Source organism: Hordeum vulgare, chromosome 7H (assembly GCF_904849725.1).
Source record: "Hordeum vulgare subsp. vulgare chromosome 7H, MorexV3_pseudomolecules_assembly, whole genome shotgun sequence".
Lineage (NCBI taxonomy): Eukaryota > Viridiplantae > Streptophyta > Magnoliopsida > Poales > Poaceae > Hordeum > Hordeum vulgare.
In genome coordinates, this window is record NC_058524.1 from 287,544,633 (window position 1) to 287,688,811 (window position 144,179).

The following is a 144,179-nucleotide window of genomic DNA, read 5'->3' on the forward strand; positions in this document are numbered from 1 at the left end:
ATTCTTGTTGGAGTACCTCAAGTATCCTTTCTCTTGCATTTATATGTGCAATTGTTCTTCCTTTATCCTTTGAGGTGGTATTATAGCATTCTTGTTAGTGTAGGAGTCTCGAAGAGATTTTCTTTCAAGAACGAGATAATTAAACCCACCAATTCTTTGATCATGAGATATTTTAACCCACGATTTATTCATTGAGCTATCTTGGTTTGGATTTCACCTAAAGCCTTTCCTATGGATTGTTGCTATCATGGTGCTTGTCATTAATCCAAGTTCTTGATGTATCCTCTTGGTGTAAGATTTGTTCATATCTTGTTTCTCCCAATCAATCCTTGTTTCTTTTAGTGGTTGGTTGTCACCTCATATTTTTTGAGATGATTTTCATAAGCCCACTACTATCTTGTTCTTTTCGTTGTTGGTTTTCCAACTACTCCGTCTATTCTTCTATCCGGAGGCGCTTCAATTCTTTTGTGATGATAGTTTTCATTCCTTTCTTCATTCTCTTCTTCCGCTTGAGCTAGTTCCTATTCTCTTGCTCCGGAGGCCTTGTGATGTTGCTTTTTTTGGGTCTATTATGTTGTTCTATCAAGTTCATGGTGTCCCTTGCTCTATTTTACTTGTTTGTTGTGAATATTGTCTAATTCTCTGTTCTTTTCGAATTTTTTTGTCCCATTTTCCTACCGAAGTGCTGCCGAAATTTTCCGTGAATTCTGGCTTCTTTCTCATGTCACTGCTCAACGCTTTGCAATCTTCAAGGTTCATTGTTTTCACTCATTTGTCAAAGAAGCGACAAAGTTTTACCTTTTTCTTTTCTCATCCTCTCCCCCTTTCATTCTTGGATCTCGGGGCGAGATCTTCTTGTAGTGTAGGAGAGTTGTGACAGCCCGATGCCGATGCTCCAGAAGATTCCCCCCTTTATTCCGTTCCCGTCATGTGTTTAGTTTTATTCGTTGCATCATCATGTAGTTTGCATCGTCGCATCATGCATGACATGATGTCATCTGTGTTTTGTCGGTGTTGCTTGTTGCTTCGTGTTGTTAGGTGTTAGTGCTTTGTGAGTGTGACGTCGTTTGTTGGCGTGATGAGAGTGCGTGCGTGAGAGCCACCGCCAAACCCTGTTGCACCGCCGACCTAAACCTTCTCCCCTTCTCTCCTCTCTCATTTCGTTTTTTGTGGTTTTGCTAAAGTCTTTGTTTAAAACCCCTATTTAAAAGGGTGCGTCTTCTTCTTTTCAATAAAAGTCCTTTTATTAAATGCAGGGGCAACCCTTAGGTTTTTATTTTATTTCTCCGTTTGTTTTATTTTAAAACCCTCTCATTTTATTTTCTCTTTTAAAAGGCTGTTATTTATTCTTTAAATAAAAGGGTTTTATTATAATTCTTAAAAATTTCATTTTATTTGTTTTAAAATGCCAATCTATTTTATGGTTGGGGTTTAATTTTCAAAGGAGCAAAAGAATTTTATTTATTTTTGTTAAACATTTTCTTTTGTAAGCTTTCTATTTTTTTTTAAAAGGTAAAAAAAAACTCAAGAGAGAGGGGGAGCCCAGCCGGCCAGGCCGAGGCCCAGCCAGCCCCCCCTACCCTGACCTAGCCCAGCCCGAGACCCCCATCTCCCCGTGTGTCTCCCTCCTCCCGATTCCCTCTCCTCCCCCTCGTCATCAGCCGCCTCCAGCGCCGCTCCCCGCGTCTCCCCGCACCTCCAGGCCTCCCTGTCAAGGTCGCCGTGCCGACCTCGTCCCTCCCTGCCGCCGGCACCCATGGCCCTCGCCCTCGAGCTCGCCGGCCTCAGCTGCACGTCTTCCCCGCGACCGCCTCGCCCTCGCCTTCCGCCGGTCGCCGGCCTCCCGTGCCGCGCCCAGCAGCCGGTGCACCGTGCACCGGCCTCGCCCCGCCATGCCCGCCGCCGCGTGCCTGCACCCCAGCCCCGCGTGCTCGCCCCGTTTCCCTCGCCTTGCCTCGCCCTAGCCGCGCGCCGCCGCCTCCAGCAGCTGTTCCGCCGCGTTGCCTACATCTTTGCCCGCCTGCTTGCGCGCCACCGCCGGTCTCGCCCCCACCAGTCACAGCCTCGAGCCGCCTGCTCGTCGTGCCGACCTAGCCTGGCCTCGCCGTGCTCTGCTCTCGCCGGCACTCGCGCTGGTCTCCCATGCCTGCCGCCACTGCCGAGTAGCTGCGTTTGCTGCTGCTGCTGCTTCTACCGAGTTGTTGTGTCGTGCTAGCTGCCGCTGCCGTTGCCTGCTGACGTTGCCGTTCCTATTGCTGTAGCGTTTTGCTGCTGCTGCGTGAGCTGGTTGTGCCCGATGTGCTAGCTGTTGCTGCCTGCTTGCTGCCGTCGCTGCCGTAGTTGCTGATGCTGCTGCCTGATGTGCCGAGCCGTTGCATGTGTGTGTTTCTGGATTTGCCGTTTGTTGCCAGGTTGCTAGCGGCTGCTGCCTGATGCTAGTGCTAGTGCTGTTGCTGGCGATTCTTAGTTGTTGTTGCTTGCTTGCGTGTTGCCGTTTGGTGCTGCTATAGATGTTGTAGGATGTTTGCTTGCTTGCTAATAGGTGCTTGCTGATGTTAGTCGCTGCTGTTAGTTGCTAACTACAGATTGCCGCTTGCCCTCGCTAGATAGATGCTAGGAGCCGGCTGCTGCCAGATGTTGCTGCTTGCTATTGCGTGCCTCTCCCTATCGCCTTTCTGGAACGTCGCCGAAGACCGCGTGCACCATCCCCGCGCTGTGGAACCGTCAAGACCGCGTGTACCACGACGTCCTCAACGACCCCGAAAGCGAGTTCGACTTCCTCGACGTCGTCGAGGACCCGTGATCGACTACCAACGCGAAGACCGTGCCACGGCACCGAGCGAACGACTACCGTCGACGAGACCGGTACCACGACTTCCACGACGACCACGACTTCCACGACGACCGTTGGTCTCCTTCTCCGAACCGAACCGCTCCGATATGCACGCGTCGAAGGTATAACGTTGAGACGTTGTCGTGTAACGTGTACAAGTGATGTACGAATATATGTATGTATGCACCGTATGTTTCCCGTTGCCCATTGTCTTCGTTCGTCGTGCCTCGACACATGGGAATCCGAGATACGGGATCACCCCATCTTTATTTAACGTTCCCACACACGCTTCCTATACGTTGGCACTATATCTCGACGAGTATCGGGATATGTACGTTGCCGTGCCATCGTTTCCGTTTCGCCGCCATGGTTCCCTCTCGCTCGCCGTGGCAACACCTGTTTCTTTTCCTTCTTCCCCTTGTTATGAACTCGCATGCATGACGCATTCATGGCATATGATCTGGTGTTGCATGTCTCTCGTGCCGTAGCTTCGTTCTATGCTCCGCGTGATAACCGACTAGGACATGTAGGATCATCGCTACACCCTTGCCATGTTCAAAACATTTAATATTGTCGTGTAAATAATCGGGAGTGAATTAAATAATTAATCGTGGAGTTTCGTCGATATGCAACCCGTTGCATATCGAGCTTCGCTTAATGTGTAGAGTTTGCGTGAGATGAATTGCCATGCCATCCCTTGCATCTTTGAACTGATCATGCATCGTATTAGGGTATGCATCATGTCTTGCTCTTGTTGTGGTGAATACTTGTGTTGATGTTTGTTTCCGGTTTGCCCGTCTCGTTATAGTTCCGCAAGCGTGTCGGATGTGAAGACCCGTTCGACTACGTCGGTTCGTCTGCTTCACAGAGGCATTCTTCTTCCAAGCGGGATCTCAGGCAAGATGATCATTTCCCCAGATACCATTACCATCATTGCCATCCTTGTTAAAGTGTGGGTTCCTTGTTATATCACCATATTTAAATGTTTGTCTAATTTAATGGACCTATATACTTGGTAAAAGGTGGAAGGCTCGGCCTTTCTAGTCTGGTGTTTTGTTCCACCTTTGCCCCCCTTAGTTTTCGGCTACCGGTGTTATGTTCCATAAACGAGCGCTCCTAACACGATCGAGGTTGTTATGGGGACCCCCTTGATAATTCGTTTTAGATAAAGACTGGTCTGGCAAGGCCCAACTTTGGTACTACATTTGCCTAATCACTAATAAACTGCATAGGGAGTAATTAACCCGAGAAATTTAATCAACCCCCGGGCCAGTGCTCCTCATGAGTGTTGGTCCAAATTGGCAGACTACGGGGCCACCGCGGGGCAACCCGAGGTTTGGTTCTCCTAGTGTAACCCATTCGTCGTGTCCTGAGAACGAGGTACGCGACTCCTATCGGATCGTCGACACGTCGGGCGGCCTTGGTGGATTAGTTTTACCTTTGACGAAATATCTTGTGCATCGGGATTCCGGGGATGCTTTGGGTAATCTCAGAGTTGAGGTTTTCCACTAGGGAATCCGACGAGATCGCGAGCTTCGTGATTGAGGATTTCTATGAGGCTTGTGGTAATTTGTGATGGACTAGTTGCAGTACCCCTGCAGGGTTAAATCTTCGGAAAGCCGTGCCCGCGGTTATGTGGCAACGTCGAAGCTTTGTTTAACACTGGTTCTACATAACTTGAAGTTAACTTAATTAAAACTTGCCAACCGTGTGCGTAACCGTGGCTGTCTCTTTCGTGAGTTCCTTCTCCGATCGAGGACACGGTGGGGTTATGTCTGACGTAGGTAGGTGTTCAGGATCATTCATTTGATCATCAGTATTTCACGTCCGTTATGCGTAGATCTTCCCCCTCTTGTTTCTTGTACTCGTTAGTTAGCCACCAAATATATGCTTAGCCGCTGCTGCAACCTCACCACTTAACCATGCCTCACCCATTAAGCTTTGCTAGTCTTAATACCTTTGGAAATGGGATTGCTGAGTCCCCTGTGGCTCACAGATTACTACAACACCAGTTGCAGGTTCAGGTAAAGGTTACTTGACGCGAGCGCGTTGATTGTTCATTTGGAGTTGCTTCTTCTTCTTCTTCTTCATCGATCTAGGATGGGTTCCAGGCCAGCAGCCTGGGATAGCAAGGATGGACGTCGTTCTTTCTTTTCTCGTCTGTTTTCGTCCGTAGTCGGACCCTGCTCTTACTCTTGATGATTATGTAATTAACTGAAGTGACTCTGATGTAGCTTGTGGCGAGTGTAAGCCAACTCTTTATATACCTCTTCTTTTCAGTACATGTACTTGTAACGATATCCATTCTTGCGACACGACGAGATGCGCTTCTATCCCTGACGAGGCCCTCGTGCCAAATTGATGATAGGGTCGCATCTTGGGCGTGACACTAAGGCCAAAACATACTGATAAAACTAATAGCAGAAAACATAGGGCTAAGTGGGTGCCCATGCCATCAAGCCTACATCGACATGCATTCTCACTCAGAAGCGTCCTAGTTCGCAGGGGCGTCTCCAAAGACGTACTCATCTCCAAACTCCGGTCCTTCCATGTCTGGTCAATAACATAAATAGTGGCAAGCCAATGAGTACTTTGAATGTACTCGCAAACAGCCCATGACATGAACAATGAAAGTGAAGGATAACAATAACATGCATCTTCGGTGGAATTCATGTGGGTGGAATGATCATGAACATGCATCAAATTAAAGAATTACTTTTGAAGAATAGGTTACAAATATCAATATATTTGTCGAGAGCTGAAGCATCTGGGCTCACCCTATATGCCAAGTCACAAAACTTGGTCATATCATTACTTTCATAACAACACCTTTTTCCCACAACTCACACACACTTGGTTTATGCGTAAACGACTGGACGTAGTTTAAGCAGCACCACCCAACTGTCCTTGACCGTGGACACGGCTATTTGAACAGTTTTACACTCTGCAGAGGTAGTACGTTGGACCAACGAGATCCGGGAAACTTTCGTGTCATCCACGACTCGCGGTATATAACATACCCGAGGTAAGTAACCGATCAATGCCTTTCCCCTGACGATACTAAACAAGGAGGTCCACTCGATTGGTACCTAGCCCACATGTTGTATGTCTTATGAGCACTGACTCTGGATAGTAGGAACTATGTGGGGACTAATGGTGTGCCTGGAAATCATAAAAATGGCATAGTCGTCCTACCTGGCACGACCCCATCACGAGAGTGACCACACATGACTCCCGCCACTAGTAATGTTGCTCTTTGCTAGCACCGACCAGAGTAATCAACATAGCCCTGTCCCATAAGGGGTAACGTGGTCGTACTAGTAAGGTTGGGATGGTCGACACATCATAAATATATTCCCATTTTCGAAACCATACTCACTCAAAATACCTGGTGCACCACTTCACCAAAAGTGGCCACCTAACTCATCATCACCCTCGGGCATTAGTGGCACCCGACGGGATTTTCATAAACTCTTCATTTATACCAATAACATGCTCATCCTATTTACTCTAGCATTACTTTTCAACATGATAATAGTGTGATCCTCAACAGGGGTAGGATCAAGCTCAATGCATGTGCTTCGGAGGAGCTATCGGTAACATCACATCGAATGATTTACCGACACTTATGATCATATGCAACGGAATATACTTCATATCTTAACATGCAATATAACATATGCTCAGTCATGGTCAAAGGACTGCTTTCCTTGGTCAGCTAGGTATCCGGGGTTTTCGAGGTCTTCCGCTCCGATTCCCTCGTCACACGGATTTTCTGTCGTCGATAAAAGAATAAATAAGAAATAGCTCACTCAGAAACAGATCACAAAGTTATTTTAAAAATGTTCTTTATTACTGATAAATCTAAGTTATCTTTTTGAAAAATATTTGTCTCAAATATTCATGAAGGAACATTTTTAAAATTAACCAAACAGAAGCAAAAGTATTCCAATTTAGTCCTTTTTAATATTGCAAACAGAATAGTTCTTTGCAAAATTCATCCAATCATCTCATTAAAGACTACACATTTTTAGAAGAATAACAGTGGAAAAATTATATATTTACTCTGCTTAAATATTTTTATAAAAATCTTTGAAATCATATTTTAAAAATAAAGAAAAATGGTCTAAGCCTGGCCTGGCTCGGCCTGGAACTAGGATGGCCCATGGCCAGCTGACAGCCTGCCCACGTGCGCGCGCCGTCAGGTTTGAACCTGACGTGCGGAGCCCTGCGGTCAGCGGCTGCGGGAAGCGTGGGGGACGAGGCTGGGCCACTGACAGGTGGTCACACCTGTCGGGGTCGTCTCCTACCTCTGGCCAGAGAGGAGGAGGAGCACGCCGGCGAGGCTGCCGACGTTCTCAAGCCCCAACATGGACATGAATGGGTTTGCCATGACGTTGCCTACCTGCTGGTGGTCGGAACAATGTCGGAGAGGCAGGGGTTCGTCGGCGATGAGAAGGCCGTGGCGGAGGATTTTCAGGAGGTGGTTGAGGAGGTAGCTAGGGGCACAGAAATGCTCAGCCGAGTTGGGGGAAAGCTTCCAGGGGTTGAGGGGATTAGTTTGGTGGGTCGAGGGGCGCACGAGCCGTCGTGTAGCCGGAGATCGACCGGAGCTCCGAGTCGGAGGGGCCTCGGTCGATCTCAAGCACCGAGGCTCTTCTAGCTTGATGGGGTGGCTGGGAGGTGCTAGTGGTCGTGGTGAAGCTATTTGAGGGGTGCATGAGCGAGGGGAAGGGCTATAAATAGGCCCGCGATGCTGAGCCGATTCGGGAGCGCCGGTGACTTCCCGTGGCACGCATGGGGTGCAGAGAGGGGCTGGGGTCGAAACTACGGTGTCAGGACATGGTTTTGGTTTTCCAGAACCATCTGCTACAGAGGGAGAGAGGGAGGTGTCTGGCATCTGTGGCCGCGCAACCTTCGTCGGTTCTGGTGCGCGCGGGCACGCGTCGCACGAGCTCTAGCGCGGAGGAGGAGAGGCCCTGAGGGTTGCTTGACGCAGAGGGGTTGTCTGGGAAGAGGTTGGACACCTCGGGGAGGCTGGAACTGGCCGAGAGCTTAGCCCCCACCTCGGTGGCTTCCTGTAGCGCACCCAGAGCGCAATTTTGGCATGCCACGGCTTGCTGGTTCGCTTCGAGGCACTTTGGACATGTCTAGCATGTCCTGGCACTGGCTGGGAGTGTGGCTAGACGTTTGGGTCTCGGGGGAGCTTCGGCTAGTCAAGGGAGACAAGAAATACTCGTGTTGTCAGCCTTGAAGTGAAGCCTAATTTTTGGTTTTCGTCCTTTCCACTTTGAACCAATGACAGGCCAGTTGACTGTGGTTAGATATAGATACTGGCCACCTAATCTATGAGTTTGGAGCAAAGGGGTTGGGTTCAGCTGTGGCTAAGATGGCTTTTTCCCATCTATCAGAAGGTGCTCGATAGTGGTTTGATGGGGTTGCACCCCCACCATTGGTGCTGCAACTTAACAGGTTTGGGTTTGGTGCTAAAACATGGGGTTTTACCAAGTTTGAGCTCCATTGGACAAGTTTAGCTTAGTAAACTTGAAAACACCTCTATATGACCAGATGTGTCCCTTCCAAAGAGAATGTGGGCAAACTAAGTCCCACAAATCCCATTTTTGGTGTGGAACCCTCATTTGAGGTGTTAGGCACTCCTGCAAAGTTTCAGCATCATTGGACAAACTTTGCTATGTATAGTTGTTCTAACTTCAATCTGGACAGAAGGGGTTTTAGGGTTATTTGGGGTCCTTGATCACCTTGGATCAAGGTGAAACTTTATGTGGACACCAAATATGGCTTAGGGATACCACTGGAATTTCCAGGGATTTTATTGAGAATATTTCCTTTGGAAATATTGCGAAAGGTCAAAACAGACAGAAATGGTTTCCATGGTTTCATTCCATTAACTATAATATAAAATAGGGTTAAAAATCTTATGTATGGAAAACATATGTCCTTCTGATCATCTCCAAATTTAATCAGATTTTTCTAAGGCAGAAAAGTAATTTTCCATGTATGAATACCAATTCTGGCCTCAGAAATGGACATGCAATTAAATTAGGAAAACAATTATAAAAATAATTGTTTTTGTGGTCTTGGAATATAAAGACAAGTTAAAATCAGATCACCAACTTTGAGTAGAAATGAACCTTTCCATCAAGGACAAGTAGTGCAACTCAAAGTAGGGTTTTACCTTGATCAGAATCAAGTAAAGGTTTTTAGAAATAATTCAATATTGTGAAATGGGGTTTTATTATCACATGATCACACACACAAGCATACAATGACAATCATGGCACTCGCATCATTAATTTTTGAAAAAGTTTTAACAAGCTCAGATATTTTTTTGCATTACAGAGAATGTGGTAGAAAAACAGGATGTGAGACACCTATCCCCCTTACAAGAAATTCGTCCCCGAGATTCCTAAGCTAGGTGCTAAAAAGGTCCGGAAACTCAAATCGGAGATAGTATTCACGCTCCCATGTTGTTCAACTTCGGCGTGGTTGCTCCATTGAACCTTTAAATACTTGACGGTGCGGCTTCTGGTGCAACGTTCAGCTTCATCCAGAATGCGGATCGGCTTCTCGCGGTAGGTGAGATCAAGCTAAAGGTCAATGGCCTGATGGTCAATGTCCTTGTAAAGACCGTGACGATTTGGCGCTTGAAGACACTTCCGAAGTTGTGACACGTGGAAAACGTTGTGCACACCTGCATGTTCCGGAGGCAACTTCTCCATGCCTTGTCGTGATCTTAAAAGGTCCATTGAACCTTGGAGCGAGTTTCCCTTTAACATGGAAACGCTTGGTTCCCTTGAGAGGTCTGACTCGGAGGTACACCTGGTCTTCAAGGTTAAACTCCAGTTCCCTGCGGCGAGAGTCCGCATAGCTCTTTTGTTGCGACTTGGCTGCCTTTAGATTCTCTCGGACAAGTTGCACCTTCTCTTCTTCCTTGTGCAAAACTTCTGGCCCGAAAATCAGCCCTTCTCCGGTTTCGGACCAGTTGAGAGGGGTGCGGCACTTTCGTCCATACAACACTTCAAATGGGGTCATTTGGAGACTGGAATGGTAGCTGTTGTTGTATGAAAACTCAGCGAATGGTAGACAGTCCTCCCATTTGGCACCATGTGCCAAGACGCAAGCGCGGAGCATATCTTCGAGTATCTAATTCACTCTTTCCGTTTGTCCGCCCGTTTGCTGGTGGAAAGCGGTGCTGAAAGAGAGCTTGGTTCTGAGGGCTTCTTGAAACTTTTTCCAAAATCTTGAGGTGAACTGCGTGCCTCGGTCAGATACAATCTCCTTGGGAACTCCATGAAGGCTCACGATACGATGCATATACAGATTAGCCAATTGGTTTCCATCGTACGTAGTGTTGACTGGAATGAAATGGGCCACCTTAGTCAGGTGGTCGACAATGACCCATATGGAATTGTGCCCTTTGCTGGACCTGGGCAATCCAGTGATGAAATCCATGGCGACTTTGTCCCACTTCCATTCTGGCTCTTGAAGTGGTTGTAGCAATCCAGCGGGTCATTGATGCTCAGCCTTGACTCGCTGGCGTATGTCGCACTTGGCAACATAAGATGCTATTTCCCTCTTCATGCCATGCCACCAGAATCTCTCTCAGAGATCTTGATACATCTTGGTACCACCGGGGTGAATAGAGTAGGGTGTATCATGTGCTTCTTCTAGGATCAAGTCCTTGAGTTCAGCCTTATTGGGTACGCATAAACGTTTCCCAACCCACACTACTCCATGTCCATCCACCGAGAATCCTGGGGCCTTGCCTTCTTGAATCTTCTTCTTGATGCCTTCAATGCTCTTATGGCCCTTCTGGGCCTCCTTGATGTCATCTTCCAGCGTTGATGTTCAAGGTGCTGGCCTTCCGGCTCAAGGCATGAGCCACTACATTGGCCTTACCGGGGTGATATTGAATGCTGAGGTCGTAGTCTTGGATTACCTCCAACCATCTCCGTTGCCTCATATTCAATTCCCTTTGGGTGAAGATATATTTCAGACTTTTGTGGTCAGTGTATATCTCACATCGCTTCCCTAGAAGGTAATGTCGCCATGTCTTCAAGGCATGCACTACCGCTGTCAATTCGAGGTCATGGGTGGCATAGTTCTACTCATGCAGGCGCAGTTGCCGTGACAGATACGCCACAACTCTGCCATCTTGCATTAGAACCCCATCGAGACCGGTCCTGGAGGCATCACAATATATCACAAATTCCTTGCTGATATCTGGAGTGGCCAATACCGGTGCGGTAGTTAATCTCTTCTTCAATTCTTGGAAGCTTGCTTCACACTCCGGCTTCCATTCGAACTTCTTGACTTTCTTCAAGAGTTGGGTCATAGGTCGAGCGATGCCGGAGAATCCTTCTACGAACTTGCGGTAATATCCTGCGAGTCCGAGGAAGCTCCTGACTTCCTTCACATCAATTGGCGATTCACAGTTGGTTACCGTAGTAATCTTGGAGGGATCAACTGCCAATCCACTTGCTGTTATGGTATGACCCAAGAATCCAACTTCGTTCAACCAGAATTGGCACTTGCTGAATTTGGGATAAAGTTGGTGCTCTCGAAGCTTCTCCAACACTAACTTCAAGTGTTTCTCATGCTCTTCTTCAGACTTGGAAAAGATTAATATGTCATTGATGAATACGACGACAAACTTGTCCAGGTATTCCATGAAGACCTTGTTCATGAGGTACATGAAGTAAGCTGGGGCATTAGTCAACCCAAAAGACATGGCAGTGCATTCGTACAAACCGTATCGGGTCACGAACGCAGTCTTGGGTATGTCTTCGGGTCAGATCTTCAGTTGGTAGTACCCAGATCGGAGGTCGATCTTGGAGAATACCTTAGCTCCATTTTGTTGATCAAACAAGTCTTCATTCTTGGGGAGTGGATACTTGTTCTTAATCGTGACCTCATTGAGAGAACGCTAATCGACGCAGAGTCTGATAGTTCCATCCTTCTTGGAAACAAGGAGAACAGGTGATGCCCTAGGGGACGCACTTGGACGAATGAACCCTTTCCTGAGTTGCTCATCCAACTGCTTCTTCAACTCCGCCAGCTCTTCGGATCCCATCCTGTAAGGCTTCTTATAGATAGGCCTTGACCCGGGCATGATCTCAATGATGAACTCGATGTCTCGGTCAGGAGGCATTCCTGGCAGCTTGTTAGGAAACACGTTAGGGTACTCACAGACTATTGGCACTTGATCGAGTTCTACCTCTGACAGGCTGTTAACCCGTGGTACTCGAGCGGGTAATGGCTTAGAGACATACTTGACTTTGACTCCTTGGTCACTTGTCATGGTAACAAAAGAATGTGAAGCACCACAATCAAACAATATTGTTGCTGGGGTAGAGTTGACGAGGAATGTACCTAGAATGTAGTCTGGGTCTTCATGCACCTCTTGTGCGGAAATATGATTAACCCGCCCCTTGCTGTGATACTACTGATTGCGGGGAGCCTGATTCCTGACGGGTGCTCCTTTGCTTGGATTTGGCTCATTGGGGCGCGGTTCAACGGGCTTCTTGTTGGGGCACTGCCTGGAATAGTGCCCTGTTTGTCCACATCCGAAACAGGTAACTTGCGCTGGAAGATTGGTCTTTACTCCACTGTTGTTCGGTGGATTGATTGCTGGCTTGGTGTTGACTTGCTACTAAGGATGGTAGTCCTGGGGAAATGTTGGATACTTGTACTGCTGCTGCTGATAGTTGGATCTTGCCGGAGCTGATTGCCATGGGTGTGGCTTCGGGTTACTCGGTCCTCCACTACCCATTAGCTTGCGCTTACGGGTGTCGTCCATAGCACGACGCTTGTCTTCCAACATAAGGGCCTTTATAACCAGATCGCTAAAGGTCCGGCATTCACAAATAGCCAGTTGATACTGGAGTGACTGTTGTAGTCCTTCCATAAAGCGTTCCACTTTGGCAGCCTTAGTGTTGACGTCTTCAGACGCGTACCTTGATAGGAGGTTGAACTTCTGCAAATACTCCTTAACGGATCCACTGCCTTGCCTTAAGGCTCGGAATTCCCACTTCTTAATGGTCATCATTCCTGGAGGAATGCGAGCAGCGCGGAATCCATCTTTGAACATAGCCCAAGTGATGACTTGCCCTGCTCGCATGATCTGAAATCCATCCCACCAAGCTCTGGTTGTGCCACCGAGACAGTGAAAATCATAGATGACCTTCTCATGATCATCAGTGCACTTGACCAGCGTGAGGAGGTCGTCGATAGTACGGATCCAGTCATCGGCATCCAATGGTTTAGTCGTCTCTGTGAATATGGGTGGCATAGTTCGCATGAACTCAGAGAGAGTAGAGCGACCATTGCCATTCACATTCTGCAGCGGGTTGTTCACCAAGGTTTGAGCGAGCTGATGAATAGTGACATTGTGGGCTTGACGTTCCTCTCGAAGAGCTTGAAGGAACTGAGCCATAGTCAAGCTTTCGGGAGGAGGCGGTGGCGGTGGAAGATCATCTTGCTGCTCGTGGTGATCTCCAGCTTGAGCTTCCCCTCCGGTTCCCTGCTACTGACCTGAAGAGGCAGAGCCGGGGTTGCCGAAGGTGCTGTTGCGAGTAGCATTCACCATCTTGTCAGGGGACTAGACAGGTCAATTTGCCGAACTGGTGGAATCATAAGGGATGATACTCTAGTAAAGAGGGGGTCTGGTGTTGTGCTAATGTGAAAATTTTAAGCCAATGGTTTTGAAAGAGCTAATGCATTAGATTAAAACACGCGATGTAGTCATTCACAAGCTGCCTAAGGCAGAATGCGACTTGCATCATGCTTAGACAACACTAGTGGTTCATTGAACCGATACATGAACTCATACGCTCGGGGAGTAATCCCTAATTCCCTACGCCGGTAATGCTGTCAACAAGGAATTAGACACAGAAAGATACAAGGCTGTAAACTTGCCCAAAAACATCAGTTTTCAGGGACTTTGTGAAAATTCCAGATTCTCACTTTCTGTCTATGCTCTGAAGCATTTTGACAGCAGCCAAAACAATACCTACAAGACGCCAAATTAAATGAAATTTTACAGGGAGCTAGAGAAACATATCAGGTCCAACTGTCAAGTTGAAAGCTAAGGTTAGATCACAACACATTGACCTGCACAACCTCATCAACATGAGAAGAAAATATAAACAGATTCTCAGACTTAGTGAAAATCTCAGATTTTCACTAATCTGGAATTTCAGCCACATGCCTACTTTGAGTGGGCATAACTTGCACACATGGATTCCAAAACATGAATTGAAACTAACATGAGGTAGAGGGGGTCACCCTCTACTAGCACAACCAAGAAGCAATCCTTTGGAACCAAGCTCTAAACATAGAAGAAAATGAAATATGTCATCTCCAGAAAATGTTCCAATGGCAAAACTGAGTTCACCAATGGGTTCCTTGGTATATTATACCCCAAAAACATCTATAATATGTGGGCACTTACTTGGAACAAGTGATCACAAATTAAGAAGGAAGAAACTACAAGAAATCATGCATAGAGAATAGTGCATCATATCATGTAGTTATCACTAGAGCAACTCCTACATGGTTGAGCTCATGTGCACAATGAAAATAGTGGCATGGGGGTTTCAACCTCATGTTTGTGTCATGCACATTAACATCACAACCACTTCTCTCACTAGATCACCCACCCACACACACATCATGCCCTCTCTCATATTAACATGAGGAGGTGCACAAGTTGCAAGTGGGGCTGTTTTCTCCACACACACATACATCACCACACAACCACACCACATGCACTTGCCTACTACAAGTGTGTGCACACACACACACAACCAAACACAATCTGCCACTACTATACTTAGCAGGAACAGTAAAAAAATGCCCACTTTTATGACTATGGATTAGGCACAAAGTGGTGGAAAAACAAAGTAATAGAAAATAAAAAGGATAACAAAAAGAAAGCAACACAGGCTCCTGGGAATCGAACCCAGAACCTCCTGTACACGGCAACAACACTAAGCCACTACGCCACTGCCACTTTGTCGACAGAGTAGGGGGAGTAAACATGATAACCTGTTCCTGTTGCTACTGTGCAGAATATCACAAAACAGAAGATGTGCCGAGGGGGGATCGAACCCACGCCCTCTCACGAGGCACCACACACTGCTACCATTGGGCTACGGATCGACACTTAACTACGCAGGGGCAGCAAATCAAAAGAAGCACCCCTACTGCTAACTCTTTTGCCGACGACTTTCCGGAACAAGGGAGGGACCTCGTCGGCGATCTGCTTGCAATTGGACTAAGCGCTTGCTATGGAAGGATGCAGAAGCACCCACAGTTCCATTCCTAAACCCTAACTACGGCTGAGGGGCCCTACAGCGACGGATCCACGGTGAGCGGCGCTCCGGCGACAGAGACGACGAGCTCACCCATCTAGCAGCTACGGCGACCGATCCACGACAGGGAGAAGGAGGGGGAATCACTACCTCAGGTACAGGTCGAAGAAGGAACACCCATAGAGGAAGTAGTGGAAGCAGAGCAACCGTGCGGCGGAGATCGGCGTAGAAGAGGCGCCTCCGGGAAGAAGACGAAGCAGAGCAGCAGCGGTCAATCCAACTGCGGGAACGGGCTCCTGGAGATGCCCTCGAGCTGCTGGTCCTTTGAAGAGGAAGAAGAGGAAGCAGAACAACGGCGACGACGACCTTCATCCTTCGGCCATGGCAGAGCCGAGCTTCTTCTTACCTTGCTGCGACGAGAGACAGAGAGAGGGGGAACGAGATTTGGACAGAGCGGTGGCGGGGAGGAACCCTAGCATTTGCACGGACGCCAAGGCTCTTTATAGGGCGAGAGGGGGGAGCAAGGGACGCGCGACAGCACCATGTGCGCGGCTCTCTCCGGGGAACAGAGCGGAACGAGAGAGAGAGAGAATGACAGGAGGGTCCCACTGCCTCGCTGGAAAGGAGGTTGACGACGAGGGACACGCACCGGGCTGCGAGGGGAGAGGAGATGGGCCTCTAAGTGGGAGTAAGCCCACTTAGGTGCGCCAGATAGAGAAAGAGAGCACCCTAGACTACTTCCGACTTAACTAAAACAGGGAAAAGGAAAATAGGTACACGGCAAAATAAAAGGGATAAAATCAAATGGAAAATTGCCCTGGACCTAAAAATAAACCAGCTATTTAAATAAAATACTTCCATCATTTATGGGGCTATTTTCATAAATCCAAAAAAGCATTTATTTATTCCGTTTTGTGATTTATATGCACCCTCAAGTCCAAGAATAAAACTCCAAATCATCACATCATCATCTCCACAATTTACTCTAAACCCAAGACATTTTTAAATCAGATTTGGGGAAGATGGAATTTTGAACTTGAGATAAAAGAAAGAGAGGGCTTTAAATTTGCAAAGGGGTTTCCAACCCAAAGGGGTTTGAAGGAAAGAACCACCACAACTACTACACACTCCATCACCTCATGAGCATCACCACATAAAACTACAATGTATCCAAACACAACTTCACAAGTGATCACATGCAATCATAAGGTATGGAAAGAATTGTATGGCATGGATGCATGCATGCAAAAGAAGAATACAAGGTGACACATGAAATCATACATGCATAGATAGCTCTCATGACAATGCCAAGGTGGTCCCACATGGAAGGTTAGAAAAAGGGAAAGCTTTACACTTGGGGCACTACAATCAGTTTGGTGGGTCGAGGGGCACAGGGGCCGTCGTGTAGCCGGAGATCGACCGGAGCTCCGAGGCGGAGGGGCCTCGGTCGATCTCGAGCACCGGGGCTCTGCTAGCTTGCTAGGGTGGCTAAAGAGGTGCTAGTGGTCGTGGTGAAGCTATCTGACGGGTGCAGGAGCGAGGGTAAAGGCTATAAATAGGCCCGCGATGGTGAGCCGATTCGGGAGCGCCGGTGACTCACCGTGGCGCGCATGGGGGTGCAGAGAGGGGCTGGGGTCGAAACCATGGTCTCACTACATGGTTTTGGACTACCAGAACCATCTGCTATAGAGGGACAGAGGGAGGAGTCGGGCATCCGTGGCCGTGCAACCTTCGCCGGTTCTGGTGCGCGCGGGCACGCGTCGCACGAGCTCTAGCGCGGGGGAGGAAGGGCCCTGAGGGTTTCTCGATGCAGAGGGCTACTCGGGGAAGAGGTTGGACGCCTCGGGGGACGCTGGAACTGGCCGAGAGCGTCGCCCCGACCTCGGTGGCTTCCTGTAGCACGCCTAGAGCGCAGTTTTGGCATGTCACGGCATGTTGGTGCACTCTGAGGCACTTTGGATGTGTCTAGCATGTCCTGGCACTGGCTGGGAGTGTGGGTAGCTTATTGGGTCTCGTGGGAGCTTCGGCTGGTCAAGGGAGACAAGAAATACTGGTGGTGTTAGCCTTGAACTGAAGCCTAAATTGGGGTTTTTGGCCTTTCCACTTTGAACCAGTGAGGGGACAGTTGACTTGGATTAGATATAGACATTGGCCACCTAATCTATGAATTTGGAGCAAAGGGGTTGGGTTTAGTTGTGGCTAAGATGGTTTTTTCCATCTGTCAGAAGGGGCTCGACAGTGGTTTGAGGGGGTTGCACCCCACCACTGGTGCTGCAACTGAAGAGGTTTGGTTTGGTGCTAAAACATGGGGGTTTACCAAGTTTGAGCTCTATTGGACAATTTTAGCTTTGTAAACTAGAAAACACCTCTATATGACCAGATATGTCCCTTCCAAAGAGAGTGTGGGGAAACTAAGTCCCACAAATCCCATTTTTGGTGTGGAACCGTCATTTGAGGTGTTAGGCACTCCTGCAAAGTTTCAGCATCATTGGACAAACTTTGCTATGTAGAGTTGTTCTAACTTCAATCTGGACAGAAGGGGTTTTAGGGTTATTTGGGGTCCTTAATCACCTTGGATCAAGGTGAAACTTTATGTGGACACCAAATATGGCTTAGGGAAACCACTGAAATTTCGTGGGATTTTATTTAGAATATCTCCTTTGGAAATATTTCAAAAGGTCAAAACAGATTGAAATGGTTTCCAGGGTTTTATTCAATTAATTATAATATAAAATAGTGTTAATAATCTTATGAATGGAAAATACATGTCCTTCTGATCATCTCCAAATTTAATCAGATTTTTTCAGGCAGAAAAGTATTTTTCCATGTAGGAATACCAATTCTTGCCTCAGAAATGGACATCCAATTAAATTAGGAAAACAATTATAAAAATAATTATTTTTGTGGTCTTGGAATATAAAGACAAGTTAAAATCACATCACCAACTTTGAGTAGAAACCAACCTTGCCATCAAGGACAAGTAGTGCAACTCAAAGTAGGGATTTACCTTGATCAGAATCAAGTAAAGGTTTTTAGAAATAATTCAATATTGTGAAATGGGGTTTTATTATCACATGATCACACACACAAGCATACAATGACAATCATTGCACTCACATTATTAATTTTTTTTAAGTTTTAACAAGCTCAGATTTTTTGCATTACAGAGAATGTGGTAGAAAAACAGGGTGTGACAAAAGCTATGGTCCCCGGGTCTATTCAAAACATCTTGATATAACCTTCAATATGTTGCTGCCATTTACTTTATTTATTTTATTTTGCAATTTACAATTATCTACACACCTCAATTGCTTGCAAATAACAAGACAAGAGGATTGAGAACCGTGTTGGCCATGTTGGGTGCAAGTTGATTGTTCTTTTGTGTGCAACATCTTCACGAAATACTTACCTACTCCATGCTGGTATCATAACTATGGGAAATACTTACCTACTCCATGCTGGTATCATAACTAAGAGGATTGAGACGGATGTGTTTGAAATTACTATCGGTGTGATAAGCCTTGGTTTCATAACTAAGGGAAATACTTACCTACTCCATGCTGGTATAAGATGTTCCTCTTCACGAAAAACTCAACGTTGATCACGAGTATTAGTGAATAATTGGGTTGCCCGGATCCTATGTTTACCCTATTACATTCCACATGTTTGGCTATAAGGGTAAAGGGAGAACCATTGTGATTGTACTTCTTGCTTCCGCGGTTAAGTACTTGTGTGGAGAAAGTCGAAAACTTACTATCATAATAAGCGCGAACCGATCTGTGATCCGATGACAAGTGTCAAACTAAAAATCGATGGAGGTTACACCATATTATATGAGGGGCTTGTATACAAACCAAGTGATAATAGCTTCAACCTTGATATACCCGAACGAAAAAAAACACGGGGCTAGTAACTAGTCTCCAGAGTCAAGCTGCTATGACTAAGTGTAAGCATAAAAAAGGAATAGTATGATTGCCTCGTTTCCTTCCGCACTACCGTCTCCGGGAACCAAGACATTATCTAAGGGTAACAATGCGGAGGTCGCAAACACCACTTGTGGCATCTAAAAGTGGGCTGAACTCGACGACTAGTAACTTTCAGATTGAAATAGCCACACGGGATTGAAAATGGAACAACAAAAAGCATGGCATGCCATGCAAAGCAACAACATTATAAAGGTCAATTTTTAATTGTTAATAAACATACATTATAGTACTCTCAGTCAAGAATTACATTCTTCGGGCACATGGCTTCTACTGCCCGAGCACCATCTGTAACGATGGGAAAGTAATGCTCATGGTGCCTATGTTCCTTTTGAGGAAGCGGGGTCCTCATGGCCATTTTGGTCGGCTTTAGCTTCGACCAATGCACCATGGTCTCCGCGAAGGCCATCCGAGCTCCCTCCATGCACACGGAATGCTTTAGGATGTGAATCCGGGGCGTGGCATCGATTAGCTTCTGTACAAAGCTGAAGTGGCAACCCGGTAGCGGCTCTATAGGACATAGCCTGATGCAGAGGTCCTTCATGGTCGGCTCCACCATCCGTTGCAACTACATCAGATGTTTCACTTGATCGGAGACAAGGAGAGGTTGCTCGGGGACTTGAAATTGTTCCTAGAACAGCCTCATCTCGGCATCCCCCTCCTAGGTTGCATAGTGCCTTGCCGCATCCGCCACACTGTTTGGAAGATCCAAAACCTGTTGGAAATATGCCCTAGAGGCAATGATAATATAGTTATTATTATATTACCTGTTTCAAGATAATCATTTATTATCCATGCTATAATTGTATTGAATGAAAGCATAGACACATGTGAGGATATATAGACAAAACAATGTCCCTAGTAAGCCTCTAGTTGGCTAGCCAGTTGATCAAGGATGGTTAAGGTTTTCTGACCATATGCAAATGTTTTCACTTGATAATTGGATTACATCATTAAGAGAATGATGTGATAGACAAGGCCCAAATTATAAACGTAGCATGTGATCATATCACTTTGTTGCTATTGTTTTCTACGTGTCAAGTATTCATTCCTATGACCATGAGATCATGTAACTCACTAACACCGGAGTAATACCTTGGGTGTATCGAATGTCACAACGTTATTGGGTGACTATAAAGGTGTTCTACAGGTATATCTGAAGGTGTCCGTTGAGTTAGCATGCAACAAGACTGGGAGTTGTCACTCAGTGTGACGGAGAGGTATCTCGGGGCCCACTCGGTAATACAACATCACATATAATCCATGCAAGCAATGTGACTCAAGTGTAAGTTAAGGGATCTGGTATTGCGGAACAAGTAAAGAGACTTGCCGGTAACGAGATTGAAATAGGTATAGAGATACTGACGATCAAATCCCGCGCAATTAACATACCGAAGGATAAAGGGAATGTTATACGGGATTATATGAATCCTTGGCACAGAGGTTCAACCTATAAGACCTTCATAGGATATGTAGGATCCAATATGTACATCCAGGTCCCGCTATTGGATATTGACCGAGAAGTGTCTCGGGTCATGTCTTCGTAGTTCTCGAACCTACAGGGTCTGGACACATAAGGTTCGGTGACGTTTTAGTATAGTTGAGTTATAGTTGTTGGTGACCAAAGGTTGTTCGGAGTCCCGGATGAGATCATGGATGTCACGAGGGTTTCCGGAATGGTCCAGAAACGAAGATTGATATTTAGGATGGTTTCATTTTGTCACCGTATAGAATCCGGGCATTACACGGAGTGTACAGAGAGTGACGAATGGGTTCCGGGTTTTCACCGGGAGGGGCCCACCCACCCGGGAGTGAGCCCAATGGCCCTATTGTGGCGCACCAGCCCTTAGTGGGATGGTGAGGCCAGCCCAAGTGGGCTATGGTGCCACAAGGAGAAAAACCAAAAGAAAAGAAAAAAAGGGAGAGGGGGTGGGAAGGAAGGAGTGGACTCCTCCTCCAAACCGAATTGGAGTGGGAGTCCATCTCCTCCTTCAGTCAGCGCCCTTGGGACTCTCTTGAGCCCCAAGGCTAGCCCCTCCCCTCCTCCTATATATGCTGGTGGTTTTAGGGCTTTTGAGACACAACTTTGCCACGTGCAACTAAAACCTATACCTCATAGTTCTTCCTCTAGATCGGATTTCTACGGAGCTTTGGCGGAGCCATGCAGGAATAGATCATCACCATCACCGGCGCGCCGGCACGCTGCCAGAGAACTCATCTACCGCACCATCTCTCTTGCTGGATCAAGAACACGGAGATCGTCATCGAGCTGTACGCGTGCTGAACGCAGAGGTGCCGTCTGTTCGATGCTAGATCGGGACGGATCGTGGGATCACGATGATTTGAATCACGAAGCTGTACCACTACATGAACCGCGTTTCTTAACGATTCCCGCTTAGCGATCTACGAGGGTATGTGGATCCGATCTCCCTCTCGTAGATGAACATCACCATGATAGGTCTTCGTGTGCGTAGTAATTTTTTCCCCATGCAACGTTCCCCAACAGTGGCATCATGAGTTAGGTTCATGCGTAGATGTTATCTTGAGTAGAACACAAAAGTTTTTGTGGGCTTTGATGTTCGATTTGGTGCCCTCCTTAGTCTTTTCTCGATTCGGCGGTATTGTTGGAATGAAGCGGCCCAGACCGACATTACTCGTACGCTTGCGAGATACTGGTATCGTCGACCAACATGCAACTCGTTGCATAAAGATGATTGGCGGGTGTCGGTTTCTTCAACTTTAGTTGAATTGGATTTGACCGAGGTGGTCCTTGGAGAGATGTTAAATAGCAATTTGCACATCTCCGTTGTGGTTTTTGCGTAAGTAAAGATGCGATCATACTTGATACCCATAGCAGCCACGTAAAACATGCAACAACAAATTAGAAGACGTCTAACTTGTTTTTGCAGGGTATGCTTGTGATGTGATATGTCCAAAGACATGATGTTATATATTGGATGTATGAGATGATCATGATGTAATAGTTAATATTGACTTGCACGTCGATGCTACGGCAACCGGCAGGAGCCATAGGGTTGTCTTTAAACTAACGTTTGTATTTGCAGATACATTTACTATATTGCTAGGTTGTAGCTTTAGTACTAATAGCATAGATAGCACGACAACCTCGATGGCGGCACGATGATGGAGATCATGATGATGGAGATCATGGTGTGGCACCGGTGACAAGAAGAGCATGTCGGTGCTTTGGTGAGGGAGATCAAGAAGCACAAGATCATGGCCATATCATGTCACTTATGAATTGCATGTGATGTTAATCCTTTTATGCACCTTATCTTGCTTAGAAAGACGGTAACATTATAAGGTCATCCCTCACTAAAATTTCAAGATAAAATTGTGTTCTCCCCGACTGTGCACCGTTGTGACAGTTCGTCGTTTCGAGACACCACATGATGATCTCGTGTGATGGACTCAACGTTCACATACAATGGGTGCAAAACAGTTGCACACGCGGAACACTCCGATTAAGCTTCACGAGCCTAGCATGCGTAGCATGAGCCGAAAGGTCGAGCATGAATCATATAGTTAATATGATTAGCATAGAGATGTTTACCACTGAAACTACGCTCAACTCACGTGATGATCGGACTTGAGTTAGTGAATTTGGATGTCTATTAGTAATCTGATTAGTTAAACTCTAATTGTCTTGAACATAGTCTAAGTCCACTTTGCAATATTTTATGTTGTAGATCAATGGCTCACGCAGTAGCAACCCTGAATTTCAATACGTTCCTAGAGAAAGCAAAGTTGAAAGATGATGGAAGCAACTTCGTAGACTGGGCATGTAATCTTAGGCTCATCCTACAAGCTGGGAAAAAGAATTATGTCCTTGATGCTACGCTAGGAGATGAACCACCCTCTACGTGTGACCAAGATGTTTTGAACGCTTGGCAATCGCGTAAGGAGGATGCTACTGCAACAAAAGACCTTCCAATGGAGCCAGAAATAGGCACGTTGTCTTGACGTGCTCCTCCTCAGTAACAGCACTAGGAATCCTTCAGCTGCGGCTACGCCTTAAGGGACTTCCTAGGCAAGTATGCAGAGGATTTCCCCCGTGGCCTTGGAGACTTGCATTGGTGTTCCCTCGAAGCGGAAAGGGTGATGTAGCATAGCGGTGGTAAGTATTTCCCTCAGTTTGAGAACCAAGGTATCAATCCAGTGGAGGAGTATCTCAAGATCCTGCATAAACACAAAACTTGCTCCCAATGCTACAAGAATCACTAACTTCAACACAACTATTTCTAGATCCACAACACCTTACTAGCATAACTTCAATATTACCATAACCATATCTCAAAACTAATTGAGATGAATCAAACTTCTCTAACTATTCAATGCACATGAAGGTGGAAGTTTTCGTATCCCTTTGGATAAATACCCCTTTTGAGACTACTTTCAAAGCATAGATCAACTACGAAGCCACGCACCGCTGTGCTCTAAAAGATATAAGTGAAGCACATAGAGCAAAAGTATCTAGCTCAAAAGATATAAGTGAAGCACATGTGAGCTGAATTGTCTACCAAAAGATATAAGTGAAGCTTGACAAAATCACGGTGTGTGCATGTCTCTCTCTCTAGGTGTCCAACAAGGATGATTGTCACACAACAAAAATAAAAGAATCCTATGATACAAGACGCTCCAAGAAAAAACACGTAACATGTGGTGAATAAAAATATAGCCCCAAGTAACGTTACCGATGGATTGAAGACGAGAGAGGGGATGCCTTCCTGGGGCATCCCCAAGCTTAGGCTTTTACGACATCCTTGAATCTCTTGGGGTGCCTTGGGCATCCCCAAGCTTGAGCTCTTGCCACTCTTTATCTCTTTGTCCATAAAAACTTCACCCAAAACTGGAAAACTTCACAACACCAAACTTAAACAGAAACTCGTGATAACATTAGTACAAGAAAGCAAACCACCACTTCCTTAGGTACTGTAGCAACTTGAATTCTACTTGTGCTGATGTTGGGTTACTGTACTTTCAATCTTCCATGGCTAATACCCCCCGATACTATCCATAGTTTCATCAAAATAAGCAACCAACACAACAAAAACAGAATCTGTTAACAGCAGACCAATCTGTAGCAATCTGTATATTTCGTATACCTCTTGTACTTCAAAAATTCTGAAAAATTACGACAGTCTGAAGAATTTGCGTAGAAATGAGCAGCAAATCGAATCAACTCAAAAGCTCTTACAGAAAAAATGAAAATTCTTTTCGTGAGCAGAAAGTTTCTGTCTTTTCTAGCATGACCAAACGATCATCCCCAAGACTAATCATAACGGTTTTGCTTGGCACAAACGCAAAAAGAAACACAAAAACACAATCATAACAGAATTATGAAAGTGTGGAAAACAAAAAACAGAAAAAAATGATAGATTCGTTGGGTTGCCTCCCAACAAGCGCTTTTGTTTAACGCCCTTAGCTAGGCGAAAGTGATGGAATCACGTATAGTCATCTTTGGTGCTCAAACCATAGGTAGTGTGATCATTTATCATCTTAAGGTTTTCGTATTTATTGGATGACTCACCACTAGCTTTAGGAACAAAAACAGGCTTGACGGTCTTTTTGAGAGTAAGATTTGGAGTATTTTGCACAGCGGCAAAAGCGGAACCCAAGTTGGTTATGACATCTTCTAATTTTCCAATTCTAGAAGAATCATTAACTATAAGTTCCTTCTCCTTTAAACTTTTCAAAAAGTTTCCCACTTTGGATCCGTACTGAGAAATTTGATTGGGGCTCTTTCTATCCAAACCCTCAATAAGTTCAACTGTGGCAATTTTTTTTTCAACCCTTAGTTTGAGAACCAAGGTATCAATCCAGTGGAGTAGTATCTCAAGATCCTGCACAAACACAAAAACTTGATCCCAACGCTATGAAGGGCTTGTCAATCCCTTATAGATTGTTTGCCAAGTGAGAACTGAAAGCAACAAAGTAACAAAGCAAAGTAAAAGAGGAGGTGTAAACGATGGATGTGAATAGACCCGGGGGCCGTAGAAAGCAAGTAGACGGTGGGTGAACAAATTACTGTCGAGCAATTGATAGAACCGCGCAAAGTCGTAACGATATCTATGCAATGATTAGTTCTATAGGCATCACGTCCAAAACAAGTAGACCGATACTGTCTGCATCTACTACTATTACTCCACACGTCGAGCGCTATCCAGCATGCATCTAGTGTATTAAGTCCATAAGAACAGAGTAACGCCTTAAGCAAGATGACATAATGTATAGGGATAATATCAAACCAATGACAAAAACCCCCATCTTTTTACCCTTCATGGCAACTACTTGATGTGTGCCTTGCTGCCTCTACTGTCATTGGGAAAGTTCACCACATGGCAGAACCCAAAACCAAGCACTTCTCCCATTGCAAGAATCATAGATCTAGTTGGCCAAACAAAACCCAAGACTCGGAGAGACTTAGAAGGATATCAAATCATGCATATAAGAAATCAGCAAAGACTCAAACATATATCATAGATAATCTGATCACAAATCCACAATTCATCGAATCTCGACAAGCACACCGCCAAAGAAGATTACATCGGATAGATCTCCATGAAGATCATGGAGAACTTTGTATTGAAGATCCAAGAGAGGGAAGAAGCCATCTAGCTACTAACTACGGACCCGTAGGTCTGAAGTGAACTACTCACGAGTCATTGGAGGGGCGATGATGATGATGAAGAGGCCCTCCAACTCCAAAGTCCCCTCCGGCAGGGCGTCGGGAAGGGTCTCCAGATGAGATCTCACGGAAACGGAAGCTTGCGGCGGCTGAAAAGTTTTTTCGAGGCTCCCCTGATTTTTTTTCAGAATATTTGGGAATTTATAGGCCAAAGATCTAGGTCAGGGGGCGGCCAGGGAGGCCACAAGCCTGCCCACTGCCGCCTCCCCCTAGTGGAGGAGTGGGGGCTTGTGGGCTCCCTGGAGCCCACTTGGCTTGGCCCAAAGGCCCCCTGATCTTCTTCCATTCGGGAAAAAGTCATTTCAGGGTTTTTCTTCCGTTTGGACTCCGTTCCAAAATCAGATCTGAAAAGAGTCAAAAACAGGAACTATCACTTGGCACTGAATTCATAAGTTAGTCCCGAAAAAGATAAAAAAAGGTACATAAAACAACCAAAGAAGACAAGATAACAGCGTGAAACCATCAAAATTATAGATACGTTTGAGACGTATCAGAGGACTACTCAGTAGTTCAATGTGCAATCTTGTATGGCTTAGAACTGGGACTTCAACGACGCTTTGAGTGTCATGGAGCATATGAGATGTTCCAGGAGTTGAAGTTTATCTTTCAGAAGATTGCCCGGATAGAGAGGTATGAGACCTCCCTTAAATTCTATGCTTGCGAGATGGAGGAGAATTCGTTTGTCAGTGAACATGTGCTCAAAATGTCTGGGGACTCAAACCGTCTGGCTGAGCTGGGGATTGAACTCCCACAAGAAGCTATCACTGACAGAATTCTTCAATCACTGCCACCTAGCTATAAGAGCTTTCTGTTGAACTATAACATGCAAGGGATGAACAAGTCACCCAGCGAGTTATTCGTGATGCTGAAAGGCGCAGAGTCAGAACTCCGGAAAGAACATCATGTTTTGATGGTCACTAAGACCACTGGGTTCAAGAGAAACGGCAAAGGCAAGAAGGGTAACTCCAAGAAGAGCGGAAAAACTGTTGCCAACCCGATGAAGAAATCCAAGGCTAGACCTAAGACGGAAACAGAGTGCTATTATTGCAAGGGGATGGGTCACTAGAAGCACAACTGCCCCAAGTATTTGGCTGATAAGAAGGCGGCCTAAGAAAAATTAGGTATATGTGATATACATGTTATTGATGTGTACTTAACCAACTCTCGTAGTAGTGCCTGGGTATTTGATACCGGTTCTGTTGCTCATATTTGCAACTCTAAACAGGAACTGCGGAATAAACGAAGGCTGGCGAAGGATGAAGTGACGATGTGCGTGGGAAATGGTTCCAAGGTTGATGCAATCGTCATCGGCACAGTCTCACTTCTATTACCATCAGGATTAGTTATGAAATTAAATAATTGTTATTTAGTGCCTCGGTTAAGCATGAACATTATATCTGGATCTTGTTTATTGAGAGTAGGTTACTCATTTAAGTCAGAGAATAATGGTTGTTCTATTTTTATGAGTAATATCTTTTATGGTCATGCACCCAATGTGAGGGGTTTGTTCATATTGAATCTTCATTGTGATGACACACATATTCATAACATTGAGACCAAAATATGTAGAGTTAACAATGATAGCGCCATGTTTTCGTGGCACTGCCGCTTAGGTCATATTGGAGTAAAGCGCATGAAGAAACTCCATACCGATGGGCTTTTGGAGTCACTTTATTTTGAATCACTTGACACGTGCGAACCATGCCTCATGGGCAAGATGACTAAGACTCTGTTCTCCGGAACAATGGACCATGCAAGTGACTTGTTGGAAATCATACATACTGATGTGTGCAGTCCGATGAGTATGGAGGCGAGCGGTGGATTTCGTAATTTTCTCACCTTGACTGATGATTTGAGTAGGTATGGATATATCTACTTGATGAAGCACAAGTCTGCAACATTTGAAAAGTTCAAACAATTTCAGAGTGAAGTTGAAAATCATCGTAACAAGAAAATCCAGTTCCTATGATCTGATCCAGGGGTGAATATCTGAGTTTCGAGTTTGGTACTCACTTAAGACAATGTGGAATCGTTTCACAGTTGACACCGCCTGGAACACCACAGCGTAATGGTGTGTCCGAACATTGTAATCGTATTTTATTAGATATGGTGCGATCTATGATGTCTTTTACCGATTTGCCGTTATCGCTTCGGGGTTATGCATTAGAGACAGCTGCATTCACTTTAAATAGGGTACCATAAAAATCCGTTGAGACGACACCATATGAGCTATGGTATGGCAAGAGGCCAAAGTTGTCGTTTCTTAAAGTTTGGGGATGCGATGCTTATGTCAAAAAGCTTCAGCCTGAAAGGCTGGAACCCAAAGCGGAAAAGTGCGTCTTCATAGGTTACCTAAAGGAGACAGTTGGGTACACCTTCTATCTCAGATCCGAGGGCAAAGTGTTTGTTGCTAAGAATGGAGCTTTTCTTGAGAAGGAGTTTCTCTCGAAAGATTGAGTGGGAGGAAGATAGAACTTGATGAGGTTATAGAACCTCTACTCCCTCTAGATGGTGGCGCAAGGTAGGGGGAAACCTCTGTCAAGGCGACGCGGGTTGAGGAGGAAGCTAATGATGATGATCATGAAGCTTCATATCAAGTTACTATCGGACCTCGTAGGTCGACAAGATCACGTACTACTCCTGAGTGGTATGGTAATCCTATCTTATCTATCATGTTGTTAGACAACAATGAACCTGTGAATTATGAAGAAGCAATGGTGGGCCCGGATTCCAACAAATGGCTCGAGGCCATGAAGTCCGAGCTAAGATCTATGTATGAAAACAAAGTGTGGACTTTGGAAGTATTACCTAAAGGTTGCAAGGCTATTCAGAACAAATGGATCTTTAAGAAGAAGACGGACGCGGATGGTAATGTGACCGTTTATAAAGCTCGACTTGTGGCAAAGGGTTTTTCACAAGTTCAAGGAGTTGGCTACGATGAGACGTTCTCACCGGTAGCGATGCTAAAGTCCGTCCGAATCATGTAAGTAATAGCTGCATTTTTCGATTATGAAATCTGGCAGATGGATGTCAAAATGGCGTTCCTTAATTATTTTCTCAAGGAAGAGTTGTATATGATGCAACCCGAAGGTTTTGTCGATCCAAAGAATGCTAACAAAGTAGGCAAGCTACAGCGATTCATTTATGGAATGGTGCAAGCATCTCGGAGTTGGAATAAGCGCTTTGATGGGTTTATACAAGTTGTTGTAGAATCTCGTATTTACAAGAAAGTGAGTGGGAGCTCTGTAGCGTTTCTAATATTATATGTGGATGACATATTGCTGATTGGAAACAATGTGGAGTTTTTAGAGAGCGTAAAAGATTACTTGAACAAGTGTTTTTCAATGAAGGACCTAGGAGAAGATGCTTACATATTAGGCATTGAAATCTATAGAGATATATCGAGGCGCCTAATAGGACTTTCACAAAGCACATACATTGATAAAGTTTTGAAGACGTTCAAAATGGAGCAGTCCAAGAAGGGGTTCTTGCCAGTATTAGAAGGTATAAAGTTGAGTAAGACTGAGTGTCGAGTAACCACGGAAGATAGAGAAAAGACGAGTACCGTCCCCTATGCTTCAGCCATAGGGTCTATCATGTATGCAATGTTGTGCACAAGCCTGGACGTCATCCTGGCCATAAGTATGGCAGGCAGGTTTCAAAGTAATCCAGGAGTGGATCACTGGATGGCAGTCAAGAATATTCTAAACTACCTGAAAAGGACTAAGGAAATATTTCTCATTTATGGAGGTGACAAAGAGCTCGTCGTAAAGGGTTACGTCGATGCTAGCTTTGACACAGATCCGGATGACTCTAAGTTTGAAACCGGATACGTATTTATTCTTAATGTGGGTGTGGTAAGCTGGTGCAGTTCCAAGCAAAGCGTTGTAGCACATTCTACATGTGGAGCGGAGTACATGGCTGCCTCAGAGGCAGCTAAGGAGGGTGTGTGGATGAAGCAGTTCATGATGGATCTTGGAGTGGTGTCGAGCGCACTAAATCCAATAACTCTATTCTGTCACAACACTGGTGCCACTGCTTTAGCAAAGGAATCAAGGTTTCACAAGAACACCAGACACATCAAACGTCGAAGGAGAGGACGTAAATATTTGCAAAGTGCACACGAATGTGAATGTAGCCGATCCGCTGACTAAACCTCTTCCACGAGCGAAGCATGATCAAGACCATTACTGTATGGGTGTTAGATTCATTCCAATGTAAATCTCATAGCGATGTTAGACTAGATTATTGACTCTAGTGCAAGTGGGAGACTGTTGAAAATATCCCTATAGGCAATGATAAAATAGTTATTATTATATTTCCTGTTTCAATATAATCGTTTATTATCCATGCTATAATTGTATTGAATGAAAGCATAGATACATGTGTGGATATATAGACAAAACAATGTCCCTAGTAAGCCTCTAGTTGTCTAGCCAGTTGATCAAGCATGGTTAAGGTTTTCTGACCATATGCAAGTGTTGTCACTTGATAACTGGATCACATCATTAGGAGAATGATTTGATGGACAAGACCCAAATTATAAACGTAGCATGTGATCATGTCATTTTGTTGCTATTCTTTTCTGCATGTCAAGTATTCAAATTGATCATGAGATCATGTAACTCACTGACACCGGAGGAATACCTTGTGTGTATCAAACGTCACAACGTTACTGGGTGACTGTAAAGGTGCTCTACAGGTATCTCAGAAGGTGTCCGTTGAGTTAGCATGGATCAAGACTGGGATTTCTCACTCCGTGTGATGGAGAGGTATCTCGGGGCCCACTCGGTAATACAACATCACATATAAGCCTTGCAAGCTATGTGATTCAAGTGTAAGTCACGGGATCTTGTATTACTGAACGAGTAAAGAGACTTGCCCGTAACGAGATTGAAATAGGTATAGAGATACCAACGATCAAATCTCGGGCAAGTAACATACCGAAGGACAAAGCGAATGTTATACGAGATTTTATGAATCCTTGGCACAGAGGTTCAACTGATAAGATCTTCGTAGAATATGTAGGATCCAATATGGACATTCAGGTCCCGCTATTGGGTATTGACCAAGGAGTGTCTCGGGTGATGTCTGCATAGTTCTCAAACCCGCAGTGTCTGCACACTTAAGATTCAGTGATGTTTTAGTATAGTTGAGTTATAGTTGTTGGTGACCGAAGGTTGTTCGGAGTCCTGGATGAGCTCACGGACGTCACGAGGGTTTCCGAAATGGTCCGAAAACGAAGATTGATATATAGGATGGTTTCATTTGGTCACCAGAAAGATTTCGGGCATTACCGGGATTGTACCGGGAGTGATGAATGGGTTCCGGGTTCTCACCGGGAGGGGCCCACCCACCCGGGAGTGATCCCAATGGACATAGGGTGGCGCACCAGCCCTTAGTGGGATGGTGAGGCCAGCCCAAGTGGGCTATGGCGCCACAAGGAGAAAACCAAAAGAAAAGAAAAAAAGGGAGAGGAAGGTGGGAAGGAAGGAGTGGACTCCTTCTCCTCCAAACCGAATTGGAGTGAGAGTCCATCGCCTGCTTCGATCGGCGCCCTTGGGGCTCTCTTGAGCCCCAAGTCTAGCCCCTCCCCTGCTCCTATATATACTGGTGGTTTTAGGGCTTTTGATACACAATTTTTCCATGTGCAACTCAAACCTATACCTCGTAGTTCTTCCTCTAGATCGGATTTCTGCGGAGCTCGGGCGGAGCCCTACAGGAATAGATCATCACCATCACCAGCGCGCTGTCATGCTGCCGGAGAACTCATCTACTTCCCCGTCTCTCTTGCTGGAACAAGAGGGCGGCGATCGTCATCGATCTGTACGTGTGCTGAATGCAGAGATGCCGTCCGTTCCGTGCTAGATTGGGACGGATCGCGGGACGGATCGTGCGATGATGGTGATTTGATTCACGAAGTTGTACCACTACATCAACCACGTTTCTTAACTCTTCCCGCTTAGCGATCTACAAGGGTATGCGAATCCGATCTCCCTCTCGTAGATGAACATCACCATGATAGGTCTTCGTGTGCGTATGAAATTTTTTGTTTCCCATGCAACGTTCCCCAACAAAAACGCGCCTGGAGAATGACACAACCTTCGGAGCAATGCGAACCTATTACCACCAACGATGCATTGCAGTAAGTATTGCTTACCATTCGTGATATATTTGATTTGGTGGATCTCCTTCTTGTGGCCTCGCACTTCCATTCGCACATCCGGGATCACCGAAGTCAGCAAGGTCAGCTTGGAGGATTGGTCCCTATTCTTTTGCTCAAGAACCTCACATTTAGTGATAGTGTCTTTGAGGTCTTGTTGCACCTCAGCAACCCTAGGCTCGTGCTTGTCGCTAGTAGTCTTTGCCGATGATAGTTCGGTGGCTGCTCGTTCGGTCGCCGAATTCTGTTTGACATCCTCTTGCCTTGCTTTATTCAGCTCTGCCTTGAAATTCTCGACCTCCATGGAAACAACTACGGTTGTCATAAAATAGACCGCACTTAAGGATAAAGAAAAAATACCTCACTAAGATGAGGAAATAATGATGTTAAAAAGTAGTCCAGTTCTGACTTACCGTGTGCATTACCGAACCGCTTGTTGAGACGGTTGAGCTCATCCCTGGAGCTCTTGAGCTTCCAATTCATCTCCGGCAGCTCCACGGCGTTGGGAGTTGCAGCCGAAGGCAAGGCCTGCATAAACAGTTTACATGTGTTGGACTCCCAAGTTATGAGATTTCGAATCCTCTGTCAGGATTTTTTTGATCCGACCAAAGTCCTGGGGGGTATGACACGCTTAAATATTACCGGGGTTTTTTTTCTACACTATTTGACCGCAATATGAGTTTTCCAAACTCACACAAGGCTTAGGGGATACTATATATAGGAGTTGCATATAAACCCATAAACTGAAATTACCTTATAAAAAGGAATGGTATATTATTTACCTTGAAGCCTGTTAATAGGTTGTTTAAAGCTACCTTCAATCCGCTGTCTATGGACAGAATGCTTTGTAAAACCACACCCAGAAGAGTGTGGTGTTCTTCGGTGATAACTCTCCTCCATCATGAGTCGCCACCTAGTTTGTGCCCGCTCAATTGTGGGCGGCTCCTATGGCGGCACTCCAGTTTCTCCTCTCAGAGAAGCTGGAATAGATGAATCTATAGGCCTTTGAGGTCTTTGGAACTGTCTTCGAAGACAGCTCGAGCTGACCAATCTCCCCCTATTTGCTTGCCAGAATGGATTCGCCGTCCTGGTCTTTGGTGACTAAGGTTTTAACCTCAGCCATGATATCAACACCCCCGCCCCTTGTGTCCATCTCTGGAGGGGGATCATTCGGGATACCACTTCCCTGCTCTCCTCGGTAACGGGGGGAAGTGTGTTTTGTGATGTGGTCCCGTTCTCTGCTAGTTCGGCTGGAAGGGAATCCCCCTCCGAGGCTACAATATGAAAATAATGCATATAGTCAATGACGAAACTTCAATACGAAAAAAGATAGAGTCTTCGAATTCATACCGTTGGGTCGGTCTTGACCCTCGGGTTCCTTCGAGGAACCCCCTCAAAAGCCTCAGACTCCTTAGGGGAGTCCGAGGCATCGTCGAACAGGGCCATCTTGGCCCTGTATTGCCTTGTGGGGGCAGTGGGAGGTAGATGTCCCATGACCTCTTCAGACATCGCCCTTTTCCTTTTATGGGAGGAGTCACTCTTCTCCCCGGCCTCTTCCTAATCTCTCTCAATAGCAGAAGGTGTGTGGGTGTCATTGGACCTATTATCCGGAGGTCCTTTTGAGCGAAGGCTCCTCGCGCCTCCTTCTTTTCTTCCTTCTTCTTTCACTTCTTCTTTCCCTTCTTCTCTAGCACAACGTATGGACTCTAGAAAGGATTAAGAGCCTTTCCAGGAGGGTGTGTGATGTCAAGGACTGTGTTTTCCTCCTCGGCCGACCAAGTCTTTTGCGGCTTGAACATCACCTTCCACACCTTGTTGTGGGTGGTGCGGTAAAAGTGGTGCACGGAGACCAGGGCTTCAGGATTGTAGAACCACACGGGAGTGGCCCTATGTTTACACGGGAGGAGGCGGCAGCGTAAAATGACCAGAACCACATTGGTCAACTCAAATTTCTTCTTCACCAGCTGGTAGACGCATCTGTGCAGTGACTCCACCTCCATGGCTTACCCCCAATCCAGCCCCTTCCTCGTCCACGACACTAGCCTGGTGGGAGGTGTGGGTATAAATCGAGAGGTACCTATCCAGTCTATGTTGTCTGGTTCAGTGATATAGAACTACTCCTGCTACTAGATCTTGACGGTATCTATAAAAGAACTGTCCGGCCACTGTACCACAGGGAGCGTGCAGGTCATCACCCCCACCCCCCATAGTCTACGTGTTCACCACTAACCGCTTTCAGTTTGATATTAAAAACTTTTAAGCACAAGACGAAATGTGGCTTGACCCGCAGAATGCCTCAGACGGAATAATGAAGGATGAGATATGCATGAAATAATTCGGGGGGGGGGGGGAGATCATGAAAATCTAACCCGTAGAAAAAATCAAACCCCTTACAAAGGGGTGGAGCGGAAATCTGAGTCCACAGATGAAGTGGGGGAAGAACACCCTCCTCTTGCCTGGTTGTGGCGTGGGGATGATGTGTCCCTTCTCCGGAGCGCGATGAACTATGTCAACCGACACAAAGCCAGCGTGCTTCAACTCCTGGATGTCGTCGTCGGTGACGCGGGAGGCATCCCACTTATCCCTAGAACCAGAGCCGGACATAGCCGAACTAGGGAGTGGTTTGAGGAGATTGGAGGGCAGATGGAGCCTGGGTCCTTAGAGATCGGGTGATGGGGAAGGTGATGGGAATGCGAGATCTAAGAAGTGTGTAGAGATTGTGGTGGCAGTTTATCTTTTATAAGCTACTAAAATACCAAGAGCCCTTTACTACATCACGGACCTGGCCACTACCTGATATAATTGTGCAGTTATGCGTGTGTGGGATAGCCCAAATGATAAATCATATCCCTTGAAAAGAGGGGCACGATCTCCATATTTATGGGATGTGCCACTAGAGAAACTGCCTCGAACCACGAATCGAGTATTCATAAATGGATAGTGGTTGTGACCGGTGGCGACCTTTCACTAAAATTTGTCAGACAAAGCCACTGTTCACACTTGAGCAATTGGCCTTCATGGCTGAGTGACAGATACAACTCAGAAATAAGGAAGTCGTCAATATCCGAACTAAACATGGTCGAACATAAATTGGGAAAAGCACTCGCCATGCAAGCCGAAGACTTTGAACACGAGAAGCTATTAGGAATAAAGACTATGGCATTGGAGGCCCGTTTGGGGCTTCTAAGGGAATCCGGGACTAAGGGATCCATGGGCTGCCGGCCTATCTCTATAGCTTAGACTAATGGGAAGCTCTATAAGTATCATTGGAGGGCCGAACTACAAGATGACGCCACAGTCGGGATGGAAACTTCCGAAGCCTTATTGTGTGCTCCAATTTAGGATGATAAAATTGCCATGTTTGTGCGAGGATGTAATTGACCATATGTAACCCTAGGTACCCATGGATTTTATATAAACTAGAGAGTTTTAGTTCATAGAGATCATCGATAACATCATTACTCCTATTATTTCGACCACAACATACGATCACGAGGTAGATTAACTCAGTACTCGATACTCCATCATCAATAAAAACAAGGGCAGGACATAGGATTTTACCTCCTTCAAGAGGGCCCGAACCTGGGTAAACATCATCTCCCTTATTCTTGTTACCCATTGATCCAAGATCCAGAGCTCAAGGCTCCCTACTCGAGATATGCTAGTTTTGACACCAACACTTGGTGAGCTAAATCTTGAAGTATGGCCTGCCAGCCTACTCTCCTACCGCGGCCTCATCGTCCCCGGAGTAGGCAGCAACGTCCTTGCCAGACTCCTCAGACTTGGGTTTCTTGCCGGCACTGGAATTGTCGATACCTTTTACAGCCACGACTACCTTGCCTTTGCATTTCCATTTGCACTTTTGCTGCTTCCTTGTGGAAGCGGGCATGCTCTCGTCATCATATGAGTCAACTTCAGCGCCCGTGTCCTCTACGGGAAGCCTTTTATCTTCTTCATCCCATGCACACCTGTGAGCCAGATCATAGAGCTCAGCAAAATCCCACACCTTGTTGATGTTCATCTCCTCGCGCATCCAGCGATTGCGTATGTTCGTATGGCACGCAAAGTTTGTCACAACAGGGTGGTTGTCAGTGATGTTGTTATGCACATGAATGAACCTCTATATGTTGTGGTGGAGCATCTCATCATCTCTTTGAGGGATCACATGCAAATCACAAGGCTGCCCCAGGAGTTTGTGGCCCCCGTGGTATGCGCCAACGAAATGGTTGCACAGATCCGCCCAGGAGGAAATAGACCCCTTCGGCAAGTTCATCATCCAACTCCTCACGTTGGGCTTGAGTGCCAGTGGGAAGTAGTTGGCGAGCACTTTCTCATCATGCCCCTCGGCAGCCTGCATCGCTGTTGTATAGATGCCAAGGAACTCCGACGGGCTGACCTTGCCATCAAATTTGTCCGGCAGCTCCGGTTTGAAGGCTTTGCTAGAAGGCAGTCGGACTTGCGACAACTCGCGAGTGAACGCCGGGGAACCAACACCGTAAGGTAGGGTGTAGGGGACTCCCGATGCTAGCTCGTCGACGGTTGGATCTGTGTACCTACCCAATTAGTGACGCGTCTTTCATCACCTCTTGATGGTGGTGTGTGAGTCCTCTTTGCGCTTGTCCTTCAAGACCTGGCATTGGTCTCTCTTCTGCCACGGGTCCGTCGAAGCATAGGACACCTCATCTTGTGCATCGGTCCTATAGGATGGTTGTCATTGTTGTGGGACGGTTGCACCGTAAGCCCACCGCCTACGTCACGTCCGGTGGAGGGCCACATCGGAGGCATATGATGCAGGCAGGAAGGCTCCGCTACATATGGACTGTCGCGATTTGTGAAGCTAAGTAGACTCTATATAGTCGCCCTCGAGTCTTCTATTTTCTCACGCGCGGGTGGGAAGTTTAGCAAAAGTTGGCCCGTGGCAGGGCTTCCTCCGTGGTATTGGGCATGGAACGACGCAACGAGTGGCGCTTATACTCCCGACAGTGCCAGGAGGAACTCTCCACCGTCCTATTGTACGATGCATTCCCTGCTCCGGTGTTTGATGCTGATATTGGCCCATGCGCGCCGTGGAAATGGCACGCAGGGGTCTTCTTTGCACGCCGGCCAAGGTCGCCTCCCTTGGGAGCTGATTGTGGTTGTCTTGTAAAGTACGTAGTTGAGGTGTCGTTGCCTGCACCATGGCGTTTGTCATTGCCATCTGTATAGCATTGCCTTTAGACATCGCCAGTGCGTCCTGGGACGCTACGATGGCTGGGTCCGGGATCATGGCTCGCAGAGTTCCACATCGTATTGTGGCTGCGCTCTCCGGTGAAGTGTGCGCGATGACTGTCCCCGCCTTCATCACCTATAGAGGCCAGCGTGGGAAGCTTAGACGAAGACGGGATATCCACTGATACTCCCATGGCCTTAATGGGCACGATGTGCATTTCCGAATATGTTGTGGAAGACACGCAGTGTCCGCGAAGATTCGGGCCCTAAAGTCCCCCTACGTGGTGCACCAAAGATGCGAGGGGAACAACGATCTATGCGACCGGCAAGGCCCCTTTCCCCGGTCCGATGGGGGCCTTGAGTGCACAAAGAGCATCATCGATGGCTGCATGCACAATGGTTTAAATAGGTTCGGGCCGTTCGGAAGTGAAAAACCCTACGTCGTGTGTAGTGGGGACCCTAACTCTTCTGTCATGATGACTGAATGTACGTGCACAGTGATCTCAGAGAACAATGCTCGCTGAACACACAGAAACTAAGTAACAAGAGTCTTAGATCCATTACGTACCGTTTTAATCGCATATGGCATGTAGGGCCAAGTCTTGATAAACACGCAACAGAAGTATTTAGTGATAGCGTGAACCCATGCCATCTTCCTTAACCCTACAGGCATACTGACTGGTAAGCATCCTATCTCACACGTACATCACCCCGTACTCTTCATCATATGATATGCTTTCATGTGTAGCCATTAAAATAACCAATGGCAAGCCAATGAATATTTTGAATGTACTCACAAGCAACCAATGTTTGGAACGAGGCAATGACAATGCATGATATAGAACTAAGCATGTAAATTGCAGAAAGCTAATTTTGAGTGAAGTGACATGTTCAAATCAACTTGTAAAAGCATGCATCAACTGGTTGCCGATATCCATATGAACAAGTTATAGATATCAATATAAGAAAGGGTTGAACATCCATGTTCAGTCATCATGCTAAGTCAACTTACTTAGCTCAAGTATCATGTTTCTCACACACACGTACAACAAGTTCTTGTGAAAACATCTGGACATAGTTTAAGCAGGACCTCCAATTGTCCATGATCGTGGACATGGCTATTCGAATAGTTTTAAACTCTATATAGCTTGTGTGCTTTAGCTACAAGATTCAGGGAACTTCAGTGTCATCCACGACTAGCAGTACATTATATACCCGAGGTAAGCACCCGAACAATGCGTTTCTCCTGGAGACACTAAACAAAGAGTCCACTTGTTAGCCCATGTCCTCATGATGTACATTATACGAGATTCGCTCAAGATCGTGCCATCTGTGAGGGGGCACAAAACTGTGCCCGGTGTCTATAAAACAGCCCATTATTGCCCTACTTGGAACGACCCCATATCGATAGAGTAACCCGGCTCTCCCGCCACTACTAATGTGGGCTCTCTCATGTGCCCCGTGTCGAGGTAGTCAACAATACCCCTTCCCATAAAGGAGTAGTGTGGTCGCACATGTATGGTTGGGATGATTATCACACCTTAAATCAAATCCATTTTTGAAAACACATACACAACTTGCCTCGGCACACCACTTCTTTCTCAAGTGGTTCTCTAGCTCAACATCATCTCCCTCGAGCATTAGTGGCACCCAACGGGGTTTTTGAGAAGTCTTTGAAATCATTTCCTTTGTGACACCATGCATTTTCCCATTCCAGTTGTGTAGCAATTACTTAACATCCTAACTACTTCCCACCCACACAACCCTCATAGGAAGGTAGGGTCATGCTAAGTGCAAGTATCAACAAGGAAAGTAACGGAGATGACCCACCATGGTGGTCACTGATTAATCATGATTCAATGCAATAGAATAAAGTGATATATGCCATGCATAAAATAATTTCTTAGACATGGTCAAAGGGCTAATTGCCTCACTAAACAAAGTATTCAAGGTCTTCACAAGCTTATAGTCTAACTCTCAATACTTCATAAACTAGCTTCGGAAACAACCACAATAAGCAACACAACAAGCACAGAAATAATAGTGTCCTTAGAAATAGGAATTTTATTTTTCTAGGACATCTCTGGTCATAAGAAAAAATCCTAAAGTGGATCTAGTTGAGTTGGATCAATGGGGCTTTTTGAATGGTGGAAATGGAGGCATTATTAATCCTATAAGGAGTCTACACAAAATAGTTTTTAGAAAAAGGAGTGGATGCACCTATTAATTAGGGAAGGTTTGTAGAAGAATTTAGAAAGTGGTATAACTGTGTTTGGAGTTGGGATGATTTTTCTATGAATTTATTAAGATGACTTAAATGGAGAAATGATCTATTTATTTGACTCTACAGAATCAATGCTTGGTAAAAATATTAACCATGGCTCGAAAAATAGATTATGATATTTGGAGTGTGTGGAAATTTGAACTATATCATTTGGGTCAAAAATGGGTGATCTAGGGATTTTGCAAAGTGGCATTTATTTGTTCAAATTTGAATTTGAACTTGAACTATACTAAAAAGTGTTATGAAAAAAATCTGGAAGTTACACCATTAAGTAGATTGGGATTTTAGAAATATATAGGAACCGGAATCACTACATTAGGAACAATATTCAATTATGTGCAATATTTGGAAGTTTGAAAAGAAAAAGAAAAAAGCATACTATTCCTTCATGCCAATAGGACCAGCCGGGTTGGCCAGACGCGTGGTGCAGCGTGGCAAGGCCACGCCGAAGTCAAAATCCTGGCTATGCCTTAAGCCGACTCGGCGTGCATGGCTGACGTCTTCAAACCCGAGGGCCGGGCCCCAACCATCAGCAACACAGAGGGAGTGGAGGGGATGATAGGTGGGGGGTACATGTCATCTCCCACCTCCGGCTAGATCAGGGAGGTACTCACCGGCGACACTATCTGGCATGGCGAGGCGAAAGGAGGGCACCGGCGTGCTCGGGGTCGAGCCGCCGTTCGGGTGGTGTCGGAGTTGGTCATATGAGCGTGTGGAACTGCTGGCGACGAGTAACCGTGGTGGAGAGGCTTTAGAAGGGGCTTTAATATGTTTGCACCGGCCTGCAAAAAGGGTGCGCGAGATGGTAAAACTGATTAGGGGGCTGAGGCGGTTCCATATCAGGCAAGAGAAGCGGTGGAGAGGATTCTCGCCGCGTGAATGACGGCGACCAGAGGCTGTGGTGCTCGTCTCAGTCTCGAGCACAGGGGCACTAGGAGCTTTCTCAGGTGGCTCTAGAGGTTGATTGGGAGTATCAGGGGGCAACATAGGGTAGAGAGTGAGGAGGGGGCGGTTTAAATAGCCGTGCGCAGATGTGGCGTGGGCGGGGCTCACTGGCGTCCGCGAAATTTCCCACGAGGTTGTGGGGTGAGGCTAGCGGTGTTGTATGGTGTTGGTAAGGGCAGTCCAGGGTGATGAGGAGCGAGAGGGGGAGTGGAGCGAGCTCGAGGCAGGTGCCGTGTACAACCAAAGAGTGGAGGGCTCGAGCGGCACCGACACGCGCATGTGGGGTTCGGGGGAGAGAGAGGGGTGAAGGGGGCGACAGCCGGTGTCTTTGGCATGCCAAGAAGGGACCGGTGACGTGCTTACTCTGCTCGAGGTGGTCGTAACCTCAGGCAAGATGCGGCTACAGTGCCCTAGTACACTATAGCATGCTCCAGAGCGCCCAAAGTGCAAGCCATGGCATGTCATTTGCATTTTGGGCGCGACCACCTTTGCCCAACAGCTTCGGAGAGGCTTAAACAAAGTGGGAAATGCATAGGATACTCTGTTGGTTGACTTGGTTGAGAAGGAGAGCTGAGGGGGAGAAAAGATGTTGTCCAGAGGGTAAGAATGGAGTCTTCACCCCTCCCCCCTCCCGCCAATCATTGAGCTGATGCCATGGAATTGTTACTCGGGTTTCAAGGTAACATTAGGAAGCTGTGGTAAAAATTTGATGTGAAAGAGAATAGTGCTAAGGGTCACAACTGAAGCTTTAACAAATTACCAGAAGGTGTTTGATGCTGGTTTTGGAAAGTAAAAAGATTCCACTTCCCATGAGATTTAACAGGATCAAATGGTTGATGGAATTGAGGTTCATCACCAATTTTGGGCTTATTGGATGAAAGTTGCAATGCAAACATTATAAACCCTAGAAATGGGCACAACTACTTTTGTTTTTATATATCTAAGATACCTTGCTCTACCTAATGCACCATTTGGTGTGGTTGCCTTATTTGGGGTTTATATCATGCCCAAAAAGTTTGGAACCAAATGGGTAAACTTGACAATGCAATATTACCCAACTCTAGAAATCAGGAGAAGTGGGTCCGGGGAATTTGGACAAGTGGATCTGTTCTCCTTGGTGCACCACTTGGTGTGCATGCATTATTAAGGCATTATATCATGTCCGCAAAATTTGAGAATATTTGGAGACACCTCGCAATGTAAATTTTCTCATGTTTGGATCTGGACAGTGTGGGGTTTGGAATAGTTTGGTGAATCAAAAGAAATAGTTTTTAGATGAAACTTGGCAAGATGATCACATATGGCATATGTGAGTTGCTAGAATTTTCCAGGAATTATTTGAGAATATTTCTTATAGAAATATTTCAAATACTTGAAATAGACACAAATGGTTTTGAAGGGTTTTGTCCAATATTTTGAACATGACCATGTGTTGAAACTCTTATATATGGAAAATGTATGTCCACTCACTTTCCCTAAAATTTTTCAAATATTTTTTAAGCATCAAAATAACTTTTCCATATAAAAGACAATTTATGGGCTCACAAAAAGTATTTAAATAAAATAGGAAAATAACTTTTAAAATAATATTTTTGTCGTTTTGGACATCTTTTTTATAATAGGATCCAAATAAAATATTTTGGGCAAAACATATTCCCTAATTTGAGGACTTGTTGTACAAACCTCAATTCAGTTTTTTCCTGAAAGCTTAAATTAAATAAATGCTTTTGGTCAAAATAATATTTTGTAAAATATTTTTATGTCCTATAAACATGGCATGGTCATTGGGCAAAGATTTGGAACATGGAGATAAGTCTAGAGAGTAGTAGAAATTTTATGAATTTAGAGCACAAGTAAACAATCAAGCAAATAGGAATCAAGTCAAGCATCACATGCACACAAAAAGTTTATATTGGCCCTAATTTTTGTTCTATGTTAACTTAGGAATATAAGGGAAAACACAGGTTGTGACATACCTACCGCCTTACATGAATCTCGTCCCCAAGATTCCTAGGGTAGGCGTCGAAAAGGTACATAATTTTGGGTTGAGGTGTTTGCTCGTTCCCGTGTTTCTTCTTCCTCGAGTTGGTTTCTCCATTGGGCCTTTAAGTGCTTGATGATACGCCTTCGAGTGCTCAGCTTGGCTTCATCTAAGGGTGAACATGGTTCTTGCAATATGCTAAGCTTGATTGAAGGTCAGGGTTTTCGTGATCGAAGTTCCGGCAGGGGTCTGGCTTGTGAGTGCATCCCAAAGTCGGAATACGTGGAAAAGTAGTGTGTATGTGTGATGGTCCTAGGGGTTGCTCACATTGGTGAGTATAACAGTCAAGATTTCGGTGTAGATTCTCGTCGACGGGGAAATCTTTGACTTCCTTAAAGCAGGGTATCTTCAATCGGAGGTGGTCTTCATCCTTGAAAATGTTGAAGTGTGTCAATGTAGTCTTCTCGTTGAGATCTTTTATTTGAGTAAGTTTCCCAGGTATGTTCTTCACTCGTCTTCGACCATTTGTCTTCGTCGTCAGGAATGCACGTTTTTGGTGTCTTTGAATGTTGCTCTTCTAGCCTCTTCATAGCTACTTGTGAAAAAAGTTTCTTTTGAGTCTTGTCCCTAAGACTAAGTTTAGAGACTTTGTGTTAAAACAGGTTCTACCACCTAGGAATATTTTGACAGGGTCCTAGATGAGATGGCTTCCCAAAAGTATAGACCAGCCATCCAATCCACAAGGTCTGAGGTTTGGCAACTGGGTGTAACGACTAAGATCCGGTCCTTTCCGATTTGGGGAACGAGGCCCCGAATTGGAAAGAAGCGCATCTAAGCGTTTCGCAAACATGGTAACATAGCACATACATAATGTCAACAGAATGACAATAAGGGATTCAATTGCCATCTCATAAATATATCAGAGTTACATCACGCATCCAAACAAGGTAGTTCCGCTACAGACTACAAAACAATGGAAATGACTATGCTACCCTGCATGCTTGCCCATGATCACGACCACGCCTCAATCTTCTAGATAGTTCACGTACAGACGGTCGTTCTCCTCATCGTACTGCCACGCCAGCTGCATACCGTCGGGATCACCTGTCTCGGGGGTACCTGAACCTATTGGTGTTGCGAAGGAATCTGTGAGCCACGGGGACTCAACAATCTATGACCTCGGTGCCAGAACTAGTCAAGTTATTAGGTTGGAAAGGTGGAGTATTTAGGTTGCAGCATCCTAAGCATTGTATAGTGCCTAACTTACGTAGAACATGATTAGAAGGTGGTCTATTCTAGGAGTCGATAATAGATGATCACTAAGTGATCCTGAACACCTACCTACGTGAATCATAATCCCACCGTGTTCTCGATCGAAGAGAGATCTTCGAAGGGGACAGTCACGGTTATGCACACAGTTGGCAATTTATTAGCTTATGTTTAAGTTATCTATTACCGGATGTTGACAAACATTCCAAGTTGCCACATAACCGCGGACACGGCTTTCCGAAAGATTAAACCCTGCAGGGGTGCTCCAACTAGTCCATCATAAATGTACACGAGACGCAAAGTAATCCTCTATCATGAATCTCGTGATCTCGTCGGATTGCATAGAGGAAAACCTCAACTCTGGGGAGAACCAAAGCTTCATCGGGATTCCTATACGCAACATATATCGCTAAGGTCAGACAAGACTAGCAGGACCTCCTGTCGTGTCGACGACCCTGATAGGAGCCGTGAATTTCAGTCTCAGGACACGACGGATGAGTCACACTACATGCATACCACACCTCAGGTTGCCCTGTGGTGGCTCCATAGTCTGCCCAGTTTGGACCAACACTCATGAGGAGCACTTGCCCGGGTTGTTGATTAATTCCTCGGGGTAGCTATTCCCTATGCAGATTATTATTAAGTGATTTGCAGATTAAAACCAAAGGTGGGTCCTGTCGGACAAGTCTTAACACTACGCGATTTATCGAGGGGGTCCCCATAACAACCCCGAACGTGTTAGGAGCGATCATTATGGAATCAAACACCGGTAGCCGGGAACTATGGCGGCAATAACTGAATAAAGCACCCGACAAAAGGCTAGGCCTTCCGTTATTTACCAAGTATATAGGTTCATTAATTAAATAACAGATTTAACATAATGATATCAAACTCATGTTATCACATGAGACAAGGCACCTGCATCTAGCAACGCTAACATTAGTAGCTGAGCAAAGCCTACTTAGCCATACAAGATTTGCTAGGAAGGGATAAGTGTTTGGGTTTCATGGCAATTCAGGAGGCAATTATTTCAGTGGTAGGAAGCGAGTATAAGATGGAAGAAACGTAATCTAGCATAACAAGTCTAGAGATGGAATCAATGTCATATCATCTTGCCTATGATATCCTTAGCTTGGAACGGTTCTTGTTCGTCCTGCACGTACTCTCCCGAATCCACGTACTCGTTCTCCGATCCCAGTGCTATCCAACATAAGAATAACAATCAATGAACAATAGCACCTCAAGATGCAACAAGCACATGATGCATGAGATGAATATGAGCATGCATCACTATTTCTATCACTAGCACAACATGAGAAGTAAATACATGTTCCTGGACAGAACTATATCCTAATCTATCTTGACATGCATGAGAATGACATGATCAGATGTGTCTTGTGAAAATGATGCGAAACCATATAAAGAACATAACAAAAGGAGCTACGGATCAACGGGAAACAACGAAACAAGAAATGAAGTCCGTGTCAAATTCATCACAATACACTTCAATGGCTCTAGTCTGGTATTTCCAGGTAGCCAAGACATAAAACAAACCAACATGGATGGTGTGGTGCAAAGAATATCACCACACCATCAACTATGCACTTACAAACATCAAAACACCAAAACTACACAATATGTCATAAACAGCATCATAGCATTTTGTGAGCTACATGCAAAGCACCTACAGCCACCTAAACATGCCAAATAAGATATGCGGCTGTAGCTATCCAAGATTACTACAAGCACAAGCAAGAATATCAGACAAAGGAGTTAAAAACAGAAAGTTACACAGCTGTAAACTTGCCCAAAAATATCAGATTTCAGGGACTTAGTGAAAATTCCAGATTCTCACTATCTGTTTATGCTCTGTAGCATTTTGACAGCAGCCAAAACAATATCTAGACGACTCCAAAAGGAATGAAAATTTAAAGGGAGCTAGACAAACATATAAGCTTAAACTTTTCAGTTGAAATCTAAGGCTGAATCACAACACATTGACCTGCACAACCTCATCTACAGGAGAAGAAAATATAAACAAATTCTCAGACTTAGTGAAAATCTCAGATTTTCACTAATCTCGAATTTCAGCCACATGCCTATTTTGGATGGGCACAACTTGCACACATGGCTTCCTAAGCATGAAACAAAAGCAACAAGTGGTAGAGGGGGTCACCCTCTAGTGCCACAACAAGGAACCAACCTATTATGCACACCACAACATCATGAGACCAAGCTCCAAACATATAACAAATCTGAAATATGTCATTTCCAAAAAGTGTTCCAATGGCAAAACTAATCTCACCAATGGATTCCTGCGATGATTCTACCCAAAAACATATATAAAACATATGCACTTACTTGGAACAAGTGGGCACAAACTAGGAGTTGAAATCTACATAGAATCCTATATAGTGAATAGTGCATCATCACATGTGCTCTGCACTATGACAAAACCTACCTATGCATATGCACTCTCAAACATGGCCAATGGTGGCATGAGGGTTTAGACCCCATGCATGTGTGCCATAGCACATCTCCATTCCCACACAAATAACACTAGCACAAGCAAATCACATCTACACATGTTGTATAGAACTAATTCCCACATGGCACTCACATAAGCACTACAAGGGAACACCATCTAGTGCCATGACACCCACAAGGTACACACCCACACATGGATCTACACATGCATACATACAACATAACCTACACATGCTTCTCTACAATAAAACAACTACACAAGAAACTCAAAACATGCACTACTAGAGCAAACAATCACACACCAATGACTAACTATCTACACACACATACACACCCACATCTCCAAGTGCACATGAACCCTAGTCCATGTGTGTGAGATGCACACACACACATGCACCACAAACCACTTGCATGTGTGCTAACACACACACACACACACACACCACAACATCATCATCTACACATCACCCTCTACTACCACCTACACATACACACACTCCTGCTCTCACATACATGCACTTAGGCAGGAGAAAACAAAACAAAAAGGAAAAGAATACACCACATATTGCACACGATTACTAGGGCAGCAAAGGAAATAGACATCAGGAAAAATAACAAAACAAACAAAAAAATACAAAGGGAAGGGGGTTCCTCGGTTCGAACCCCAGATCCCCTGATACTGCTGCTAAACCCACGACGCAGTTCCACTGCACCATTGCCCTTGGGCTCGACGGGATGGGGAGGCATGTGGGCTAAGCTTCCTCTGCAGGCTACTTCTATAAAATTGGTAGAAAACAAAAAGGGGCCCTCTGGGTATCGAACCCACAACCTTCAGCGCCAAAACCCGCCTGCTCACTACCCTGCTACACATCGGTTCTTAACACATAAGAGGACGTAACCCTCTTGGGGTAACCCCCCTCTGTTCCTGCACCAAATCGGTGACGGTCGGAACAGGGGACGGCAAATAACGGTGCTGCACGCCAAATCAAGCTACGACTGCTCGCGGGGAGGAAGAGGAGACCACCAGGGTCTCATTCCCGTGCCTAACCTGGCGGGAGGAAGGCTACTACGGTGCCTCCACGATGCACGGATATGCGGTGGTGACGGCGACAGGGCGGCGGCGCTAGGAGTCTGGAAAGCTACGCGCAAGGGGGAAAAGGCGGAGGAGGGACGAGCTACTCACCGTGGAGCCTCGGGGCCGCTCTGCTTGATCGAAGTGGAAGAAGGGGAAGCAGGGGAAGCAGGCCGCGATGATCCGCAGCTGCTCCGGCAACGACGACGAGGAGGGGACGCCAAGAAGGAGGTCCGGCCCCGCTAGCGCCAGGAATGGAATGGGGGAAGGTCCCCATCCTCGCGGGTGCCTTAGGCTCGACGGAGACACGGCGGCGACGAGGGGAGGGACGGCGATCGACGACGCGCTTCTCTGAACCTCTGCATTCTCTGAATCTCACCGGGGCTTACCTTGCAGAGGAGAGGGGAAGAGATTGGTAATGGAGGTGGCGGCGCTAGGAGGGGAGGACGCGGAACCCTAGACAGGCAGGGCATGCACGTCAAGGTTAAATAGAGGCCTCGACGTCCGTGAAGCTCACGGCGTTACACGCCCTCTCACACACACGCGGAGCTCTCTCTCTGATGGAAGAAGGAATAGGGGAACGACGTCTGAAGTAGAAGGAGGTCGCGGGAGCGAGGAGTGAGTGGGCCAGCCTTATGGGAGGGAGCCCACAGGGTGGCGAAAGATAGGAGAAACAAAACCGCTGGGGTTTTTTCTATTTCAGAAAAGGCCACAGAAGAAAAGAAGGCACAGATAAAACTAATGGGGATAAAAACAAAACAAAAATACCCCTGGTCATGATAAATCATGACCTATTTAAGAAAAATTGTAAAGGAGTATTTGGGGCATTTAAATATTTTCAAAACAACATTAACATTGGTTGTTTTGGGAATATTTGCACGTGTTGAAACAACTTTTAAAACAACACCTCCACATCTCCAAAATCACCATAAATTATGTTAACACATGGGCATTTTTAAACAGAAAAGGTTCAAGTGAAACTTGAACTTGGAATAAAAGGGAGAGGGAAGGGTTTTTGAAACCTAAGCAATCCCAAGTTAGTTCCTACTATCACAAGGCATTCTCCACACAAGCTTCACATCTCACATCACCACATAAGATCACAAGCATCACATGAAATCATATGACCACAAAGCAACAACACATGACACATGGAATGATATGATATGCATGCATGCAAGGGAAGAAATAATAAGGTGACAACACATGAAATCATAAGCATGAACTCTCTCATAGCATTGACAAGGTGGACCCACATAAGAAGGTTCCAAAAGGGGAAGGTTACACACTTGGGGCATTACACTGGGTGAAGCACCTTTGACAGGTGTGTCACCATGATCCAGTCAGGACTCGCGTCCTTGATTGGACTAAAAGGGGGCCCTTTAATTTCTCTCGATGTCCAAAGGCTTCGTCATGTTTGAATGTCGATCCTTCTTGATATAGTATGGCTAATGTAGCCAGTAGATGAGTGGTGGTTGACTTCTATTGCTTCTTCTTGATCGTCGTGGTTTCCCAACTTTAGTGGTTCTTCATCTTACTTGGGCAAGATTGTCTTCTGCTCCTTGGAGGGTGCTTCGAGGTGGCCAATTATTCAAGGTAAAACCTTACACTTGAGAAGAATGGCAACTAGTGCTTCTAGGCTTATCCAAATAGGACTAGGGTGTTCCTTACTCTTCTTAGATAAATAATTATGTCATCCACTAGGACAACAACATATTTAGCCAAGTATCACATAAACACTTGTTCATGGGATACGTGGGAGGAGAGGGCATTTGTTCCAGATGGTCACTTGCCTAGTGTTTTGTTGTCCATCGTAATCTAGTTCTTCGTGTCCGCCTTCCATATGGGCATGATTGGTTGTGGTCGAGGTGGAGTATTGGACATAATCTAATGATTTAGAGCCACGACTTATGGTCATAATCCTACCATATTATGGCTCGATAAACCCTTGGGGTTTCAAGCGGATTAGGATGTGAGTGAATGTCTATCATCTTATCCTTGAGTACATTTTTTAGATGCCAATAGTCCTACCTATTTCTCCAAACAGATTCATCCAGTATCATCAAAAGTACCATCTCATATAAGTAAAAACCCTCGGGAAAGCATACGAGATACTAAGTTTGATTTTGACACTACAAATCTATGTGCTCTACTAACCTATCCAAGGTCCTAGGTACTGCATTTCTATGCCAAGGAAACACGTATTATATAATTCCAAGATTTGTTTTCCTTCCTACGAATCCAATCAAGTGGTCCTTAAATGGCATCAATCACTAAATGGCCCACTACTCCTATAAATCTCGACGGGGTTCTACATAATCTCCTAGAGTTCCTTTAATCCACAAACCTTTGCAAGGACTATTATCATAGTATATACACCAGCTTCCAATATCAAGATTAAGTAACTCCAAGGTCCAACTCATAGAAATTCTTAAATCATGCCTAGCATTATCCAATTTCTGTACCTTATCATCCACTGAGAAACATGGTATCCTGGTCAAGATGATTGGATTAAATCCAAATTACTCGGAACCATGTAGACTTACATAGCACCAACACCCTTTTGGTATTACCTATTTAAATCAAAATCGGATGTCTAGCGGAATTCCTACCTGTTACTCCAACTCATTAATGCAACATCATCAATGCACGATGAGTAATTGTCGAAGTCAATTATGGTACCACCAATAATTTGGACTTGTGATCACAATTGGCCTACTAAATCCAATTTACTCAAAGGAGAAGTAGGTTATGCTACTCTATCAACTTCAATCCATCAAGTTCAACTACCAACATAATGGTCTTATGATCCACCAAAGGGGCTTAGCTACATCCTCAAGACACCTATTATAGTCACATTAAATCGTTGTCTACAATTCGTATATCCTTAGAACGATCCTTTGTATGGCATCAAGGTCCTGGTGCTAGCTTGAGAATCAAAGACTTTTGTTCGCTGTGATCAGTAGTTCCATAATGAACCCCATGGTAAGCAGGGGTTATTGAAGCTCAACAGGGGCTCTAGAAAATCAGTGTATTAAACACGGATCAGAGATTTTAGTTGTGGAAGCTTGTGAGGTCTAGGTTGTTCTAGGTAGGGGTTTCCAATCTCGAGGGAAAAGTAATACTCCATGGGTTTGAATATGGTTGAGTACATTGTAGTCAAAGTCATCAGTGACAGTTGTATGTCAAGGTGGACCCTTGGTGCATCTTTTCTTGCTAGTCTTTAGTTGACGAGATGAGGAGAGGGAAAGTAGTATAGAGGGGAGTGTCTAAGGGGGTAGTGTAGTCCAAGTCTACTCAAACAAATGCCAAAAAGTCTAACACATTCATTAAGATAACATAGGCGGCACAGTCACATACATGTTTCCTTTGGCGAAAGTGCCACTTATAACAAAACACAAATAGATAAAATCATGCAACACACGGCATTGTTTCGTTTGAACCGCCACATGGGCTCGACTTTGCATAGGGGATACACAACTCATCCTACCCTAGGGTTTCTCGGACACAAATATTCGTCCCTTAATTCATTTCTTGGGGAAAGGAAGCTCAGTCTTCAGCTTCTAGGTCCTCCTCGGGTTCCACTATGTATGCAACAGTCGTCTTCTTGTTGGGGTACCTCCTAACATGATTCCCAAATTTTCCACATCCAAAACATGTGACGGGAATCTAGAGGTTGTTTTTTGGCCTTGGGTCATGATGTCGGTGTTTTGATGATGGTCCTCCATGTGGTGGATATGGAAAATTGTTCCTATATCTTCTGCGCGGGGCTCTGTTGCACGCTTCCTGAAGTTCCTCAATCTGTTGCTTTTGGTTGGCGATGTAGACATATAGGGAAGGAATATGCTGTTCTTACTTGACCACCTTGTTCTTCTCGAGATAGTGGAGGTGTAGGAGTGGCGGGAAATACTGGTGGGACTTGAGGAATTCTTTGGTAAGGTATCACAGGAAGTTATCTGCCATGTTGGTAAAGTGGATTTGAAGCTTGAGGGTTGGGTCTTTGTCTTTTGGGAAATCCATCACTTGAGCAGGGGCTCCTAATCAACTCTTGTTGGGTAGGTGGCAGATAGCTTGCCCTTGTTTCATTTTCGGGAGAAGGTCTTGAAAACGGAGAAGGGATTCGTAGGCTGCCTTCTGAATATCCATGTCTCTTGTTGGCATAGGTGGTCCAACAAAGAACCAACTCTAGGATGGTGTCTTGTATCGTACGACCACCTTGGCTTAGAATTATGTCCCAAACTCGCCATTGTTCAGCTCATGCAGGGTGTACATCGACTCTGAAGGATAGTGGCATTGCTGGAGGCAATCCCTTAGGAGTGGTGGAAAACTGGTCATGAGGGTTCTCATGGGGGCGACGGACATCTACAAGATGGTCAAAGAAGGGTTAATATGACAAGAGCTGATAGGGTGAGCATAAAAGGTCTATAATTGGCTAGATCAGAAGAGGAGAGAAGTCCAATAGGTTCTGCAAGTCATTTGGGGTAGGGCTAGTTCCTATCCTAACCAACATCCATGCTAATTAAGGTGTTCCTACAGTTAGGATGGCTCTGATACGAACTCTGTAGGGACCCCGACTCATAAGTCGTGATCACCGAATGTACGTGCAAAGTAATCCTAGAGATCAATGCTCACTAAACACACAGAAACTGAATAACAAGAGTCTTACATACATTATGTATTATTTTACTCATATATGGCCTTTGTGGCCAAATCTTCATAAACTCGTAGCAAAAATCTTCAACGATAACATAAACCCATGACATCTGCCTTAACCCTACACGCGTTCTGACTGGGAAGCATCCTAGCTCGCATGTACGTCGCCAAGTACTCGTGATTGTATATTGTTCTTTCATTACTGGCCAATAAAATAACATGTGGCAAGCCAATGAGTACTTTGAATGTACTCGCAAGCAACCCATGCTTGGAATATGGCAATGACAATGCATGACATAAGACTAAGCAGGTATGTTGCAGAAAGCTAATTTTGAGTGCAATGACATGTTCAAATCAACTTGTAAAAGCAGGCATCAATTGGTTCATATATCCACATGAACAAGTTGTAGATATCAATATAAGCAGGGGTTGAACATCTCATGTTCAGTCATCATGCTAAGTCAACTGACTTACCTCAAGTATCATCTTTCTCACAAACACGCACACAAGTTCTTGTGAAAACACCTAGATGTAGTTTAAGTAGGACCTACAACTATCCATGACCATGTACACGACTATTCAAATAGAGGTTGTGCTCTTTACCTACAAGACTCGGGGAACTTACGTGTCATCCACGACTTGTGGTATATTACATACCCGAGGTAAGCACCCGAACAATGCCTTTCTCCTGGGGACACTAAACAAAGAGTCCACTCATTGGCCCACATCTTAATGATGTACATCGTATGAGAGTCACTCGAGATATATAGTACCATCCCTCAAGGACACAACGGTGCGCCTAGTGTCTGCAAAAAAGCCTATGGTCGCCGTACCTGGCACGACCCTGTATCGAAAGAGTGACTCAGCTCTCCCGCCACTAGTAACGCGGGCTCTCTACAAGCGTCGACCAAGGTAATCAACAAGGTCCCTTCCCATAAAGGAGTAGAGCGGTCGCACATGTATGGTTGTGATGATTAGCAGGCCTTAAATCTAATCCGTTCTCAAGAACCCACACATAACTTGCGTCGGTAAACCACTTCTTTCTCAAGTGGTTACCTAGATCAACATCATCTCCCATGGGCATTAGTGGCACTCGAAGGGGTTTTAGAAATATCTTTGAAATCATTTCCTTTCCGACACCATGCATTTTCGCATCCCACTTGCGTAGCAACTACTTTGCATCCTAACTACTTCCCACCCACACAACCCTCATAGGAAGGTAGGGTCACGTTGAGTGCAAGTATCAAAAAGGAAAGTGACAGAGGTGACCCACCACAGTGGTCACCAATTTATCATGATTCAATGCAATGGAGTAAAGTGTTATATGCCTTGAATAAAATGGTTTCTTCGACATGTGCAAAGGGTGATTGCCTAGCTGAACAAAGTCTTCAAGGTCTTCACAAGCTTCTGGTCCAAATCCGAGCACTTCGTCTACTTCGTCAACTAACATCGAAAGCAACCGCAATAAGCAACACAACAAGTAGAGAAATAAAAGTGCTCTTATAAATAAGAATTTTATTTTTTATAGGACATCTCTGGTCATAAGAAAAATTACTAATTTGGCTCTACTGGAGTTGGATCATTGAGGCCTTTTGAATGGTAGAAATGCAGGCATTATTGATCCTATTAGTAGTCTACAAAAATATTTTTATAAAAAAGGAGTGGGTGCACCAATTAATTAGGGCATGTTTTTAGAAGGATTTATAAAGTAGTTTCACTAGGTTTGGAGTTGGGATGATTTCTCAATGAATTTATTAAGATGACTTAAATGGAGAAAGGAGCTATTTATTTGATAAAGCAGAATCAACGCATGGTAAAAACGTTAACTATGACTAGATAAATAGAGTACGATATTTGGAGTTTGTGGAAATTCGAACCATCTCATTTGGGTCAGAGATGAGTGATATAGGTATTTTGCAAAATGGTATATATTAGTTCAAATTTGAATTTGAACATGAACAATACTGAATAATGTTATGGAAATTCTTGAAGTGGAACCATTAAGTAGATTGGGATTTAGAAAATTATAGGAATTGGAATCATTTCATTGGAATCAATATTCAATTCTATGGAATATTTGGAAGTTATAAAAGAAAAAGGAAATGAAAAATCATATTGTTCCTTTGGGCCAAACAAACCATCCGGGTAGGTATAGATGCGCGGTGCAGCGACGCGAGGCCACACCAAAGGCGTAAAGCGTGAGTACGCCTTCATCCTACTCGGCGGGTGTGACTGCCACGTTCGAACCCAATGGCTGGTCCCCATTTATCAGCAGAATAGAGGGAGTGGAGGGGATGACATGTGCGGGCCACCTATCATCTCCCACCTCCGACTAGATCGGGGAGGAGCTTACCGACGACACTACGGGGCACGGCGAGGCGAAAGGAGGGCACCGGCGTGCTCGGGGTCGAGCCGCCGTTTTGTTGGTGCCGGAGTTGGTCAATGGAGCACGTGGAATCACCGTTGATGAGCAACCATGGTGGAGGGGCATCAGAAGGAGCTTGAATAGGTCGTGTCGGCCTGCAAAAAATTGCACGCTAGAGGGGGAAACTTATCAGGGGGCTGAGGGGCTTACATATCGGGCAAGAGAAGCGATGGAGAGGGTTCTCACTGCGTGAACACAGACGACCAGACACGTCGGTGCTCGGCTTGATCCCAAGCACAGGGGCCCTAGGAGCTTGCTCGGGTGGCTCTGGAGGTCAATTGGGGCTACTAGGGGGCAATAGAGGGAAGAGAGTGAGGAGGGGGAGGCTTAAATAGACGGGCGCCAGTGTGCTGTGGGCGAGGCTCACGGGCATCCACGGCAACGCCAGTGGAGGCTATGGTAGGAGGCTAGTCCTATTGTACGATGTTGGTAGGGCAGTCTAGGGTGTTGGGGAGCGGGAGGGGAGAAGAGAGAGCTCGTGGTGGGCCTCGAATAGGACCAGAGAGTGACGGGCTCGGGCGGGGCCGGGCACGCATGTGTGGGGGTCGTAAGAAAGAGGGGGGCGAACTGGGTGACAGCTCAGTGTCTTAAGTACGCCAAGAAGGGCCCGCTAGCATGCTTATTCCTCTTGAGATGGTCGGGGCCTAGTGCAGGACGTGGCTACTGTGTCGTGGTGCACTATAGCATGCTCCAAATAGCCCGAATGGCATGCCATCGCATGCCATGGCATGCCATTGGTGTTTCGGACACGACCACCTTTTCCTAGAAACTTGAGAGAGGTTTAAACAAAGTGGGAAATGCATAGGATTCTCTGGTGGTTGGCTTTGTTGAGAGTGAAAGCTCAGGGGCTGAGAAAAGATGGTATCCATAGGGTAAAAATGGAGTTTTCACCCCGAGATAATTAAGATGATGCCATGTAATTGTTACCGGAGTTGCAAGGTAACATTAGGAAGTTGTGGTAAAATTTTGAGGTGAAAAAGAATAGGTGAAAGGGTCAAAACTGAAGTTTTATCAAATCACGAGAAGGTGATTGATGCTAGTTTTGGCAAGTAAACATATTCTACTTGCCATAAGATTTAGCACGATCAAATGGTAGAATAATTGAGGTTGATCAGCAATTTTGGGCTTATTTGATGAAAGTTGCCAATGCAAACTTTATAAACCCTAGAAATGGTCAAAACTGTTTTTGTTTAGATCTATCTAAGATATCTTGCTCTACCTAATGCACCACTTGGTGTGGTGGCCTTATTTGGGGTATATATCAGGCCCAAAAGTTTTGGGACCAAATGGGTGAACTTGACAATGCAATATTACCCAACTCTACAAATCAGCAGAAGTGGGTGTGGGGGGATTTGGACAAGTGGATATGTTCTCCTTGATGAACCACTTGGTGTGGATGCATTATTAGGGGATTAGACCATGTCCACAAAATTTTAGAACACTTGGAGACCATGTGTTTGAAACTCTTATATATGGAAAGTATATGTCCACAAAATTCCCCCTAAATTTTATCGAACAGTTTTCAAGCATAACAATAATTTTTCCTTATGGAAGACCATTTCTATCCTTAGAAAAGTTATTTAAATAAAAAAGGAAAACAACTTTTAAAATAATATTTTTGTTGTTTTGGGAAGTCTTTTTGATAATAGGATCCAAATAAAATATTTGGGGCAAAACATATTCCCTAGTTTGAGGACATGTACAAACCTTAATTTAGGGTTTTCTTTTGAAAGGTTAAATTAAATAAATACTTTTGGTCAAGATAATATATATTTTTAAATAGTTTTATGTCCTATCACATGGCATGATCATTGGGCAACAATTTGGAACAAGGGGATGTGTCTAGAGAGTAGGAGGAATTTTATGAATTTAGAGCACATGCAAACAATCAAGGAAAAAAGCAATTAAGTCAGACATCACATTCACACAAAAAGTTTTTGTTGACCGTAATTTTGAGCTATGTTAACTTAGTAATATAATGCAAAACAAAGGGTGTGACAATTGTTCTCATGGATTATGTAGGTGTTCATCGTACATGAGCGTTCGCCTGACAAGGATGCTCGAGGGTCGCAGCTACGCGTGTAGAATGAATGGAGAGTCGAACTTTCTAAAGTTATCGTGGTAATCCTTTCACAGAATATGGGGTTGCCACAATGGCTAAAATGGTCTTTACGTGGGTAAACAGTCGACATGATAGCTGCCAAAACAACTGACGGGAGTTATAGTGGGAAATACCTAACTTTGACGGATTGGGACACGCACACTAAATCGTCATGAGGTGGCGTGCTCGCGATGTCCCCCAGCAAGGGTCGCCTCTCCTTATGTGATTTTCGTGCTACCTTTTGTTCTTCTCCCACGCGATAGGACGAGTGTCATTAAAGCTTTCATAACTCCCACATAACTTCCACGCGCCTCGGTCACCTCCATCTAACCGCTTGACCGCTCGACACCTAGCTGATGTAGACAATCAGCCCATCGACATGGTGGCATGGCTTGGCGGGTGAAGGCCTTGGCGGGGATACTTGCTGCTGGGTCTTCACTACCGGTAAGGAGGCTTGCCTGTCGTCTTTGGCCTTTGCTTTTTGTTGCTTGGAGTTTGGTGTTGGCCGGCATGGTCATGTCGGTATGGAGGCCGCATCTCGTGTGTACAAGTCTGGGCACTAACGGCCCCGCATCTTAGTACACCGACGTTATGCTAGTAAGACCCTAGACAATGCTCAAAGAAATTACGCTACCACTGAGAAGGAATATTTAGTAATTGTGTTTGCATGTGATAAGTGTAGACCTCACATTGTTGATTCCAAAATTACTATTCACACTTATCATGCTTTTATTAAATACCTCATGGAAAAGAAACATGCTAAACCTAGACTTATTTGGTGGGTGCTTTTACATCAAGAGTTTGACTTTCATATTGTCGATAGGAAGGGAGCTAAAAAAACTTGTAGTAGATAAATTGTCTAGGATGGAAAATGTTCTTGATGACCCACTTCTGATTGATGATAGTTTTCCTGATGAGAAACTTGCGACTATAAACACTTCACACAGTACTCCTTTGTATGGACATTATGCTAACTATATTGTCGCTAAATATATATCACCTAATCTCACATATCAACAAAAGAAAAATTGTTTTATGATTTGCGACATTACTTCTGGGATGACCCATGTGTTTATAAATAAGGAGTGGATGGTGTTATTAGATATTGTGTGCGCGAGCATGAACAAGGATACATCCTATGGAAATGCCATGACGAAGCTTACGAAGTACATTGTACTGGTGACAGAACTGCACACAAGGTATTACAATCTGGTCTTTATTGGCCCACTCTTTTTGTAGATGCTCATAAGTATGTCCTTTCCTGTGATGAATGTCAAAGAATTGGTAATATTGGTGGACAGTAGGAAATGCCTATGAATTATCCACTTGATATTGAACCAATTTATGTTTGGGGCTTTGATTATATGGGACATTTTCCTTCTTCTAATGTGCATACCCATATTTTAGTTGTTGTTGATTATATTACTAAGTAGGTAGAAACTATTCCAACTAGTAATGCTGCTCATAACACTTTTATTAAAATGCTTAAAGATATAATATCTCCAAGGTTTGGAGTCCCTAGATATTTAATGATTGATGGTGGTTCACATTTTATTCATGGTGCTTTTAGTAACCTACTAGCAAACTATGATGTTCATCATAGGATTGCATCAACTTATTATCCTAAGTCTAGTGGCCAAGTTGAATTGAGCAATTGAGAAATAAAATTAATTTTGCAAAAGAGAAATAATACATCTACAAATAAGTGGGCTAAGAAACTCGATGATGCTTTATGGGCTTATAGAACTGCTTATAAAAACCCCATGGGAATGTCACCCCATAAAATGGTCTATGGGAAAGCTTGTCACTTACCTCCTGAGTTAGAACATAAAGCTTATTGGCCAATTAAAGAACTCAACTATGATTTAAAACGTGCTGGTGAAAAGAGGCTATTTGATATTAGTTCTTTAGACGAATGAAGGACACAAGCTTATGAAAATGCTAAGCTGCTTAAGGAAAAAGTTAAAAGATAGCATGACAAGATAATCCAAAAATGGGAATTCTATGTTGGAGATGCAGTTCTTTTGTACAACTCTTGTTTCAGATTTTTTTGCAGATAAGATTCTCTCAAAATAGGAAGGCCCTTATGTTGTTGAGGAGGTCTATCGCTCCCATGTTATAAAAATGAACAACTTTGAAGGCAAAAAAACGAAAGTGGTAAATGGGAATTGAATTAAACATTATATCTCACGTGTTCCCCTTAATACTGAAACTAACATTATTCAAGTCATGACTCTCGAAGAACACATAAGACAGACCTTCTGGAGCACCCAGAACGCTGAAAAGGGTAGGTATGTGATATTGTAAGTAAACCGGCTCCAGAATTCTAAAAAATATTTTCTGTTGGTTTTGGTATTTTAGAAAAATTATAAAAATAAAAGGAGTTTGAGGGACCCATGAGGGGACCAAGAGCCAGTAGGGCGCGACCACCTCCCAAGGAGCGCCCTGTTGCCTCGTGGGGCCCTCGTGTGCCCCCCAGACTCCGTTTTCTTCCTAGACATGTATCCTAACCAAGAAAAATCATTATATATACTCTTGTATGTTTTAACCACGACATCATGCATTTCTCGATTGTTCTTGTTTCGAGCCATTTTTCAAACAGATCTAGATCATCATGGCTTCACCAACCCTTCGCGAGAAACATCGCATAGTTCGACCTTCACCGAGCATGTGTCCATACAGTCCATGCAGCAAGGTCTACTACAAGTTGTCCTCGGGAGAGGAGGATACACCGGCGCTCCCCGTATACGTCATGAGGAAGAGCTAGGAGGAGGCTGAAGGATCCAAGGGGACTATGCCAATCATCACTTTGGTGTTTCTAACAAGGGAGAATCACTATTACTTCTTCGTGATAACGTTTCTTTACGTGAAATTGAAGCCTTGAATGCCATGGAATCTGCCTCTACAAAAATTGCAGCGCTTAGTAATGAATTAATCTTGTTGGAAGAGCAGAATCGTGCTCTCCGGAGGATGATCAATGGTGTGTACTACCTCTTGGAGAACAAGCCTACTACCTCAACACGACCATCACCCAAGGACACATAAGTATATGGGTAAGGGTACCACCCTTAGCTTGTTCGAAGCTTGGGGGAGGTGCCCCGGTATGATATCCCATAACTTTTATCACTACTATTTATCTTAGTTCGATCCTTAGTGATATCGTGATTTAGAGAAATAAATTTCAAATTTTCTTTGCTTAGAATTTTTGCTTTGAGATCTATATATCCTTGTAACCGTGTGTGAAAGTTATATAACAAAGAATAGTTGAGTTTGTGTGCTTTATTCTCATGCATATATCATCATAGCATTGAAATAAAGAAATAAATGCTCATATTCTAGTCCCATGGGGAGTAATGACTTCACATAGAGAAGGTATAAGTGATAAAAGTTGTTGGGAATAAAGAAACATAGAATTAGTCGTTGATACAATCTATGCAAGATTATGATAAACGAGATGAGATTTACATACAAATACACTATCTGGACATCTATTATGATTTTGAGCCCCCGTAAAATATTATATAATGATGAAGTGTTGATGATGGACATGGAAGACAATGTAATGATCATGATAGTTTACCTTCACTAGAAGTTATATGGTCTTGGATCCCTTAATATGGTGCTTGCTTTAGATCTCTTGCTAGCCAAAAATTTCTACACCAAGTAGAGATACTACTTGTGCATCCATAACCCTGAAATCTAGCTTCTTGCCATGAGAGTCCACCATACATACCTGGATTGAGTAAGGTCCTTCAAGTAAGTTGTCATCGGTGCATCAAGCAACAAAAATTGTTCTTAAATCTGTATGATCTTTTATTGCGAGGGAAAATAATCTTTGTAGGATCTTGTGATGGCAAAGAAATAAAAGCGACGAAGTACATAACAAAGTTTGATATCACAAGAGGAAATATAAAGTGACCTTCCTTTGCATTAAGAGTTTGCACATCCAAAACCTTAAAAGCGCATGATAACTTGTGCCTCCGTCTACGAAGGACATATCTTTTATTTTCATGAGTGCACTTTGGTGTAAGAGTCAATATAGTTTGTCCTTCTTGCAATCTATTAACTCTCTATTTGGCAAGGATCATGTGGTGAGGATAGATCCAGATAAATATAACCAGTTGAATGTAGGTGGTCATGAAATATTATTGTTGACATTATCCTCGAGGTAAAAAAGTTAGGAAGAAGGACACTATCAAGCCCCCATCTTCGTATGTGTCCCACGAAAACACTAGCTCCAAAAATGTGCAATGAATGTTAGCATTCATAGAAGACTAAACAATATTTGAGTATGTGAACTTGCTACAATGAAAAGCTCCTGCATAGACTCTTCTTTGGACTATGATGAATTATGATTGTCTCAATAACTAAGAACATAGTTTGTTGATTGTAAATAGTGATTATACCATATACCTCAAATATTGTGGATGGGTTGTTACTTTCTTATGTGAAGCTATATTATGAAAACCTTGCTGCTATGTCAATATTCATGATGCCCTCAGGTCTATATTATATTTTTATCCACACCTCTCTGTCAAATCATGTGGTCATTTTTATCGAGTTCGGCTTTTGCTTGTGGATAAGCGAGGTCTAAGCATGGGGGAGTTGATACGTCCATTATACATCATGACATCTTATTTATATATATGTTATTAGTATCCATTATTCCTTTATTATGATACAATTCTTATGTTTTTTCTCTCTCATTATGCAAGGTACACCAGGAAGAGGGAAACTGCCGAAAACTGGAATTCTGGACCTAAAAACCAATGAAAAGGGTGAAAATTATTGGACTCCAAATGACCTGAAAATTGACGGACAATTTTTATTGAATAATTATTGGGCCAAAAATATACCAGAGGGGGGCCACGAGCCAGTAGGGCGCGACCACCCCCCTTGTCGCGCGCTATTGCTTCCTTGTGGCCTAGCAGGTCTCCTGAACACCCCCTTCTCCTATATATTGTGTTTTGACCTAGAAAATAATATTAAGGATACTTTCGGGATGAAGAATCGCCGCCTCATGGTGGAAACCTAGGAAGATGCACTTTTCTCTCAGGCACAGAGATTCTATCGGGGGAATTCCTCTCTGGGAGGGGGAACTCGGAGCCATCGTCATCACCAATGGTTCCTCCTTCGTGGGAAGACCAATCTTCACCATCATCATCTCATCTACTACCATAGTTCATCTCTTGTATTCAATCTTTGTCACAAAACCTCGGAATGGTACCCGTGGGTTACTAGTAGTGTTGATTACATCTCCTAGTTCATGCTTGTTGGATTACTTGCTGGAATATATTTTGTTCAGATCCTTGGTCATCATTATTAAAACTCTTATTATGAACATGTTTATGAGGTGTGAGTAGTTAATATAGTTCCTTAGGACATGGGAGAAATCTCGTTATAAGTAATCATGTGATGCTAGTATTCGTTTGGTATTTTGCTAATGTGTATGTTGTTGCTTCTCTTAGTGGTGTCGTGTGAACATCGACTACACGAGTCTTCAACATGTTATGGGCCTAAGGGAATGCATTGTATAGGAGCATGTAGATGATGGGTTGCTAGAGTGAGAGAAGGTTAAAACACACTTTATGTGTTGCTTGAGAAGGGGTTGATTTGGATCCACATGTTTCATGCTATGGTTAGATTTATCTTAATTCTTCTTTCCTAGTTGCAGATGCTTGCGAGAGGGGCTAATCATAACTGGGTTTCTTGTTCAAGTAAGAATAACACCTTAGCACTGGTCCACCCACATATCAAATTATCAAAGTAACAAACTTGAATCAACTTAACATGATGAACATGACTAGACAGTAATTCCCATGTGTCCTCGGGAGCGTCTGCTTCATAAAAGAATACTTTCTGGTTTGTCCTTTTCTATAAAAAGGATTGGGCTATATCGTTGCATACTTATTACTAATGTTACTTTTCATTTCTTACAACTTATCTTCCTTGAAAACTATCCATCATTGTTATTTATAACACTTGCAGAGAATACCTTGCTAGAAACTGCTTATCATTTCCTTCTACTCCTTGTTTGGTTCGACACTCTTAAATAACCCCAGGACTGCGACTGATCCTCTAAACTTTTGCCTCATAAGGAATGGAGTGGCGCGAGGCATGGGTGGTGCTCTTACTCGTGATAGTATTAGCAGGAGCGCTATCCCATCCCATCGCACACTGTCCATTCTCATCGGGAGGTTGATGAAGGGTTTGGCCCCGTGCGTCCGGAGAACGATCCACACGGGTCTTGTCTACATGTAGCTCGGGGTTGTCGTCCCATGGGTTCTAGTCGCGTTTGTCTTGCGAGGGGCGTGGCAGAGGTCACATCGCTACTACTTCTATTACTGCAGCCGCTGTTTCTGCAGGATTGTCCCCGGTCGTCGCCGACGTGTCTTGCGTCGCCATGATGATGGGGTTCGGGTCACCGCTCGTGGAACTTTGATCGGTGTTGTGGCTGCGCTCACTAGTGTGTGTCACATGTAGATGCCTGCGAGGGCAGCTTGGACGTAGACGGTATGGCTGCCGACGTGCCCTTAGCCTTTTTTGGGAGCCATGTGCGTTGATGAAGATGGTGATGAAGACATGAAGAAATTGGTGAAGGTTCGCGCATGCGACCCCCTCCTTGGCGCGCCAAAGATGTTGGTGTACGACAATCTATGGGACCTGCGGGGTCCCTTTTGCGGTTCAACTGTGAGGATCCATCGGGACCAAGAGAATCACCAATTCCTGCACACTCGGTGGTTTTGTACAAGTTTGGGATGCTCGAAAGCGTAAAACCCTATGTCATGTGTGTTGTGGATTATATGAGTCCAAAGTACAGAAGTGCAAAAGGCCGGAAAGAATGCTCGAGGAGTGTGGCTACGCGTGCAAATGGACAAAGTGTTGACCCTTGTAAAGGTAGCCATGGACCTCCTTTTATAGATCAAGGGCTACCATAGTGGCTAAATGGTCATTACATAGCGTAAATTGCAGATTCTATAGCTCGCAAAACTACTCACAAGAGCTACAGTGGGAAATCGCTAGCCCTGATGGATTAGGACAGGCGCATTAAATACATAGTGTGGCGTCACACATAATTTCGAAAGGTTCATCCCACTTTGGAGGTTGAATGATAGGAGTTATTATTAGGGTGTCACACAACTTCTCATAGGCATGTACACAAGTTCTGTCAAAAGAGTAGGGCACATCCTTGTGCAGAAGGTCTGATATTTTGGAGAAATATTTTACGAACCTTCAATAGAAACTAGTGTGTCCCATAAAAATTTGGGCACCTTCTACATCTTGAGGGTAAGGTAAATTCTCTATTACCTCAATTTTATCTCGATCTATCTTGATGCTCTTTCCTAAAACTCTGTGTTCTAGCACTATCCTTTGTATGGCCATGAAGTGGGCCTTTTCCCAGTTTAGCACAAAGCTTGTTTCTTCACATCTCTGAAAAACTTCATGAGATTATGATGCGGAGCATCCTATGGGCATCACCATGACAAGAGTCTGTTTGGCTAGTGACATGTGCCACATCTACTCCACATACATACAGATGAATCATCTCCTTTCCACTGGCTCACTTGACCCCTTCGAGGATGGTATACTACTTGACACTCCTCTCGTGTGCATGCATAGGTATCGTCGGAGCTTCACTAATGACGAGGAGGGGTGCAAGATGCAAGGGACAACTACACCATCCGCGAGGGGACCTTGGAAGAGGAGATGAAAGAAGATGGATCTGCGGAAGTATATAGCGACAAAAAGAACGGAAGCCTCCGGACTTCCGACACTCTATAGCGCCCGATGACCGACGCCCTCCGAACGTTCGACACCTCCTAGCAACCAGACGATCGAACTCCTTCAAAAATACAACACAACTTCATGGGAGCCAAATCGTCGAACGTCCCACACGCTCCGGACGTCCGACCCTCCCGAGCCACCGGACAAGCGACGTCCTCTGGAAATTCAGAACCACCAACGTGCAGTCGTGGCATTTGGTCTTGTTTATCTCTTTCACTTACCCTTCGTGTCTAAGACTATATATACTCTTCCCCCACCTCATTTCTAAGGTTAGCTTATGTGTGGACAACTTGAGATTGTTGAGCATAGCTCCATCTACTATGCTCCTCCCATGGAGATTCCTCCATGTGAGAAGACCACATAGTGGATGCCAAGGCCCCTTACGACGGAAGATCCCTAGTGGATCCAATATTGTATTTGGGATGAACTCTGTCATGTACCTTACTTTCTTTTGTTATTCACGTTCCATTGTGGATCTTGCGTTTGGTGTGTCTAGTGGATGTGTGTTTGAACTTGTTCTTGAGTTTTTCTCTTTTAATTTCTCCTCGTTCATCCTCGTGTTCTTCATGTTCTTCCTGGAACCCCCCCTCCAATACGTGAAAGATAGACACCCACAGGTTTGCGCCGTATGAGATTATAGAGGCAATTATTGAAGGGTATACCTTGAACATAAAAAATGTCTATAAAAACCTTGACAATCTTGTCAACAAAGTCAGGGAAATTTTAAAATGCATTTCTGAAATGTGGGTGGTCCATTACATCCTACGATATGCATATGCACCGTATGAGCATGTGAAGGTAGTCTTTTCTTGGTCTTCACACCGGATAGGTATTTGCGAGAATCCAGAATATCCATCGAGATAGTAAAAGCAAGAGTTTTTGGAAAATCTCTCTGGTATTTTATTTATGAACGGTAGCGAGTAGTGATCCTTCTTGGTCTATTTACTTAATTTCCATAAATCAACGCACATTCTATATCCAATAATAACCTTAGTAGGGACTAGGTCATTATTTTCATTAGTTACTAAGGAAACTCCTTTCTTAGGAATGCAATGAACCAGACTTACCCATCTACTATCTGATAGAGGGTAAACTACACCTACATCTAGAATACATATTATTTCTTTTCTTACCATGTTTTTGGAAGCTCGATGTAGCCTCCTTTGACTTTGAATCATCGGTTTAGCCCCTTATTCTATATGGATCGCATGAGAATAGATGGACGAATGTATCCCCCTACATATTTCATTGAGTTTCTGAAACCCTTACAATGCTTAGTCAGCACCACCAATAGCTTCTCCTTTTCCTTCCTAAAAGGTTATCATTAACAATATTGGAAAATCTTTATGTATTGTCGATAAATTCATACCTCATCCCCTCAGGCATGGGTTTCAAGGTAGGAGGAGGCCGTTCCTCATCGCCTTTTATTTCGAGTACCTCAGAGACTTTATTTATGCGCGGGGAAACTATAGGGGTGGTGTCCATTATCATTTCAATTTCCCCCTCTCTTTGTCTTCAAATAAGGATTCGGGTCTCACCAGTACCCGTTCAACTTCATATTCACATGTTTCGAGATGGTTTGCAGCTAATTGATTTAAGTTTTTCTCTTCATTATCTTGAGCTTTCTGCTCATATGGCTTGCTTAATATTGAAGAAAATGGGAACTGAATCATTTCATCTCCCCATTTAATGGAGATATACTTCTTCTTGATGTAAGATCGTGCAACATTCAGAAAAGAGGTCCCAAAACAATAGGGTAATCTTTATCTTCGGAGATCATTAGTACATAAATATCAATGGAATAAACGAGTGAGGCTATTATAATATTGACATCTTTAAGGATGCCACATGGTTTCATGTTGGTTTTATATACAAGCGTAATGACAATATCAGTGAGCTCAAGAGTACAGGGAGAAATCTCTTCATATATCTTTGCATAAAGACTATAAGGAATAATGTTGATAGGAGAACTAGGGTCACATAACCCAAAATAGGACTTGCACGCGAAGGAACATGATAAAAAAATTTACCCATGTATTTCCCTTCGGTAGACACTTTAAGATAAGTAGTGCCATCTTTATCTAGGTAGACTTGTTTGTTCACCACCGGTATTGGTGTGGTAAGCTCTTTTAGTATGTCAACTTAGGGTGGAGCTCTCCATTGTTCTATCTTGATGCTCTTCTTCCCCTTAGCTGAGCGTGTTCCCTCTAGTTTTGTGACATTTGGTTTACGGTAACCTTCTTATCGCCTCTCACGTGGAGTAAGCTTCTTCTTTATAGCTTCCACCATATGACACCTTTAGACTCCCTGCTGTGTTTCAGGTACCTTTTCTTTGGCAATTTCAAAAACTTAAAAAGGTATTTCAAAACATGCAACATTGGGTCACTTCATATATTTAACTCACAACACAATTCTTTTACTTTTGTAGTCCCAAGGAAATCGTTGATACTATCATAAACATGATGAACCTTACTATTTTCCTTTGAACACACCTACCAATTTGCAGCCTTATACCTCTTCATATAAAGTAAACTCCAAGCCTCTGATATCTCATTTCCCATAAAAGAACATTTAGAAACAAGATCTAAAGCTTGTTTACTTCGTGATTTCATCCCACATAAAATAAATTAACTAGTAAACAATCACGATAGTGGTGTTCAGTGCATGCGAAGAATATATCACTATACCTTATATATGTTTCTACTAATTTCTCACCTTCTCGTTGGCCAAAGTTATTAATCTTCTTTCCTATTGTTTAAAGTTTCCCTTTAAAAAGTAATAAGAATAGAATGCGGCCAACAATTCTGATTGGTTCCTCAAGATGTTCAAGGTTTAGCATACTAGACATTTGTTAGCCCCCCATCTAATGAATAAGGAAATATTTTTGCTTATGTTTCTTCATTAGTCAAGTGCTACAACTGAAAATTTTAACTTGTTCAGTTAAAATCCTTGATATGCGTATACGGGCAGTCAGTTCATAACCTCAGCATATATTTTTCTTCACCATATCAATCAACCGAGGGTTTATCTCATCTGATTTGCGAGGTAGGACATGACCGACTAATATAACATTTTCTCCGCAAGACGGTCTTGCCAACAATGATAGTCCTACCTGACTAATTTCCTCTTGAAAGACCATGGCTTCTTGTTATGTGCAAAAATCGTTGGAACACAAAAATATTTCAAAACTTAAGGCAAGGCCCAAAAGTGCTCAGCTCCTTGGCAAAGGCGAGAGAAAAAGCTTGATAATCGATCCCACAGGGGGCATAATAATCAGGCTTTTGCCTCTTGTAGAAAATTATATATCTTTAGTCTTGCAAATGATTTCAGACCCAAAAGAGAGTAAGGAGGATATAAAGGATGATTGAGTAATGTAATGACTTGTACCTAAATAACATAAAAGTAAATAAAAGAACAAGGATTGTAGTGACGGTTGAAATAGGATAATAAGAAGGCATTCCCAAGGAGTGCGGAATCCCCATTGGTATATTTCTAGCGCACATATATGCATAGGCATAATATTAAACACATACTTGAGACACTCTTGACTATTATGTTAGGCATAGCCGGGTATAGTACTTGTTCTAGTTGTGATAGACTTCGTGCCACGCACGCCACCATCATAGTTTCCCCTTGAGGGTTACAACTTATGATAATTAAGGGTTACCCCATGGACACAATGATTCCGTGATAGCAGACCTTCCCCTGCAAAGGCACCAGAAGAATGCTGCTAGCACTCTCCGACAATCGAAACTAGAAGAATGTTGTTGACGGCCCACCAGCGTGTGGGATTGTAGCAGTTTTCTAGGGTAGAGTATTCGACTCAAATTTGTTGGTATGCCTATAGGAGGGGAGAGGATACTCTCCCGTATTATTAGCTGAATATGTCAAATTCAACCACACTTGTAAGATTAGTATCTACAAGCAAAGTAGTAACAACAAAGTAGTATGATAACAACGGTGTCAGAAACGATCTGTTGGCGGCAGACTATTCCTAACGATTGTATCAATGGCACAAAGTTGCCTCGTTGACGGAAATTGTCTGTTCCCGTCAACGACCAGCAAATCAAGATTGTAGCAGGTAGCAGCAGTGTAACGAGTAATAGTAGTGGCAAGGAACAGCAGTAGAGATAGTACTAGCACGTAGCAATAGTAGCAAGCGACAGTAGTAGCAACAGTAGAAGGAGAGCAAGACAAGTAACACCAGCAGAGCAAGACAAGTAACAGCAGCAGTAGGACAAACTCGTAGGCAATGGGTCGGTGATTTGTTTGGATGATATTCATCATGCAACAGTTATAACACGGAGAGATATGTGGCTAGCTCCCGTTCGTCAATGTGATGTAGGCATGCATTTCGTGTGTCGTCATACGTGCTTAGGGAAAAGAACTTGCATGACATCTATTGTCCATCCCTCCCGTGGCAGCGGGGTCCAAAAGGAAACTACGGGATACTAAGGTTCTCCTTTTAATAAAGAATTGGACCAACGCATTAGCACTTGGTGAACACATGAACTCCTCAAACTATGGTCATCACTGGGAGTGGTTCCCGTTATTGTCACTCCGGGGTTGCCGGATCATAACACATAGTAGGTAACTACAACTTGCAAGATCGGATCTAAAACACACATATATTGGTGACAACATAATAATTTAAGATCTGAGATCATGGCACTCGGGCCCTAGTGACAAGCATTAAGCATGGCAAAGTAGTAGCAACAGCAATCTCAGAACATAGTGGATACTAGGGATCAATCCCCGTCAAAACTAACTTGATTACATGATAGATCTCATCTTACTCATCACCGCCCAGCGAGACTACAAATAGATTACTCACGAACGACGAAGAGCTTCATGGAATTGGAGAGGGAAGAAGGTTGATGATGACGATGGCGACGATTTCCCCTCTCCGGAGCCCAAAACGGACTCCAGATCTGCCCTCCAGACGAAGAACAGGTTGTGGCGGCGCCTCTGTGTCGCAAACGCGATGAAATCTTCTCTCTTTATTTTTTCTAGAACGAAAGTGAACTTATAGAGCTGAGATTGGGGGCGGCAGAGCCACGTGGGCCCTACAAGCTTGCCCACCGCCACCAGGGGTGTGGCGGCTACAGGGCTTCTGGCCCACTGGCCCACCCCCTGAGGTAGATCTTTGCGCACGTATTTTTCATATTTTCCAAAAATAATCTCCGTAAATTTTCAGGACGTTTGGAGAACTTTGATTTCTGCACAAAAACAACACCAAGGCAATTCTGCTGAAAACAACGTCAGTCCAGGTTAGTTCCATTCAAATCATGCAAATTAGAGTCCAAAACAAGGGCAAAAGAGTTTGGAAAAGTAGATACGATGGAGACGTATCAACTCCCCCAAGCTTAAAACCTTGCTTGTCCTCAAGCAACTCAGTTGACAAACTGAGAGAGAAAGAAAAACTTTGACAAACTCTGTATGATCTTGTTGTTGCAACTATGTCTAACTCATAACCAGAATTTCAGCAAGATCACAAGTTAACCACATAAGCAAGTGACACAAAGGTCTGACAGTAAACTAATATCAATGGCATAATTAGCTAACGAGCAAATAATAATGAGTTTCGAATACCAACACTTCAATCAAAACAAGCATGAAGCAATATGAATAGGTGGTATCTCGCTAGCTCTTTCTGAGACTGCAAAACATAAGTGCTGAGCATTTTCAAAGATCAAGGGCTGACTAAACATTGTAATTCATAGCAACGAAGATCCAGTCATAGTTATACTCAATATCAATCAAAAGCCAAGCATAAAAATGACAGAGGTGCTGTCTAATTGGTGCTTATATAAGAGGAGGATGACTCGACAGGAAAATAAATAGACACGCCCTTCGCAGAGGGAAGCATTGATTTGCAGAGGTGCCAGAGCTCAAGCTTCGAAAACAGAGATGATAATTTTGGGTGGCGCGCTTTCATTGTCAACGCAATGACCAAGAGTTCTCAATATCTTCCATGCTACTCATGCTATAGGAGGTTCCCAAACAGAAAAGTAATGTTTTAACTCTGCCACCACCACTCAATCACACTCCACGGCTAGCCGAATCCTCGGGTACCGTCCATACTAACATCAATCCGGGGAGAGTCTTGTTTTACAGTTATATTTTTGATTTAAGCGTGAAACTGGGCATTCCAATTACCGGCCCCATTCTCGTGAATGACATTGAATAAACACATGTCGAGGATAACACTCCTAGCATGGAAGATACCAATTGCCCCCTGTCACCACATGAGCGGTTCGGGCATGCAAAACAGATTATTTCTTGAAGTTTTAGAGAGTGGCACATGCAAATTTACTTGGAACGGCATGTAAATACCGCAAATAGGTAGGTATGGTGGACTCTCATGGAAAAAAAATTGGGTTTATGGAAGTGGATGCACAAGAAGTATTCCGCTTAGTACAAGTGAAGGCTAGCAAAAGATTGGGAAGCGACCAACTAGAGAGCGACAACAGTCATCAAGATGCAATGAGTTTGACTTACATTGAATGCAAGCATGAACAAGATATAAATCACCATGACCACGAACATCATAGAGGCTATGTTGATTTTGTTTCAACTACATGCATGAACATGCGCCAAGTCAACCCACTTGAATCATTCAAAGGAGAATACCATCCTATCATACTACATCATAGTCATATCAAAATCTATGTTGGCATTCAAGACAAACCATTATAAACTCTCAACTAAATAACCATGGCATCAGAAACTATGATCTCTAAGTTGTCATTGCAAACATGGTTCTCTCACAACAAAGCTGAATCTGGATCCACAAGCTCGTCATATTTACAAAAACAAAATAGATAGAGTTCGTACCAGCTTTTCAGTCTCAGTCACTTCATCATATATCATCATTATTGCCTTTCACTTGCACGATCGAACGATGCGAACTATAATAAGAGTGCTCATGCATTGGACTAAGCTAAATCTGCAGGCCAACACAAAGGAGAAGACAAAGTAATATGGCTCTTTGAAAGCTAAACAGGTATGCATGCAAGAACCACTAAACATTGTAGCCAATATCTTCTACCTTGACCCAGAGAAAAAAACTATTTACACGGGAAAACTCCCAACAAGCAAAAGAAGAAAGAAAAATCTTTTTGGGTTTTCTCGAAAGGACACAAAACAAGAAAACGAAAATAAACTAGCATGGATAATACAGTGGCAAAGTGTGAACACCGGCTAACAAAGCGAAAGCATAAGCATGAATGTAAAGTCGGTAAGAACACATACTCCCTCAAGCTTTGGCTTTTGGCCTAGCTTGGTCTACTCCCATGGTGGGAAATCACCAGCTCCAGGATGCTCCGGAGCAGACTGTGGATGCCACTTCTATGTGAGCTCCTCTGGCTCCCACTGATAAACTGGCGTCTGGTACTCGACTGGCGGCTCGGGCACGGGCGCCTGTGGTTGGGCCAAGGCCCAATATGCGTAGATGTCTGAAGGCATAATAGTGTAACTGCCTGCATGAAGATCTAACAAAGAAGGAGCAGGCAAAGTAATAGTCTCTCGAGTACCCTGACTAAATACCAGGTTATAAATCATCCGTCTACTAGCATCTCTATCCAGAAAATCATGGCGAACCATGCTGTTATAATCCAGATATTTCTCACGGAGAAGCATCTCTCCTTCCTCTCCTAGTCTAATGGGTATCTCAAAGTGTTTGGCAAGATGGGTAGCATAGATACCTCCATAGACAACACCCTTGGAATGGTTGGTGTTCAACCGCTGGGCTACTATAGCACCTAGGCTATAAGTCTTATCGTTATAAAGGCCTTCGCGCAAAACCGCAAGGTCTGGAGAACTAAGTGATCCAGCCTCCCCACGGCCAATCAAACATTTTCCCACAAATAGTGAGAAGTACCGAAGCACAGGAAAATGTATGCTAGCAATTCTAGCGCGAGACACTCCTCTCTCCTCTCCAACAGCAATAGAACAAATGAAATCCTCCAAGTCCCGTGGACGAGGGTCACGGATATCCCCAACATAAGGTAATTTGCATACATTGCAAAAATCCTGTAGCGTCATGCACTGGGGGACATCGTATATAATGAACTCAACCATGGGAGGATTCTTCCTCGGATAAAAGTTGAAGCTTTGAACGCAAATATTGGTGAGGAGGAGGTATTTTGAGCACTTATCTGCAACGAACGCAGTAAGACCTGCGTTCTCCACCAAGTAATAAAAGTCTTCATAAAACCCAGCGGCGTACAAAAATTCATCACTTGGCCACTCGCACGCTCGAACTTCTGTGACTCGAGGGACTACGTACTTGGGGTGGTTCTTCTCATCCTCCTTGGGGTTACGGCTTGAAGAGCCTCTCAAGAACCTCCTCATCTTTTCCTTTTTCTAGCTCTGAAAAATTCTGAAATTTTTAGAGACTTCGAAAGAAAAGTGAATAAAGATTAACCCAACTTGTAGCAACTACTCCTACTAGTGCCTAGAGACCGTAGCACGCGCTAAAACTACTTGGGTCCAGCTAAAGTCAACATTTCTAGCTCAAGAACAGGGTCACCAAGGTAGCACGAATACGCGAAGGATAAATCACTAGAGCAAAAACTAATTGGACCAATGGAGGAGTCACTTACCAAGGAGTAATTTCCCCAAAACGGTTCGGAGAATGGTGCTTTGAGCAAGGAGATCAAAAAGCACAGCCAAATGAGCAAGAACACGGGTTTGAGCTGTGAAACAATTTTTTCTGGATGTGGAAGAAGAGGATGGGAGCTGGAATGAGTGGAGGGGGTCCCGGTGGGCCCCACAAGCTTGCTAGCCGCCACCAGGGGGTGGCGGTGGCAGGGCTTGTGTTCCACTGGTCTGGCCCCCAGGCCAGCTCTCAGGCCCAATATTTTTCAAATATTCCAGAAAAAATCATACTGAATTTTCAGGACCATCGGAGAACTTTTATTTTCGGGGTATTTTTCTCGAGGACGCTAAAACAGAAAACAGGAAAAACTAAACTAAATCTATCATTTTTCTTCTAAGCAACAGAAAGTGAAAGCTCAAAACAGAGGTAAGTGACTCTTTGATTCATCCATTTCATAGTCATCGAAAGAAGTCCGTCAATGGGGTTGATCAAGTCCTCATGACAAAACCTTCTCGAATCGCAAGAGAGAACGGAGAATTTTTGGATAGCCACTAAGTCAACTCAATGGGGATATGTATCTCCCCAACAAGAAAATCATACTTCATCTTGACACGAGGAATAGGGCATTCAAAGTTGCCAATAAGAATCGATGAAGTCTTTTCGATAGCATTGATGCAATGTACTTGATATCGTTTCTTCAGAAAGTGCACTGTGGGCTCATTACTGTTGACATGGAAAGTGACATTGCCTTTGTTGCAATCTATAACAGCCCCTGCAGTGTTTAAAAAGGGTCTTCCGAGGATGACAGCCATGGCATCGTCCTCGGGAATATCCAAGATAAGAAAGTTTGTTAAGATAGTCGTGTTAGCAACCACAACAGGCACATCCTCGCAAATGCCGATAGGGAAAGCAGTTGATTTGTCGGCCATATGCAGAGAAATTTCAGTGGGTTTCAACTTATCCAATTCAAGTCTACGATAAAGAGAGAGTGGCATAACACTAACACCGGCTCCAAGGTCACATAAGGCAGTTCTTACGTAGTTTCCTTTAATGGAACAAGGTACAGTGGGCACTGCGGGATCACCAAGTTTCTGAGGAGTTCCACCTTTGAAAGTGTAATTGGCAAGCATGGTGGAGATCTCAAGATCTGGTATCTTCCGATTATTAGTCACGATATCTTTCATGTACTTGGCATACGGAGACATCTTGAGCATATCAGTTAACCACATCTGCAGAAAGATGGGTCTTATCATCTCAACGAAGCGCTCAAAATCCTCATCATCCTTTTTCTTGGATGGCTTAGGAGGAAAGGGCATAGATCTCTGAACCCATGGCTCCCTTTCTTTACCATGCTTCCTAGCAGTGAAGTCATTCTTATCATATCTCTTAGGTTGTGGGTTATCAGGATTAACCGTAGGTTCAATCTCCACATCCTCATCATTGCTAGGTTGAGCATTATTATGAACATCACTGTCCATATTGTCACTAGGTTCATGTTCATCACCAGATTGTGTTTCTGCATCAGACACAGAAATATCGTTGGGTTCTTCAGGTGTGATAGTATTTGGTGAACTGGCATGCAAGTTTCTATCATCCTTCTTCTTCTCCTTAGGATGACTGGGTGTATTAGCATTGATTCCTTGAGAATCTTGATCAATTCTCTTAGGATGACCTTTAGGATACAAAGGTTCCTGAGTCATTTTGCCTCCTCTAGTAATGACTCTGACATATTTGTCATTTAATTCATTGAGCAGGTCATTCTGAGCTTTAAGTACTTGTTCTACGTGAGTAGTAATCATAGAGGCATGTGTACTCAGAAGCTTCAGATCATTGACATTTGTGTCTACACAAGAACTTAAATGGCTAAGCATACGAGTACTTTGTTCCAAATGTCTGCTAACATAATCATTGAAACTCTATTGTTTGGCAACAAAGTTGTCAAATTCATCAAAGCATAGGCTAGCAGGTTTGTCAAAACGAATATCACTCTCATCTAACCTACGCAGAGAATTCACTTCTACTACTTGTATCGGGTTATCGAGACCATGGATCTCTTTGATAGGTGGTAAATTTTTGACATCTTCAGATCTAATGCCTTTCTCTTGCATAGATTTCTTGGCTTCTTGCATATCTTCGGGACTGAGGAATAGAATACCTCTTTTCTTCGGAGTTGGCTTAGGAGGTGGTTCGGGAATAGTCCAAGCATTATCGTTGATCAAGATGTTATTCAGTAGAGTCTCAGCTTGTTCTATAGTTCGTTCCCTAAAAACACAACCGGCACAACTATCTAGGTGGTCTCTAGAAGCATCGGTAAGTACGTTATAGAAGATATCAAGTATCTCGATCTTCTTAAGAGGGTGATGAGGCAAAGCATTCTGTAGCTGGACGAGCCTCCCCCAAGCTTGTGGGAGACTCTCTTCTTGGAGTTGAGCAAAGTTGTATATTTCCTGCAAGGCAGCTTGCTTCTTATGGGCAGGGAAATATTTCTCATAGAAGTAATAGACCATATCCTAGGGACTACTCACACATCCACGAGAAAGAGAGGTGAACCGGGCTTTAGCGTCATCCTTTAGAGAGAAAGGAAACAACTTAAGGATGTAGTAGTGTAGATCTTCTCCTCATTAGTGAAAAGGATGGCTATATCGTGTAGTTTGGCAAGATGGGCTACGAGCGTCTCGGACTCATAACCGTGAAAAGGATCAGATTCTCTCAGGGTCGACAGAGAATTCTAATCCTTATCGGTGATAAAGATAGGTGAAGTGGCAAACTTCGGGTCGTATTTCATCCTAGCTTTCAAAGATTTTTCCTTCCACCTGAGAAGTAATTTCTCAGCGTCATAGGCATCCTTACACGCAAGAAAATCCTCAGCTATCTCTCCCTCCATAACGTAACCCTCAGGTATATCAGGCAATTCATATCTAGGAGAGCTAGATCTAGCAGGAGCAAAAACAGGTTCTATCTCAATACTATCGGCAGTTTCAGAAGCATCACGAGCATTGGCAGTAACTCTAGCAATATGAGCATCAAGGAATACCCCTAGTGGAACATCAGGAAAAGTAGTATCTCTAGCAGTATCAAGCATAGCATCATCAGGCATAACATCTCTAGCATTATCAGGCAAAGCAGTATCAAGCATAGCATCTCTAATAGTATCAAGCATAGCATCACTGGCAGTATCAGGCATAGTATCAAGCATAGAATCTCTAGCAGTAGCATCATAAGCATCATCAAGCACATGTGACATATCAAGATTTATAGCAGGAGGTGATGTCGCAAACTTACTCATAACTGAACGTGAATCAAGTGCAGAGCTAGATGGCAATTCCTTACCTCCCCTCGTAGTTGAGGGCAAGATTTGGTTTTCGGATCCTTTAGATTATTCATAGTGATCAGCAGATATAAATCCCAAGTGACTCAGAGAATATAGCAATACCTCCGCGGCAACGGCGCCAGAAAAAATGCTGATTCCATTGCAGCAGACCTTCCCCTGCAATGGCACCAGAAGAATGCTGCTAGCACTCTCCGGCAATCGAAACTAGAAGAATGTTGTTGATGGCCCACCAGCGCGTGGGATCGCAGCAGTTTTCGAGGGTAGAGTATTCGACCCAAATTTGTTGTTACGCCTATAGGAGGTGAGAGGATACTCTCCAGTATTAGCAGTTGAATATATCAGATTCAACCACACCTGAAAGAAGTAGTAACAAAAAAGTAGTATCATAACAACGGTGTGAGAAACGATATGTTGACGGCAGACTATTCCTAAAGATTGTATCAATGGCGCCAAGTTGCCTCGTTGACGAAAATTGTTTGTTCCCGTCAACGACCAACAAATCAAGATTGTAGCAGGTAGCAGCAGTGTAACGAGTAATAGTAGTGGCAAGGAACAATAGTAGTGACAACAGTAGCAAGTAGCAACAGTAGCAAGCGACAGTAGTAGCAATAGTAGCAGCAGAGCAAGACAAGTAACAGCAGTAGAGAAAGACAAGTAACAGCAGCAGTAGGACAAACTCGTAGGCATTGGGTTAGTGATTTGTTTGGATGATATTCATCATGCAACAGTTATAACACGGAGAGATATGTGTCTAGCTCCCGTTCGTAAATGTGATGTAGGCATGCATTCCGTGTGTCGTCATACGTGCTTAGGGAAAAGAACTTGCATGACATCTATTGTCCATCCCTCCCGTGGCACCGGGGTCCAAAAGGAAACTACGGGATATTAAGGTTCTCCTTTTAATAAAGAACCGGACCAACGCATTAGCACTTGGTGAAAACATGAACTCCTCAAACTATGGTCATCACCGAGAGTGGTTCCGGTTATTGTCACTCCGGGGTTGCCGCATCATAACACATAGTAGGTAACTACAACTTGCAAGATCGGATCTAAAACACATTTATATTGGTGACAACATAATAATTTCAGATCTGAAATCAGGGCACTCGGGCCCTAGTGACAAGCATTAACCATGGCAAAGTAGTAGCAACATCAATCTCAGAACATGGTGGATACTAGGGATCAATCCCCGTCAAAACTAACTCGATTACATGATAGATCTCATCCTACTCATCACCGCCCAGCGAGCCTACGAATAGATTACTCACGAACGACGAAGAGCTTCATGGAATTGGAGAGGGAAGAATGTTGATGATGACGATCGCGACGATTTCCCCTCTCCGGAGCCCAAAATGGACTCCAGATCTGCCCTCCAGATGAAGAACAGGTTGTCTTGGCGCCTCCGTATCGCAAACGCGACGAAATCTTCTCTCTTTAATTTTTCTGGAACGAAAGTGAACTTATAGAGATGAGATTGGGGGAGGCAGAGCCACGTGGGCCCCACAAGCTTGCCCACCGCCACCAGGGGGTGGCGGCTACAGGGCTTGTGGCCCACTGGCCCACCCCCTCAGGTGGATCTTTGCATACGTATTTTTTATATTTTCCAAAAATAATCTCTGTTAATTTTCAGGACGTTTGGAGAACTTTGATTTCTGCACAAAAACAACACCAAGGCAATTCTGATGAAAACAGCGTCAGTCCAGGTTAGTTCCATTCAAATCATGCAAATTAGAGTCCAAAACAAGGGGAAAAGAGTTTGGAAAAGTAGATACGATGGAGACGTATCACACGACCTGTCTAACGGTTCTCAATAATTTCTTGGTCAATTGCAAAGGCTAGGAGTAGTATGCTTTTACTATCAGTTCAAATTACCTCCACAACCTAGACCTCCACAATGACACTGATAAACTTCATGGACATACGGCAAAAATGCTGAGTGGGGCCCCTTCGCAGCATTCATATAGTTATTAAACTAAGTATTGAATAGAGGATCTCATATCCATAATAATGTTGCAGATCCTACACATACCAAGATTCATCAATATCCCCGAGAACTAGGGGTCTACTCACACATGTGAACAACAAACATCACGGCGATGATAATGGCTTACATGGATGAATGATTCAAATGATACACGAAAGGATCCACTATGTTTCTCGATGTTGCAGATGATAAGGATGAGGATGAGGATGATGATGAACTGGATGATGGTGATGATATTGTCCTCCTCCACGCGGTGGGAATAATATCCTTGTGGAGCCCCTTTCTAGATGACCTCCGGAGGCTAGGGTTCTGCATTTTGGATGTGTTTATGGTGTCCTTGGGAATGTGATCTAGATTCAACTCGATGGATTGCAAATATTTGATCTTGCGGCAGTAGCGGCGTGCCAAACGACAGCTCATACGGGCGCTGATGGTCGCAAGGTACACCGTCTTTCATTTTGGAAGCATGACGACACACGTTCCTTTGGCCTTCTTGCTTGATTTTTAATCGAAAGTTATTATCACATTAGATATGTGATTCCTCTGATATTTCTGTGGATTTTCTCCATTAAATAATAATTGATCAAAAATACGTTACCTGAGGGATGATCAACAAAATGAAGTGCGTGAACGTGGTAAAATTCAACAAAGCCAACTATGTAGGCACAAAATACGCAGTAAAACTATGACATAATTTGTACACATCAATGGTGCCTAGATTAGATTAGATACATTTGTGTTGATTACTGATGCAGGGCCTAGCATGGACCAGAGGGATGAATACCATAGTAGGATCAAGCATGGAGATGAAGGTGCACGCGAAGGGAACATGCACAGTGTTTCTAATGGAGTATTCAGCACTTTGAAGGCCCCACGATGACATACAAGGACATGGACAAAATATACAAGATGTCCTTCCATAAATTTTATCCATAAATTATCATAGGTGTTGCACCACTTTCTTTTTGAGCCATGCCCATCTAATTTCAAGCTACTACTTCATAGGCTACTTTTAGAGTGTGTATTGTAGGGGAAACGAATCGAGAGGTGTTTTAGTCCCACCTTGGCAAGGGTCGACGAAATATTCTCTCCTTTTCCCTGTAATACAGCCCTCATGGCATCATTTAGACTTGGGTGTTATTTAGATTAAAAGTTTCCATAGCTACAACTTGCGTCCTTCGATTGTCTTCAATGGACACACCAAGACATCAAAGAACCCGACTTGATTAGTGAAGCTTTCCTCTTATATTCACAATATTCATAATGAAATTTTAATTTCTTTCCATTGATTCATTTTCATGTAGAAAATAGACACTCATGGTCAACTTGTGAAAGTTCAAATAATCCCCGGGTGGTTTTGGTAACTAATAAAAACATATACATCATTGAACTAATGCATATTCCAAGATCATTCAGGAAATTCAACGTAGGTGTGGCACCGACATGTGGATGTGGACACCTAAAAGTTATATGGACAAGGATTGGCTAAAAGCTCCAAAACTCAACTTTTTGGTGAAGTGATCCAAGATCACATCGAGTCCATAGGAAAGCCAATACTATTTACAACGGATGACGTCTTGATGATGACTCAATTGCTCAAGTGCTTAGAGATTTGGCTCCAAAATTATTAACAACACTCTCATACTCAGACATGTCCAATCTCCTTAAGTCTATCTTGGTCCCACCAAACAATTCCATCCCGACCCAATGAGATATCCAAGATAGTAGCCATACCCTAAACCCGAGTAACTGAGGGACACCAGGATGACATTTGGTCCCACTTAAGTGCATGTGTCAACTTCCTATTAACCATTGTTTTCACTTTGTAATATCCAAGTGAAACCAATTGGTGACACCGAAGCAAGGAACTTCTTAGATCATCTCGCAATCGGTCCCACCGAGTGAAACCATCCAGTCACAACAAAATGTCAAATGTTCGAATCATTTGCACAATTTGGTGTCTCCAAGATTTATTATCGGTTCCAACGAGTTGGCATAAAGTGAGTAACGACTAGATTTTAGGTGATGGCTATACATACTAGTGCACCACCGCATACTCTCATTGAGAGCAACCAGGATGAATCATACACCTTTCATAACCATTTTCTGAGAGAGAACGACCTACACTTGTGTTGATATCAAGGGATTCCACTCCAACCATGTGATCCTTGATTTCTAGCTTCCCCAAGTTGCTTTTCACCCAATCCCTCTCTTCTACCAACCCAAAATACCGTGAGAGAGTGATTGAGTCTTGAGGAGACTATCTTTTCAAGGACACAAGCAAGGAATTCATCATCAATACAACATCTATTACCTTTTGTAGAGTGATGTCCCCTAGATTGGCTAGTTGTTGATTGGGAGCCTCCAAATCATGTGGAGTTGAACAAAGATGTTTGTAAGGGCACGGAGATCGCCTACTTCATGAAGGACTAACTCGAGTGAGGCTAATCCTTCATGGATATAAACCATGATGGCATAGACAAGTTATTTCTTCATGAACCCTTTGTGGGTGGAGCCCTCCATAGACTCGCTCAACCGTTACCCTTCGTGGGTTAAAGCCTCCATCAAAGTGGACGTATGATAGCACCACCTATCGAAACCATGCCAATAATCACAATGTCTTCTTTCCATTTGATATCCCCGATCTCTCCTTTACTTTTATATGCAATGTGTCTACTTTCTGTTGCTCACTACTTAGACTTGCGTGTGTAGGGTGTTGCTTGACTTTTGCAAATTGCTAAAACTTGCGAACAACTAAAATTGGGAAAATGTTAACTCTTTAGTTGTTCAAGTAGTCTAATCACCCCCCCCTTTAGACCTACTTTCGATCCTATAGGTTGATCATGCTTTGGTGTAGTTAATAACATCTCGGAGTTGTTTTAGCGGTTGCTAAGGCACGAGGTCTCCGCATGTTCGTAGTATGATCCTCAAAGTCGGCTTCAACCGAAAACTATAGCTACGTCTCATCAAAACATCAGGACAACTGAGCCTCTATCGGAATAATGTGCAACCGTAAGCATAAGTAGAGCCGCAGGCACCCCCTAACATGCCAATGAGTTTCATTAAAATGAAATTGAGCATCAGCGAGAAAATAGAAAATCGTCCTAATTTCAAGAGGTTGAGTGATGAGGAGCATCCCATAGATTCCTCACCAACAACTCAAGCTCCAAGTGGTCCTACTACTAGATCCCACGCACATGCCATTGAAGCTGAGGTGACGTCTATCCATAGTGATTCACCGTTTGATACCCTCAATACATGGATGCTACCTCAAGTGGAAACTTTATGCATGCTTAGGTACCATGAACACGACCTCGAAGATGCTGGTTGTGAACTCCAAGAAACCATGAAGATGGACGCAAAGATGGATCAAGGGAAGGCCCAAAGGAAGGCCCCAAGTCACTTCAATAGACAAAGATCCGGCCTAGGGCCCAAAAATCTAGCGCCATCAAACCAGAAGAATATGCTAGGTGAGGCTCTCGCGGTCGGAAATCAGGCCCCAAGACGGACATCTGGCCCGTGTCTAGACATCCGACATCGGCCCAAATATCCGACCCGGACATCCGGCCCCAGGCCTAGACATCCCACCCATCATTAAGCTCAGGACATTCATCCCCTATGTGGACAAACCTAGGCCAAAGTCCCATGTATCCCCCCTCTCTCGCCTCTACTCGTCCGAGACTATAAATAGAACTCATCTTCCTCCTTTCTAGGGTTAGCACATGTTTGTCTCTTAGATAGTTGAACATTTCTCCTTCCACTGCCTCCTCCCATGGAGATGACCTCCATGTGAGAAGATCCAGTGGATGCCAATGCCTCTTCATAGGGAAGGTCCTCTACATATTTTAAGGCCCCATCTATCTAGAGTGGGAAGACTACCTTGTTATTTGTATCTCATGTTGCTCGGTTCGATATATCCTTGTGTGTTTTCTCTAGATCCCGCGGATGTGTGATCAGAGATTGTTCTTGAGAGTTCATTGATTTCTCTTTGGTTTTCTCCCTTTTCCACTCTTTGTGTAAAACGATCGACCATGCATGGTCTGCCATTTATCATTTTGTTGATTTCTACCACTTTTCCTTCTGCAACCACCGCTAATTGCCTACAACCTTTTGCACTTGAGATTTTGAGTCATGAATTTTCCGCTTCCTAAGGTGTTTTACTAACTTAGAAGTGGTTCATCATCAACGTCACCACTCATCATAGCCTCGATTCATCGCCGACTAACTCATCGTTGACACCTCACTGTAAGAAAGGACGGTAACTGTTGGGGATATAACCCCAAGGTGTAACCTGCCATATTGCATCGGGTCAAACCGTAAGACAAGGCAGGAACATTAGCCCAAAGGCTTACCAATAAGCCACCTGGCGGCCCAACACCAGGAAAAGGCGACTCAAGGCCCAGAAGGCAGGAGATGCCACATACTTTCCTAACTTGGGAAGCAAGGTGAAGTAGAATTGTAGTAAGTCACGAGTGCTTATTCCACCCGGACTCTATTGTAAACTTAAGGCTTCTAAGTATATATAAAGGAGAACCCTTGAGACAGAAAGATCAAGTAAGAAACCCTCGAGAGCTAGGTTAGCGATTCTGCGTCCTTGTAATCGAGATTCTCATCAATATAGACACGAAAGCAGGATGTAGGCTTTTACCTCCGTTGGAGGGACTGAAACTGGGTAAATCTGTCTCTAGTTCCCAATCAACTGCTTCGAGTCACCACACCGTGACGATGGCCTAACCATTAAGTCCATTCAAGAGGACATCTGTCGTGACAAAACTGGGATAGTTGGCGCCCATCGTGGGGCAATCGCAAGGTGGAGTTGAGTTCTTGGAAGGATCCCTTCCAGGGTTCGGGAGTTACGTGGTGGGTCAGGTGACCAAGAGTCGTCACATCAAGATCTACCATAACGATTCAAACAGGGGTCCCGATGCCGACTCAATCGAGTATGGATACCGAGTCCCTTTCGACAAGATCCACATCTTCATCAATAGGGTCACTCAAACAGCGTCCGAGCCGAACATCAGCGCAGACATCGTCGAGCCGGCTCGTCGTGCTCACCCTAGCTAGAGTAGGGTTGGTCGAAGCCACACCATGGCGAAGAACAATGGGTTAGCCCATCATCTCCTAGATGAGGAGGTTGAAGGCCAAGGTAATAAAAAATGAAATAATTCGAATCCGAAGATGAGTCTACGGTCAGTACCAATCCTTGGCGGCGTATCGGCCTTCCTAAGGATCATCAGATGAGCAAGGTGCCCAATTACGAGGCCTTGTGATAATCCACAATTGTATGGAATCGCGAGAGTCTTCACGGGTAGTATTTTACCCTAATTTATTGGTTCGACACAAGGGAAGCCAAAGAGTATTTATTGGCTGTGACAGTTGACTTGTCAATTCAACCACACCTGGGATATCTCTCTGCAGCAAGGATTTAGTAGCACGGCAAATAGTAGTAGTCATAGTAGCAGTTTTGTTAGCAAAAGTAACAATGGAAATTTAGTAGCAAGTGTGATAGTAGCAGCAGAAGTAGTAACTTAGCAAGATTATTATATGAAAAGCGTAGGCATGTGGATCGGTGATGGATAACGATTTAGATGACATTGACGATGTAACAGTTACACACTAGGGCGACACAAAACTAGTTCCAGTTCATCAATATAATGTAGCATGTATTCCGTATATAGTCATATGTGCTTGGGATAAGAACTTGCATGGAATCCTTTGTCCTACCCTCTTGTGGCAGCGGGGTCCTATTGGAAACTAAGGGATATTAAGGGCTCCTTTTAATAGAGAACCAGAACAAAGCATTAACACGTGGTGAATACATGAACTCCTCAAATTACGGCAATCACTTGAAAGAATCCCAATTTCTATCACCTTGGGGGATGCGGATCATGACACGTAATAGGTGACTACGACTTGTAAGATAGGATCCAAAACACTCTTATATTCATGAAAACATAATAGGTTCAAATCTGAAATCATGGTACTCGGGCCCTAGTGACAAGCATTAAGCATAGCAAAGTCATAGCATCATCAATCTCCGAACATAGTGGACACTAGGGATCAAGCCCTATCAAACTTAACTCGATTACATGATGAATCTCATCTAATCTCACCACCATTTCGCAAGCCTATAGAGGAATTACTCACTCCCGATGGTGAGCATCATGGTGGTGTTGATGGAGAAGGGTTTGTGATGACGACGGCGATGAATCCCCCTCTCCGAAGCCCAAAACGGACTCCAGATCAGCCCTTTGGAGGAAGAACAGGAGGTGGCGGTTGCCCCGTCTCGTGAAATGCGATGAAATATTCTCTCCTATTTTTTCTTATGCGAATAGGAATTTATAGGACTGGAAATCGGGTCACAGGAGCCACGGGGGCCCCACAAGCCATCAAGGCGTGCCCAGGCCCTTGGTCGCGCCGTGTTGGCTTGTCACTACTGGAATCAGAGAATTTGCCATCCGCGTCTTCTTTGTCGTCTGTTGGCTGATGACAAAGACCCTCTTTGCAATCAACTACCAAAAACGAGACATCAAAGAGCAGGCTGATGGCAAAGATACTATTTTCCTGCTCTTTGTCGTGTGCGAGCTGATGACAAAGAGCATTCACGCAGACGGCAAAGAGCACGGGGCGGCCCACCCCGCACCCCCTCTCTCCCCCTAACGGCAACTCTCTTTGCCGTCTCCTTTATTCCTCTTTGTCATCGGGGGCACACGACAAAGAGGATGCACCCTAACGGCCATCGCCCCCACCCCCAGACCCCTCTCTCCCCTAAAGGTCGTCGCGCCGCACCCCCACACCCCTCTCTCTCACCCCCGAAACCCCCACCGCCGCCGCGCCCTCCTCCTCCCTGCACCACCATGCCCTCCGCCTCCCTGCGCCAGCACTGCGCCCTCCTCCTCCCTGCGCCACCGCACCCTCCTCCTTCAGGCGCCACTACCGTTCCCTCCTCCTCCCAGCGCCCCTCCTCCGCCACCGCCCCATCCTCCACCATCGCGCCCTCCTCCTCCCCGAGACCACCTCCTCCACCATCGCTGCCGGAGCTCGCCGCTTCTACACCACCGCCCCTCCTCCACCATCGCCCTCTCCTCCACCGCCGCATCCTCCTCCTCCACACGACCCCCTCCTTCACCACCGCGCCGCCCCTCCTCCACCACTACCAGCCCCTTCCTCCCAGTCCACCGGCTGCTCCCTGCGCCCCTCCCCCTGTACGGTCATCCTCCCTGCGCCGTCCATATCGCCCGGCCGCCCCCCTCCGGTGAGTCCTTATTTTTCCCTTTTTCGTTTAATTTGTTAATTAGGTTAGTTAGGTTAGTTTTTAATTACCTACTGTTAGTTAGGTTAGTTAGGTTAGTTGTTAGCGGTTACCTACTGTTAATTAGGTTAGTTAGGTTAGTTGTTAGTTGTTAGTGGTAATTAGGTTAGTTGTTAATGGTAATTACCTAGTGTTAATTAGGTTAGTTTGGTTAGTTGTTAATTACCTACTGTTAGTTAGGTTAGTTGTTAAGTTAGTAGTTGCCCCTATAGAGCCCTCCTACCGCGCGTATGCTTGCACTAGCCACAATGTTACGACGCCATCGAGCTCACGGCCTGCAACAACGATGCTGCTGCAACCACGCCCATGAGGTCGGTGCAGAAACATTACTGATGGGACCACCCCCTTGAGGCACCGGTGATATTCCACGACAGCACCGAGGAGACTACAACAGCTCGGCGAGGCTCCACTTGAGGCACCGGTGGCACCGATGGGGAAGAAGAATTGAGTGGATGATCGTTGTTGCATGAGATGAGGCAAAGAAGGTTGAACAATTCCCACGCCGTTCACCATCGTATCTATACCCGCAAGAATGTCGATGGATCTCAAAGGTTCAACGGTGGGTGGCTTGCAGTAGACCATGGTGCGGACGCCAAAACAGATCGCAACAGCAGTTTGTCGTCATCATTAGAAGCATCATGAGTGGGGTGGTTTGCATCAGCTCGTGCGCGTATGGTGAGCTGATCTGCATCTCTGGAGCATGGGCGCTGGCCGGCCTGGGCTACAACAAGGCTATCTTTCTCGCACAAATGTTGTGACGAGCTCTGCTCTCTTATGGTGAGAAAGAAACAGAAGAATGGGTGTATCATGGGGGAAGAATCGGGGAAGGATGAGTGGTTGGAGAGAGAGGAATAGAGGATAAAGGTTTTTTGAGGGATGAGCTACGTTTGGTTAGCTACGAGCTGACCAGGACGTGAGACAAGGACGCGTGGCGTGCGAGCAACGCGGCTGATTTCTTCCAGTAATCAACCGACTGATTTTAAGAGTTTTCCTAGTAGATAAGGGAAGAAGAATAAGAAGAAGAAGAGTAGTAGGAGAAAAATAAGAAGAATAAGAAGAAAAATAGGAGACATGAGAAGAATAAAGAAGAGGAAAAAGGAAAAGAAGGATGAAGAAGAAGAAGAAGAGGAAAAAGGAAAAGAAGGAATAAAAAGAGGAAGAAGAAGAAGAAGAAGAAGAAGAGAAGAAGAAGAAGAAGAAGAAGAAGAAGAAGTAGAACAAGAAGAAGAAAAGGAAGGAAGAAGAAGAAGAAGAAGAAGAAAATGAAGAAGATGAAAAAAATAAGATGATGAAGAAGAAAACAAAACACTGACACCACGACACCCGACACGACGCCCCGACACGACATCTCGACGACACCCCGGCACGAAATATTTTTTTATGGAATCCTAGATGACATCTATATATGTCATATATTTGTGTTATGTCATATATATTTTTATTTTATTAATGAACACAAAATATTTGTGCTGATCGGGTGGATTTACATCTGACAGTTGTGTTATCGCTGTGAGGTCTGTTGTGCGAAGACCTCCCCGTGCGTTCTACGAGCTCCGCCCCTGCATTCATGGGTGAGTACAAATGTCATCTCCTCCTTGCCCCTTCATTTGTTGTGGGTTGGTCTTTGGATGAAACTTGCTAGATATAGGTAATTAAATTAATTTATCAGTATGCATGACCAGTATGCGTCTCCCGTTCAAAAGGGTTACAATTATAAATATGCATGCATTTGCATATATTTATAACCATGATTCTTCCGAATTGTCCAACGTTATCCATGGACAGCCGGAGTATGTGTAGATTGGGTTCGTTTTCCCATATGCTTTGTTTCGGATCCGATGCATAATTTCCTTAGTGCCTCCCTGTTGTTCTCCGGATACACATCCTCTCTGTTTATTGCAGACACGTGTATCAGGAAAATAGTGGGGAGGTGTTGCCGAAATTTTACGTTGGATCCGGAGCAGAGCATGGGAAAACGAACCCAACCTACACATACTCGGGAGGGATTAGGACCTATCTTTACCTATTAGCGTGTAGGTTGCATGGACGTAATAAAACTGGCAAACTTGATTAACCGATGAATATATATGCTAAATTATATATAAATATATTTCTTGTGTGTTTAGTAGCTAGGCAAGATGAGTGATCGTGCATGGATGTAGACTGGTCACCCTAGTCAGAAAGAGATGATGAAAGAATGGTTTCTAAAAACCAAGGAGTTTGTGAAAGCCGCATTTGCAAAAGGCCAGGAAACAAACTGTTGCCCTTGTCCTGGATGCGACAACTATAAAAATAGGACACAGGCTGTAATGATTAAACACCTGCAGAGGAGGGTTTTAAGCCTAATTATACGGTTCAGACATTTCATGGTGAGTCTATACAACGCACCAGAGCTGAGGTGGTTCATCGTCCCACCGACGAGCATGGTACCGATATCGAAGACATGGTGCAAGACTTTGATGATGCTCGGTATTCGGAAGATGAGATGGAGGAATCTGCAAAGGCCTTCTATGAAATGTTGGAGTCTTCAAAACATCCTCTCCACGAGCACACTGAGCTTTGTCAGCTGGATGCCATTGCACAAGTAATAGCACTGAAGGCTCAGTTCAACTTGGGAAGAGAATGCTACGACACAATGATGACACTATTTGGACGCTTTCTACCCAAAGGACATGTCATGCCTGCAAACCTGTACCAGTCGGACAAATAATTTGTGTACTTAAGATGCCCTATGAGAAGATAGATGCATGTGAGAAAGGATGTGTCTTATTTAGGAAGGAGTATGCACACTTGGACTATTGTCCCAATTGTGAGTCTTGCAGGTATCTTGTGGTAGACAAAAGTATGGGTGAAAAGAGACAGACCAAATAGCAGTTAGTGTTCTTCGGTATGTGCCAATCATACCAAGGCTTTGAAGTCTTTTCATGGTCGAAGAGATAGCCACACAGATGACATGGCACAAAATGGGCAAAAGAACCGAACTAGATGCGGATGGGAATAAGATGGCGGTACACACGTCGGATGGGGAAGCGTGGAAACATTTCGATGGATTGCATCAGGATAAAGCGGAAATCCAAGGAATCCTCGAGTCTGCATCACCACGGATGGTTTTAATCCCTTCGGCATGATGGCAACCCAATACAGTTGTTGGCCTGTATTTTTCATTCCACTCAATCTCACCCCCGGGCAGATTATGCAAAGAAAGAACATATTTCTAACATTGATAATTCCAATGTGTACATGCAGCCTCTTAAAGATGAATTGCAAGAAGCTTGGGATAATGGGGTCAAGACATACGACGCCGCTAGAAAAGAAAACTTCAAAATGCATGTGTGGTACATGTACTCAATGCATGACTTGCCGGCGTATGTGTTGGAAATATGCCCTAGAGGCAATAATAAATTAGTTATTATTATATTTCTTAGTTCATGATAATGGTTTATTATCCATGCTCTAATTGTATTGATTGGAAACACAATACTTGTGTGGATACATAGACAAAACACTGTCCCTATTAAGCCTCTAGTTGACTAGCTCGTTGATCAAAGATGGTCAAGGTTTCCTGGCCATGGGCAAGTGTTGTCACTTGATAACGGGATCACATCATTAGGAGAATCATGTGATGGACTAGACCCAAACTAATAGACGTAGCATGTTGATCGTGTCATTTTGTTGCTACTGTTTTCTGCGTGTCAAGTATTTGTTCCTTTGACCATGAGATCATATAACTCACTGACACCGGAGGAATGCTTTGTCTGTATCAAACGTCACAACGTAACTGGGTGACTATAAAGATGCTCTACAGGTATCTCCGAAGGTGTTAGTTGAGTTAGTATGGATCAAGACTGGGATTTGTCACTCCGTGTGACGGAGAGGTATCTCGGGGCCCACTCGGTAATGCAACATCACACACAAGCCTTGCAAGCAATGTGACTTACTGTAAGTTACGAGATCTTGTATTACGGAACGAGTAAACAGACTTGCCGGTAAACGAGATTGAAATAGGTATGCGGATACCGACGATCGAATCTCGGGCAAGTAACATACCGAAGGACAAAGGGAATGACATACGGGATTATATGAATCCTTGGCACTAAGGTTCAAACGATAAGATCTTCGTAGAATATGTATGATCCAATATGGGCATCCAGGTCCCGCTATTGGATATTGACCGAGGAGTCTCTCGGGTCATGTCTACATAGTTCTCGAACCCGCAGGGTCTGCACACTTAAGGTTCGACGTTGTTTTATGCGTATTTGAGTTATATGGTTGGTTATCGAATGTTGTGCGGAGTCCCGGATGAGATCACGGACGTCACGTGGGTTTCCAGAATGGTCCGGAAACGAAGATTGATATATAGGTGTTTGGGGTGCCGCACCAGCCCTTAGTGGGCTGGTGGGACAGCCCAAGAGAGGCCTATGCGCATTGGGAAGAAAATCAAAGAGGAAAGGAAAAAAAAGGAGGAGGTGGGAAAGGGAAGAAGGACTCCACCTTCCAAACCAAGTAGGACTCGGTTTGGGAGGGGAATCCTTCCCCCCTTGGCTCGGCCGACCCCTTGGGGGTTCTTGGACCCCAAGGCAAGGCTCCCCCCTCCTTCTCCTATATATAGTGGGGTTTTAGGCCTGATTTGAGACAACTTTGCCACGGCAGCCCGACCACATATCTCCATGGTTTTACCTCTAGATCGCGTTTCTGCGGAGCTCGGGCGGAGCCCTGCTGAGACGAGACCATCACCAACCTCCGGAGCGCCGTCAGGATGCCGGAGAACTCTTCTACCTCTCCGTCTCTCTTGCTGGATCAAGAAGGCCGAGATCATCGTCGAGCTGTACGTGTGCTGAACGCAGAGGTGCCGTCCGTTCGGCACTGGATCGTGGGACTGATCGCGGGATAGTTCGCGGGGCGGATCGAGGGACGTGAGGACGTTCCACTACATCAACCGCATTCACTAACGCTTCTGCTGTACGGTCTACAAGGGTACATAGATCACACATCCCCTCTCATAGATGGACATCACCATGATAGGTCTTCGTGCTCGTAGGAAATTTTTTGTTTCCCATGCGACGTTCCCCAACTGTGGCATCATGAGCTAGGTTCATGCGTAGATGTCTTCTCGAGTAGAACACAAAAGTTTTTGTGGGCAGAGATGTGTGTTTTGCTGCCCTCCTTAGTCTTTTCTTGATTCCGCGGTATTGTTGGATCAAAGCGGCTCGGACCGACATTACTCGTACGCTTACAAGAGACTGGTTTCATCGCTACGAGTAACTCCGTTGCTCAAAGATGACTGGCAGGTGTCAGTTTCTCCAACTTTAGTTGAATCGGATTTGACCGAGGAGGTCCTTGGATGAGGTTAAATAGCAACTCATATATCTCCGTTGTGGTGTTTGAGTAAGTAAGATGCGATCCTACTAGATACCCATGGTCACCACGTAAAACATGCAAACAACAAAATTAGAGGACGTCTAACTTGTTTTTGCAGGGTATGCTTGTGATGTGATATGGCCAACAATGTGATGTGATATATTGGATGTATGAGATGATCATGTTGTAATAGATAATATCGACTTGCACGTCGATGGTACGACAACCGGCAGGAGCCATAGGGTTGTCTTTATACCAACGTTTGTGCTTGCAGATGCGTTTACTATTTTGCTAGGATGTAGCTTTAGTAGTAATAGCATGAGTAGCACGACAACCCCCATGGCGACATGTTGATGGAGATCATGGTGTGGCGCCGGTGACAAGAAGATCGTGCCGGTGCTTTGGTGATGGAGATCAAGGAGCACGTGATGATGGCCATATCATGTCACTTATGAATTGCATGTGATGTTAATCCTTTTTCCACCTTATCTTGCTTAGAACGACGGTAGCATTATGAGGTGATCTCTCACTAAAATTTCAAGACGAAATTGTGTTCTCCCCGACTGTGCACCGTTGCGACAGTTCGTCGTTTCGTGACACCACGTGATGATCGGGTGTGATAGACTCAATGTTCACATACAACGGGTGCAAAATAGTTGCGCACGCGGAACACTCGGGTTAAGCTTGACGAGCCTAGCATGTGCCGACATGGCCTCGGAACACATGAGACCGAAAGGTCGAGCATGAATCGTATAGTTGATATGATTAGCATAGAGATGCTTACCACTGAAACTATTCTCGACTCACGTGATGATCGGACTTGAGATAGTGGATTTGGATCATGTACCACTCAAATGACTAGAGAGATGTACTTTTTGAGTGGGAGTTCTTAAGTAATATGATTAATTGAACTAATTGTCATGAACATAGTCTAATGGTCTTTGCGAATTACGATGTAGCTTGCGCTATAGCTCTACTGTTCTTATATGTTCCTAGAGAAAATTTAGTTGAAAATTGATAGTAGCAAACTTTGCAGACTGAGTCTGTAAAACCGAGGATTGTCCTCGTTGCTGCGTAGAAGGCTTATGTCCTTAATGCACCACTCGGTGTGCTGCACCTCGAGCGTCGTCTGTGGATGCTGTGAACATCCGACATACACGTTTCTGATGACTACACGATAGTTCAGTCCAAAATACTTAATGGCTTAGAAGCAAGGCGCCGAAAACGTTTTGAAACGTCACGGAACATAAGTGATGTTCTAAAAGAGATGAAATTGTGATTTCATGCTTGTGCCCTTGTTAAGAGGTACGAGACCTCCAACAAGATTCTTTGTCCACAAAGTAAAGGAGAAAAGCTCAATCGTTGAGCGTGTGCTCAGATTGTCTGAGTACGACAATCGCTTGAATCAAGTGGGAGTTAATCTTCCAGATAAGATAGTGATGGTTCTCCAAAGTCACTGCCACCAAGCTGTGAGAGCTTCGTGATGAACTATAACATATCAAGGATAGATACAATGATCCTTGAGCGATTCACGATGTTTGACACTGCAAAAGTAGAAATCAAGAAGGAGCATCAATAGTTGATGGTTAGTAAAACCACTAAGTTTCAAGAAAGGCAAGGGCTTGAAGGGATACTTCGTGAAACGGCAAAACAGTTGCTGCACTAATGAAGAGACCCAAGATTAAACCCAAACCCGAGACTAAGTGCTTCTGTAATGAGGGGAACAGTCACTGAGGCGGAGTAACTCTAGATACTTGGTAGATAAGAAGGCTGGCAAAAGTCGAAAGAAGTATATTTGATATAAATGATGTTGATGTGTACTTTACTAGTACTCCTAGTAGCACGAGGGTATTGGATACCGCTTCGGTTGCTAAGTGATTAGTAACACGAAATGAAAGCTACGGCATAAACGGAGACTAGCTAAAGGCGAGGTGACGATACGTGTTGGAAGTGTTTCCAAGGTTGATATGATCAAACGTCGCACGCTCCCTCTACCATCGGGATTGGTGTTAAACCTAAATAATTGTTATTTGGTGCTTGCGTTAAGCATGAACATGATTGGATCGTGTTTATTGCAATACGATTATTCATTTAAAGAGAATAATGGTTACTCTATTTCCTTGAATAATCACCTTCAATGGTTTATTGAATCTCGATCGTAGTGTTACACATGTTCATAATATTGGTGCCAAAAGATACGAGGTAATGATGATAGTACCACTTACTTGTGGCACTGCCGCTTGAGTCATGTTGGTATAAATTGCATGAAGTGGCTCCATGCTGATGGATCTTTATACTCACTTGTTTTTGAATCACTAGTGACATGCAAATCATACCACATGAGCAAGGCCTTGTTTTTCATTGAGACGAAACAAGATAGTAACTTGTTGGAAGTGATACATTTTGATGTATGCAGTCCAATGGGTGCTGAGGCACGCAGTGGATATCCTTATGTTCTTACTTCACTGACGATTTGAGTAGATACAGGAGTATTTACTTAATGAATCACAAGTCTGAAATATTGAAAAGTTCAATTCCGTTTCAGAGTGAAGTTCATCGTAACAAGAGGATAAACTGTCTACGATATGATCATAGAAATGAATATCTGAGTTATGAGTTTTGGTATGCAGTTAAGACAATGTGGAAATCGTTTCACAGTTCATGCCACCTGGAACATCATAGTGTGATGATGTGTCTGAACGTCATAGTCACGCACTATTTGGTATGGTACATGCTATGATGTCTCTTGTCGAATTACCACTATTGTTTATGGGTTATGCATTAGAGACAACCGCATTCACTTTAAAATAGGGCACCGCGTATTTCCGTTGAGATGACACAGTATAGACTGAGGTTTAGAGAAATCTAAATTGTCATTTCTTGAAAGTTTGGGGCTTCGACACTTATGTGAAAAAGTTTCAGTCTGATAAGCTCGAACCCAAAGCGGATAAATGCATCTTCATAGGATATCCAAAACAGTTGGGTACATCTCCTATCTCAGATCCGAAAGCAAAGTGTATGTTTCTAGAAATGGATCCTTTCTCGAGGAAAGGTTTCTCTCGAAAGAATTGAGTGGGAGGGTAGTAGAACTTTATGAGGTTATTGAACCATCACTTCAACCAGTGTGTAGAAGGGCGCAGGAAATTGTTCCTGTGGCGCCTACACCAATTGATGTGGAAGCTGATGATAGTGATCATCAAGCATCGGATCAAGTTACTACAAGCCTCATAGGTTGACAAGGTCGCGTACTAGTACAGAATGGTACGGCAACCCTGTCTTGGAGGTCATGTTGTTGAGCAACAGTGAACCTACGAGTTATGGAGAAAACAATGGTGGGCCCGGATTCCGACAAATGGCTGGAGGCCATGAAATCCGAGAGAGGATCTATGTATGAAAACAAAGTGTATACTTTGGAAGAACTACTTGATGGTCATAGGACTATTGAGTAACGATGGATCTTTAAAAGGAAGACAGACGATGATGGTGATAAGTCACTATTAAGAAAAGCTCGACTTGTCGCAAAGATGTTTCCGACAAGATCAAACAGTTGACTATGATGAGACTTTCTCACTCATAGCGATGCTAAAAGTCTATTAGAATTATGTTAGTAGTTGCTGCATGATTTATGAAATATTGCACATAGGATGTCAAAACATTGTTTCCTCGATGGTTTCCTTGAGCAAACATTGTATGTGATACAACCAGGAGGTTTTGTCGATCCTAAAGATACTAGCAAGTATGCAAGCTCCAGCGATCCTTCAATGGACTTTTGCAAGCATGTCGGAGTTCGAATATACACTTTGATGAGATGATCAAAGATTTTGGGTTTGTACAAGGTTTATGAGAAACTTGTATTTCCAAAGAAGTGAGTGGGAGCACTATAGAATTTCTGATGAGTATATGTGGTTGACATATTGTGGATCAGAAGTAATGTAGAATTTCTGTAAACCATACAAGGTTGTTTGAAAGGGGTTTTCAAAGGAGTACCTGGATTGTGCTACTTGAACGTTGAGCATCAAAGATCTATGGATATAGATCGAAAGCGCTTAATGGAAGTTTCAACAAGATGCATGCCTTGACATGTTTTTGAAGGAGTTCAAAATAGATCAGCAAAGAAGGAGTTCTTGGTTGTGTTGTAAGGTGTGGATTTGAGTAAGACTCAAAACCCGACCACGGCAGAATAAAGAGAATAGACGAAGGTCGTCTTCTATGCCTTGGCCGTAGAATCTGAAGTATGCCATGCTGGGTACCGCACCTGATGTGTGCCTTGACTCAAAGTCTGTTGAGAGGTACAGAGAGTGATCCATGATTGAATCACTAGCAGTGGTCAAAATTTATCCGTAGTAACTGAAGGACTAAGGAATTTTTCTCGATTATGGAGGTGGTTGAAGAGTTCGTCGTAAAGGGTTACGTCGATGCAAGCTTTGACACTAATCCGAATAACTATGAGTAGTGAAACGGATTCATATAGTAGAGTAGATATTTGGAGCATTTCCAAATAGCACGTAGTAGCAGCTTCTATAAGATGACATAAAGATTTGTAAATAACGCATGGATCTGAAAGTTTCAGAACCATTGACTAAAACCTCTCTCACGAGCAAGACGTGATCAGACCCCATAACTATATGGGTGTTGGATTCGTTGGAATCACATGGTGATGTGAACTAGATTATTGACTCTAGTGCAAGTGGGAGACTGTTGGAAATATGCCCTAGAGGCAATAATAAATTAGTTATTATTATATTTCTTAGTTCATGATAAAAGTTTATTATCCATGCTATAATTGTATTGATTGGAAACACAATACTTGTGTGGATACATAGACAAAACACTGTCCCTAGTAAGCCTCTAGTTGACTAGCTCGTTGATCAAAGATGGTCAAGGTTTCCTAGCCATGGGCAAGTGTTGTCACTTGATAACGGGATCACATCATTAGGAGAATCATGTGATGGACTAGACCCAAACTAATAGACGTAGCACATTGATCGTGTCATTTTGTTGCTACTGTTTTCTGCGTGTCAAGTATTTGTTCCTTTGACCATGAGATCATATAACTCACTGACACCGGAGGAATGCTTTGTGTGTATCAAACGTCGCAACGTAACTGGGTGACTATAAAGATGCTCTATAGGTATCTCCGAAGGTGTTAGTTGAGTTAGTATGGATCAAGACTGGGATTTGTCACTCCGTGTGACGGAGAGGTATCTCGGGGCCCACTCGGTAATGCAGCATCACTCACAAGCCTTGCAAGCAATGTGACTTACTTTAAGTTACGGGATCTTGTATTACGGAACGAGTAAAGAGACTTGCCGGTAAACGAGATTGAAATAGGTATGCGGATACTGACGATCGAATCTCGAGCAAGTAACATACCGAAGGACAAAGGGAATGACATACGGGATTATATGAATCCTTGGCACTGAGGTTCAAACGATAAGATCTTCGTAGAATATGTAGGATCCAATATGGGCATCCAGGTCCCGCTATTGGATATTGACCGAGGAGTCTCTCGGGTCATGTCTACATAGTTCTCGAACCCGCAGGGTCTGCACACTTAAGGTTCGACGTTGTTTTATGCGTATTTGAGTTATATGGTAGATTATCGAATGTTTTTCGGAGTCCCGGATGACATCACGGACATCACGAGGGTTTCCAGAATGGTCCGGAAACGAAGATTGATATATAGGATGACCTCATTTGATTACCGGAAGGTTTTCGGAGTTACCGGGAATGTACCGGGAATGACGAATGGGTTCCGGGAGTTCACCGGGGGGGGCACCCACCCTGGGGAAGCACATAGGTGTTTGGGGTGCCACACCAGCCCTTAGTGGGCTCGTGGGACAGCCCAAGAGAGGCCTATGCGCATTGGGAACAAAATCAAAGAGGAAAGGAAAAAAAGGAGGAGGTGGGAAAGGGAAGAAGGACTCCACCTTCCAAACCAAGTAGGACTCGGTTTGGGAGGGGAATCCTTCCCCCCTTGGCTCGACCGACTCCTTGGGGGTTCTTGGACCCCAAGGAAAGGCTCCCCCTCCTTCTCCTATATATAGTGGGATTTTAGGGCTGATTTGAGACAACTTTTCCACGGCAGCCCGACCACATATCTCCACGGTTTTACCTCTAGATCGCGTTTCTGCGGAGCTCGGGCGGAGCCCTGCTGAGACGAGATCATCACCAACCTCCGGAGCGCCGTCACACTGCCGGAGAACTCTTCTACCTCTCTGTCTCTCTTGCTCGATCAAGAAGGCCGAGATCATCATTGAGCTGTACGTGTGCTGAACGCGGAGGTGCCGTCCGTTCGGCACTAGATCGTGGGACTCATCGCGGGATAGTTCGCGGGGGGGTTCGAGGGACGTGAGGACGTTCCACTACATCAACCGCATTCACTAACGCTTCTGCTGTACGGTCTACAAGGGTACGTAGATCACAAATCCCCTCTCGTAGATGGACGTCACCATGATAGGTCTTCGTGCGCGTAGGACAATTTTTGTTTCCCATGCGACGTTCCCCAACTGTATGCACTATTCTCTGGATGGTGTGTGCATGGAAGGTTCCCATGCCTCACATGCAAGGCAGCTATTCAGTTTCATTGGTTGTAGGAGGGTCGGAAGTATTCTTGCTTTGACTTGCATAGACATTTCCTGGATCCTGACCATTAGTTCAGAAAAGACAAGAAGAACTTTACCAAAGGTAAAGTTGTCAAAAACTTGGCACCACCTGCATTGACAGGACAACAGATCCTGGATCAGTTGAACACCCTCGAGCCTGATCAAGGTCGTCCAGGGTATTTCAAGGGGTATAATTCAAAACAGGCCTGGACTCACAAGCCATGCTTGTGGGATCTGCCTTACTTCAAAGACCTCCTTCTTCCACACAATATCAACATGATGCACACTGAATAGAATATCAGAGAGGCTATTTTTGGTACATTGTTTGACATAGATGGGAAGACAAAGGATAATACTAAGGCTAGAGCCGATCAAGAGACACTATGTCATAGACCGTTACAAAACATGCGAGAAGGCAAAGGAAAGTAGAAGTGGTCGAAGCCAAAGGCCTGGTTCAATCTTGGAAGTCCATCTATGATAGAAATTATCTTGTAGGTCAAAATGCACTTGATGTTCCCTGATGGGTATGCAGCAAATCTAAAGAGGGGAGCGAGTCTTGAAAAATTAAAAATCTTTGGTCTCAAGAGTCATGATTGGCACATATGGCTTGAGCGGGTAATGCCGGTGATGTTATGTGGCTTTATTCCTAAGGATGAATGGCTAGTACTGGCGGAGATGAGCTATTTCTTTCGTGTTCTTTGTGCAAAAGAATTGTCGCCTAGCGTGGTAGATGACATGGAGGAGTTTGCACCGGAGTTGTTGTGCAATTTAGAGAATATCTTTCCGCCGGGCTTCTTTAATCCAATGCAGCATTTGACTTTACATCTACCGACCGAGGCAAGATTGGGTGGGCCCATGCAAAATCGTTGGTGCTATGCAACTCAGAGGATGCAGAAGACGCTTCGAGCTAAAAGTAAAAATAAGCATAGAATTGAAGCATCGATGGTTGAGGCATTCATTATTGAGGAGGTGGCAAACTTTGTGACAACACACTACGAAGCCAAAAATCATCATTTGCATAATCCGAAGCCTCGGTACAATCATGCAGACCCTAAAAAAGGTGGATCCAACCTCAGCCTATTCAAAGGGAAGCTCGCACCAGCCGGTGTTTCGAAAACAATAACATAGGATGTCGAAGAACGGCGGAACATTTCGTTGTATATATATTCAACAACCTAACAGAAGTGCAGTCATACATCAAGTAAGTTCTCGGCACATTTTTCCTTAACTTCTAATTCCTTTGAACTGCTCTTATTCCCGGATATTTCGTATAGCCGATACGTCACCAACTTCTCGGATGGAGCGGTGATCCAAAATGATAATTATCCCGGTTTCCCGGTTTCATCTCTTGGTTCAAACAAATGGTAATTATCAATAATGGACCATTTCATTTATTGGTCTAACTTGCGGCTAATACAACAATCGTTTCATATTAAACTTGTAGGGTAATTCAGAGTCTATGGACGCCGAATTGAGACAAGCCGCAAATGGTTTTGACTATAAGGTCTGTTCATTTGAGAAATACAAGATCAACGGGTATCTCTTTCGTACCTTTGGCAGAGAGCTATCTATGCCCGACCAGAAATCTAATTGTTGTGTCTCTGCTATCGGTGAAGGTGGTATCGAGTATTATGGAAGAGTTGAAGCAATTTATGAACTTCAATTCTATGGTGAAAACCCACCAAACATTGTAGTCTTCAAATGTTATTGGTTCCAGCCGAAGGAGACTAGAGGGACTCATGAACATATAGGACTAGTCGAAATCATTCCAAACAGCCATTTAGATGTTCCCGATGTCTATATTACGGCTCAACACGCGACCCAAGTTTTCTATATACCATGGGCATGCCAAACTGATAAGAATCTGGAAGGTTGGTATGTTTTTTATGAATTACCGCCACGTGTTAGACCACCTCCCCCAAATGAACTGGATTATGAACCTCACATTAACCCAGACACATATGATGGAGAATTCTTCCAAGAAACATTGCAAGAACCGCCGTGCTTCACCCCAGAACATGGAAGTAGACAGCGACAATGAATCCGACTTCACCCCTGAGCCGGAACCAGCAAAGCTGGAACAAGAAGATGTTACTAGTGCAGATGACCTATCAATGCTTGACCGATTACAGAAAGGCCGTCCACAACTTCATGTCGTTGAACCCGATGAGAACGTCATTCATGATGACATGCGTGATAGTGATGATGATGATCCATTTATTGATGATGATTATTAGTTTTTAAGATTGCCAACTTAAATTATATATGTACATATTATTATTCATGTCAGTTATTCAATTTTTTACATTGTAATAATTTCTTTTAATCTCTATCATGGCAGGTCAGCAGGTGTTAAAAGATGGTGGGCGCTGGTCCAGATCGCTCGACGGGTTCTTCTTCGTCGGACCGCACGAGGGGTGGTAATTCCATTCCACCCCTATCTCTCCGTAGAGCCTTGGTAGACCGTCTGACGACACCACCCGCGGGTGCTTCTTCGTCGGTGGTATTGCCCACTGGGAGAGGTGTTGGTCGGGTAGGGAAGAAGGGGAAGGGTACAGGGAGAGGTGGTGGCCGCGAAACTTGTAGGCCGACTGTTGCGCCGTCCTCGCCACCACCACCTGCTCATTCACCTGAGCACAGGACTACTATGGTGGACCTGTTTGAGGAGGTCGCTACGGGGACTCCGGTTCAGGAGCCTCGGGTGGACGGGCATTCGGCCCATGAGACTCCGGTCCAGGATCAGCCTCGGGTCGAGGTGCGTTTGGCCCACGAGATTCTAGTTCCTGAGGCTACGTCCCAGGAGAGTCCTCCACATAGGCTTCGGCCGACGTGGAGACGTCCGGATGGGGTGCCTGGCCAGATCGGACCGAGGTGTCAGATTGGACCGAGGGTCCGGGCGGCTGTTCTATTGATGGCGGGGATAAGTCTATGGATAGTGAGGGCGACGTGCAAGTGGACGGGGCCACCATGTACAAGTATGGTAGTACACGTCTCTCGATCGTGCCGGCTACCCGCGAGCAGAGGCCAGTGATTAAGCCTGAAGGGGATAAGTAAGTACATTTACTCCTTTTTTAGCTTCTGCCTTCAAGTTTCTTCAAATATCTAATGCGTTGACCTTATCATACTGCAGAGGATGGACACACCCTTGTGGAGACCGCAAGCCGAACAACGTCCTTGGTGTGCTTTGCCGGACAAATTTCCCGGGGTTTGTCACGTTGCCTGGTGAGGGTCTGGTTCCTACACTAGGATTTACCTGGGAGCACTACCAGGCCGCGTAGGCCTCGCCGGAGGAGATTATAGATGGTGTCTTGTGCCACACGAGGGCCGAGATGGTGATCAACTTCTTTTGGGTAAATTATCCTTTTACGCAATCTGAAATTAACAATATAGCTAATTATTGTACTAATCTGTGTTGTCTCGTTTGATTGTAGACCTTCTATAGGTGTGAGGAGGGATATGAGGAGGAGGCGTCCAAGGTTATCGAGGTCGAGTGTAGGCGGTTACTACAGAATTTACGCCATGAGGCTCGGCCGGATGATATTCGAGACTACTACGCCACGCGTGGTCTTAAGAAGCAGAAGAAGGAGTGATGCGGAAAGTATCTGAAGAACGAGCAGTACATGAAGGTAATTACCTATTCTTAAGGCCTTGTACGTAGTTTTCTTGATATGATTCATAGGCGTAGCGCTCAAAATTCTTTCTAGTAACTTATAGGTGCCCTCGAGATGGTGTGCAGATAAGATGGATTGTTGGGAGGCGTTTGTGGATGAGTGGTTCACAGGCAACTGGCAAGCCGTTCACGACAATGCGAAGGATCGGCGTTGCCAAATGGTTGGTGTGCCACACCATCAAGCCAGCACCAACTTACTTCAGTTCGGACGAAACTGGGTATGTGGTTTGCTTCATGATTCATGCAATTCATTCTTCATGCTAGCTTGAGCCCCTTACTAATACTTTGTTCCTCACTTTTAGGCGCATCACAATAAGACGGAGATGCCAGAGTTGTATGACCTTTATGGCATGGCCCATACTGCCTCCTACAATAAGGCGAAGGCATTATATGAGTCTGGCCTGGAAGATCCAAATAACTTCACCAACATCTCATCCCACCACAAGCTCGTGAAATACAGGGACACGAGGAAGGCTTGGAAAGGGGAGGACTTTAACCTGAGCCAGGAACCTTTGGATCCAGAGCTGGTGATGATATCTGGTGGCGGGAGGCCCCATGGCTCCATAGCCAATGGAGATGGGATAGTACATTGTCCACTCACTCTCCCGGAGATCAAGGTGCGCCAGTCGAGCTCCTGCCCTGAGATAACGCTTCGTCCACGGCCAGTCAAACTTGCCATCGAGGTTAGTTGTATGGACTCAGAAAACTTTCATCCATTTCATTGGGTGTGTGGACATCGATCATTACTGTGGTAACGAGGAATGGTGTTGCAGGTTGATCTTCAGAGAGAGAGAGAGACAAACCGGGTTGCTCTTGAGAAAGAGAGATTGGCAAGCCAGGCTTCTCTTCAGGCTGCTCTTGAGGAGAGGGACCGGACCAATGCTCTGTTGATTGAGGAGGAGAGGGCCCGGAATGAGGCGTCTCACATAGCCACGTACGATTTTATTATGGTAAGTTTGTTTTTTACATTAGCCAAATCATGTGTGTAATGTTTGTTTCATTACTAACTAATACGACCAACTCTTCAAAACCGAATGTGGAGTCTATGTGCGAGAAGACCGGTCAAGCCCCTCCGCCGATGCCTGTCTTCTCTGCGATTGGCACGTTGAATTTAATTTCACTGGTCATTATAAACTAGTATTAACAATTGAGTGTCATCATTCTAACTAAGGCAATGCAAAAAAAAAATCTGCAGAATAACTCTCGAGCGGCATCGCACGACCCTTCTCTAGGGCAACCGTCTCGAAACGAAGCCACCGCAAGCAACCCTGGTGTTTCTCCTCCTTGATGACCAGGACGGTAAGTTTTCTCTAGTTCATTTATGACATAATTAGATAGTTTAACTTAGTTAGGTAAAAACATCATAAGATCCTTGGTTAGCTCATAACTTAGCTAATTTAGCTCCAAAATGACATAATAAGCTCAATTGAAATAGCAAAAATGAAAAGAAGGAAGAAGAAGAAGAGAAGAAGTAGAAGAAGAAGGAGAAGGAGATCCATCTTATTCTTCTCTCATCCTTCTTCTCCTTCTTTTTCTCTTCTTATTTTTATTATTCTCTCCTTCTTTTTCTTCACCTTCTTCTTCTCTTCTTGCTTCTTCTCTTTATTCTTCTATGTAGCTTATTTTCCCCAACAAAGACATACTTAGCTAATTATCCTCCAAAATGACATAATTAGCTTAGTTAGGTAAAAACATCATAAGAACCTTGGTTAGCTCATTAAAATGACTAATTTTGTTCCACAATGACATAAGAAGCTCAAAATGGCATAAGAACCTTGGTTAGCTCATGAATATTATATACTTAGCTTGTTTTCCTCTAAAATGACATAATTAGCCCATTTAGCTCCCAAAAGACATACTTAGCTAATTTATCTCCCAGAAGAGGAGAAGAGGAGAAATGAAAACAAGGAAGAAGAAGAAGAAGAGAATAAGAAGAGAAGGAGAAGAAGAAGGAGAAGAAGAAGGAGGAGGAGGGGGAGGAGAAGGATAAGGAGTCCTCCTTCTCCTCCTCCTTCTTCTCCTTCTTCTTCTCCTCCTCCTCTTTCTTCTCCTCTTTCATATTCTCTTTACCTTATTTTCCCCAACAATGACATAATTAGCCCATTTAGCTCCAAAAAGGCATACTTATCTAATTTAGCTCGAAGAAGAGGACAAGAGGAGAAGAAAGAGGAAAAATGAAAAGAAGGAAGAAGAAGAATAAGAGAAGAAGAAGAGAAGAAGAAGGAGAAGGAGGAGAAGAAGGAGGGCTCCTTCTTCTCCTTCTTCTTCTCTCCTCCTTCTTCTCCTTCTTATTCTCATTCTTCTTCTCTTCTTCTTTTCTTCTTCTTCTCCTCCTCCTTCTCCTTCTCCTCCTCCTCCTCCTCCTCCTCATCCTTCTTCTTTTTCTTCTCCTTATTCTCTTCTTGCTTCTTCTCTTTCATCTTCTATGTAGCTTATTTTCCCCCAACAAATACATACTTATCTAATTATCCTTCATAATGACATAATTAGCTTAGTTAGGTAAAAACATCGTAAGAACCTTGGTTAGCTCATTAAAATGACTAATTTATCTCCAAAATGACATAATAAGGTCAAAATGGCATAAGAACCTTGGTTAGCTCATGAATATTATATACTTATCTTGTTTTCCTCTAAAATGATATAATTAGCCCATTTAGCTCCAAAAATACATATTTATCTAATTTAGCTCCAAGAAGAGGAGAAGAGGAGAAATGAAAATGAGGAAGAATAAGAATAAGAGAAGAAGAAGAGAAGAAGAAGGAGAAGGAGGAGAAGAAGGAGAAGGAGCCCTACTTCTTCTCTTTCTTCTTCTTCTCCCCTCCTTCTTCTCCTGCTTATTCTCCTTCTGCTTATCTTCTTCTTTTTCTTCTTGTCTCCTTCTTATTTTTCTTCTCCTTCTTCTTCTCTTCTTGCTTCTTCTCTTCTTTCTTCTGCTACGTAGCTTATTTTCCCCAACAAAGACATACTTAGCTAATTATCCTCCAAAATGATATAATTAGCTTAGTTAGGTAAAACATCATAACAACCTTGGTTAGCTCATAACTTAGCTAATTTAGCTCCAAAATGACATAATAAGCTGAAAATGGCATAAGAACCTTGGTTATCTCATGAATATTATATACTTAGCATGTTTTCCTCTAAAATAACATAATTAGACCATTTAGCTCCAAAAAGACATACTTAGCTAATTTAGCTCCAAGAAGAGGAGAAGAGGAGAGATGAAAAGAAGGAAGAAGAAGAAGAAGAGATTAAGAAGAGAAGAAGGAGAAGGAGTCCTACTTCTCCTCCTCCTTCTCTCCTTCTTCTTTTCCTCCTTCTTCTTCTTCTTCTCCTTCTTCTCCTTCTTCTTCTTCTCCTCCTCTTTCTTCTCCTCTTTCATATTCTCCTTACCTTATTTTCCCCAACAATAACATAATTAGCCCATTTAGCTCCAAAAGGCATACTTAGCTAATTTAGCTCGAAGAAGAGGACAAGAGGAGAAGAAAGCGGAAAATGAAAAGAAGGAAGAAGAAGAACAAGAGAAGAAGGAGAAGAATAAGGAGAAGAAGGAGAAGGATCCCTCCTTATTCTCCTTCTTCTTCACCTTCTTATTCTCTCCTCCTTCTTCTCCTTCTTCTTCTCCTTCTTCTTCTCTCCTCCTTCTTCTCCTTCTTCTTCTTTTCTTCTTTTCTTCTTCTTCTCCTCCTTCTGCTTCTTCTCCTTCTTCTCCTCCTTCTACTTCTTCTTCTCCTTATTCTTCTTTTCTTCTTCTTCTTCTCCTCCTCTTTATTCTCCTCTTTCATATTCTCCTTACCTTATTTTCCCCAACAATGACATAATTAGCCCATTTAGCTCCAAAAATACATAATAAGCTCAAAATGGCATAAGAACCTTTGTTAGCTCATGAATATTATATACTTAGCTTGTTTTCCTCTGGAATGACATAATTAGCTTAGTTAGATCCAACATGGCATAAGAACCTTTGTTACCTCATAAATGTTAGATAGTTATCTTATTTCCATCCAAATTGACATAATTAGCTTAGTTAGGTCAAAAATGGCATAATAACCTTGGTTAGCTCAAAAAGTTCATATACTTAGCTTATTTTCCTCCATGGTGACATAATAAGCTCAAAACGTCATATATATGTTGTTGTTCTTCTTCTTTTGACTTTTTTATTCCCATTTTGCAAATTGTATGTACTACATGCATGGAAGCTGGCATTGATAGAGTGCTTAGATCTAGTTTTCATTTGAGTTGATGAACAATGTCGAATTATATGTATATGTATATATGGATGAAAAGTATATGTGGAACTATATGTATATGTATATATATGGATGAAATTTGTGCTATGAATATGTGTTGTGACCTATATATGTGCTATGAATTATATGTGCTATGTATATATATATATGTGTTGTGAACTATATATCATATATATGGTATGAATTATATATATATATATATATATATATATATATATATTTGTGTGCTGTGAAATAACATAAACAAAAAAAGAGTGACAATATGGGCTCTTTGCCGTCTGCAAGCTGATGGCAAAAGCCTTTGCCATCAGGCAGTAGACAGCAAAGGTGCCACGTGGCACCCAGCTATGCAACCTAGGGCAGCAGTAGCTGGCCCATATAGGCTCTTTGCCATCAGCAGCGGGAGGGAGGCTGACGGCAAAGGGATGACAAAGTGTCGGCTGGACCAACTATGTGTTGGCCCATATATGCGGAAAAGAGAGGGAGGGAGGCTGACGGCAAAGAGAGGGAGGGAGGCTGACAACAAAGAAAGGGAGGGAGGCAGACAACAAAGAGAGGGAGGGAGGCAGACGACAAAGCTTCCGTTGGCCCTAACAGAGGCGGTGTCTGTCGGCTACCGTCTAAACATGTTTTCTGTCTGCTCGGTGCCAGAGGCTGACGGCAAAGACCTTTGTCGTCCGCTTAAGGCAGACTGACGGTAAAGAATGTGATATGCTTTCGAAAGTAGTCGTAGGAACTTTCCCGACAGGAGGCTGACGTCAAAGACCTTTGCCATCGGTTATGGCAGACGGCAAAGAGTCTGATTCATGTAGTGTGTGCTCCCCAGGCACACCTCCTCCAGCTGGTCTTCTCTCCATAATTCATTATTAATTCCTAGAAAAATTCACAAAAAGTTTCGTCCAATTCCGAGAACTTTTATTTCTACACAAAAATAACACCAAAGTAGTTTTAATGAAAACAACGTCAGTCCAGGTTAGTTTCATTCAAATCATGCAAATTAGAGTCCAAAACAAGAGAAAAAATGTTTGGAAAAGTAGATACGTTGGAGACGTATCAACTCCCCAAGGCTTAACTCATTGCTTGTCCTCAAGCAATTCAGTTCATAAACTGAAAGTGATAAAGAAACTTTTACGAACTCTTTTGTTCTTGTTGCTGCATATATGCTTAGCTAGTGTTCAGGTTTTCAGCATAAATCATAAGTAACCATATTCATGATAACAATTAAGCATCATATGCGCACATGGCAATACATAATCAACTAGTGAGTAATAATAAGACATCTCATGTGCCAAAAATTTATCAAAACAATCATGATATAATATGGTGACATGGTATTTCGCTAGCTCTTCCTGAGACCGCAAAACATAAATGCATAGCACCTCCAAGGTTCAAGCAACAACTAAACATTATAATTTAGAGTATGAAAGACCTAGTCATGCTCAAATCCAACATTAACTAGACTCAGTGCATAAGAATGACAATAGTACTCTTCGGTCTGGTGCGGTAAGTAAGAAGGTGATTACTCAGCATAAAAATAAATGCATAGGCGCTTCGCAGAGGGAAGCATTGATTTGTAGAGGTGCCAGAGCTCAACGTTCAAAACAGGGATGAAATTGTATTTTTGGGGTGGTGTGGTTTTCCTGTCAACGTTACGACGGATTTTTCAATATATTCCATGCTAATCACATTATTGGCAGTTCCCAAAAATAATTGAAATTTTACTCCCTCTCCACCATTCAAACACATTCCATGGCTAGCCGAATCCACATGTACCATCCAAACAATCAACTTTCTAGAGGGAGTTCTTGTTTATTTATTTTTGTATTATGCAACACTGGGCATCCTTTTATCAGCCTCTCTCGTGTAATGACAAGTGAATAAACACTCATCTTTGAGAATAACCCACTTAGCATGGAAGATAATGAATGCCCCATCGCTCCATGAGCGGTACAAGCACATAAAACAGATATTTATTTGAATATTAGAGATGGCAGATGCAAATTTAATTGGAATGACAGGGTAATACCGCATATGGGTAGGTACGGTGGACTCATGTGGAACAACTTGAATTTAGGAGCTTGGATGCACAAGCAGCATTCCCACTTGGTACAGGTGAAGTCTAGCAATAGATTGAGAAGCGACCAGCTAGAGAGCGAAAACGGTCATAATCATGCATTGTGAATAATTAACATTGGACATTAGCATGGGTAGGATATGAACAGTCTAAATTTAAACATGAAGAAGGTTGCATTGGTATTGAATCAAATACATGTTTGCACATGGGCCAAGTCAACCTGCTCGAATTACTCAGAGGGAAATACCATATTACCATACCACATCATAACCATTTTAATGCATGTTGACTCATAAGATAAATCATTATCCGCTCCTAGCTAATTAAGCATGGCATGAGAAACTATAATTTCTAATTGTCATCATAAACATGTTCATTCATAATATACTGAATCAGGATCGAACGAGCTAAACATATTTACAAAAACGGGAAACAAGAAGACTCCATACCCGCTTCCTTTGTAAAATATATGTCTTTCACTTGCACAACCACCTCATCAAATATATGTCTTTCACTTGCACTTGACTAAGATGGAATCTGCAAGACAATTTAAACAAAGGAGAAGACAAGGTAATTATGGCTCTTTATGTTAGATTCACATTTATGCATAAGAGAGCCACTCAACATTTTCATTGGTCTTCTTCCTTCAATTACTCAAGGAAAAGAAAAGTAGTTCAGAGAAACACACTGAAATGTTTTTGGAGTTTTTGATTTTTCAAGAAGGGAATAAAGAAATGAAGGAAAAATAAAAACGAGAAAAACTATTTACACGGGAAAGCTCCCAACATGCAAAGGAAATATTTTTGGTTTTTCTATTAATACTGTAGTTAATCAAATGGGAAAGAAAAACTAAAAATAAGTGAGAAATATTTTTGGATTTTTCAAAGTTTTTCAAGCACGCAAGAAGAAAGTAGACAAATAGAACTAACATGGATATACAACAAAAGACGATGAACACTAACAATTGATGTGAAATGTGCGAACATGAATGTAATGTCGGTGAGAAATACGTACTCCCCCAAGCTTAGGCTTTTGCCTAGCTTGGTAATCACCACTGGTGGTTTGGATAATAGTGGGAATGGTAGTTTGTGGTACCGTATCGCGCTGCTTCTTCGGCCATGCGATGGGCATCCAGCACATCCTTGTATTCTTGCACCTCGTTTTCTAGGATAAAATACCTTTGTTGCTCTGAAAATCAAAGAGAGCAGGTGCATGCAAAGTGACATGGACAATTTTGTATCTATCAAATATTAAGTTATAATTATAATCCCTGGCATTACTTGTAAGAAAGACGTGTCTATGCATCATGTAAAAATCTAAATATTTATCACACAACACGGGGTCATTAGGTTGATGTGAAACTCTTAATTTTTCAACTACTTGGGAAGGATAAATACCTCCATACAAGTCACCGACATGTGAATTGCTATGCATCCTTCAAGCAACTATTGCACCAAGATTGTAATGTCTCTCGCCTATTAATGCCTTATGAATGAGGCCCAAGTCAGGAGTGCATAACGCACTACAGTCCTGCTTACCCACTATGCACTTCCCATTGAATAATGCAAAATAGCGGATGGAGGGAAATTGAATACTTTTTATTCTAGCTTGCGTTACTCCTTTATCCTCTCCAATGCACAGGCTACTAAGAAACATATTTCACTCAGTTTTTTGTGGCTTATCTAATGAGCCCCATAGTGGAAGTTTACAAGCCTTGCTGAATTCTTCTAGGGATGAACTATAGGCTTTATCATAGAGGTTGAACACGGGAAAAATAGATATAGGGAATTTTTGCTGGAGGTAAGAGACGAAGTGGGCTAAAGAGATAAGGGAGGGGGCCTGTGGGCCCGACAAGCCATCAAGGCACAGCCAGGGCCTAGGCCGCACCCTCTAGACTTGTGGCCCACACGTGCATGTCCCTCTTAGAATTTTTATGACAAAAATTCTTAAATATTCGAGAAAAATTCATGTTACGATTTTGTGGCATTCTAACACTTATTATTTTTGGGCTATTTTATAATGCACGGTAAAATCAGAAAACAAGATAATCATGGTATTTTTTTATTCTACTAAGAAAAACAGAAAGTAAACTAATGATAGGGAGAAAGGTGCTTACTAAATTCATCATCCTGATGTCTTTCAAAAAGGATTTGTTAATAAGGTTGATCAAGTCTTATTAATAACCGTTCCCAATTGAAATGAAAAAAAGAATTCACGTATCACATTAAGTTAACTCAATGGGTATTTGCATCTCCCCAACAATAAGATTATAATAATTTTGCTTCACAATAGCGAGAGGTAATGCAAAGCTTCCAACGATAACCATAGCACTAGGCCTAATGACATTAACATTATTAACCAGAATGTGTTTCCTCGAGAAATGCACGGTATGTTGTTTGCCATTAACATGGAATGTGACTTTGCTTTTGTTGCAATCAATAACAGCCCCTGCAGTGCTTAGAAAGGGTCTACCAAGGATAATTGACATACTGTCATCCTCGGGCATATCAAGAATAACAAAGTCTATTAGGACAGTAACATTTGCAACCACAACAGGAACGTCCTCATAAATTCCAATAGGTAAAGAAGTGGATTTATCAGCCATTTGCAAAGATATCTCAGTAGGTCTAATCTTATTCAATTCAACTCTTTTATATAGGGAGAAAGGCATAAGACTAACACCGGCTCCTATATAACATAAAGCAGTTTTAACATAGTTTCGTTTAATGGAGCAAGGTATTGTGGGTATATTGGGATCTCCAAATTTCTTAGGCACTGATCCATCAAAAGAATAATTAGCAAGCATAGTAGCAATTTCAGTTGCAGGTATTTTTCTTTGTTGGTAATAATATCCTTTGTATACTTGGCATACAGAGGAATTTTAAAAATATCAATCAAGCGAGTGCGCAAAGTGACAAGCCTATTCATATCAACAACGTGCTCAAAATCTTCCTCGTCCTTACTCTTGGAAGGCTTACGAGGGAATGGCATGGGTTTCTGAACCCATGGTTATCTTTCCTTGCCATGTTTCCTAGCAACAAAGTCTTTCTTTTCATAACACTTATTTTTAGGATGTGGGTTATCAAGATCTTGAGCAGGTTCTGTTTCCACATCGTTATCTTGCTCTTTATTATCTGGTTGAGCATCTACGTGAGTATCCTCCTTATTAGTTTTTCTTCATTTTCATTATCACTAGGTTCATGATCACTAACAGACTGTGTCTCAGCGTTAGAAACAGAAAGAACATGTTGTTTTTCAGCAGGTTTTTCAATGATAGTTCATCAGAAGCATGCAAAGTCATATCTTTTTTCTTTGTCTTTTTCTTATTAGGTTGACTAGATGCATCGTTATTAATTCTTTGAGAGTCTTGTTCAATTCTCTTAGGATGACCTTCAGGAAAGAGAGGTTCCTGAGTCATTCGACCTCCCTTAGTCATTACTCTAACAGCATGATCATTCATATTATTATTTATTTCAGCAAGCAAATCATTTTGTGACTTAGCAACTTGGTCTAGTTGTGTGTGAACCATAGAATCATATTTACTTAGACCTTTAACATCATTAGCAATTCTAAACATCAAGCCACTCAAGCAATCTATCATCATAGCATTACATCTTAAATGATTTTTGACATAATTATTGAAACGCTCTTTCTTAACAACATAATTATCAAATTCATCCATGCATTGACTAGGAGTCCTAGTATAAGGTATATAACTTTTATTGAAGGTGCGGAGAGAGTTTACCTTTACTACTTGTGTCGGGGTGTCAAGTCCATGTACTTCTTCAATAGGTGGTAATTTCTTGATATCTTCAGTTTTAATACCTTTGTCCTTCATGGATTTCTTAGCTTCTTGCATATCTTCATGGCTGAGGAATAGAATACCTCTCTTCTTGGGAATGGGTTCCGGCAGTGGTTCAGGAAGTGTCCAATTATCAGCATTTTGCAATATGTTATTCAGTAATTCTTCAGCTTCCCCAATAGTTCTTTCCCTGAAAACACAACCAGCAGAACTGTCTAGGAAATCCCTAGAAGGATCGTTTAGTCCATTATAAAAGATATCAAGTATTTCGTTTTTCTTAAGATGATGATGAGGCAAAGATCTAAGTAACTGGAGAATCCTCCCCCAAGCTTGACGGAGATTCTCTTCTTTAGTTCGCGCAAACTTAAATATTTCCTGTAAAGTAGCTTGTTTCTTATGAGCAGGAAAATATTTTTCATAGAAGTAATGAAGTATATCCTGGGGTCTACGCATACAACCAAGAGCAAGAGAAAGAAACCAATATTTAGCCTTGCCTTTTAGCGGGAAAAGAAAAAGCTTAAGGATATAGTAGTAGCGTATCTTTTCCTCATTAGTAAATAAAGCAGCAATATCATTCAATTTGATGAGGTGTACAACAAAAATTTCATTTTCATAACCATGGAAGGGATTAGATTCAACTATAGGGATTAACTCAGGGTCTACAAAGAATTCATTATCCTTATGAGTAACAAATATAGGAGATGGAGCAAATTTAGGATCACGTTTCATTTTCTCTATCATAGATTTTTCTTGCAGCTTGGACACTAGTTTCCTCAAGTCATCTCTATTCTCACAAGCAAGAAGTTCCCTAGATATTTCCTCATCTACTACATAACCTTCAGGTACATAAGGCAATACATAATCGATAGGAGATCTAGGTGTAGTAGGTGATTCAAAATCTTCATCACTTTCAGCACTTTCAAGTTCTATAGCTTTAGAAATATGAGCATCAAGTAATTCACTTAGTGGCACAGTTTCAGGTTCATCAAATGTAGCAGTAGTAGCATCATTAATTTCAAAGGTAGCATCATCAAGTTCATGTGACATATCAGGACGATCAACACGTGGTGGTGTAACAAGTTGATTCAGTAGGTGAATCAAAAGCAGAGCTAGATGACAGTTCCTTCGTGAGAGAGGGGACGATCTTAGTTCGAGTGTCTTTCAAATTATTCATAGTGGCAATTGGATACCCTCAAGTTAACCCAAAAAACATTGCTATGCTCCCCGGCAACAGCGCTAGAAAAAGGTCTTGATAACCCACAAATGTAGGGGATCGAGACAGTCTTCACGGGTAGTACTTTACCCTAATTTATTGGTTTGACGCAAGGGGAGCCAAAGAGTATTTATTGGCCTTGATAGTTGAGTTGTCAATTCAACCACACCTGGGATATCTCTCTGCAGCAAGGGTTTAGTAGCACGACAAATAGTAGTAGTGACAGTAGCAGTTTTAGTAGCAAAGCAACAGTAGCAATTTTGTAGCAAGTGTGACAGTAGCAGCAGAAGTAGTAACTTAGCAAGATTCAGTATATAAAAAGCATAGGCACATGGATCGGTGATGGATAATGATTTATATGACATTGACCATATAAAAATTACACACTAGGGCGACACAGAACTAGCTCTAGTTCATCAATATAATGTAGGCATGTATTCCGTATATAGTCATATGTGCTTGCCATAAGAACTTGCATGACATCTTTTGTCCTACACTCCTGTGGAAACAAGGTACTATTGGAAACTAAGGGATATTAAGGCCTCCTTTTAATAGATAATTGGAACAAAGCATTAACACATGGTGAATACATGAACTCCTCAAACTACGACAATCACCGGAAACAATCCCAATTTCTGTCACCTTGGGGGATGTGGATCATGACACGTAATAGGTGACTACGACTTGCAAGATAGGATCAAAAACACTCTTATGTTCATAAAAACATAATAGGTTCATATCTGAAACCATCGCACTCGGGCCCTAGTGGCAAACATTAAGCATAGGAAAGTCATAGCAACATCAATTTCCGAACATAGTGGACACTAGGGATCAAGCCCTATCAAACTTAACTCGATTACATGATCAATCTCATCTAAACTCACCACCATCCAGCAAGCCTACAAAGGAATTACTCACTCCCGATGGTGAGCATCATGGTGGTGTTGATGGAGAAGGGTTGGTGATGACGACAGCGACGAATCCCCTCTCTGGAGCCCCAAACGTACTCCAAATCAGCGCTCTCGAGGAAGAACAGGACGTGGCGGCAGCTCCGTCTCGTGAAACGCGATGAAATCTTCTCTCATATTTTTTTCCTCCGCAAATAGTAATTTATAAGACTGGAAATATGGTCAGAGGAGCCATGGGGGCCCCACAAGCCATCAGGGCGCGACCAGGGCCTAGGTTGAGCCCTATTGGCTTGTGCCCCCTCGGACACCTCCTCGAGCAGGTCTTCTCTCCATAATTCATCATAATTCCTAGAAAAAATTCACAAAAAGTTTTGTCCAAATCCGAGAACTTCTATTTCTACACAAAAATAACACCAAAGTAGTTGTGCTGAAAACACCTTCACCCCACGTTAGCTTCATTCATATCATGCAAATTAGAGTCCAAAACAAGAGAAAAAGTGTTTGTAAAAGTAGATACGTTGGAGACGTATCACCTTGCCCAAAAACGGTACTCAAGAGAACCCAGGCAAACATTCATGGAAGGTCTGCTACATCATGCGGGGATACCAGAGCAAAATTCTTGAGAGGTACGTAGAGAAACATTCGGGTCATGATACTCCTGGTGGGTCATCCGGGTCTCTTAAAAATCCAATTAGTGGTCGGTACCATGTATTCACCACCAAATATTGTAAGCAAGTTACAAAGGTCAAAAGGAGAGCTATCATCAAGGTCGAGCCAGCGATTCCTTAGTATCTCCGTTGGTTTGAGTAGCCAATCACTTGGTACCAACAAGATCACCCTTGCCAGATTGACAACCTCGGAGATCTGGCATTGGTAGTGGCACCTCAAGTGGTACTCATGGACGGAGGAAGTAGCATCAATATACTTGTAGCGACCCGACTCAACGAGTCAAGCCTCTGGTGTTTCTGTACCATCCCAAGATCATGCTGGTACACACACAGTACATAATGTATATATTCAAGAGTGCAATCACACAGCTTTATTAATAGAAATCTCATAAAGAGTACTTTATTACAATAAAGGAGTACAATAAAGTGGCTGAAGGCCAACTCATGAGATTATCTAACGAAGACTAAGCGGAAGCATCAGGTAAACGAGTCCATCCGACTCCAAGGGCATGTCGTTGAGCGTAGAACGGTAGCCTCACTCCTGGTCGGAAAAGTACTCTGCAACATGATACGTTGCAGCCGTGTAGGTCAGCATATTGAATATGCTGGCAAATCATCAAGAGAGGGAGTAAAATAATCACTATCTCTACATGCATATTTGGCCGGTGGAGCTAAGTTTTTTTTGCATAAAGCTAGTTTTATCCTACAACAAAAGGGTTTGAAAGCAAAATATTACTACATAGTTTGTTGTTAACGAGATGGTTCCGCCAACCAATTCTCGTACCCGAATAGTTGTTAACACCCACATCATTATTAAGTTGTGTCGAGAGTTCAGGGGAAATTCAATGCCTTCGGCTCAAGTTGTCCATGACCGTGGACACGGCTAATCGATTAGGTTGAGTACTCTGCAGAGTTTTGCACACGTTCCCCACAAGATTTGATCGCCTCCGAGTATGTCCTCGCACTTCAGGGTGTTTGAAGACCGGATGATCAAAACATGGTCTTTCAACGGGTCCCTCTGAATCCCTGTCGGTGCCCATCCATTCCTACCGTTCGTCTACATCTGCTAGCACCGCCTGTCCAGAGTCGCCGCGTTGTCCAACCAAGCCAGAGCCCATAATGACTTGTGGCTGTGCAGGTAAGCCTTGAGTCTTGAAGTCTCCGTCCGTCCCTTTGAGCCTGGGTGAAGCTTTCCGCAGGATGACATGGCCTCTCCAGCATCCCGGGCATCCACTGGGTTTTCCAGGGAGCCGATCAACCGTCCTTCACCCAGTGTTGCATTGCGTCCGAGGTCTTGAAAATCTTGTCTTAGTCCGGTCTTGATTATTATATCAACCTCGCATCACTCGTGGAATACACTCAACCGATAACCCGTCTACTAGAGCATAGCATATATAACATTGTCGTCCCGGGGCCAAGTATCGGGGTGTTGGTGTTCCTACCACATGATACTACACCTATGACTAAAGTTTCCAAGTACCTAGGCAGCATGCAAATAGGGCAAAGAAGGTGATCTACTATGCATTGAAAACATAGGTAAAATAACATGATCAAAGATGACTTGCCTTGATGATAGTTGTCCTGCTCGAGCGTCTCTAAGTAACACGCTTCGCACTCCGGATGATCTACCGATACAAACACAAAGCACACCATAAGAAATTCAATCATGCCACGAGTAAAAATAACATCACATGCAATGATTGGCAAACGACTACGCAAAAGAATTTTATCGCGCGTCGGTAGGACAGAAACTTGTTTCTGTTGAAAACACCAGTAAATATACTTGGAAAATTCTGAAAATTCTACTACAGTAAGGTTTTATCACTAGAAAACAGTAGCAAAAAGAATCAACTCAATATCATTTTTCAAACTCCTGGAATAGGCAAAACAGTGTTTAAACTAAATCTGCTCTAACTTATATTTGAAAATTCCCAACACAGAAACATTATATATTTTTAAAAACTACAGGAAATTTCTGAGCTACTGGAAAAAGAATCAATGTCATTGGACGTAGGGATAAAAAGTTGTGATCAAAACAAGATTGAAAGTTTCTGTTTTCGAAATCTGGACAGAAATTACGAAACTGCTAGTGTTAATGAGAGGCACACGTGGCAAGCTTCTAATGGCTGAGATGGAGTGCATGAAATAGAGAGAGAGAGGTTGCTACCTGCTGCTGGAGGTGTCGCACCGGCAAGAAAGGAGATGGCCGGCGAGGAAGGAGGGAGTAGCTCCGGGCGGTGGGGCGTCGGGTTGCGGCGGTGAGGTTCCTCCTCCGCGGGGAAGAGGCGGCGGTGGAGAGAGAGTTCGGGGAGGGCTCCTCCTCCGCGGCGAGGCCGAGGTGCAGCAGCTTTCGGGCTGCTGCCGCTGCTCGCGGCGGCGGCTAGGGCGGCGGTGGGGTGAGGCGCCGGCGGCGGCTTGTGGAGGCGGCGGTGGATGAGACGGCGGCTAGGGTTGGGGAGAGGTGACGGTGGGGGGGGGGGGGGTTTATATAGGCTTAGGGGAGGAGAGTAAAAGGAAGGAGAGGGAGAACTTTGGGAAGGAGATCATGGGAGAGAAAAATAGGAAAGAGAGGGAGGAGAAAGAAGGAAAAGAGAAATAAGGAAAAGGGAGAGAAAATAGGAAGGAGGGAAATAAGGAAAGGGGAGGGAGGACTCACGTGGGGAGGGAGGAGAACGTGGGAAGGGGTGCATGCATGGCTGCATGCGTGCATGCATGGGGTGGCTGGGCTGTTTTGTTTTTTTTTTGAAAAAAAAAACAAACAAACAGCAGCAACAAAAAGAAATAAAACAAAACAAAACAAAACAGAAAAAATATATTTTCCTAGCTAACAAAATACTAGGAAAAAAAGTACTAATATACATATATGTGCTAGAATACTTAGGAAAACAAAATACATATACAACTAATACATATATAATATATATAGGAACCCTAGTTCCACCTAATGCAACTAAAAAAAAGTTTTATGCACTAGGATCACACAACGCGATCGAAAAAAAAAACTCGACTAAAATAATTCGGAGTTTGGAAAAATTTGCAAAAATCAAAAATGATGACTTTAACTCACAGGGGAGAAGTCATATTATCTCCGCTCCGATAAATTGCCTGCAGTCACATAACGATAAAATTTTTCAGAGGAACACAATGATGCATAAAATGTGGGATGCAAAAGAATGATCTATTAACATCCGAATTTATGAAAATTGGGATGTTACAAACCTACCCACCTTAAGATGAATCTCGCCCTCGAGATTCGGGTTGACTAGAAAATAGGTGCGGCTGGTCTCGACGAAGATCCTCTTCTCGTTCCCAGGTGGCTTCTTCCTCGGTGTGGTGGCTCCACAACACCTTGCAGAACTTGATGATCTTGCTGCGGGTAACTCTGTTGGCGGTCTCGAGAATTCGGACGGGTTTCTCCTCATACGTCAGATCGCTGTCAAGCTGTATGGCCTCTAGGGGCACTGTATCTCTCAACGGAACATCGGCCATCTCAGCGTGGCATTTCTTCAACTGGGAAACATGGAAGACATCATGAACTCCGGACAATCCTTCCGGCAGTTCCAGTTTGTATGCAACTTCGCCTCTACGTTCAAGAATTTTGTAGGGGCCAATGAAACGTGGTGCTAGTTTTCCTTTCACACCGAATCTCTTGATTCCTCGAAGTGGAGACACTCGAAGATATGCTCGGTCTCCCACTTCGTATGTTACTTCCCTGCGTTTGCTGTCGGCATAACTCTTCTGCCTGGACTGAGCTATCTTGAGTCGGTCACGAATAAGCTTGACCTTCTCTTCAGAATCTCGGATGAGGTCGGGACCAAAAAGTTGTCGGTCTCCAACTCCATCCCACATCAACGGTGTTCTGCACCTCCTTCCGTATAGAGCTTCGAAAGGGGCCATCTTCAGACTGGTCTGGTAGCTGTTGTTGTATGAGAACTCGGCATACGGTAAATTGTCATCCCAACTAGACCCATAGTCTAGTGCGCAAGCTCTCAACATGTCTTCCAGAATTTGATTAACTCTCTCGGTCTGTCCATCTGTCTGCGGGTGAAATGCTGTGCTGAACTCCAATCTTGTTCCCAAGGTTTCGTGCAGTTGGTGCCAAAATTTTGATGTGAACTGAGTCCCTCTATCAGACACAATGCTCTTTGGTACTCCGTGCAGACATACGATCCTCGTCATATAAATCTTGGCCAGCTTGGCACTAGTGTAGGTAGTCTTCACCGGAATGAAGTGAGCTACCTTGGTCAACCGATCGACCACAACCCAAATAGAATCATAGCCAGAACGGGTCCGAGGTAATCCTGTGATGAAGTCCATACCAAGCTTTTCCCATTTCCATTCGGGTATCGGCAGAGGTTGGAGCAAACCTGCTGGCTTCTGATGCTCGGCTTTTACTCGCTGACAAACATCGCATATAGCTACGTACTCGGCAATGTCTTTCTTCAATCCTGTCCACCACAAACTTTCTTTCAGATCCAGATACATCTTGGTGTTACCAGGGTGTATCGAGTACGGGGAATCATGAGCTTCCTGAAGTATCAACTTCCTGAGTTTGGGATCATTGGGCACATAGATGCGATCCTCAAACCATAAAGTTCCGTGTTCATCCTCACGAAAACCTTTAGCTTTCCCGTCTTCCATTTTCTGCTTAATCTCAGCTATCTCTTTGTCAGCTTTCTGTGCTTCACGGATCTTTTCCGTCAAAGTAGACTGAATTTCCAGTGTGGCAACAAATCCTCTTGGAACTATCTCCAATTTGAGATCTCGGAGATCATCGACTAACTCCTGGGGTAATCCTCCCGCTGTGAGCGTGTTCACATAACTCTTGCGGCTCAACGCATCGGCTACAACATTTGCCTTGCCTGGGTGATAATGCAATCTCATGTCGTAGTCCTTGATCAACTCTAGCCATCGCCTCTGTCTGAGGTTCAACTCCTTCTGCGTGAAGATATATTTCAGGCTCTTGTGATCAGTGTAAACATCACAACTATTTCCGATCAGGAAATGTCTCCAGGTCTTGAGAGCGTGCACTACGGCAGCTAGTTCCAAGTCATGTGTGGCATAATTCAACTCATGAGGTCTGAGCTGTCTGGATGCATAGGCTACAACTTTGCCTTCTTGCATGAGCACTCCTCCAAGTCCTTGACGAGAAGCGTCACAGTAAACCTGGAAATCCTTCCGAATGTTCGGCAATATCAGCACTGGGGCTGTAACAAGACGTTTCTTCAACTCTTGAAAACTGGTTTCACATTCCTCAGTCCAAACATACTTGGATTCCTTCTTCAATAACTCTGTCATGGGCTTGGCAATCTTTGAGAAATTCTCAATGAACCTCCGGTAATATCCGGCAAGTCCGAGGAAACTGCGGATCTCCTTGACTGAAGTGGGTGCTACCCATTCGGTGACTGCTGCGACCTTGGCAGGGTCCACTGCTATTCCTTCTCCTGAGATGACGTGTCCGAGAAATCCGACTTCCTTCAACCAAAACTCACATTTGCTGAACTTTGCATATAACTTATGCTCTCGAAGCTTCTCCAGAACTAAACGCAGATGTTCCTTGTGTTCCTCTTCGTTCTTGGAGAATATCAGTATGTCATCGATGAACACCACGACAAACTTGTCCAAGTACTCCATAAATACCTTGTTCATCAGATTCATAAAATATGCCGGAGCATTACTCAGTCCAAATGACATGACCGTGTACTCATACAAGCCGTACCGAGTGGTAAAGGCTGTCTTGGGTATATCCTGTTCACGAATCTTTAACTGATGATACCCGGATCGAAGATCGATCTTTGAGAATATGCGAGCTCCAACTAACTGATCAAACAGATCATTGATCATCGGCAAGGGGTACTTGTTCTTGATGGTCACCTCGTTCAATGCACGATAATCGACAACCATTCTTAAGGACTTGTCCTTCTTTTCAACTAAGAGCACTGGGGCTCCCCAAGGTGAAGAACTTGGGCGAATATACCCTTTGTCCAATAACTCTTTAATTTGCTTCTTGATTTCTATCAAGTCATTTGCGGGCATCCGATAGGGTCTCTTGGATATCGGGGCTGTTCCGGGTAATAGCTCAATCAAGAACTCAATCTCTCTATCGGGTGGCATGCCCGGCAATTCTTCCGGAAATACATCTGGGTACTCCTGTACAATCGGTACTTCCTCCTGGACTACTCCCGTGAGAGAGTTTACTCGCTTACTCCGGGTCGGGCGCTGAGACACGTACTTAATCCGCTTCTGCTCGGGGGTGGTGAGCAAAATAGACTTAAGGGCACAATCGATATTACCTTCATACTTGGCCATCCAATCCATGCCTAGGATTACATCCAATCCCTGGGACTCTAATACGATGAGGTCGGTGGGGAAATTATGGTTCCCGATGTTGAGACTCAAAGCATGGCATCCTATCCCGGCTGTCATCATGCCTCCTGGGGAACTGACCTTAATAGGTTGGCTGAGGGTTCTAGTTGGCAAACTATACTTTTCCACAGCTACCCTTGATATGAATGAATGCGTTGCACCAGAATCAAAAAGTACCAATACTGGATGTGAATTTAGCAAAAACTTACCAACCACAGTATCGGGGTGATCATAGACCTCTTCCACATCAATGTGGTTCACCTGAGCTCGAGGAAAAGGATTGGGCTTCTTTGCTGCAGAGTTGCCGTTGCCGTTGCCGTTGCCGTTTCCATTTCCCTCCTTGTTCTAGGGACAATCAGTGGCATAGTGTCCCTTCTTCTGACACTTGAAGCAAGTGATGTGAGTCAGATCCTTCTGAGCTGGAGTTGAATTCTGCTGAGTGCCAGTACCGCCATTCTTGAAGTTGTTGTTGTTGCGGTGATTCCCATTTCCTCCATGGTTGTGCACAGGGTGGTTATGCTGAACATGTCCACCAAACTTACCGGATCCAGTCCCGGTATTCCCTGAGTAGGGGGTGTAGCGAGGCTTCTGCTGAGTGCCGGAGTTGAACTTTCCAACCCCATACTTTCGCTTGCGGTTCTCCATCTGCTGATGTTTCCCCTCCAAGATGAGGGCGTTATCAACCAGCTCCTGGTAGTTGTTGAAAGTGGCTACAGTCAACTGAATGCTCAGCTCATCATTCAGCCCTTCCAAGAACTTCTCCTGCTTGGCCGCATCATCGGCCACATCTCCGGGTGCATAACGGGCGAGCATGCTGAAATCATCAACGTACTGGGCCACAGTGCGACTCCCCTGGTGTAAGTTGCGAAACTCACGCTTCTTCAGACTCATTGCACCAGCTGAGACATGTGCGGTGCGGAAGGCTTGCTTGAATTGCTCCCAAGTGACTCCAGCAATGGGATAAGTGGTGGTGTAGTTCTCCCACCAAGCAGCTGCAGGGCCTTCAAGTTGATGCGCGGCAGAACGCACCTTCTCAGCTTCAGAACAACCAGCGGTGACGAGCTCACGCTCCATCTTGCGAAGCCAATCATCTGCCACAATGGGCTCAATGCTGCTGGAGAAAGTTGGAGGGTTCAACCTCAGAAAACGGGTAAGGTTGTCGGCCTGGGGTGGATGATGGTTGTTGTTGTTCTGGTTCTGGATGATCAGCTGCATCAGGGTGTTTTGTTGCTGGATCAACTGGGCGAGTTCCGACGGAAAGTTGGACTCAGGGGCGCGTCTTGGAGGCATCTGATGTTTGTAGAGGGGTGAGATTAGCATAGAACAATGGTCTAAGAGGAATTACACTACCCATATGAATGCAACACACAAATATCACACCACACATTTTATTCAATCATCACAAAGGTTCACACGGGAATACAAAATTCGATAATCCTAAACATCGGCCTAACACGTAAAACGATAAAGTAAATTTGGTGGTCTAGTCTAAGTTTCCTCCTCAGAATAGCATGGTGTCGGGTCCTTCGGTGGAGCTTTCTTCATAATCCTCGTCGTTGCTGATCACTGGGGCTACGTCTCCTTCGGGATGAAGGTTCTCGCCCATGTCCAGTTCCTCCTCGAGGTATGCAACTCGAGTCTTCAGCTTCTCGATCCGCTCCAGAAAGTCCTTCACTTCCAGCTCATGTTCGTAGTGGGCTTCCCGGGCTGCATCTTCAAGCTCAAGCTCGCGGAGTGACAGTTGCTTAATCTTCCTGGCGTCCTTGAGCGCGTGATACTCCAGAGTTCCGCTGTGCTTCTCCAAGGTCTGGGCATAAGACAAGAGAGCGTCGTTGGTCTTGCTTGAGATGATGTCTCCGTCTTCATTTCTCCGGGATACAGCGAATAGGTCTGGAGAAATAGGGCAGCCTTTGTATTCATCCTTGATACGTCCGAGTTCACAATGGATCGCCATGTCCCTTCCGAGAATCCAGCTGGGTGCGATGAACTTGAAATCCATCGGCTCAGTGCGCGGCTCGAATGTCCTTCCGGGAATATGCACCTCGATCCTGTAGCATGAATCCTCCGGGTAAGATGAAGTTGGCTTCCCTGTGATAGTCGGCACAGCAATCCTCAAGTCTTTGGTGATCTGCACCAGCTCTTTTCCGAACGGCATAGTGGTGTCGGGCTGGCAAAACTCCGTGAACATAACAGGGATGAAGGTGGCCATCTAAACATTGGAAAATCGGAGAGAACTCAGAAATGATCAGAAGAGGAAATAGAAGATTTTAGAGAAAATAGTTTTCTTCCTAAGGCTTTTCCATTCCTAGAGGTTACGTCCTAAGGTCAGCGTGTGCTCTGAATACCATTTCTGTACCGACCCGACTCAACGAGTCAAGCCTCTGGTGTTTCTGTACCATCCCAAGATCATGCTGGTACACACACAGTACATAATGTATATATTCAAGAGTGCAATCACACAGCTTTATTAATCGAAATCTCATAAAGAGTACTTTATTACAATAAAGGAGTACAATAAAGTGGCTGAAGGCCAACTCATGAGATTATCTAACGAAGACTAAGCGGAAGCATCAGGTAAACGAGTCCATCCGACTCCAAGGGCATGTCGCTGAGCGTAGAACGGTAGCCTCACTCCTGGTCGGAAAAGTACTCTGCAACATGATACGTTGCAGCCGTGTAGGTCAGCATATTGAATATGCTGGCAAATCATCAAGAGAGGGAGTAAAATAATCACTATCTCTACATGCATATTTGGCCGGTGGAGCTAAGTTTTTTTTGCATAAAGCTAGTTTTATCCTACAACAAAAGGATTTGAAAGCAAAATATTACTACATAGTTTGTTGTTAACGAGATGGTTCCGCCAACCAATTCTCGTACCCGAATAGTTGTTAACACCCACATCATTATTAAGTTGTGTCGAGAGTTCAGGGGAAATTCAATGCCTTCGGCTCAAGTTGTCCATGACCGTGGACACGGCTAATCGATTAGGTTGAGTACTCTGCAGAGTTTTGCACACGTTCCCCACAAGATTTGATCGCCTCCGAGTATGTCCTCGCACTTCAGGGTGTTTGAAGACCGGATGATCAAAACATGGTCTTTCAACGGGTCCCTCTGAATCCCTGTCGGTGCCCATCCATTCCTACCGTTCGTCTACATCTGCTAGCACCGCCTGTCCAGAGTCGCCGCGTTGTCCAACCAAGCCAGAGCCCATAATGACTTGTGGCTGTGCAGGTAAGCCTTGAGTCTTGAAGTCTCCGTCCGTCCCTTTGAGCCTGGGTGAAGCTTTCCGCAGGATGACATGGCCTCTCCAGCATCCCGGGCATCCACTGGGTTTTCCAGGGAGCCGATCAACCGTCCTTCACCCAGTGTTGCATTGCGTCCGAGGTCTTGAAAATCTTGTCTTAGTCCGGTCTTGATTATTATATCAACCTCGCATCACTCGTGGAATACACTCAACCGATAACCCGTCTACTAGAGCATAGCATATATAACATTGTCGTCCCGGGGCCAAGTATCGGGGTGTTGGTGTTCCTACCACATGATACTACACCTATGACTAAAGTTACCAAGTACCTAGGCAGCATGCAAATAGGGCAAAGAAGGTGATCTACTATGCATTGAAAACATAGGTAAAATAACATGATCAAAGATGACTTGCCTTGATGATAGTTGTCCTGCTCGAGCGTCTCTAAGTAACACGCTTCGCACTCCGGATGATCTACCGATACAAACACAAAGCACACCATAAGCAATTCAATCATGCCACGAGTAAAAATAACATCACATGCAATGATTGGCAAACGACTACGCAAAAGAATTTTATCGCGCGTCGGTAGGACAGAAACTTGTTTCTGTTGAAAACACCAGTAAAAATACTTGGAAAATTCTGAAAATTCTACTACAGTAAGGTTTTATCACTAGAAAACAGTAGCAAAAAGAATCAACTCAATATCATTTTTCAAACTCCTGGAATAGGCAAAACAGTGTTTAAACTAAATCTGCTCTAACTTATATTTGAAAATTCCCAACACAGAAACATTATATATTTTTAAACACTACAGGAAATTTGTGAGCTACTGGAAAAAGAATCAATGTCATTGGACGTAGGGATAAAAAGTTGTGATCAAAACAAGATTGAAAGTTTCTGTTTTCGAAATCTGGACAGAAATTATGAAACTGCTAGTGTTAATGAGAGGCACACGTGGCAAGCTTCTAATGCCTGAGATGGAGTGCATGAAATAGAGAGAGAGAGGTTGCTACCTGCTGCTGGAGGTGTTGCACCGGCAAGAAAGGAGATGGCCGGCGAGGAAGGAGGGAGTAGCTCCGGGCGGTGGGGCGTCGGGTGGCGGCGGTGAGGTTCCTCCTCCGCGGGGAAGAGGCGGCGGTGGAGAGAGAGTTCGGGGAGGGCTCCTGCTCTGCGGCGAGGCCGAGGTGCAGCAGCTTTCGGGCTGCTGCCGCTGCTCGCGGCGGCGGGTAGGGCGGCGGTGGGGTGAGGCGCCGGCGGCGGCTTGTGGAGGCGGCGGTGGATGAGACGGCGGCTAGGGTTGGGGAGAGGTGACGGTGGGGGGGGGGTTTATATAGGCTTAGGGGAGGAGAGTAAAAGGAAGGAGAGGGAGAACTTTGGGAAGGAGATCATGGGAGAGAAAAATAGGAAAGAGAGGGAGGAGAAAGAAGGAAAAGAGAAATAAGGAAAAGGGAGAGAAAATAGGAAGGAGGGAAATAAGGAAAGGGGAGGGAGGACTCACGTGGGGAGGGAGGAGAACGTGGGAAGGGGTGCATGCATGGCTGCATGCGTGCATGCATGGGGTGGCTGGGCTGTTTTGTTTTTTTTTTTGAAAAAAAAAAAAACAAACAAACAGCAGCAGCAAAAAGAAATAAAATAAAAAAAAACAAAACAAAACAGAAAAAATATATTTTCCTAGCTAACAAAATACTAGGAAAAAAAGTACTAATATACATATATGCGCTAGAATACTTAGGAAAACAAAATACATATACAACTAATACATATATAATATATATAGGAACCCTAGTTCCACCTAATGCAACTAAAAAAAAGTTTTATGCACTAGGATCACACAACGCGATCGAAAAAAAAACTCGACTAAAATAATTCAGAGTTTGGAAAAATTTGCAAAAATCAAAAATGATGACTTTAACTCACAGGGGAGAAGTCATATTATCTCCGCTCCGATAAATTGCCTGCAGTCACATAACGATAAAATTTTTCAGAGGAACACAATGATGCATAAAATGTGGGATGCAAAAGAATGATCTATTAACATCCGAATTTACGAAAATTGGGATGTTACAATACTATATTATGACACATTTTGACGGATGAATCTTCCTGACAGCAGCTTGGAGACTTCAACCACCCTTTTCCATGGTGCCATTCCCAAGAAGTTGGCATACCCGGTTGTAAAAATTAAGCTTGATGTGGTCTTTGGAGATGATCGCAACTACAGGATCGAGCCCTAGAGTTTCGAAGTAGTGAAGATAGAAAACCCCTATCATGCTCTTTTCGGAAGGACGGCTTATGCACATTTCATGGCTCACCCCTGTTACGTTTACCTCAAGCTTAAAATGTCAGGTCCCAACAGCACTATCACGGTGAAGGGAGATAAGATAACAGGTCATGTTTGTGAAGAAGGTGACGCGGACTACATGGTGTCGTCCTATGACGCCGAGGAGCTAAAGTTTTACCAGGCTACTGTTGACCCAGTTGATATGAGATCTCTCAAGAAGTTGACTGTCGAGTCCGAAGAGCCTCTTAAGTTTAATACGGCTGAGGACACTAAACAAATCAATTTCGTCATAGATGATTCATCCAAGCAGTTCACTACACGGACCGGTCTGGATCCTAAATAGGAAAGCATGCTCATTGAGTTCATCTGTGAGAATTGGGACTTCTTTGCATGGAAGCCTTCTGACATGCGTGGAGTATCGAGGGAACTCGCTAAGCACCATCTTAATGTGGATCCAACGATGAAACTAGTACGACAATACCTCCGCCGTTTTAACAAGGACAGACGCAAGGTTATTAGGGAAGAGCTAGCCCAGCTCCTAGGTGTCGGCTTTATTGCGGAAGTCTTTCATCCTAAATGTCTCACTAACCTCGGGATTGTTCTAAAGAAAAATGACCTGACGCATGTGGGTTGATTACACGGACCTCAACAGAGCTTGTCCCAAGGATCCTTTTGCCTTCCCGCGCATCGACCAGATCATTGACTCTACGGCAGGTTGTGAGTGATTATACTTTTTGGCATGCATATCCAAGTTATCAATAGATCAAAATGTCTAAGGAAGATGTGGGGACCCCGACATACGAGTCGAGATCGCCGAATGAATGTGCTCAGTGATCCCAGAGATCAATGCCCACCAAACATAGAGAAACTGAATAACGAGAGTCTTACATCCATACATACCGTTTGATACAATAAATGACCATTGCGGTCAAGTCCTGCATATAAAGGGCCTTGAAGGCTGTCACACTAAACTTGACAAATAGCGGAAATATTGGTTGAAAGCGTGAACCCATACCATCAGCCTTAACCTACAGGCATTCTTACTGGGAAGCGTCCTAGCTTGCAGGAATGTCACCAAGGTTCTCTTCACCATTTCCTGTGCCCTCATACCTGGTCAATGAAATAACCAGTGGCAAGCCAATGAGTACTTTGATTATCCTCGCAAGCAGCTCATGCTATGGATAATGCAGAGGGTATGATGATAAGTGTTATGCAGTATTGGTGGAAAGCAAGCTTTTAATCTAAACAAATATGGTCACACACGGTTATGGATATGCATCATAAGCTAGATGATATTCAAAACAACAGGTTACAGATATCAACATATCTGTTGACGGCTGAACACTTCGGGTTCACCCGATATGCCAAGTCACGAAACTTGGTCATATCAACTCTTTCACATAACTCCTTGAACACACACACTCACACACACACACACTTGGTTTATGGGGAAACGACTGGACGTAGTTTAAGCAGGATTACCCAACTGTCCTTAACTGTGAACACGACTATTCGAATAGTTTTACACTCTACAGAGGTTGTATGCTATACCCACGAGACCCGGGAAACTTCTGTGTCATCCACGAATCATGGTATTTAATATACCCGAGGTAAGTACTCGATCAATGCCTTTCCCCTCGCAATACTAGACAAAGAGTTCCACTCGATTGGTACCCAACCCACATGATGTACGTCTTACGAGCACCAATTCTAGACTGTATCATCCATGCAGGGACAAATGTTGTGTCCGGAACACGTAAAAACGGCATAGTCGACCTACCTGGTACGACCCTGTCACGAGAATGACCACATATCACTACCGCCACTAGTAATGTGGCTCTTTGCTAGCACCGACCAAAGTAATCAACAAAGCCCCGTCCCGTAGAGGGGTAACGTGGTCGCACATGTAATGTTTGGACGGTCGACACATCATATATCTAATCATGTTTCCGAAATCACTCACACCAAATATACCCGATGCACCACTTCTTCACAAGTGGACACCTAACTCATCATCACCCTCGGGCATTAGTGGCACCCGACGAGGTTTTTCATAAAACCTTTGATATTTACCATCATCATGCTCATGCTTCTACTATGCTTAGCTCTACTATCTACTTGTCAACATAATATTAGTGTGATCCTCATAGGTAGTAGGATCATGCTCAAATGCAAGTGCTCCGGAGGAGCGATCGGTAAGACGATATCTATGATTTACCGAATTCTCATGATCATATGCAACGGGAATAATTGCTCTGCTTAGCATGCAAATAATATTTTTCTCAAACATGGTCAAAGGGATGCTTGCCTTTCTCACATAAGTCTTCTGGGTCTTTGAGGTCTTTCAGTCCAACTCCGAGTACTCTGTCTACCCGTCAACTATTGTAGGAAAAAATCACAGTAAGCCACGCAGCAAGCAGAACAAAGTGCTATACAAATGGAGGTTTTATTTTTCTTGGACCTCTCTGGTCATAAGAAAAATACCTGAAATTTGCTATAGGAGATTTGGACCATCGGGGATTTTTGAATGAATGAAAGGGGGAATAGGTGATCCTTAAAGAAGCCTACAGAAAATACTATGATAAAAATTAGTGGAGGCACTCATTTAACAGAGTATAATTTAGAAACATCCAGGAAGTTGTTTCATGGGATTTGGAGTTGGTATGAATATTCTAGGGATTTTCAAATATTGGATAAATAGCAAAAGGGAGCTATTTTATTTAGTGCAACAGAAATAGGCCAAATAAAAATGTTTACCAAGGCTTCAAAAATAGGGCATGATATTAGAAGGCTCTGGAATTTGGAATCACTCCATTTGGAGTTGATTTGAATCCTCTAGAATATTGGTAAGGGGGCCCAGAAGCATTCAGTCTGCATTTAAATATTAATACAGTATAAAAGTTGTTTGGAAAATTGTTCAAAGCACGCCTTTGGATAGATCTTCATTTTTGGGACCTGCATAATTTGAATCACCAGATTTGGAGCTCAGATGAATTTATAAATAATTTTTGAACTTTACTGATAAAAGATAGGCTAACTTGCGCATTGAGCACAAGATAACGGCCTGGGCCGGCCGAGTGGCTCGGCTGTGCCTGCGCATCCGCTATGTCGAAGGTGCATTCCGGGGAATGCATCTTCCATACGGCGAGGTATCTGCGGCTTGTGGTGTCTTCACTTAAAATGGCCGGGCCCGGCCCCTGGCTCTCCGATAGGGTGGCCCCACCTGCAGGTGTGTCTTCCTCCTCCCGCATGAGTTGGGGGGAGCGAGGGAGGCAGAGCAGGCCGGTGCACGCGCTGCCCTATATAGCTCCAGCCATCCCCCGATGGCGCTCCGGCCGCCAGCAGGCTCGAGGAGCTCCACCGCACCTGCCCGGATTGACCTCCCCTGCAGGAAGGCACGCAGGTCTCTGGCCGCCGTGGAGGCCGACGATGGCGACCGTGGGGATGGTGCCCTGGCCATGGAAAGAGGAAGTGTCACATCCCTGGAACTCTAACCAAGGTTTAGCATTGTGCTCAAATCTTCTTTGCATTGCATCCAAGAAAATTGCAACAAGATCAAAGTAAGTGGTGAAGGAAAACTCAAATCCCTAGCCACTTTTCAAATTCAAAGGAATTATAAACTTATTCAAATCAATGAACCCAAAATGGCCTCAAGAAAAGTTCAACTTTTCTGATAACTCTTGAAAACAAACAAGCAATGAAGGAAACTATTTCCTTAATACTTTTGGCATTTTAAATAAATGCAAAAGACTACTAGTTTCAAGTTTTAAATTTGAATTCAAAGATATATAGCTTTCGAAAATGCTGAAACCTTTATGGGTGATTGGAAATATTCCAACCAACACCCCAGCATTTTTCAAACTATTTATAGTTTGTTTGTGAAGCCAAAATAAATGGGAAACAATGTGAGTAAATAAAACAGAAACAAAATAGAAGAAAAAGAGAAAAGAGAGGCTTACCTGTTATCTGTTGCCGGCCCAGCCCACCAGGGGCTCCCCGGTCATCTACCTCCTCCTGCGAGTAGGCAGAGGGGAAGATGAGCATGGCGGCCAGCCCTAGCCACCTCCTGCCTGCCTGCACGCCGCTGGAGGCCTCCAGGAGCGCCAGTGCGACGCCCCCGAGCCTTCTTCTCCTCCTCCCCTTGCCTTATCTCCTCCCCTCTGCCTCTCGTTCCCCTCCCCCTCTCGGATCTCTCTCTCCCCGAAGCTCCGGTCATCGTCGATCTGTCGCCTCCCGGACCTCCCCGACCCTGCCGTCCGCCTCAGAAGAACCGCAGTGAGCTCCTCTTCCCATTCCCCCTCTTCCCGAGGCCATTTCCCTCCTCTAACCCCGTTAGCCACCAAAGCCTGAAGGTCCTCGTCGCCGGCCATGTCATTGCCGTCGTTGTGCTACCCCATTCGCGAGACCGAGCTCAGAAATGAGCTCCTGGAGCTCTGTAGACGCCGTAGAGCCCCTCTCCCAGCTCGCTAGTGTCCCGCAATGCCACTCCCGACGATGCCCGAGCCACAGCCGCCGCTGACCTCGTCGCCGGCGTGGATTCTGGTGACCCCTTGGTCCAGCTCCTTCCCCTTTGGATGCGGTGCTTCGCTAGCTAGCTGTAGAACTATACTACGCCCAAAACTGATGCGTGTAGCACCGTTTAGCTCAACTCCGGCGAGTCCTCCACCGCGCCCGTGGTCGCCGCCGGCCATATTCCGGTGGGGGCCGACGTGGTCAAGTAATTAACCCACTAAACACCCCCCCTAGCCGCAGACAGTGGGCCCCAGGGTCGGTCAAACCCCAGTTAGGGGTTGGTCAACTCGGGGATTAGCCCCTGGTCACTAACCAGTGGACCCCACTGGTCAGGTTTGACCTGGCCCAGCCCCTGTTGACCAGAGACGTCACTGTGACGCAATAAAGGAATTTCTAATATCAAAATAATTCCAGAAATGTCTAAAACTTCTAAAAATCATAGAAAATAATATGTAGGGCCAATGAAAATAATTTATATATGAAAAAGTATCATAAAAATTCAAGGAATTTAAATATGGCATTTGCAAACATGTTTGAAAATGTTACTGAACCCAAACATATAGATTAATGAATAAGTTAACTCTTATAAATACTTTGGGGATGGAATTTGGAAATTATTTAAATTCCACTTCAAATGATATGATCAAACACTGTCCAAATCACAAATCAGCAACCTAACATGTCATTTCCATGCATGTTAAAAGAAAGTTGATCTGAGCATCAGGTCGAATCAATTAAAATGGTGTCAGAGAATACCTCGTTTGAAGTGATATCTGAATTTGATTCAAATAAACGTCAAACCTAATAAATGTTAGCTATAGTAGTATACCACTTTGCATTCTCATGCCATGCTCATGCATCATCTTGTTGCATATGCTTGTTATTGATTGTTGTCCCTCTTTTCGGTAGGCTCCGCTCCTCCGGATTCCACCGAATATCCGACTGACGGATATTGTCCCTCCTCTGAGCAACAAGGCAAGCAACCATTTTGATCATCCCGATAAATCCCATGTTCTCACTCCTGCACTTACTTATTGCATTAGGATCAAATGCTTCAAATGCTTTTGCCACGTTAGTTGAACCCACTTCCTTTGCATGACTTGTCCTTGTCACAGTAAATAGCTGAACCTTGCAACCTAGCATACCTGGTAGTTGCTTGAGCCATGATGTGCCTTATCCTGCTATGCATCCTATGCTTAGAGTTGTGTATGGTCTGTCATCTGGGAGATGAACAGAATTGTGATAATGTGTTCAGTAAGTAAAGGTTGTGTGTTGAACCTGATTTGGTAAAGGTACCGGTGAAAGGTTGTGTAGGAGTACATGGCGGGTTGTTTCATTGGAACCGTCCTTAGGAACTGAGTTCCGTGTATGTAATCCAAGACGAGATACTACCACATGATGGGCCCTGAAATATGACCCCGCTCGACTTATTAATCGCTTAGTACTCGGTCCAGGAGTTGCAAGTAGTTTCTGGTGTTTATAGTCATGCTGGAGGCCGTGCATAGTGCTGACCTGAGAGGTGGGCTGTGATGCGGTAGGCAGTGGCACGGTGTACCAAGTGGCACCCTGATGGTGGGCTTGGGAACCCTGCGCATATCATTTGGGGCCGTGGCGGAAACCTCGGCCGGACTTCCGTGCGGGTTACCCTCAGATAGGCGATAGACCTGGACTAGGGACTAGTGTGGTTAACGGTCGTGGCCGACTCCCTCGCTGGGCTTTCGCTTGAAGGTTGCCGAGGTGCATGACGTGCACATGGCGATAAGTGGCGAGAGCATGTGTGATGAAGTACATCCCTGCAGGGTTATGATCTATTCGAATAGCCGCGTCCGCGGATATGGACTACTTGGAGACATATGTTGTTCATAGATAACTTCAATGTCTACTCAGAAAATTGTCAAGATAAGCGTGACTGTCGTGGACGGCATTTCCGTATGGAGACCGAATGATTCCACGATGGTGTTAGTGGACTCGTGTGCGAGAAATCAACTTGTCAATTTTTTTTCAAATGCTAGTTGTCTAGCCACGAGTCAAATGCTGGCTTTCCGCATGGAATCCCACAATTCCTTATTGATACATTGCATGAGTAGATAGTTATCCTAAAGTCTTGCTGAGTACCTCCGTACTCATGTTTGCTTAATAATTGTTGCAGAGATTGTTAATGACCCTAATGGAGGGTTCTTCCTAGACATTGACGACGACGAGTAGCTGGTGTCCCAGCTACGATCTGGCCCTAGGTTGGGTCTGTAGTATAGTCAGGCCATGTGCCTTCTAGTCTCACCTGTCTGTACTCAGACAGTTTAATCACTTCCGCTGGTTTGTAACTGAATGACTGCTATGATGGGTCGTGAGACCCTTACTGTGTAATATTATGTGTGTGGCTCTTTTGAGCCTCTTAAATAAAGCTTATATGTTTATGGTTATGTTGTGATGCCATCGATGTATCTATACATATCGGTATGCCATGCGTACGTGTGTCGTACTTGATATGTATGGGGTTCGATTACCTAGCCGTAAACTTTAGTAGCACTCCTTACAGGGAAATGCCCCTTTGTGATCCAACGAGCCATGGTAGCTCGCTACTGCTCCGGACACATTGGTTAACCGGCGTGTGTCCTTCTTAGCTGTTGTGTCTGTCCACTTTGGGGAAATATCACGTGATGTAATGGACTCCTTGTAGCTTGCTACGACTCGTCTACATTCGTTGGTGACCGACACCTGCTTTGCTGGATCATGTATGCATGTCCCTGTGCGGAACTACCACTTTGGTTTATGACTAGACATGTCGATCCGGGTTCTTTGTCATTGGAATGCTAGCGACACAATTGCATACGTGAGTCAAAAGGCGCAAACGGTCCCGGCTAAGGTAAGGCTGCAGCCATGGGGTTAACTGTGCGTGAGACCGCAAAGGGACGCGATGTGTTACAGGCTGGATTCCTATGGCTTAGGATCGGGGTCCCGACAGGGTTGGTATCAGAGCCTGACTGACTGTAGGACTACTAAGCCAAACTGGTAGAAGTTGAGTCTAGAATTGCTTTAGTTATATATAAGGGAATTGTTTGTGGAAGGGAACGTAAGACTCTTGTTCTCTTCTCAAGTTATTCTATTCTGGTCATCCTCGTCTTTTCTGCGGGAATTAAGGACTAGGTTACTCATCTTCTTCTAGGCTCGTATTTCTGATCGGTAGATTATAAGACTACGAGTCGAGAGTTATATTGGGTTTCTTTTATCCCTAGGAAAAGGGAAGTAAGTTTGATGATCAGAGAATTGAACTTGATAGTTGAGTGGTTACGCCATCCTATTTTTGGGGTTGTCTCAAAATTGTTTTTGAGTATTTACAGCCGTTATGCTGCCCAATTTTGCATTCAGAGCTCTAATGCTTTTGCATTACTCTCTATTTTCAGATGCCTGGCCATCCTTCTCGTCAGGTGGTACGTCTGACCAGGTGCATTGATGTGCCGGGTCATACGGCCATGCTGGTCAGGGTGATGTCAGTGTGCGGGTACCACTGGTACCCCGAGTACACAGTGGAGGAACAGTACCGAGACTTCAACCAGAGCCAGTATATCTGCACTTTTAGGGTATTTCCAGACTACCCTGGAGCTGAGGAGCCAATCCATTGGTCCTATGGGTTGGGGGTCACTGTTGACATGGCAGTACAAGATGCTGCCTATTCAATGCTGACCATTATGATAGCGAGACATGCACTGCTGCAGAATTTAGAGTTCTGCTATGTTCCTGCCTCTCACCCTGGTGAAGAGGGATACCTTAGCGGAGTCTATTTTGATTCCTCTATGGAGGATCCGCTACTGCAGTCCACTGCTGAGATGCTAGAGAACAGAGACGGGGATGCTCGTGCTCTCCGCATGGAGCTTTATGCTACACGTGCCCGTCTGTGGACGGCTTTGACGCAGCTCACACCGGTAGTCCATACAAGGTACGGAGATATGGAGATGCTGAACCCTGTTAGGACCCATCTTCCGGCCCATGTTGACTGGCCAGCTATAGGAGGAGTCACCCCTCTTCGGGGACCCCTACTACCACCAGTCAGGGGACCAAGGCCACATCCGTGTCCTTATGGATCCCAGGGATCTCAGGCCAGGGTGTTTCCTGATCCGCAGGTTGAGCTTCCAGACCATGGAGGTAATCTCTATGAGATGTTCTAGGCGGATGCCTGAGCTGTGAGTGGAAGGATAGTATGGTAGTAGCCGTACGTTCACAGTCCTGCGTGACTTGTGAAGTATGCTTGTGATGTGAAATGAATTTCGGAGTCCTAGATAAATAATGTATAGGAAGCTTGTAAGCCTCTGATGAGTAGTTTCATAATTTCAGTAGTTTGCTCTTCGGTTAAGGTTGTACTGAACTATGTAAGGGTGTGTATGAACCATGGTGTATATATAGCAGTTGCTTGTTACCATGTTGTTCGGATATTCATTTCCGCATTCCGTGTGTTCAGTACATTCTTAATCCATAGCTAGTATTGATATGATATTGGTCTAAGCTCTGAGTTTGTTTGTTAGGATGGTGTTCACCAGGTTGAACCGTGCCCCTGCTCATGAGCAAGGCGAGGGTAGTCAAGCGTCAAAGGAAGACCTGCCTCACCCGCCCTCTCTTGCGGAAGTTATGCTTGAGGCAGAGAGGAACAAAAGAGAGACCAACCGACTATTAGAGCGTATTCAGCAGAATACGGCTCGTCAGCCTAGGAATGCTGCAGTGTCCCTCAATGACTTTGTGGAGCTGAATCCTCCAAAGTTCCATCACTCTGTCGATCCCCTCAACGCTGATGACTGGTTGTGCAGCATCTCACGCAAGATTCGCTCTGCGAATGTTTCTGAGGCCGACAAGGTGACCTTCGCGGCGTATTTCCTGGAAGGACCCGCCAATCTGTGGTGGGAGAACTTTGAAGCTATGCGTCCTGCTGAACCAGCAGCCACATGGGCAGACTTCACTGCAGCCTTCCGTCTGCACCATATTCCAGAGGGCCTGATGGACAGAAAGAGAGAGGAGTTCTGTGGTTTCACCCAGGGCAAGTTGACCGTGGATGCCTATAGTCGCGAGTTCGGTAACCTCGCTCCTTATGCAACAGAGGAGGTGTCTACTGACGCCAAGAAGCAAGCAAGATTCCGTAAGGGTCTGATCCCTGAGATTCGTCGTGATCTGCGCCTCCACGAGTGTGCAAGTTTCCAAGCCCTGGTCAACAAGGCGATCAGTGCTGAGACTGGCCATACCGACTTTGAAGCCACAAGGAAGCACTCCCGTGACTTTGGCTCGTCATCTGATTCCGCGTTTCCAAAACGCAGGCTCTGGGTTCCAAATAGTTCTCTACCGCCAAGATACACTCCGAGGCCATCCTACATGGCGCCTCAGACGAATCAGACCAACCCTTCAGCAAAAACTTATGGTGGTCCAGCTAGCAATGGTGCACCACATGCCAACCAAGTGATATGCTACAAGTGTGGAGAACCAGGGCACTATTCCCGTGAGTGTCCCCAAAATGTGGGTGCCAAGCAACCCGGAAAGTCCGTCGGGCAAGGAAAGTCGGGCAAAGCTTACTATGTGAAGCCAACTCCTGCACGTGGCCGCGTGAACTATGTCTCAGCAGAAGAAGGTGCACAGGATCCCGACGTCATACTGGCTACGCTTCTTGTTAATCATCACCCAGCGTCTGTTCTCTTTGACACTGGGTCTTCTCATTCCTTCATTTCAGAAAGTTATGCACAGTTGCATAACATGTCTTTTTGTGATATGCCAATTCCATTGGTTGTCCAAACTCCTGGTAGTAAATGGCAAGCCTCTAGGATAACCAATGACAATGAAATTCTAGTAGACAGGCTAGTTTTTCTGGCCTCATTGATAGCCCTGAAATCTTCGGATATTAATATCATCTTGGCTATGGACTGGTTGTCAGCTCACTATGCCAAGATTGATACTCATTCTAGAAATGTCCAGCTTACCCATCCCTCGGGTGAGATAGTTAATGTCTCTACTCGAGTTGCCAAGTGCCAACTCTACTCCCTAAATGCCAACCCTCCTCCGGAAGTTGAAGACATCCCGATTGTCCGTGACTTCCCGGATGTTTTTCCAGAGGAACTGCCAGGAATTCCACCTGAGAGAGATGTACAGTTCGTGATAGATCTTGTTCCGGGAACTGTTCCAATAGCCAGAAGACCATATAAGATGGCACCCCTGGAGCTAGCCGAACTTAAGAAGCAACTAGATGAGGCCTTGAATAAAGGTTTCATTCGTCCTAGCTCTTCCCCTTGGGCTTGCCTCGTCCTCTTCGTCAAGAAGAAAGACGGAACGGATCGGATGGTTGTAGATTACCGACCAGTTAATCTGGTCACCATAAAGAACAAGTATCCGCTCCCCAGGATCAACGACATGTATGATCAGCTCGCTGGATCCTCAATCTTCTAAAAAATGGATTTCAGGTTGGGATACCATCAAATCAAGATCAAGAACGGGGACATTCCAAAAACGGCCTTCGTTACTCGTGATGGCCAATAGGAGTACACCGTCATGTCCTTCAGTTTAACCAATGCCCCAGCCACCTTCTCTCGTCTGATGAATTCAATCTTCATGGAGTATTTGGATAGATTCGTTGTGGTATACCTCGATGATATTCTCATCTACTCGAAGAACGAACAAGAACATGTCGAGCATCTAAGGCTGGTATTGATGAAACTTCTAGAGCATCGCCTTTATGCCAAGTTTTCAAAATGTGAATTTTGGTTACCAGAAGTGACCTATCTAGGTCACGTAATCTCTGGTAAGGGTATTGTTGTCAATCCCGAGAGAGTTCAAGCCGTCCTTGATTGGACTCAACCTGGATCGGTTAAGCAAGTTAGGAGTTTTCTTGGTCTAGCGAGCTATTGTCGCCGCTTTGTCGAGAATTTCTCCAAGGTTGCAAAGCCTCTAACTGAACTCCTCAAGAAGGATAAAAAGTTCGAGTGGACATCACAGTGTGAGCATAGTTTTCAGGAACTGAAAAGACGCCTGACTTCCGCACCTGTGTTGCTACCACCAGATTTTTCTAAAGACTTTGTTATCTATTGCGACGCCTCGCGACAAGGAGTAGGTTGCATTCCCATGCAAGATCGTCATGTGATCGCATACACATCTCGACAGTTGCATCCACATGAGGATAATTATCCCACACATGACGTTGAGCTTGCAGCTGTGGTCGATGCACTAAAAACCTGGCGACATTACATTCTAGGTAGTCGTTGCGAAATATTCACTCATCACCAAAGTCTGAAATATATCTTCACCCAGCCGGATTTGAATCTCAGGCAAAGACGGTGGGTTGAGTTGATGTCGGATTACGACTTAGGGATAACTTACACCCCGGGGAAGGCCAATGTTATGGATGATGCACTAAGTCGTAAATCTTATTGTAACAATTTGATGTTACAACAAGGTCAACCACATCTCTATGAGGACTTTCAGAAGTTGAATCTTCATATTGTTCCTCAAGGATTCCTTTCTACCCTGGTGGCGAAGCCTACCCTTAAGGGTCAAATTATAGCTGGCCAGAAGCGTGACAAGGGTATATCACGGATCAAGGAGAATATTATTAGCGGAAACGCTACAGAATTTTCCATGAATGATCAAGGTGTTGTGTTCTTCCAGAATCGTCTAGTGGTTCCTAAGAACCTACATCTAAGGCAGTTAATTCTTAAGGAGGCCCATGATTCTCCTCTCACCATTCATTCCGGTAGTACTAAGATGTATCAGGACCTACGCCAGAGGTTCTGGTGGACTAGGATGAAGAGAGAAATTGCTGAGTTCGTTGCTAACTGCGATGTTTGTCGTCGAGTTAAGGCAGAACATCAAAGGCCTGCTGGCACCCTTCAACCATTAGCTATTCCTGAATGGAAATGGGATAAAGTTAGTATGGATTTCATTACCGTATTTCCCAACACCAAGAAAGGAAATAATGCTATCTTTGTGGTCATTGACCGTCTTTCCAAAGTAGCTCATTTTCTACCAGTTCGTGAGAGTATAACAGCTAGCCAGCTAGCGGAGTTATATATCTCTCGAATAGTGTCTCTTCATGGTGTTCCCCTGGAGATTAACTCAGACCGTGGTAGTATCTTTACTTCTCGATTCTGGGAAAGTTTTCAGAATGCTATGGGGACTCACTTATCTTTTAGCACTGCTTTCCATCCTCAATCAAGTGGTTAAGTAGAAGGAGTGAATCAAATCCTAGAAGATATGCTCCGAGCTTGTGTTATATCATTCAGTATGAATTGGGAGAAGTGCCTTCCATTCGCCGAATTTGCTTATAACAATAGTTATTAATCAATCTTGGGCAAAGCCCCTTTTGAAGTTCTCTATGGACGAAGATGTCGAACACCTCTTAATTGGTCAGAAACCGGAGAGAGGCAACACTTTGGCCCGGATATGATCCAGGATGCAGAAGAGCAGGTTCGCATTATTCATGAAAAGTTGAAAACAGCCCAGTCTCGTCAAAAGAGCCATTATGATCGTCATCATAAGGCTGTGACCTTTGAAGTTGACGAGAAGGCTTACCTTCGGGTTACACCTTTGAAGGGTACCCATCGATTCGGTATCAAGGGCAAGTTGGCTCCTCGTTACATTGGTCCTTTTCGCATTCTTGCCAAACAAGGAGAAGTTGCCTACCAGTTGGAACTTCCTCCGCATCTTTCCAAGGTTCATGATGTCTTCCACGTCTCGCAACTCAGGCGTTGCTTTTCGGATCCTATCCGTGAAGTGGACCACGAAACGCTTGATCTCCAAGATAGCCTTTCTTATCGAGAATACCCTGTTCGTATTCTCGACCAAGCTGAGCGTACTACTAGACGTCGGAACATTAACCAAGTTCAATGGTCAAATCATTCTGAGAAAGAGGCAACATGGGAAAGACAGGATCGTCTTCGACAAGAGTATCCCACGCTATTCCCGACGACTTCTAAATCTCGGGACGAGATTCTCTTGAGTGGGGTGAGTTGTCACATCCCTGGAACTCTAACCAAGGTTTAGCATTGTGATCATATCTTCTTTGCATTGCATGCAAGAAAATTGCAACAAGATCAAAGTAAGTGGTCAAGGAAAACTCAAAACCCTAGCCACTTTTCAAATTCAAAGGAATTATAAACTTATTCAAATCAATGAACCCAAAATGGCCTCAAGAAAAGTTCAACTTTTCTGATAACTCTTGAAAACAAATAAGCAATGAAAGAAACTATTTCCTTAATACTTTTGGCATTTTAAATAAATGCAAAACAATACTGGTTTCAAGTTTTAAATTTGAATTCAAAGATATATAGCTTTCAAAAATGTTGAAAACATTATGGGTGATTGGAAATATTCCAACAAACACCCCAACATTTTTCAAACTATTTATAGTTTGTTTTTGAAGCCAAAATAATTGGGAAACAATGTCAGCAAATAAAACAGAAACAAAATAGAAGAAAAAGAGAAAAGAGAGCCTTACCTGTTATCTGTCGCCGGCCCAGCCCACCAGGGGCTCCCCGGTCATCTTCCTCCTCCTGCCAGTAGGCAGAGGGGAAGATGAGCACGACGGCTAGCCCCGGCCACCTCCTGCCTGCCTGCTCGCCGCTGGAGGCCTCCAGGAGCGCCAGTGCGACGCCCCCGAGCCTTCTTCTCCTCCTCCCCCTGCCTTATCTCCTCCCCTCTGCCTCTTGTTCCCCTCCCCCTCTCGGATCTCTCTCTCCCCGAAGCTCCGGTCGTCGTCGATCCGTCGCCTCCCGGACCTCCCCGACCCTGCCGTCCGCCTCAGAAGAACTGCCGTGAGCTCCTCTTCCCATTCCCCCTCTTCCCGAGGCCATTTCCCTCCTCTAACCCCGTTAACCGCCGGAGCCCGAAGGTCCTCGCCGTCGGCCATCTCGTTGTCGTCGTTGTGGTACCCCGTTCACGAGACCGAGCTCAGTAATGAGCTCCTGGAGCTCTGTAGACGCCGTAGAGCCCCTCTCCCAGCTCGCTAGTGTCCCGCAACGCCACTCCCGACGATGCCCGAGCCGCAGCCGCCGCTGACCTCGTCGCCGGCGTGGATTCCGGTGATCCCTTGGTCCAGCTCCTTCCCCTTTGGATTCGGTGCTTCGCTAGCTAGCCGTAGAACTAAACCACGCCCAAAACTGATGCCTGTAGCGCGGTTTAGCTCAACTCCGGCGAGTCCTCCACCGCGCCCGTGGTCGCCGCCGGCCATATTCCGGTGGGGGCCGACGTGGTCAAGTAATTAACCCACTAAACACCCCCCCTAGCCGCAGACAGTGGGCCCCAGGGTGGGTCAAACCCCAGTTAGGGTTGATCAACTCGGGGATTAGCCCCTGGTCACTGACCAGTGGACCCCACTGGTCAAACCCCATTGCCCCTGTTGACCAGAGACGTCACTGTGACGCAATAAAGGAATTTCTAATATAAAAATAATTCTAGAAATGTCTAAAACTTCTAAAAATCATAGAAAATAATCTGTAAGTCCAATGAAAATAATTTATATATGAAAAAGTATCAGAAAAATTAAAGGAATCTGAATATGTCATTTTCAAACATGTTTGAAAATGCTACTGAACCCAAACATATAGATTAATGAATAAGTTAACTCTTATAAATACTTTGGGGATGGAATTTGGAAATTATTTAAATTCCACTTCAAATGATATGATCAAACACTGTCCAAATCACAAATCAGCAACCTAACATGTCATTTCTATGCATGTTAAAAGCAAGTTGATCTGAGCATCAGGTCGAATCAATTAAAATGGTATCCGAGAATACCTCGTTTGAAGTGATATTTGAGTTTGATTCAAATCAACTTCAAACCTAATAAATGTTAGCTCTAATAGTATACCACTTTGCATTCTCATGCCATGGTCATGCATCATCTTGTTGCATATGGTTGTTATTGATTGTTGTCCCTCTTTTCAGTAGGCTCCGCTCCTCCGGATTCCACCGAATATCCGATTAACGGATATTGTCCCTTTTCTGAGCAACAAGGCAAGCAACCATTTTGATCATCCCGATAAATCCCATGTTCTCGCTCCCGCACTTACTTATTTCATTAGGATCAAATGCTTCAAATGCTTTTGCCACGTTAGTTAAACCCACTTCCTTTGCATGACTTGTCCTTGTCACAGTAAATAGCTGAACCTTGCAACCTAGCATACCTGGTAGTTGCTTGAGCCATGATGTACCTTATCCTGCTATGCATGCTATGCTTAGAGTTGTGTATGGTCTGTCATCTGGGAGATGAACAGAATTGTGATAATGTGTTCAGTAAGTAAAGGTTGTGTGTTGAACCTGATTTAGTAAAGGTACCGGTGAAAGGCTATGTAGGAGTACATGGCGGGTTATTTCATTGGAACCGTCCTTAGGAACTGAGTTCCGTGTATGTAATCCAAGACGAGATACTACCACATGATGTACCCTGAAATATGACCCCGCTCGAATTATTAATCGCTTAGTACTCGGTCCAGGAGTTGCAAGTAGTTTCTGGTGTTTATAGTCATGCTGGAGGCCGTGCATAGTGCTGACCTCGGAGGTGGGCTGTGATGCGGTAGGCAGTGGCACGGTGTACCAAGTGGCACCCGGATGGAGGGCTTGGGAACCCTGCGCATATCATTTGGGGCCGTGGCGGAAACCTCGGCCGGCCTTCCGTGCGGGTTACCCTCAGATAGGCGATAGACCTGGAATAGGTACTAGTGTGGTTAACGGTCGTGGCCGACTCCCTCGCTGGGCTTCCGCTTGAAGGTTGTCGAGGTGCATGACATGCACATGGCGATAAGTGGCGAGAGCGTGTGTGACAAAGTACACCCCTGCAAGGTTATGATCTATTCGAATAGCCGCGTCCGCGGATATGGACTACTTGGAGACATATGTTGTTCATAGATAACTTCAATGGCTACTCATAAAATTGTAAAGATAAGCGTGAGTGTCATGGACGGCATTTCCGTATGGAGACGGAATGATTCCACGATGGAGTATTGTTATGGTGTTAGTGGACTCGTGTGCGAGAAATCAAGTTGTCAAAAATTGTTTTCAAATGCTAGTTGTCTAACCACGAGTCAAATGCTGACTTTCCGCATGGAACCCCACAATTCCTTATTGATACATTGCATGAGTAGATAGTTATCCTAAACTCTTGCTGAGTACCTCCGTACTCATGTTTGCTTAATAATTGTTGCAGAGATTGTTAATGACCCTAACGGAGGGTTCTTCCTAGACATCGACGACGACGAGTAGCTGGTGTCCCAGCTACGATCTGGCCCTAGGTTGGGTCTGTAGTATAGTCAGGCCATGTGCCTTCTAGTCTCACTGTCTGTACTCAGACAGTTTAATCACTTCCGCTGGCTTGTAACTGAATGACTGCTATGATGGGTCGTGAGACCCTTACTGTGTAATATTATGTGTTGCTCTTCCGAGCCTCTTAAATAAAGCTTGTATGTTTATGGTTATGTTGTGATGCCATCGATGTATCTATACATATCTGTATGCCATGCATATGTGTGTCGTACTTGATATGTATGGGGTTTGATTACCTAGCCGTAAACTTTAGTAGCACTCTTTACAGGGAAAGGCCCCTTTGTGATCCAACGAGCCATGGTAGCTCGCTACTGCTCCGGACACATTGGTTGACCGGCGTGTGTCCTTCTTAGCTGCTGTGTCGGTCCCCTTTGGGGAAATGTCACGCCATGTAATGGAGTCCTTGTAGCTTTCTACGACTCCTCTACATTCGCTGGTGACCGGCACCTGCTTTGTTGGGTCATGTATGCATGTCCCTGTACGGAACTGCTACTTTGGTTTATGACTAGACATGTCGATCCGGGTTCTTTGTCATTGGAATGCTAGCGACACAATTGCATACATGAGTCAAAAGGTGCAAACAGTCCCGGCTAAGGTAAGGCTGCAACCGTGGGGTTAACCGTGCGTGAGACAGCAAAGGGATGCAATGTGTTACAGGCTGGATTCCTATGGCTTAGGATCGGAGTCCCGACAGGAAGGGAGTGCATGCATGGACTTCTGGTGATGCAGGAGTGCTCTGGTGACGGTTTAGGTGGAGGAGGGGGCTGAGGGATGCTTAGATTCGAGCATGGCCGAGGCGGCACTTCCGCCATTGTCGGCGATGGAGAGCCCTAGAGGAAGAGCTGCTAGTTTTCTGGGCTTGCTGGAGGTGGAGAGGGGAAAATATGGCCGAGAGGGGCTCAGGGAAAGCTTCAAATGGAGGGGCAGCCGAAGGGAGAGCTCGGGAGCTCTAGGTCAAAAGGAGGAGTTGTGGCATGTTGAGACAAGTTATGGCTACCTGATTCGAGTTGGAGCGCATGGTTATGGTGTAGACCACCAGCTTTGTCTACAAGGGTGGTGGTCACCATGGCCACTGATGCCTACAGCAGCAGCTTGACCAGTCAAAGGTGTCTAGGGTGTGGGGCAAGCTAGCTGGGGTGTCACTGAGGAGTTTAGTCTCTAGTGGAGCTGGTTTGAATGGGCTTTGACTGAGGTTAAGTTTGTAACAGCAAACTTGGAGCTAAGAAAATTGAATTGCAAATGGGGAGTCTTGGGGAAAAACAATGTCTAGCAGTGTTAGCTATGGAAGAACTACAATACTGTTAAGTTTCATCTCAAACAAAGGAGGGTAGCTAGTACTTGCTATACAAAGCTACATTTCAGCCCGAATCAACTTGTAGATGTCCTCCTCATTTTTTCTACATGAGCATGCCATAACTTGGTTTGAATTAATGCCTTGGGATGCTTGGGACTCTCTGGAAAGATGTGGGGGCATTATTTTAAGA